Consider the following 144,179-nt stretch of genomic DNA (forward strand, 5'->3'; position numbering starts at 1 on the left):
AGTTTGGGCCGTGCCGCAGTGAGATAAATCGAATGTGGCCTCGGACCGAAAGCGATCTTGAACCGCAGTAGTATGGACCGAAGGAGGTCTCAGGCTGGAATTGACTCCGGACCGAAGGTGGGTTCGGTCCATAGGTGGTTTTGGATCCTTTTGCTTCTTCTCGTGAAATCTTCCCGTCTCGAGTAATTTTTGACTACGCTACAGGGGTTGGGTGCCCCCAGTGTTTAGTAAAAAGTTAAGAGATTCAAAAAGAGACTTTGTGTGTGATTGTTAATAGTGTTCATCCTTGTATTGCGGGGTTTACACTCCCTATTATGATTCGTCATGAAAGCTACAAACCCCCGAAGGGTATGTAATAGTGTTTTATCGGATTGTTCCGTTCACTTACCCTACTAGGGTTTTGAATCTCTAAATATGTGAAACTTTCGAGTGATACTTTGTATTGATACAAGGTGTTTGTACATTAGTGAACATAGAGTAAATCCTACTAAATAAGTACATATCGTACTTACTGTTTTCAAATCATTGGCCCTAATTTGGCTTTGACTCTGACCCGAATTTGACGATTGTCACATTATCCCCCCGTTAGAAGGAATTTCGCCCCAAAATTTGCATTTCGACAGGGACTTTAAGAGTTGGGGAAAAGATGCGGGTATTTTTTCCTCATTTGATATTCATGTTCCCAGGTGAACTCGGGTCCTCGTTTAGCATTCCATCGGACTTTCACAATGGGAATGCCACTTTTTTTTGTTCTTTTGATTTCCTGGTCGATGATTTCTACCGGTTCTTCTATGAAGTGGAGACTGTCGTTGATTTCAATTTCGTCAAGCAGGATGGCGAGAGTCTCATCAGATAAGCACTTCTTTAAGTTAGATGTACACATGAAAGATGGGGTGTATGTTATAGAGTCCCTAGGGTAATCGATGTTTGTATGCCACCGGGCTAATTCGTGTGAGGATCTCGAGTGGTACGATGTACCTTGGATTTAGTCTCCCACGTTTTCCAAAACGTATCATTCCCTTCCAGAGAGAAACCCTAAATAAAACACAATTACCAATCTGGAATTCCAAGGTTTTGCGTTGTTTATCCACGTAACTCTTTTTTCGATCTCGGAATACTTTCAGTCTTTCCCGAATTTGGACGATCTTCTCCATTGTCTCTCTTATGATTTTCTGGGCCAATGAGGGTGTTGTTAGGGACTTGCCCTCTAGTTAGTTGTGTGTCACCCACTTCGGCCCAACACAATGGCGATCTGCTCTTGCGGCCATAGGGAGCTTCGATTGGGGCAACCTTGATGCTAGTATGGGTTTGGTTTACTTGACTAGATTCTTTTGAATGGTAGAACATTCACTCTCAGTCCTAGGTAGCTTTTGTCCCGAAGTTCATGGTAGGACTCATTCCTGGTTCATCTATCATCACCTTGTGCATATAGGTCATACATAATTAAGATTGGTAAGACAGTCGGATGGGTACCTCTGCCCCAAGTCCACAACCAGAGAAGGAACAATAAATAAGGCGGGAACACACATCCAATGTCCGCAGAATGTTAATTATATATCATCCTCGCATATACACTTAGTAGTGGTAGGTTAAATGTATTCATCCTAAGCCCTTATGCTTGAACTGTATCTATTGCATGAGTGGTATTCCCGAAGGGTCTGCTGGGAATACCTTGAAAAGGTCTCGGAAGGTATAATGCTCCTCCCTTGAGTACTTCGGGGTTTCATAACGAGAGATGATCCGGAGGTCTGTGTCTGATTTGTGGTTATGAGTGACTAGGGTTTTGATGTTCAGTTGGTTAGGCGAAGGGTCTTTTCGTAGCACATGCAATTGGTAAGGTGAGGACCAAAACAATTCCATATTGAATATCGACATCGGATCTTCTTAGTGAAACATGTGTTAAGTTGGATTCGAAAGAAATATTCATCAGAGAGATAGTGCATCCTGTGATTCTCGTTAGTGCGTTCTGTTTTGATCGGTGCTATTGTTACTACAAATGATTCATACCGCAACAGCTAGCACTGGTAGTAAGAGTGTTCCAATAGTTAGTGATGATACTTCATATTATGATCCCTATCAGGTCCCTCTATGATCGCTTGGTGTATACCAGTCATGTGTAATTAAGATTGATAAAACTGTCGACTGAGTGACTCTGCCCTAAATCCACAACCAGACAAGCAACGAGAATTAAGGTGGAATCACTCACTCTAAGCTTGTAATATCCTAATTATAAGTAACCCTGATGTATGCACTAAGTCATCACAACTCACCTGTAAGGATCCTAAGTTCATATATAATTTTTGTGATTTAATTGAACGAAAGGGTATTTTAACTACTTTTTAAAGGACAATAATCTTAGCAAACATACCACGTACTATACAAACATACGGTACTTAAATATTCTTGTTTTTTTGTTTTTTTAAACATTCCTAAGAGTCCTAGTGAGGTTCCTTGTTGCTTCTGCTGGTTCGGTTGTCACACTCCTCCTGTCCCTCCGTCATTCCTCTCGGTTGGCCAGTCCCTCTTGAAGTGTCCTATTCACCGCATAGGTAGCATACTAGGCTCACACTGGCGTTGGCATACGTGGTGATGTGTTGGGCTGGAGTCCTACCGAAATGGTTAGTGCGTCCTTTCCTGTGGAAGTTCTTGCGATGCATCTTTCGACACACTTCGGTGTGATGGAGGTTACACTTATTACATTGCGAAAGGGTTCCAACATATCGACTTATATGAAATGGAGCGTCATATGTTGTGGTGAATGTCGAGTCAGGTGTCGAGACTGCTGTTGAAGTTGCAGTGGCGGTCACAGGTTGTTGACTTTTAGCAATTTTCTAGGATAAGTTGCACTCCTTTTTGTTCCAAAATCTTTGTGTCTTGCTCTTAGGTTTGTGGTCTGAGGTGTCTTCGATGGTAGGCACCCACTGGGGTCCTTGATTGTTACTGCGATTAGTATTGTCGGCACCGCTTCTGCTCCAGCCGGCTTTGTTAGCATTGAGTTGCGCCATGAGGGCTGTCACGACTGTTGTAACCGCATCTTGAAAAGTAGCAGAGTTTATCTGCATAATTTGTGCCTTGCCAGTTGGCTGGTTACCTCCTTGTGAAGACATAATTTTGTTGCATGGCGAGAAACGATCTTGTGAGTAGTGATGATCAATGCTAGTTACATTCTTACCATTCATATACACATATATAAATTTTGCACTTTGTTGAACTACTTTCAATGTTTCTGCCAAACATTCCTAAGATGGGGTTATGGTAGTGGGTTGAAGCAGGTTTTGTACGAGTGTTTAGTTTGTCCATCCAAGTACTATTCTCGTCCCAAGCATGCTTAGCTGGGGAGTTCTGATGAGATTCGGTGCATTAATGTTGGTATGATTACACCCTATATGTCTACGAAGAAGGTATCTTTCAACCATAAGGTTTACAAGATGAGACGATAATGAGTCTTTAGCAGTGGCTATACATCGAGAGTTATCTAACTAAGTTTGTCTTAGTTCTGAGCGTATCATGTTCTGACTTTTATAGTGTTCTGAAAACAATTCATAATGACTGTCGTACGTCCGAACTTGTGAATTTTTAATGGTGGTGTCTGCATGTAATCTTGTAACTTTATTCATACTAGGTCCTTCCCACAATTTCTTGGTGTATACTTGGTTATATATACCTAAGATTGAATATACCTTCGATCCTAATGGGTCTGCCCTAAGCCCACAACCAAACAAGGAACAGGACCTAAAGCGGACTCACCATTTCTAAGTCATTAGACTCTTAACTATATATGACGTTAGTGTATACACTAAACAATTGTATATTTCACCCAGTAAAGATATACACTGTTATGAATGTAGTGGTAGTGCTCCCAATGAAATAATATGCATGCCCATTTCATTGATATGATTTAGTACTTAGAGTTTGGAAAGATTTAACCTTGACACAGGTCTACATCAATGCAGGAAAAGTTTTGATAGCAAATAAATCCCTCGACAAGTGTATCCACTTCATCACAGGGTTGAAACTACACATAGGGGAGAGTAGCACCAACGCATACTCATAAACATAATCTATATCAAGACGGGAGTAGTGTAAACACTACTCTCGGCAGTTGCTGCTCTGGTCTTTGAATTCTGCCGCTTGGCGCTCTGCTTCGGTAAGACGCCTCTCTAGAGTGGCATGATATTCTCAAAGCGTCTGAACCTCGATCAGGGCTGCGGCCAGCTCCCTCTGGAGGGCTTCAGTGAGGTGCCTGGTTTGGTCACGATCTCGGTCCAGTCGCTGAATTCTAGCAGTGTTGACTTGGGTGATTGCGTTATTTGCAACGAGTTGGTTGTACGAGACTCGGGTTTGGTCAGCCTGGCGCGGGATGCGGCGGACTATGACAGGGAGGGATCTATTGGTTGAACCTCCCTCGTCGAGGTTGTGGAAGTCCCTATGTATCCCGAAAAGAGGGTGGTGCCCCTGCTCTTGGCTCCAGAGGTTCAAGGTTTCGGCCCATCGAGGCGTCGGACCCTGGAATTGTTGTCTGGGTACGGGGACAGGGTTTGGGTTGTAGACTTTGGGCTCCTCCTTGGAGTCCTCTTCCATTCCTTATTTGTCTCCATCTCCTCCAAGATCTTCCTCCAGACCCTCTTCGAACAATTCCTCGGGATTTTCTTCTATCCATCCTCCGTTTCCTTGGTTCGGGTACTAGGGGTCCCCTGGTAGGTAAAATCTTGTCATGTCGTCTGTGCGAGAATTGGGGGGGGGGGGGTGTAATAGGCATGTAATGAATATTGTGCTAGAGCGACATAAAAATATTCCTATGGTATTTTAATTGTTATGTTACGGATATAGTTGATCAGGCTATATCCTTCCAAAACCTGATTACATACCACAGGGCACATCCGCAGCGTGCAACTCACCTTCTTTTGTTTTTATATTCATCCTAGTCACGATACTACACAAACACGTATGCATGCACTTATACTTTTAATGTGAAATACTTTTATTTCCAAAAGTATATGTGTATGAATTTGTTTAAATCAGAGGGTTTGTCCCAAATGTGTCTATAGTTTGTATATCTTATGTGGTGCGATATACTTAGTTCACTATAAACGATGCTTAGATACCAATTTGTCACACCCCCAAACCTCGGATGGCGGAAACGTACGGGGGTGGAGGACTTCATGCGTAGTATCATGACAAACGAGTATAATAGTGATCATAGTATATACAACCAATCATAAATATAATCAAAAAAGTTACATAGTTTCAATTGTTACATGTTTCAAAATTGATTACAATATGATATCAAAAATAGTTTGTCAAGCGCCGAAGCATTCCATCCTCAAAAGCTTGTGGTTACCTGGTTTCATTGATTGCCTAAGAATACAAGTAATTTTTAAAAAATGTCAAGAATTAAGTTGGTGAGTGCATAAACTTTTTGCATGTAGGATTTAAAACCTTTATTTGTAAATGAGTGTGCGTGTTTCAAGAAAAATCCAATATTTTCCTTATGAAATGAGTGTAGTCTTAGTACCCGAAGACTGAAATGTACAAGAAAATTTCCATACTTATAGTAGTAAATGTGGCTTTTAATTGACATAAATTAAACCCATATTAAATAATAAATCCCCGTAAACTATATGTTTCGTTAACTCCCTATTTGAGTCGTTCTAAGCATGCTATGGCATAGAAGACCTGTGACGATGTTCTTTAGGCGTCGGAATGTTATGACATTTGTCACCCTCGACCTACCATCCAGGTTGTTGCAAGCAGCTTGGGTGTGGGTTGTCAATCCCAATATAGATTTATACACAACTATCATGCTTTCCCTACAAGAGACTCCGACTATAAATTCACGAATTTTACCAATACTCTGAGAGTACAATGAAGTAGTGTCTCACAATTTACGTTAATGAGTTTACATGTAGTGTGAATGAAAAACCTTTTCTGTAGTGTAATTGAACCCCTTTTGTAGTGTATTTGCAGTGTAAGGAACCATAAACTATACCTATTATAGTGTATTACATATGTTTGTGGTAATTGGAAATCTCATCATGAATGACTATTTCTGTTTGTGATATTAAACTAACAAGAAAATACATTCAACACATAGAAATTTTTATTGCTAAACACTTTGCTCAGCATGTTACAAGGTGTTAATAAATTGAAAGTTGTTTAACTAGTTTTAACTTTTCTGTACTGTTTTTGGAAAATCATAGAAAAATCATTAGAAGCTGAAGTTTGATTCCGTAAACTCTGAGAGTTCAGGAAATGTGTATAGTTTATTCCTAATTTTTATTTTGATTTTTAGCGGTCTCTAACTAGTGCGAAAATGCCCATATTCACAGACTGGTCCGGGTTCATTTTCGAAATGATAGCAGTTTTGTAAAAACCACCATAAGTTGTAAAAAAATCGTATGAGGATGTGCAAGTAGCCATTAGAAAGGTGTTAACCTGAACTATTTGCACCTTGTACAGTTTTGAAAAATAAAAAGTTTAAGATGTTCAAAACAGTCTGTGAATGAGGCCCAACTTTTCTGTTGAAGGCTGTTGGTTGAGTTATAATGTATTTTAGTGTTTTAACTTGTATTCTCCCCCTTAAAACTTGAGTAAAACATGAAACTATAGGGGTATGAACTCACCTTGAGTGATTCCCTTATATGGATGGTTGAAGGAAAGAGGTTTCCAAGTCAAGAATACTTGTAAGATGCTTGAGGATTTGAAGATCCTAAGAACAAAATATGATGTTATTTGTATAAGAAATCTAAGATTTGAATGGAAAAGGGTAGAATATTCAAGGGTGATAATGATGAACTTACCAAGAGTGAAGTGAGAGTTGAGAACTTCTTGGAGATCTTCGAGTTCCAGAGAGAAATGGGAGGGAGAAAAAGTGTGCCTTTGGAGGATATGATTGGAGTTTTATAGTTGAGGATTAAGGATCTAATGAGTGGATTTGGGGAAAGGAAATCTGATGGAGTGTTGGGGGAAAGATATTGATTTACTTAGGTATGATGGGAATAGTTCCATAAATTAATCATAGAGTGGTTATGAGGAATAGGTTGTGTCATAACTTTTTGGGGAAAGTCAACCGTCCCTTGAAGAATATCTTTCACAAAAGATATGGTTTATAGTGAGGATTTCCCCATAATATGATTAAAATAATGGGTTTTAGACATCACAATGGTGTTCTATCCCTCCAGGGTTGGCAACAAATGGAAGTGTCTGGGAATCGGGAGCGTTTGTTCGGAGTTAGGGATGTTCGTACGGAGGTGTTTATGGATTCTGAGTCATCTATGGATCCAGAATGGCCTTGGTCTTCCGGGCCGCGAAGCTCGTCTGGTGTGGATCCTTTCAAGGTGAGTTAGTTCCGGATGAGGGTTTCCAAATGAGAAGAGCGTTCTGGAACATGCAGAGATTGTCCGGTTCATTTTAGAAGGTCATGTTCCGGGCTTGGAGGGCTCTGGACCAAGGGGGTCCCTTTTGGGTTTTCTACTTGGGTCTTTGATTTGTGAGGTTTGTGCGGGGTCTCAGTTTATGAGGCTACAGACCGAAAATGGATTGAACTATGGATAGTAATGACCCGAAGGTAGTCTGGAATTGAGAGTAGTCCGAGGCGTGCCGTAGTGAGATAAATCGAACGTGGACTCAGACCGAAAGCGATCTCGAACCACAGTAATCTGGATCGAAGGAGGTCTCAGACCGGAATTGACTCCGGACCGAATATGGGCTCGGTCCGTAGGTGGTTTCGGTTCCTTTTGCTGCTTTTCGTGAAATCTTCCCATCTCGAGTAATTTTTTACTACACTACAGGGGTTGGGTGCCCCCAGTGTTTAGTAAAAAAGTTAACAGATTTAAAAAGTGACTTTGTTTATGATTGTTAATAGTGTTCAGCCTTGTATTGCGGGGTTTGCACTCCCCGTTATGATTCGTCATGAAAGCTACACACCCCGAAGGGTATGTAATAGTGTTTTATCGAGTCATTCCGTTCACTTACCCTACAAGGGTTTTTAATATCTGAATATGTGAAACTTTCGACCGATACTTTGTATTGATATAAGGTGTTTGTACATTACTGAACATAGAGTAAATCCTACTAAACAAGTACATATCGTACTTACTGTTTTCGACTCGTTGGCCCTTATTTGGCTTTGACTCTGACCCAAATTTGATGGTTGTCACAGATCCACTCCGGAAGGTTTTTCTCCGGAACCTCCTGACGATCCGGACTCCTTCGCATCTCGGAAGACCGGACTGCTCTGAACCCCACTCCTTCATGCCTTCTGACTTCGAATTATGTTGATTCAACTCCAGAACATGAAGGCCAGCTTCAGAACTCGAATTTTGGCTCCATAAGTGACTTCTTGACCCCGGAACCCTCGCAGACTGGGACCCCATTCTGGATTTTTGAGCATTTCGGATCTCTTAGGAATTTTAGGAGTATTTAACGTCAAGAACACCCTCAAACTCGCATTTCTCATGCCTCAAACCCTCTAAACTCCTATTGTATGCCAACCTTGAAGAGTTAGAACACATTTTATGAATAATGCCTAAGACTTATTATTTTATTCATCAGGTAATCACCCACTTTATGTCACTATTCACACCTTACATAGTCAAATCATTATCGTTTTTCAACTCATCCCCACACTTCATCAGATTTTGTTAACCAAATCCACCCAAGAGATCTTATTCTCAAAGTGATCTTATTCTCAACAATTCCCAAGAGTCTCACTTACCTTTATCCAAAGACAAACATTTTCTCCGTCTCTTATTCTTTTCTTCTCTATGGAACTCAAAACTCCCAGGAAGTCACAAATCCTTCCCTCACTTTTGGTAAGTTCTTCATCATTACTCTTAAACATACTACATTTCTTCACTCAAAACATGGATTTCTTATACAAATAACGTCATATTTGTTCTTAGGATCTTAAAATCCTTAAGCATTCTCCAAGTGTGCTTGACTTGGAAACTCCTTTCTTAAACCATCCATCTCAGAGAATCACTCAAGGTGAGTTCATACCCCATATTTTCATGTTATTCTAGTTTTATAGGGGAGAATACAAGTTACAACATCACAACATGCTTAAACACAAACAACAGCTTTCAACAGAAAATTTATGGTCCAATCAAGAACTGTTTTGACCACCTTAAACTCAATACTTTTCAAAACTGTTCGATATGCGAATAGTTCAGGTTTATAACTTTCAAAAGACTATTTGCACATGTTCATACGATTTTTCTACAATTTATGGTGATTTTTACAAAACTCCCTATCACTACAGAAAATATTTCGGATTAGTCAGTGAAAATGGTCATTTTTACACTAGCCGGGGATCATTAAAAACCATAATATAAATTGTGAGCTTACTAGACACGTTTTCTGAACTTCCGGAATTTATTGATTTAGATTTTGACGCATGATGATTTTTCTGTAATTTTTACAAAAACAGTGATGGAAACCTAAAACTAGCTACAAACAATTTACAAGTTTACTAACACTTTGTAATGCGTTGAGCAAAGTGTTTATCAATGATGACTACATATTTACTTGTGTTTCCTGTTAAGTTACACTTATCAAATAGAAGTACTCATTCATTATAAGGGTTCTTAGTCATTACAAACATAGAAGATGAACTATAATAAGTATAGTTTATGTTTTGATAAATTACTATTCACTATGAAAAGGTTTAGTTTTCACTACAACAGAGTCGTTCTTTTACTACAAGCAAACATGATAAGCTATAATAGGTATAGTTTATGTTACATCAACTCTATGAACTTACTAAGGAAGGTTGTATTCCTACTACAAAAAGGATTTACAATCACATTACACGTAAACTTGTTAAATCCGGTTATGAGGCACTACTTCATTGTAATCTTAGAGTACTAGTTAAAATCTTGTAGTTATAATCAGAGTCTCTTGTAGGGAGAGTGTGATACTTGTATATAGATCTATATTGGGATTGACAACCCACACCTTAGCTACATGCAACAGCTAGACCGGTAGGTCTGGGGTGACAATGTCATGACACTCTGACGCCTGAAGAACGTTGTAACAGGTTATTATGTCAATCAGTATGGTTATAATAACTCACTTAGGGAGATAACGAAACACATAGTTTACGGGGATACCTACTCTAATGGGGTTTATGATTATAAAATTGCTTACACTATTATATGTATGGAAAAATACTTGTACATTTTGGTCTTTGGGTCTTAAGACTACAACTCATTTAATAAGGAAAATATTGGATTTTTTTGTGCATACACTACATTTACAAACAATGGTTTTCAAATTTATAAACAAAGGCTTATGCACTCACCAACGTAATCGTTGACACTCTTTTAAAATTTACTTGTATTCTAAGGTAATCAATAGAAGCAAGTGACTACCAGCTTTTGAGGATGGAACACTTCGACGTTAGGCAAACCATTTTATCATTATATTTAATCGATTTTGAAACATGTACTCATAAAAACATGTAACTTTCTTGATTATATTTATGATGGTTGTATTTACTTTGATCACTATTATGCTCGTTGTTGTGATACTATACATGAAGTACTCCAATCCCAGACGTTTCTGCCATCCTTGGTTTGGGGTGTGACAAATTGGTATCAGAGCATTGTTTATAGTGAACTAAGTATATCAAACTACATAAGATATACCAACTATAAACGCTTTGGGACTAAAACTCTATGATTAAACATTTTCATACAACTATACTTATAAAAATAAAACATTAGTTTTATGAAAAGTATAGGTACATGCATGCATGATGGTATAGTGTCACATCTAAGAAAAACACGAAAAAGAAAAATGGATGTGTTTTACACTATGATTATGCCTTGGGACATGTAATCAAGTCTAGGAGGAATATAGCATGATCAACTATATTTGTCCGAAGAGTGAGTCGCACATTCTGGGGGATAGTCGTACTGGTCAACAAATCTAATAACCTAACATCGCCATACAAGAAACGCACTAAGAACCAAAGACAACCTTTAAAATCTATAAGAGTATTTTATGTTGCTTCATTACAATATTTCTAGATTATTATGTGCCTCTTACACCCTAATTCACGCATAGACGTCATGGCAGGATTCCACTTACCGGGAGTCCCCTACTTCCCTAACCAGGGAAACATAGGATGGATAGAGGAGGAACCAGAAGAAGATCCCGAGGAGGTGTTCAAGGAGGAACCAAAAGAAGACCCCGAAGAAGCCGAAGAGGTAGAACCCGAAGAAGACAAAATTGAAGAGGAAATGCGGGAAGATGAAGATGAAGAGGAGTTCGAAGAGGAGCCGGAGGTCATCAATCCTCCTGTAACATCCTGAAAGTTAGCTATATCTCTTTAATCCTTCTTCTTTTGGCAAGTTGTCAAAATTAGCCCAAAATAGAAAATGGTGACAAGTGGGTACGTTGGGCGTACTGAAGAGTACGCTGTCCATACCCATGGACGTGCCTTTGATGCGAATCCTACCCGGTACACTGGGCGTACCATAGTTACATTGGGCGTAATGGGCTCAGACTCAAAACCCTAAATGAGACATGAGCACTATAAAGGGAATGTTATGGCCTCCATCCTAGCCACCATTTCCAGAGAGTGAAACACTAAAAGAGCTAAGCCTTTGTTCTAAACTTGTGTGTGTGTATTTTGAGCTTGAAAGTGTCATTGTGTGCTTGTGAAGAAGAAGAGAAGACCTTGAAGAGGAAAGATTGGAGTCCAAGCTTCTAGATCTGAGCTAAACTGAGTGGGGAGCTTCTCACAAAGGTAAAAAGCTTCAAACTTTACCACTCTTTTGTTATGAACATCATATAGGAGCATTTTTAGGGTTTAAGTCCCAAAGGTGGAGACTTTTTGAGCAAAGGAACTCCATGGACCTTGATCTACCCCATTTCAATGTATTTTGTGTTATAAATCCATAAAAATCCAATCTTGGACGTTAAGATTAAGTCATGCATGAGATTAGGGCTTAATGGGGAAAGAGGATATGTGTTTGAAGTGATTGGTGACCTTTACAGCCATGCAAAGGATTAAAAGTTTCGAATTTATGGCTTAAGAGTCAGTAGAGTACCTGGATTTGAGATATGAGCTTATGTCTTAATCTATTCAGACCAAAAATCATGAAAGTATGAAACTGGGACTTACGCTGGGCGTAATACAAGTACGCACTGCGTAGGGGGTCGAGTTCCACGATTCTGGATGACCACGGAGCTGGTACGTGCAACATACCTCCCTACAGTTGACTTTCGTTGAATTTTAAGGTTTGGTCAACATGTGGACATTTGGACCATTAGAGGGGTAAAATGGTCTTTTAGCCTTCTGAGAGAACATAGGAAGGGATTAGTCTAGCCTTGAGATTCGTTATTGATTTGAGATAATTATTTTATGTGATTAGGCAGGGGCTAGGTCATTGTTTCGATTTCGGGGATATCGAGCATGTGAGATACTAGACATCATACAAGGTGAGTCTTCTCACTATACCTTACCTAGAGTGGTAATTATGTGTAACCGGAAGGTCTTATGTGCAATGAAGAGTATGTGATATATGTTTCTATGTGATATGTATATGTTATGCATGTTATGATTAGCATGGTATGGACCAGAAGGTCAGTATGATATGGACCGGAAGATCAACAGTGTGTGGACCAGAAGGTCAACAGTATGTGGACTAGAAGGTCAACAGTGTATGGACCGGAAGTCAGCAGTGTATGGACCAGAAGGACAATATGGTATGGACCGGAACGTCGACAGAGTAGGACCGGAAGGTCTACTTAGATTGTGCGACTAGAAGGCCCATGAGACACATGGACCAGAAGGTCTCGTAGATCTGTAGCCGCGAGTGGCTAGTTGTATGTACGTGGTATTTTAGGTAACTCACTAAGCATGCGTGCTTACCGTTTATGTGATGTGTGTTTCAGGTACTTCAGAGGACCGCGGGAAGGCACCGACATGATTGTACAGACACACTATCTTTTGGGAAGAGCTACTGTGGATCCTGGATTTTATGTGTTGATTTTGAAAACTTTGTTAAATGAATAATTGGTGTTGAACAATATGATATATGTTTTTATGAATTAAAAATGAAAAATTGTTTTCAATTTCCACGATGTTACAAGTTGGTATCAGAACCTTGGTTTGAGGGATTCGGATACACCTTCGGGCATATCTGAACTCAAACTGAGGATTTGAGGCAAGTTTTCAAAAAAAAATGATTTTCTAAGATAAGTAAAAGATTTTCAAGAAAGTGAAAAGGAGCAGTGTGTACAATCAGCCAGCGCCCGAACGGTGATTTCCCAAAATACCCTTACGTTATATGTTATGAAATATTATGTGATATGTTATGCATGCTAGATAGTAGGCTAGGTATTCATATCTAGGACTAGAGTGGCCTGATTTGAGATGCCTAAGCCTAGGAGTTACTGCTACTATGAGTTACTATGAGAGTGAGTAGGTAGCAGAGAGGAGCTTATGAGAGGTCAACTAGAAAGTGGCCTTTGTGTGATAAGATGTAGAGTACTTGTGATCTAGAATCCTAGGAGGAGGACTTGAGGTGAATACTGATGTGGTGTAGAAGGTAGTATAGGACCCGCACTACTGGAAACACTGGATCAGTGAGCAGTCCAAGTAAGAATCCTTAGGATACTAAGGAACAAGTAGGATTGAGTGATCAAGTGCGAGTATGCTCGAACGAGTCTCTGATTTCTTTTATGCTGCATTTCAGTGACATCATGGTGGGTACACGTCATACACCAGAGACCAGCGGAGTCAGCGATGGCGAGATTTGCAGGATGATTCATGATGAGGTGGCCATAGCTATGCGAGAGGCCATACCGGAGATGTTTGGGTCTATTAAGACCACGTTGATTGAGATGTTCAATGAGCGATACGCTGCTTTTACGGAGGTTGTTGCTGCTGCAGCCACTGCAGCTCTCACGGCTGCTAGGCCACAGGGGGTGACTCGTTGCTGTACCGAGAGTTCAGCAACACGAAGCCACCAGAGTTTGATGGGACATAGGATCCGATAGCCACGATGAGTTGGATCTCTGACGTTGAGGGATGTTTCTACATCTGTTCCTATCCAGAACATTTGAGAGTACGGTTCGCGTTGAACCAGCTTCGCTTGGGAGCGAAGGACTGGTGGAAGTTTGTGATGGCAGATCTGACTCCTGTAGAGCTTACCGCGGTGACCTAGGAGAGGTCCACCACTATGTTCAGAGACGATTATGTTCCCACGGTAGAGAGGGAACATTTGGCCCAGGAGTTCTTGTCCCTCAAGCAGGGGACGGAGTCTGTGACGGTGATCACGCGAATGTTTCATGAGAGGGAATTGTTTTGCCCTGAGCACGTGTCTACCGAGCAGGCACACATGAGTCGATATTTGAGCATACTGAGGAGAGACATTCGGGAGATCATGGCAAACTCGACGTACTTAACATTTGCCGAGCTCCAGGCAAATGCTCGAAAGAAGGAGATTGAGCTAGAGACTCAGGCCAGGGAGGAGGCCGAGTCTCAGAGGAGGGACAGGAGGCCGGTGCAGTCTCAACCGACAGCCAAGCGGGCAAAGCCCGCCGATACGAGATCTGGAGGCCAGAAGGGCCGCACTTGTGGGAAGTGCGGTAAGGGACATGATGGAGTTTGTTGAGCAGGTGCTTGCTACAAATTTTTCAAGGAGGGGCATATAGCCAAGGATTGTCCCAAGGGATTCATGGTTTGCTTTCATTGCAACCAGACTGGCCACCGGAGGGCCGAGTGCCTGCAGCTGTTACATGGATTTTCCCCTACTGCTGCACAAGCTACTAAGGGTTGGCCAACGAAGGCCAAGGCACCGAAGGCACGGGGGAGAGCCATCTGGATGACAGCGGAGGAGGTCAGCATAGCACCTGATGTTGTGGCTGGTATGTATTCTTATGCTTATACTGAGTTCGAGATATTGTGCTTATATTGTGGTATGCATAGGTACTTTACTTGTGAATTTTGTACCTAATTTGGTGTTATTTGATTCAGGTGCGACTCGATCTTTCATGTCATTAGCGTTTAGTCAGCACATCAGTGTTCAACGAGAGGCGTTGAGTCGACCTCTGCAAGTTTCTATAGCTGAAGAGCGAGCGGTTTTTGCTACTGATGTGATTCGAGGATGTGTACTCGAGATTTTCGTTGTTGAGTTCCCGATAGATTTGGTATCGATTACGATGGGGAATGTATGTGTCGTCGTGGGTATGGACTGGTTGAGCTGATTCGGAGCTGTTATCGACTGCGAGCGTTAGTTGGTGACCATACGAGACCCTAGTGGGGGAGTACTTATGGTGTATGGCGAGGGTACCCGATCTGGTTCAGCATTTTGCTCACCTTCTAGAGTGAGACAGAGTCTACAGCAGGGTTGTAGAGGGTTTGTAGCCTATGTGATGGATACACGAGTCGCCGCAGAGAGGCTGAGTTCTGTCAGTGAGGTTCCGATAGTGCGAGAGTTTCTAAATGTTTTCCCCAAGCAGTTACCGGGTGTGCCTCCCGAGAGGTTGTTGGAGTTTCGCATCGATTTGGTTTCAGGGCAGCGCCTATTGCCAAGGCACCCTATCTCCTTGCACCACCGGAGATGCAAGAGTTATCCTCGCAGCTTCAGGAGCTGTTGGGGAAGGGATTCATCCAACCGAGTAGCTCACCATGCGGAGCACCGATCCTTTTTGTCAAGAAAAAGGATGGTTCACACTGGATGTGCATTGATTACCGGGAGTTAAACAAGTTGACGATCAAGAACCGATATCCACTACCGAGGATCGACGATCTGTTCGATCAGTTGCCGGGAGCTTCTTGGTTCTCCAAGATAGACTTGAGGTATGGATATCACCAGATGAGGGTGCGGGATGAGGATATCCAGAAGACGACGTTTAGGACTCGTTATAGGCATTACGATTTTGTGGTAATGCCTTTTGGTCTCACCAACGCACCAGCAGTGTTCATGGATCTCATGAACCGAGTATGTAGGCCGATGTTGGATCGATCGGTGACTGTGTTCATCGACGATATTCTAGTGTATTAGAGATCCAGAGAGAAACATGAGGAGCATCTGAGGGAGATTCTTGGAGTATTGAGATCGGAGAGGCTTTATGCCAAATTCTCCAAGTGTGATTTTTGGTTACGAGAGGTCCAGTTCTTGGGACATCTCGTTAATAAGAATGGGATATTGGTCGATCCGGCCAAGATTGAGGCTGTTATGAGTTGGGAGGTGTCGAGATCCCCCACCGAGATCAGGAGTTTTCTGGGGTTGGCCGACTACTATCGGAGATTTATTAGAGACTTCTCCAAGATTTTTCCGTTCCCCTCACCAGATTGACCCGGAAGGGCGTTGCTTTTACTTGGGGTCCAGAGCATCAGACCATGTTTGAGACTCTTCGCTAGAGACTGTGCGAAGCCCCGGTGTTATCCCTTCCCGAAAGAATGGAGGATTTCGTGGTTTACTGCGATGCATCTATATCAGGGTTGGGTGCGGTGCTCATGCAGAGTGGGCACGTGATAGCATACGCATCGAGGCAGCTGAAGCCTCATGAGACGAGGTACCCCACCCATGATTTAGAGTTAGGGGCAGTGGTGTTCACCCTCAAGATATGGCGCCATTATTTGTATGGGTTCAGTGTACCATATACACGGACCACAAGAGTTTGAAGAATCTGATGGATCATCCCAACCTGAATATGCGCTAGAGGAAATGGTTGGATGTGGTAAAGGATTACGACTATGAGATCTTGTACCATCCGGGCAAGGCTAATGTTGTAGCCGATGCCCTGAGTCACAGGGCAGAGAGTGCCCCGATTAGAGATATATGCATGAGGATGATGGTGATGACTCTGGTATTGGACACCATCAGAGAGGCCCAGGAAGAGGTTGTGAGACCGGAGAACCGCAAGAGAGAGCGGGTGATTGGACAGGTGTCCGAGTTTGTTACTGATAGCCGAGGGTTTATGATCTTTCATGGCCGGATTTTGGTGTCGTTTACGGGCGGGGCACCTAGCATACTGATGGAGGAGGCGCACAAATCGAGATTCTTGATCCATGCAGGGGCCACTAAGATGTATTTGGATCTAAAGAGAGATTATTGGTGGCCCTGTATGAAGATGGATGTTGCATGGGTAGTTGAGAGGTGCTTCACCTGTTACCGGGTTACGGCCGAGCACCAGCGTTCGCATGGCAAGTTGCAGCCACTAGAGGCTCCCCAGTAGAAGTGGGAACATATTTCTATGGATTTTATCACCAAATTTCTGAGAACCACGAGGGGTGTTGATGAAATTTGGGTGATTGTGGATCGGCTGACGAAGAATGCTCACTTCCTTGCTATCAGTGAGAGCCCTTCTACAGAGCCACTGGGAAATATGTATGTGAGAGAGGTTGTGTCTCGGCACGGAGTGCCGATCTCCATTGTGTCAGACCGAGATGTATGTTTCACTTCCAAGCTCTGGAAGAAGTTTCATGAGGAGTTGGGTACGAGATTGCACTTCAGTACTGCTTATCACCCACAGACGGACGGTCAAAGTGAGCGGACGATATAGACGCTTGAGGACATGCTTTGAGCATGTGTCATGGACTTTGGTGGAAGTTGGGATACATACCTAACCTTGGCTGAGTTTTCTTACAACAACAACCACCATTCGAGTATTGGTATGCCTCCCTTTGATCTTTTATATGGGAGGAGGTGTCGGACCCCCATCTGTTGGGGAGAGGTAGGGCAACGAGTGATGGATAGCACTGAGATAGTGCTTAAGACGACGGAGCAGATTTAGCAGGTCAGGCATAGGTTACTGACAACCCAGAGTTGCCAGAAGAGTTATGCGGATAGGCGACGATCAGAGCTCAAGTTCCAGGTTGGAGACTTTGTACTCCTGAGGTATCTCCTTGGAAAGGAGTGATCCGGTTCAGGAAGAGGGGAAAGTCGGGGCCCCGATACATTGGTCCTTTCAGGGTGATCGCTAGAGTGGGCAAAGTAACATACCGTTTAGAGCTACCCGAGGAGTTGAGTCAGATCCATGATACCTTCCATGTATCTCAGTTGAGGAAGTGTATAGCCAATGAGACATCAGAAGTACCATTGGAGGATATTCAGGTAGACACGGGCCTGAATCACATCGAGAGACCGATCACGATACTGGATAGGAAGATGAAGGTTCTGAGGAACAAGGAGGTGCCTCCGGTTTAGGGCCAGTGGCAACATCGGAGAGGGTCCGAGCTGACTTGGGAGCCAGATTCAGAGATGCGGGAGCCGCATCCGGAGTTATTTACGGCATTAGACTTCGAGGGCGAAGTCTGATTCTAGTAGGGGAGAATTATAATATCTTGAAAGTTAGGTATATCTCTTTAATCTTTCTTCTTTTCCAAGTTGTCAAAATTAGCCCAAAATAGAAAATGGTGGTGAGTGGGTATGCTGGGCATACTGAAGAGTATGATGTGCGTACCCATGGACATGCCTTTGAAGCGGATCCTACCCGGTACGCTGGGTGTACCATAGTTATGTTGCACGTAATGGGCCCATACTCAAAAGTCAAAACCCTAAATGAGACATGAGCACTATAAAAGGAATGATATGGCCTCCATCCCATCCACCATTTCCAGAGACTAAAACCCTAAAAGAGCTAAACCTTCGTTCTAAACTTGTGTGTGTGTATTTGAGCTTGAAATTGTCATTATGTGCTTGTGAAGAAGAAAAGAAGACCTTGAAGAGGAAAGATTGGAGTCCAAGCTTCTAGATCTGAGCTAAACTGAGTGGGGAGCTTCTCACAAAGGTAAAAAGCTACAAACTTTACCACTCTTTTGTTATGAACATCATATACGAGCATTTTTAGGGTTTCAGTCCCGAAGGTGGAGACTTTTTGAGCAAAGGAACTCCATGGACCTTGATCTACCCCATTTTAGTGTATTTTGTGTTATAAATCCATAAAAATCCAATCTTGGACGTTAAGATTAAGTCATGCATGAGAGGGCTTAATGGGGAAAGAGGATATGTGTTTGAAGTGATTGGTGACCTTTACATCCATGCAAAGGCTTAAAGGTTTCGACTTTATGGCTTAAGAGTCAGTAGAGTGCCTGGATCTGAGATATGAGCTTATGTCTTAATCTATTCAGACCAAAAATCAAGAAAGTATGAAACTGGGACTTACGTTGGTTATAATCCCAATACACGCCGTGTAGGGAGTCGAGTTCCATAATTCTGGATGACCACGGAGTACGCCCCGCGTACAGAGCTGGTACATGCAGCATGCCTCCCTATAGTTGACTTTCGTTGACTTTTAAGGTTTGGTCAACATGTGGACTTTTGGACCATTAGAGGGGTAAAATGGTCTTTTAGCCTTCTGAGAGAACATAGGAAGGGATTAGTCTAGCCTTGAGAGCCATTATTCATTTGAGATATTTACTTTATGTGATTAGGCTGGGGCTAGGTCATTGTTTCAAGTTCGGGGATATCGAGCACGTGAGTTACTAGACAACATACGAGGTGAGTCTTCTCACTATACCTTACCTAGAGTGGTAATTATGTGTGACCGGAAGGTCTTATGTGCTATGACGAGTATCTAATATATGTTTCTATGTTATATGTATATGTTATGTATGTTATCAGTAGCATGGCATGGACCGGAAGGTCAGTATGATATGGACCGGAAGGTCAACAGGGTATGGACCGGAAGGTCAACAATGTGTGGACTGGAAGGTCAACAGTGTATGGACCGGAAGGTCAATATGGTACGGACCGGAAGGTCGATAGAGTAGGACCAGAAGGTCTACTCAGATTGTGGGACCGGAAGGCCCCTGAGACACATTGACCGGAAGATCTCGTAGAGCTGTAGCCACGAGTGGCTAGTTGTATGTACGTGGTATTTTGGGGATCTCACTAAGCATGCGTGCTTACCATTTATGTGATATGTGTTTCAGGTACATCATAGGACCGCAAGAAGGCACCGACAAGATTGAACATGCACACTATGTTTTGGGAAGAGCTACTATGGATCCTGGATTTTATGTGATGATTTTGAAAACTTTGTTAAATGAATAATTGGTGTTGAACAATATGATATATATTTTTATGAATGAAAAATGAAAAACTGTTTTGAATTTCCACGACGTTACACTTCCTTATATAGCCAGGGTTCATGTGAACCGTTTTGGCTACAACGGACCTGATCCCCGTTAGGCATCAGTGATCGAGTGGTGGAGTCGTCATTAGCGACAATGATCACCATTTGGCGATCAATGAGGTTACTACGACCTCAACCATGGGGGACCGGCTGACAAAGCCCTCCTAGTTGTGATCTAGTAAATCACGAACCTAGGGGATCAGAATAGGGATACAGTGGATCAAGTGCGGGAGCTCAGCGCTGCTGCAAAAGCCATCGATGCACGTACTCGAGACTTAGAAATAGACTACTATCCCATGGACCAACTCATTGAGGACCTTACCGCCGCTCGGGCGGAGGTAAGGGGCTATCAGGAAAGACACACGACTCTCGAGGAGAAACTGATCGCAGCCGAGGGCCGGTTAGCAGAACTATAGGGAGCCTCAACTTCGTCTCAAGGGCCGCAGGGGACTGGTCGCCATGAGTAGGGTCCACACTACTCACAAATCTTTATAGATTATGTTTAGGAGTATGCGTTGGTGCTACTCTTCTCTGTGTGTATGCTTAGTCCTGCGATTAAGTGGTTACACTAATCAAAGGAGCGTAATGATGTCAAAACTTTTCCTTGCATTGATGTGATGTAGACCTGCAGCAAGGTCAAATGTTTTCAAACTCTATGTACTAAAAACATATCAATGGAATTGGCATGCACATTTTATTTCATTGGGAGTGTGATCTCTAAATTCATAATAATATATGTCATTGGTTATGGTGAGTCTACAACTACTTGGTGTAGGCAATAAAGTTGTATATAATTAAGATTCTATCGGTTTAGAAGTGGTGGTTCCGCTTTAGGTCCCATTCCTTGTTTTGTTGTGGGCTTAGGGCAGATCCATTAGAATGAACGATCTATTTGATCTTAATTACTCATAACAAGCATACACTAAGCGATTGTAGAAGGACTGATGTGCATAATAGTACCCACTAATTTTATAATTTATAACCTAACTACCTTAACTAACTAAAATGCACCTAGGAAGTGTACCTAGTCGAATTATAGAATAGTTGGGTAAGTTGGGTGTCGATCACAGGGAACGGTGTTAACTAATTTATTGATCTAGTACTAAATTAACCTAATTTTAGAGCAAAGATGGGGTTTTATCTGATTTTGCCAGACCAGATGAACTTAAATCATAGAATTCAATCAATTAATTAAAAACACTCCTTTCTAGTTCAAATCCACTTCGTCCTTATGGCTAGCTAATAATTATGGATTATCAAGTCGGTTATTATATTAGTAATTTAATTCTAACTTTACTAATAATTAATTAATTCATGTAAAACTATGTATGGTCACACACAATTAAACACAGAACCAATTATGATTATGAATATGCTATGCAAGATTTATTATGCAAACGCAATTATAGTTATAATCTACATTCTCTAGCACAACTAAATTTATTTACTTTAATTACTAACTAAGGTTGGTCAATCCTAGCTTAATGTTCACTAAATCATTAGGTAAACAAGTTCATGCAGTTAATGATCACTAAGCTACACAGAACATTAATTTAAGCAACTAAAGAAACAAACATAAGCATGCTAGGTAACGATAAATCAACACAAGCAATTCACCAACTAAATAAATCCATGTAAAATTAAGTTATTCATAAGTTAGAAGCTTCATCTAGCTAGACAAGAGTAGCTAGATTCAGCTGCTCATAATAGCAACTAACAAAAAAGCACAAACTAAATAGGCAGACATGTTCATAAGTATCAAATAAATAAACTAAATTATGAACCTCTATTCCTTTGGTGTTGAAAACCTTTTTCCAGAACTTCTCCTCTGCTAAAAGTCGTCTTTAGAAACTCTCCAATCAGAAAAAAGTCTCCCAAGTTGTAATGGGCAAGGGAATTTGTAGTTTTCTGATTTCCCATGTTCACGTCGTGAACCATAAAGATCCATGTCGTGAATATGAGATAAGCATGTTTGGCAAGGACTCTTTCACCCGCATGCATATCTTCTAGAATTCTCCACTCACATCGTGAATCATGAACTATTCACATCGTGAGTGCGTCTTTTGCTGATTTTTTTCGTTCTTCTTTTCTTCAATCTCCAAAGTTCCATATTATGTCAATTTCAGTCCCTATCTTCGAAAATGCTTCTCTTTGGCTGCAAATAACAATTTAAACTTATAATTACCATTATTCTATGCAAATAACCAAAATATTAACAAAAATGTAAATGAATATTGCCTAAAAATGTGTATAACTATGGCAATATCAAGGACCTAGCATATATCAAGTCACAAGAATTCTCTAAGACACTAATACTAAATTCATGAGATTAAAACATATGAATTTTCCAACATAAAGTTGCTTGCAATTGCTTTAAAAAGTCGGAACATAATCCATATAGTTTAGTTCAATAGCAACCGACTTGTCGCTACTATTAAAGGCTTACCATCTTTTCGTCTTTAAAAACTTGTGACAGAATTATGCCACCATGGAAAAATCCCAGACCTTCCAACAACGCACCACCTCCGCCACCATCTCCACCACCACCACAGTTTGACCCCGCCATGTTCCAAGCTGCTGTAACTGCAGCCGTGGCAGCTGAAATGTCATCAATTGGTAAGAATGGTGCAGGTTGATCGGGAAATGGAGCCACCAACTCTAACTAAGGTGACAGTCACGGATGCTCAAAAGAGTGTTCCTACAAAGACTTTACAGATAGCAAACCCAAATCCTTCGACGGAAGCGAGGGCGTCATTACCTTGATGCAATGGTTCGAGAAGACTGAATCAGTCTTCGAAATTTGTCCATGTCCTGAAGCTAGCAAGGTCAAGTCTGCAGCTTGCACTTTCACTGACTGATCCCTTACCTGGTGGAAGGGTCAGGTAAAGTCTTTGACCCTCCCAGTGGCGAATGCAATGAGCTGGGAGGATTTGAAGGCCCTTATGCTCACCGAATATTGCCCAAGGGGTGAAGTCCAGAAATTGGAACAGGAACTCTGGGGCCTCAAGATGACCGAGTCTGATATCGCATCTTACACGGCCAGGTTCAGCGGTCTGGCCATACTACGTCCCGTTTTGGTCACCACGGAGAGTAAAAAGGTGGAAAAATACATTTGGGGGCTGACCCCCCAGATTCAAGGGAGCGTGTTGGCCTCAAGACCAACTACATTTGACAGTGTCAAGCAATTAGCACAACAACTCATCGACCATAGGGCCAGCCATGGCATTGTGGCGGCCACCCCTGATCAAGCAAAAGGGGGAAACAACAAAAGAAAGTTTCGGAACAACAAGAAGAGCCAGCCAGCTCTGGATTCGGCGAAGAAACAACAAATGGTGGCGGTTCACATTGCCACTACCCTTGCCGCTCCAGCACCCCTGAGGTAGTATGCTGGGATCCTCCCCAAATGTAACAAGTGCAACTTTCACCACACAGGCCCTTATCGAGAGATACACTGTCGCAACTGCAACAAGAAAGGGCATACCACCCGATTCTGCAAGGCGCCAGCCCAACAAGCCACCTCGGCCACCAAATTTGGGGCAAGTCGATCCTGCTACGGCTGTGGGGAGACCGGACACTTCAAAAGAGATTGCCCAAAGGCAAAGAACGCAACTCCTAGCGGTGTCGGAAGGGTCTTGGTCTTAGGGCAAGGGGAAGCTATGGAAGATCCCATGGTGGTTACTGGTACGTTTTCTCCTTAATAACTCATATGCATGCATGTTATTCGATAGTGGAGTGGATAGGAGTTTCGTTAGCCACAAATTCAAAAAAATTACTAAAACAAAATCCCCAATCACTAAAAGATACATACGTCATAGAAATGGAAAATGGAAAGACATAGAGCACTAACGATATATACAAAGGGTGTACCCTCACTCTAAACAACCATTCATTCAAAATCGATCTAATGTCGGTTTCAATAAAAAGCTTTGACATCATCATTGGCATGGATTAGCTAAGTTCTAATCGTGTTAACATTCTATGTTACGAAAGGGTCGTTCGCCTAAATCTGCCAAATGGAAAAACTCTCTTCCTTTATGGCGACAAACCTAGTGTCATCCTACAAATCATCTCTTATGTCAAAGCCCAAAAGTATCTCCGCAAGTAATACCACGCCTTCTTAGCCCATGTAGTGAACAAAAAGCAGGAGGTGAAAGACATCAAGGACATTCCGGAGGTCTGTAATTTCCCTGACGTATTCCTAAAAGACCTCCCCGGAGTTCCACCCGCACGACAGTTCAAATTCCGAATCGACCTAATTCTCGGAGCTACACCCGTAGCCAAAGCGCCATACCGTCTAGTGCCAGCCAAGATGCAAGAAATATCCAGCCAGCTAAACAAACTGCTAAGCAAAGGGTTCATCAGACCAAGCTTCTCACCTTGGGGAGCACCAGTTCTAATTGTGAAAAAGAAGGATGGATCGTTCCGCATGTACATCGACTACCGCGAGCTAAATAAGCTTACCATCAAAAACCGATACCCTCTACCCCGGATCGACGAATTTTTCGACCAACTCCAAGGAACAACTTACTTTTCAAAAATCAATATGAGGTCAAGATACCATAAACTACGGGTCCAGGAACACGCCTGCGGTGTTCACTATGAGTTTGTAGTGATGCCCTTCGGATTAACGAACACGCCTGCGGTGTTCATGGACCTGATGAACCGGGTGTGTCGGCCCTACTTAGATAAGTTTGTTGTCTTCGTAGACGACATACTGGTCTATTCTAGGAGTAAGGAAGAGCACAACCAGCACCTACGAGAAGTATTAGAGACATTGAGGGTGGAAAAATTATATGAAAAATTCTCAAAGTGCGAATTCTGGATCCGAGAAGTAGGCTTCCTCGGACATGTGGTAAGCAAGGAAGGGATACACGTGAATCCTTCCAAAGTCAAGGTGATCGAGAACTAGTCAGCACCAAGGACGCCTACAAAAATCCATCAATTCTTAGGCCTCATTGGTTACTACCGAAGTTTCATCCAAAACTTCTCCAAGATCGCCAAACCACTTACCAACTTGACCCAAAAGGGGGTAACCTGTAAGTCCCCAAAACGCGTGTGTATCAATCAGATCCGTTTGATGGTGTGGAATCCCAATCAAACGGATGACGACAGATCAAATAGAAGAGAAGGAGAATAAGAATAATATGAATCTCAATGTATTGATGAATAGAATGATGATCCTTTACATGACATTCACACATACTAACACACACTTGTTCTTCTCTCTAGTTTCTCTCTCTAGAACACCTTAGAATACACACACATAAGCTCCTCTAGACCGTACACTCTCTATCACCCCTCACCCTATATATAGTTGGGAAACATGGACCGTAAACATGTTTACGGCCGTAAACCTATTTACGGTCGTAAACACAACCGTAAACATTGACCGTAAACATATATATAACCGTAAACACTGAGCTATTTACTGTCCTATACATAAAAATACATTTTTTCTAGAAAAGCAAAGTATAAACCATATTTTTGACCCAACAATCTCCCCCTTGGTTTATAGCTTTCTTTTCTTAATTGACCCAACAGGCTCCTCCTAAAAAGGTAGCTGGCTTTTCTTCAAAAATTTGACTTTGAATGCACATTGGGTGAGGAGGCTTGATGTACTGATTCTTGAAAGATAGCGCTTTCAGCTTGAGAATCTTTAGAGAGAACAAATCTACTGGATCACTTCAACAAGTTAAAGATAGCAGCAGACTGATTGAGGAGGCTTCAATGCAATCCGTCACATAATCTTCAAGTGCAGCTTCACCTTGCTTTTAGGGTTGAAAGATTGAATGTTGAAAGAATAATCTTCATTTCTTGCTCCTTTGAATGAGAATTCTTCGATGATCATGGATGAAACTTTGGCTCAGAAATCTTGATACAGTCTCCATGAGTCTCATCTACACCTAAATTCACTTTTCAAGACAAAACAAAACTAAAAGAAAACTTAGCACACAAATTAAAACAGAAACAAAAATATTTTTGGATTTTTGATTTTTTTTTAACAAGAAATAAAACAGGAATAACACTATTTTTGGATTTTGATTTTTTTTTAAATTCTCCCCCTAAATTTGTGCATAGAGGAAAACTATGAACAAATTTAACAAAAACAAAAATATTTGGGATCAAAGTTGTGAGACATTCTTAACTTTGTTTATCAGTACCTTCACCTTCATGAATAGATCCGGTCAATTGTCGGTATTGTTGTCCATTAAACACGAAGGATATTGACAACCTTTTCTAAGTAAACTATTTTGCTGACGACGACCACGTGTATTGTTTTCCACTAAAATAAAGCAACGAGATCTATAGGCAACCTCTTAAATGGTTTAATTTTAGTTGCACTAGAACGTGTTCCCCACTTCCCGATATACCCTAGTTATCAGGAACTTCCGAAGGACTCCTTACTTTATGTGAGTAAATAATTATTAAGGAGGAAGTCAGATTTAGAGATAGATACATATGTTGTGTCCCAGGTCGGATCTCTTTCAATCACACAGAGGGGACAACATATGACTAACATAGATAAAGGGTTATAGAGATAGTAGGGTGTTACATATGCTGTGTCCTAGGTCGGATCTTCTGATCAAGCAGAGGGGATAGCGTATGGATAACAGATAGAAAGAATTTCATAGATAAGGAGGTGCATAGAAATAGAGTTGCATATGTTGCAATCCAGGTGGGATCTTCCGATCACGCAAAGGAAGCAACATATGATTGACAGATAGAAAGCAAGAAAATAGTTTCTACATACCTACTTTATCAGAACCCCCCCCCCCCCCAGTCGCCCTATCAGAACCAGAATGAAGGACATAAGTCTGTACATCAAGGAAACGTTAAGCCACATTTCTAGATGCGCATTAATTTAGTGTATCTTGTGGGTTCCCATTTTTATCTCAGTTCTCAATCTACCCGAGCGTCGTATGGTCAGTCCAAACAATCCTATCTAAATCCACATTGTCAAATCATTCGTGCCTACCATCATATTGATCACAAAATCTAGACAATTCAGAGTTAGTCCTTTACACATGTTTTAGACTGCCCGTTATCACATTCTTGATGTCACTTCTGTTGGGTTTTGAGCATTCTAACACTTCCTAAGTGTACATGCAACCCTAATAAACCTTGGATCTATGTTTGTCTAAAATACATGCAAAATTTGTTTTCCAAGGTTTATAACTTATCTAGCATGGCATGGGGAACTTTTAAACATAAAAGAACTAGATGAATTACATACCTTTTGATGAGTGTTGATTCCTTGGAGTTTGAGAGCCAAGCACCAATAATGTAAATGCCTCAAGTGGAAATCACAAATCACCACAAACTTAGAAAACCTTATGAAAGTGTATACTTTGCACTAGAAATCGGCCACCATTTCTCACACACACTAGGGTGTCAATTCATGCAACATAGGATTGTTTATATAGTGTAGATGATTAGGGTAAACCCTAATAACCCATCTCTTTTCCTCTTCCAAGGATCCATGGGTTAAAAGCTCAATGGATCATCCATGGACTTCCATATAAGCTAAGCCCATTCCCAAATGAGTGTTAGCCCACACCATATAAATATAATAGCCCATGATTTAATTAGTCTTCCTTTTAATCACTAAATCAATTCATAATTAATTTAAGATTAAAACTTAATTTAATAACATGACTTTATATTAATATATTATAACTTATAATATATTAATAAAACATAAGTATACAATTCTCATAATATTATCCATAAATCGTTTGGGTGAAGAACAACCCAAATGGACCATGTCGGGTCTAGTCAAGTATATACCAACTAAGTTATGGACTTAGACACCTTATCCAACAGACTCCGACTTGGATAAGTCTAATAACTATATTTGCCTATATTACTTCAGGAACCAACCGGAAATCGTAGCTCTCGAAAACTCTGTTGAACTATGAAGCGCCATTTTAGATAAGTGATCATATAATCCTCTGTTCTCATGATATCATCCGGACAAACACATGGAACAATGTCTTGCTTATTGTCTGGTAGTTGTTTCCCGATTTTCGATTTGTTTGATAGAGAACTTAACTGAACACATCAATTTAGTTCTGACCGGGCCCGGTACATGGGTCAACAAAAAATCATCAAGGGGCCCATATATCGCTTCTATTTCTAGAAAGAACAGTTAAACTTTGACTCATATGCTTGTTCTACTACTTTTTGAATTGCACACAAAGGCACGTTTTATAACATCAAGTTACTGATGCGTTTTCGTGCAATCAATGCACAACCAACTCATAGGTAACAACTCATATCTCTAGGTTTGAAGACTTATATGATATTATCGTCTCACGATCACTCGAGATAAATTCCATGAAGTGATACAAGTGAGCGTGGGTTTATTCCAATACTCATAACTTATGAGTACTCATGAATGTTGTAGCAAACATTGCTATGTCTAAATACCTTTAGCCATCTACAAACCCAATTCATGACAATCTTGATTCATACCTACTTCCAACGTATGACCGATTGTGGAGGTTTGAATAAATTAATTATTATGGAAGTCAAAACATGCAAAACTGAAACAATAGTAAATAATTGACAATGATAGCAACACTTTACTTATAAATAAATCACAAATTTTACTCATCATCAAACGTCGATTACATTTTACAAGTTTCAGAAAAGGCTATCTAATCTGTAAAACTAATATCGTCCCTCAACCCGATGCGCCTCGCATGCTGCAAATGCTTAACCCTTGTCAGTCCCTTCGTAAGCGGATCTGCAGGGTTCTCATCTGATGATACCCTCTTTGCGACGAGGAGTCCTTCTTCTATCTTGTGTCTTATGAAGTGATATTTTCTGTCAATGTGTCGGGATCTGCCATGATCTCTCGGTTCCTTGGCTAAGGCAACCACACTATTGCTGTCACAGAAAATCTCCATATGCTCCTTAATAGCTGGTACAACTCCAAGGTCTTCGATGAAGTTCTTCAGCCATATCGCCTCCTTTGTTGCTTCACTCGCTGCTATATACTCTGATTCACAATTCGAATCAGCCACCGTCTCCTGCTTGGAACTCTTCCAAGAAATTGCCCCTCCATTTAGGGTAAAGACCCAGCCTGACTGAGAGCAGAAGTTATCCATATCTGTCTGAAAACTAGCATCACTATACCCTAATACTCTCAAGTCATCACTCCCACCAAGGGTAAGGATCTAACCCTTAGTCCTCAGCAGGTATTTGAGAATGTTCTTTACCACGGTCCAATGAGCCCTGCTAGGGTTCCCCTGATATCTGCTGACCATGCTCAAAGCAAAGGCCACATCAGGGCGGGTACAAGTCATACCATACATGATCGAGCCCACAACGGAAGCATACGGTAATCGACTCATCTCTGCTATCTCAGCCTCTGTACTCGGACTTTGAGTCTTACTCAGTTTGGCATTGCTTTGGATCGGTATATCTCCTTTCTTGGAATTTTGCATGTTGAACCTTTTCAACACCTTATCCAATTAGATACTCTGACTAAGTCCAATTAGTCTTTTACTCCTTTCTCTTAATATCCTTATCCCTACGATATATGCAGCTACCCCTAGTTCCTTCATAGCAAAGCACTTCCCAAGCCAGGACTTAACCTCCTGCAAGGTTGGGATGTCGTTTCCTATAAGTAGTATGTCATCTACATATAGTACGAAGAAGCTAACTATACTCCCAATAGCTCTGACATACACACAAGACTCATCTTCACTTCTCGAGAAGCCAAACTCTTTGACCTTTTCATTGAAACAAAGATTCCAGCTACGAGATGCTTGTTTTAACCCATAAATGGATTTCTCAAGCTTGCACACTCTATTAGGGTATTCTACACTGACAAAACCCTTTGGCTGATTCATGTACACATCCTCAGCCAACTTTCCATTAAGAAAAGCGGTTTTGACATCCATTTGCCATATTTCATGATCATGAAATGCAACAATGGCTAGCATAACCCTAATAGACTTAATCTTTGCTACCGGTGAGAAGGTTTCATCATAATCAATGCTCTGAGTCTGAGTAAAACGCTTCGCAACCAGTCGAGCCTTATAAGTGTGCACTTTTCCTTCCATGTTGGTCTTCTTCTTGAAGATCCATTTGCACCCGACTGTTTTATGGCCTGGTACATTGTCAACCAAGTTCCAAACTTGATTGTCATACATGGACTGTATCTCGCTGTCCATAGCCTCCTTCCATTTAGCAGACTCAGGGCCTGCCATGGCTTCCTTAACACTGCTGGGTACATCCAAATTTACCAGTGTACTATCACTGATAAATGTATCACCTTCCGTAGTAATATGAAAACCATAATAAAACTCAGGTGTGTTCCTAACCCGTGTGGAATGCCTCGGAGGTACAGACTCGTCAGCTGGCTCAACAGGAGTTTCCCCCTCAGGTTGATTGCTAGTGTCTGAGGTTCCTTCACCAATTGATTATTGAATTTTTTTTCAAGGTCAATTTGCCTCCCACTGTCTCCTTGGCTTATAAACTCTCTCTCACGAAAGAGACCCCTCTTCATTCTACAAAGACCACATTCTCACTGGGTCTGTAGAAGAGGTAACCGAAGGATTTCTGTGGGTAGCTGCTGAAAATACACCTTTCACTTCGGGGTTCGAGCTTGTCATAAGTCTCATACCTCACGAAAGCTTCGCAACCCCGAATCTTGATGTGGTCCAAATTAGGAACCTTCCCAGTCCACATCTCATGAGGTGTTTTGGTAACCTTCTTTGTAGGGACTAGATTAAGGATATGGGTGGTAGTCTCTAAGGTATACCCCCAAAAAGAGATTGGTAGCGAAGCTCGACTCATCATAGAGCGAACCATGTCTAACAAGGTTCGATTACGCCTCTCAGCTACACCATTTACTGTGGTGTCCTGGGAGGAGTCAATTGTGAGACAATATTACACTCCTTAAGATAGTCAAGGAACTCGGTACTAAGATACTCGCCACCTCGATCGGATCAAAGCATCTGAATGTTCCTGCCCAATTCATTTTCTACTTCCTGTTTAAATTCTGTAAACCTTTCAAAGGTTTCTGACTTATGTTTGATTAAGTAGACATAACCATATCTACTAAAAGCATCAATAAAAGTCAGATAATACCGATTAGCATCCCTTGTGGCAGTTTTGAATGGTCCACATACATCAATATGTATTAGGTCCAACAAACCCTCACCCCGTTCACAAGTACCAGTAAAGGGTGACTTTGTCATCTTTCCATGTAGACAAGATTCACAACTATCATCCGATTTAAGGTCGAGTGATTCCAAGACTCCATCCTTTTGGAGTTGGCCTATGCGTTCTTGTTTACATGTCTAAGACGACAATGCCACAATGATGCTTTATTCTAGGCTAGTAGAAGAATCAATATACAATACATTATTTCCTAAGTTGTCTACAACCGACACAGTTTCATGCACACCATCACAAGGTAATGCTTTAAAATAAAACACATTATTAAAGAAAGCATTAATACCACCACATTCATTATCAAACGAAAAGGTAAAACCTTCTTTGTACAAACCATGAAAAGAAATAATATTTCTTTCCATTTCAGACGAGTACACATTTATTCAAATCTAACTTTAAGCCACTACTTAGCAACAAGGCATAAACTCCAATCTTGGAAACAGGTAAAGCCTTCCTATTTCCCATAATCATGTTTATCTTCCCGTGCTCCACATCCTCACTTCTTCTTAGGCCATGCAAATCAGAACATATGTGAATACCACATCCTGTATCAAGCACCCAAAAGTTAGAATATGGTGAGTTATTAGACAATACTGTGTAAATACCTACATGGGTGGGTTTCACTTTCCCATCCTTTAGATCCTGCAAGTACTTAGGGCAGTTTCGCTTCCAGTGCCCCTTGTCCTGGCAATAGTAGCAATCAGCATCCTTGGGAATGGCAGAAGGAGTGACAGAACCGCTTTTGGTCCTTGATGAGGAGCCTTCAAGAGACTTTCCCTTGGTACCCTTCGAAGGGGTCTTCCTCTTTTTCCCTTTGCCTTGCCCGATAGCCAAAACAGGGGTAGATGTTGGAGTAGGAGTAGTAGAGGTAACAACCGACTTACCCTTAAGACCGGTTTCAGCGGTCTTCAAGAGTCCTTGAATTTTGCTAAGAGTAACTTCCTCCTTGTTCATATGATATGTCATACGAAATTGGTCATAACAAGAAGGTAAGGAGTAGGAGTAGTAGAGGTAACAACCGACTTACCCTTAAGACCGGTTTCAACGGTCTTCAAGAGTCCTTGAAGTTTTCTAAGAGTAACTTCCTCCTTGTTCATATGATATGTCATACGAAATTGGTCATAACAAGAAGGTAAGGAGTACAAAATGATGTCAATTGCCAACTCCTCAGGAAAGTTCACATTTAGCTTGAGCAAACGGTCCACATACCTTTGCATCTTTTGCATGTGGCTCGTGATGGATTCACCATCCTTGATGCAGGTTGTTATCATGGAGGAGATTATTCATACCGCTCCTGACGAGCACTCTGATGGTACCTTTCCATCGGGTCATGGTGCATCTCAAAAGGGTAAAAGTCCTCATAGGACTTTTGGAGCTCGGCTGTCATCGTGGCCATCGTGATGCATGCCACCTTAGTAGCATCTCTTTCATGCGTCCTGAATTCAGCGATCTCCTCAGGAGTAGCAGTGGACTCATCAAGCTCCTTTAACTCCTTATTGAGGACGTATTCCTTGTCCTCATAACGAGTAACCATCCTGATGTTCCTAATCTAGTCCATGAAGTTGAAACCATCAAAGATGACTCTCCCACAAAGATTCATGAGAGAGAAAGAGCCAGTTGGGTTAGAGCCCGAAGCATTGTTGTTGGAAGACATCTGAAAAGAAGAAAGCGAGTTTAGATTAGATATATAGATTCCTTAATAAGACACTGAAATGTAATATTAAGGCTAGGATCCAATCACAATATATTATACTTAGAAGAGGGATGTCGTAATTGGATTTGAAAGGTAGGTGAATGACGATTCACCAATTCCCACCATGAGAAATGAAATGAATTATTAGGTTTTAATTGGACTTGAAATTCCTAGATTCTTTTGAGATTCATTGAACTTTTCAATGGCATGTTTCAATCTCGATTGTGCCCTTCAAGTTTTATGACTGGGATGCCGAGGATCACAAAACAAGGTGTGAATAACCATACTAATTCACTTGGTACCCTTAATATTATCACCTAATCAATGTGCCGGTTAACCACACACACTCCATTGATCTATGACAAACATTAAATCACCCTTCGTGATCCTAACTAGTCCAAGTTAGTGTGCCGGTTAATCACACACGCTCCACCAACGACTTGGTAAGGTACAAAGTGTGAATTCCATGGGCTAGCACCATGTTCACATTTTTCCTAAAGTAACTATGATTGGGAATTAAAATATTTAGTTACTTTATAATAATCATTATACTTTTAATGAGATTTTAAAGTCATTGTCCTACCCGTTCGGTTAATGACCCTTCACCGATCAAGGAATCGATCGGTGAGAGTGGACACCCATTAAGCTGCGATTTTATAGGCAACAACCTTATACCCCCCTTATAGACCGGCTTCGTGAATGAGGCCTACTAACGGTAAAACGACTTATTCTTATACATATATATAATAATTAACCATTAATGTTATGAATAGTATAAGTGTTGAATTTTAACTATTAAAACACTAAGGGTTGGAATTAAAGTTTATTAAAGTGTGTGAAACTTTACAAATTCCAAAACTTGAGGGCAAGTTTTGTAACTATTCAAAACTTTTCATTTCATAACTTATGAATTAAAGGTTCATAAAAATGAAGACTCTTCATTTTTATGTAACTTATGTGTTTTAAATGTGTGTTTAAAAGAAGTGACATTTGGATATCCATAACTTGAGGACAAATTATGGACTCCATTAAAACACATAAATGATCAAGAATTAATCCTAAACAATTCAGCAAATAATTCCTATCATCTTCTAAATTCATAAGAACATGAACATGATCATCAAAGTTTCAAGAATTATATGAACACATACAAAGCATGAGATTTTGATATAAGATATTGTAAATGGATTAGAAAAACCATTACACCAACTAAAACAAGTTTTAAAACACCAAAACAGTTTAGGGTAATATTTCTAGTCCGTTTCCAGCAGCAACAATCGAAAAACTGCACTCTGCATGACCAACTCGTCGACTGCATGAACTGACACGGTGAGTTGAATGAAAAAACGCTTGGACTCGTCGAGTCCCCCCATGTACTCGGCGAGTCCCCTATTCAGAAAGCAAGCAGTTTTGATTTTAAGCACAATTTTGCATCAAGTATCAACAAACAAGCCTAGGCTCTGATACCACTGTTGGGTTTTGAGCATTCTAACACTTCCTAAGTGTACATGCAACCCTAATAAACCTTGGATCTATGTTTGTCTAAAATACATGCAAAATTTTTTTTCCAAGGTTTATAACTTATCTAGCATGGCATGGGGAACTTTTAAACATAAAAGAACTAGATGAATTACATACCTTTTGATGAGTGTTGATTCCTTGGAGTTTGAGAGCCAAGCACCAATAATGTGAATGCCTCAAGTGGAAATCACAAATCACCACAAACTTGGAAAACCTTATGAAAGTGTATACTTTGCACTAGAAATCGTCCACCACTTCTCACACACACTAGGGTGTCAATTCATGCAACATAGTCTTGTTTATACAGTGTAGATGATTAGGGTAAACCCTAATAACCCATGTCTTTTCCTCTTCCAAGGATCCATGGGTTAAAAGCTCCATGGATCATCCATGGACTTCCATATAAGCTAAGCCCATTCCCAAATGAGTGTTAGCCCACACCATATAAATATAATAGCCCATGATTTAATTAGTCTTTCTTTTAATCAGTAGATCAATTCATAATTAATTTAAGATTAAAACTTAACTAAATAACATGACTTTATATTAATATATTATAACTTATAATATATTAATAAAACATAAGTATACAATTCGCATAATATTATCCATAAATCGTTTGGGTGAAGTGCAACCCAAATGGACCATGCCGGGTCGGGTCAAGTATATACCAAATAAGTTATGCACTTAGACACCTTATCCAACAACTTCCCCAAACAATAATTACTAAAAAAAAAACTATAAAAGAATGTCTTTAAAATGAATCAGTGTAAGATAAACTCAGGAGTATAGAGAAGAAAACTCAAACCATAATTCACCGATTGAATTTGTATCTAGAAGGTCTGAGAACAGCACACATAATCTCAGAACAGATCTAAAAATTCTTCATGTCGTTAAGCACAAACCCCATTAGTGACCCCTTCTTTTCTTCTTTTCCCGCAAAGGAGACATACTCTCAAACAAAATTCCGAGTGTTGTACAGTTGGGAGATGTCTCTTATCATGTGCCTGGAACAGGCACTACCAACAAACCGAAGTCTGATGATATGCCTCCATAGCTGCTCCAGCACAGAGCGGGATCAGTTGGTCTTTGGAACCCAGTCCATTTTGAAACTGGGTCGACCTTTGTCATCTTTGCAAGGAACATTCTCCCACGACATGTCCTGTTTATCACAAACAGAATATGTAGAAATATTAGAGTCATTAGGTGATTTGGGAGATTGAACCTTTGGGACCCATTTGTATTTGGGTTTGACCCATTTCTTTTTCGATCCGATGGGTACCTCGACACTTGATTTTGAACTTGAAGTTGGTCATTGAGATGACTTTGACCTAGCCGGTTATGGTTTCGCTGGAGCATCTCTTGGAATGGACTTCTTGGTTGGCATTCCCTTCTTGTTCTTAGGAGTTGGATTCTTGTCCTTATGCGCGTTCCAGTCACCATTGCGCGATTGTGACCTCGAATGATTTCTTTTGTAGAATCTTCCACTTTGCGCGCTCTGCCAGCCTTTTGCGTAGTAGGGAACGTATGCACAATTTGAACAATTTCTGGCAATGTGTCCAGGTGTTCCACAGTGAAAGCAAGTCTTTTTCTTCACTGGGAAGTTATTTCATCCTGCTCCTGGTGGCGTATCCTTGCCCTGTCTCTTGCTTTTTGCACAGTTACAACAGACACTCTGTTTTACTGGAATTGGTGGCCTGTATTTCTCAACAGCAGGTTGATCAGAAGCAGCTTAGTTCGAAGCAACAGATTCAGAGTTCAAGGAGATGTTGGTTTGTTCAATAGTGTTCTGTTTGTTCTCATCCTTTGCTACTTTACCTGTACATGAAGTAGAAGCATTAGTATTTTCAACCTGAATACCTCCTAACACAAATTCAGCTGGTTTGCCATATTGAAGATGTGCCTCCCTGTCAATTTCTTCCTGTGTCATAGGGATGGATGTGTAGTTATGATTGAAAGGTGGAGGAACACTCAAATACCCTAGACCTTTTTGCTGGTTATTTTTAGATTGCAAACAATGGTCTATCATGTTCGCAACTACTTTGCTTGACACATCAAGTTTTCTAAAATCAAAATCTGCAGTTACAAATTTGCTTTTTAATGTGTCAAGTTTAGCAGTTAATTCAGCAAGTTGTCTCTTAACATAGTCATAATTTTCACATTTATTACTAAAGTCTTTGGTTTTTGCTTCTAATTCAGCCTTTAGGGGTTTCTATCCTTTCCTGAGTTGATATCCTTCATAACTCAGGTCCTCAACTTCTCTTTTTAATAAATCAATTTGTTCACGAAGAAGTTTAATCGTAGCTTCACATGATTGAGAGCATGGAACTTCATTGATCGGGATGTTTGCAGAACTCATTGTTTTTCCACACTTCAAAGCGTCAAGTTCTTCAATTACAACAGCAAGACTAAGATGATTGAGATCTTTTGTCTTCTTGATGACAGCCATGTTCATATCCCACGATTTCGGAAGTGAATTTAGTAGATTTTTGTTTATCTCCGACTTAGTCAAGAAGACCCCATATATATTCATCTCAGTAGTGAGAGTGGTGAATCGTTGTAGCTGAGCCTCCAGGGTTTCTCTGGGAATGTAGTTGAACATGTTGAAATTTTGTCTTAACATATCCTGACGATTCTCTTTAATGTCTTTATTTCCCTTGTAGAGCTCAAAAGCCATTAAAAGCACAACTAGAAGCCAAAATCAAACATAAAAGTCAAACTTAAATTTAAAAATGCCCTTTGACTATAAACCTCAAAACTCAACCTTAAAAGTGAAATTTTAAAAGTCAAACTCAAAAGTCAAACTTGAAAAGTCAAACCAAAAAGCTAAATTTGAAAATTTAAAAGTTTAACGAGAAAGTCAAAGTTTAAAGTCAAAGGTCAAATTTTAAAAGTCAAAGTCAAAATTTTAAGTAAAAAGTCAAAAATAAAAGTTAAAATTTAAAAACTAAAATTATTGGTTGAAAATGGAATTTAAAATTAAAAGAAATTTGAATTTTGGGTTAAATGGGTTAAAATGCGAAATTTGGTGCGACTGGGAGTGGTTTTCAATTAAATTTCGAAAGGAAAGTAGCATGTGGCAAGGTAGATCAAGTGGTAAGGCGTTGGGTTAAAGATGAGCAGCCATGTTCAAAACGTTAAAGCTAGCTCTGTGCAGTGCTCCAATTTTATCCCTACCGGAAGGAACTGAAGACTTCGTGGTCTATTGCGACGCATCATACTAGGGCCTTGGATGTGTGTTAATGCAACGAGGAAAGGTCATTTCCTACGCCTCGAGGAAGTTAAAAATGCACGAGGTCAACTACGCCACACATGACCTCGAATTGGGAGCAATAGTACTCGCCCTAAAGATCTGGAGGCACTACCTCTACGGAACAAAGTGTACTATCTTTACGGATCACAAAAGCCTTCAGCACATCCTCAATCAAAAAGAGCTCAACATGAAGCAGAGACGATGGGTAGAACTACTGAATGATTACAAGTGCGAGATTCGTTATCACACAGGAACAAGAAATGAAGCAGAAAGCACACACTCTATTGTCTACCGGACCCAATTAATATATATCCCTGATGTATGCACTAAGGAATCATAAAGTTAGCATTATATGCCCCTTTCTAAGTGAATGTACTAAGACTCAACTGTAGTGTTTGTCTTTTCTACGTTTTCCCAAGTTTAAAACTATCTTTACTAGAAAATAGTTTACATTACTTTTTATGTGAGAAGATCACAATATGAATGTAATAGGAAAAATGAAACTGCTCAGTAATGTTTGAAAAAAAAAGTAACTACTGAACACTTACTACCTTAAAACCAGTTTGTTAATTTATGTTTAAAATGTGAGAAGGTTGTAACCATACTGATATGACTAGTCTTTAACACGACGACCTAATGGCGCCGAAACTAATGTGACATTTGTCACCCATAGACTTGCAAGTCCCACTGTATCTAGTAGCAAGGTGTGGGGTGTCAATCCCATATAGATCTATACACAAACTCATTCTCTCCCTCCAGGAGACTCTGGTTACAAAACGCGACCTAACAAATATATTGCTAAACCGTGAAGTAGTGGTTTCACATTATTATTATCTTGTTCTTGTTATTGTATGTTCCTTCTATTCTAGTGTATAGTATGTTCCTACCTGTTTCTCTTTATAGTATGTTCTTTCTGTTTCTCGTTATAGCATGTTCTGAACCCCTAAACTATACCTATTAGAGTTTACTAGTATGTTTACTTGAACTGATACTGACTTGAAGAAAAGACTCATTTATCTACTGAGTTATGATTGTACTTTAAAACGGTGTTTTATAAACAAGAAAGTAACATAACTTAAAAAGAGTTTTTGGAACAGTTTTGACCACTTATAAAAGCGTAAGAAATCTTTTAATTGTGATGATTATCACAAATAACATTTACACAATTATCATTGTGCTCAAATTGTATCCCCCCCCCTAAAAGCATTTAAAACATTTAAAAGATTAATTATAGGGGTATGAACTCACCTTATGTGGGTGATTCAATTGAAGGTTCGTGTAAGGATGAGAAGTTCCACGAATGAATTCCCAAGACACAAACGAGTCCTAAATGACATATTACGGCATATATAGGCATGTAATTAGTGTTTAAAACAACTAACATGTAAGGAAACAACCTTACAAACTAGGAAACACTTGGAATGAAGTATTACAATCACATGTGATTGTCTAAAGGGAGTTTACGGCCAAAGGGAGGTGTGTTCACGGCCACACTTGAGTTTACGGCCATGGGTTCACGGCCAATGAGTGTACGATTGTACACTCATGGAAGAAACATGCAAAAGAGGTAATTGATCCATGGGGAAACTAGGGTGTCTAATGTACAACGAGTCAAGGGTGGATTTCTTATGATTTAGGACCCTTTTAGGGTGTGTACAGCCAATGAATCTATGAAGGGTTCACGACTATACACCTTTTAAGATCATGAAGGTGATGTTGAAACATGAAGAATCAAGTCTTGGATCTAGTGGTCTTTCAATTATAACAAAGTACATGATGAAACACTTACGATTTTGGGATCCTTCGGAGTTCACGGCCACCAAGAACAAGTGTGTGTTCTTGGTGAAAGATAATGATCTTGAATATTGTAACAACGTAAGTTTCAAACAAATTTTTTCACTTTTTAAAAATGTAATTTCATTCATAAAGATTCTCAATTCTGAATATATCACATAACAAATCAATAAAATCACATCCCAACATCAAAATGTATGAAAATCCAATAGTGTGTATTGATCATGCCGGCGCCTTCCCGCGATCCTCACTGGTACCTAAAACACATAACACAACATTGTAAGCAATAGGCTTAGTGAGTTCCCCAAAATACCGCATATAACACTTATTAGCCACTTGAGGCTATAACTCTGTGGACCCTCCGGTCCTAACTCTATGGACCCTCTGGTCCTAACTCTGTGAACCTTCCGGTTCTAACTCTGTAAACTCTGGAACATACACGACATGAATCACATAGAAAATAATGTAGTGTATCACAATCGCATAAACAACATACAAGATATTTTTTTCATATAACTCTAATTACCACTCTACGTAAAGTATAGTGAGAAGACTCACCTCGGGTAACTCGGTAAATCTCGAACTCGGTAAAATCTGGTCTAGCCTTCGCCTAATCACATGGAATAAGTACTCTAATCAATAAAACTCTCAAGGCTAGACTAAATCCCTCTCTTAGCACTCTCAAAAGGGTTAAAGACCATTTTACCCCTCTCATGACTCAAAGACCCTAACATTGACCAAACCCTAAAAGTCAACAATAGTCAACTCTCCGGGTTACGCTGCGCGTACCAAACCTGTACGCTGGGCGTACTCGGAAACCTCACAGAAACGGGGATCGCGACCCCCTACGCTGCGCGTACTAGGATTACGCCCCGCGTAAGTCCCAGTTTCATGCTCCTTAGCTTTTGGGGTCTTAAACGGTTAAGACACACGTCCAACTCTCAGAACTGACCACCGCTAAGCCTCTTAATCCATAAAGTTGGTGATTTTAAGCGTTTGCATGGATGTAAGAGTCACCAACATCCAAATCTTTCCACTTTTAACACTCTAAAGCCTACAACTCAAACATGACTTCCTAATGACGACCAAGCTGGGATTTTTATGGATCAACATCACACATAACACTGAAATGGGACAGATTTAGGTCCATGGAACCCCTCTTGCTCATAAAGTCTCCACCTTTGGGACTTAAACCCTAGAAATGGACCATAAAACAACAAACCAAAATAAAGAGGAAAGTTCTGAGCTTTTTACCTCAAAGTGAAGCTCCTTCCTCTGAAGAACTCAGATCCAAGCTAGAACTCCAAACTTTAGCCTCCACAAGCACCCCTCTTTCTTCTTCGCTAACTCACAATGGCACTTTTAGATCAAAACACTCACACACAAGCTTTAGTACAAAGGAAATGCTCTCTTAGGGTTTCACTCTCTGAAATGGTGGCTGAGGATAAGGCCTTAGCATTCCTTTTATGTTGCACAAGCCATAAATTAGAGTTTGCACCTGGGCCCGCTACGCCCAGCGTACCTATGCGAGTCCGCATCCAATTAAAGCGCATGAGTAAGCATAGCATACTTTTCAGTACGCCCCACGCACTCATTTGCCTTAATATTTCAATTAAGGGCTTAATTGACAACCTTGGAAAAGGAAAACGGTTCAAGAGACACACCTGAAATTCGGGATGTTACAATTCTCCCCTACTAGAACCAGACTTCGCCCCCGAAGTCTCATGCTGCAAACAACTCCAGATACTGCTCCCGCATCTCTAACTCCGGTTCCTAAGTCAGCTCGGACCCTCTCCGATGTTGCCACTGGACCTGAACCAGAGTCACCTCCTTGTTCCTCAGAACCTTGATCTTCCGGTCCAAGATCATGATCGGTCTCTCAACATAATTCAAACTCGTGTCCACCTGGATATCCTCCAACGGCACCACTGCCGACTCGTCGGCTATAGACTTCCTCAGCTGAGACACATGGAAGGTATCATGAATCTGGCTCAATTCCGCAGGTAGCTCCAAATGATATGCTACCATGCCCACCCTCGCGGTTACCTTGAACGGACCAATGTACTGGGGCCCCAGCTTGCCCCTCTTCCTGAATTGGATCACTCCTTTCCAAGGAGATACCTTCTGGAGTACGAAGTCTCCCATCTGGAAATCAAGCATGGACCGTCGCGTATCCGTGTAACTTTTCTGGCGACTCTGAGCTGCGAACAACCTCTGCTTGACCAGTTGTATCTGCTCTGTCGTCTGAAGAACTAACTCAGTGCTACCCAACACTCGCTGCCCGACCTCCCCCAGCAGATGGGAGTCCGACACCTCCTCCCATACAACAACTCAAAGGGAGGCATATCGATACTCGAATGGTGGCTGTTGTTATAAGAAAACTCAGCTAACGGCAGATACGAGTCGCAACTTCCTCCGAAGTCCAAGACACATGCCCTAAGCATGTCCTCAAGCGTCTGAATCGCCTGCTCGCTCTGACCGTCCGTCTGTGGGTGGTATGCGGTACTGAAATGCAGCCTCGTACCCAACTCCTCGTGGAATTTCTTCCAGAACCTAGAAGTGAAACGCACATCTCAGTCCGACACGATCGAGATCGGTACTCCATGTCGCGATAGCACTTCTCTCACATACAACTCTGCCAGCCTCTTTGCAGAAGAGCTCTCACTGATAGCAAGAAAATGAGCGCTCTTCATCAGCCGATCAACGATCACCCAAATTGCATCGACACCTCTCGCAGTCCTCGGCAATTTGGTGATAAAATCCATGAAAATTTGTTCCCACTTCCACTGGGGAATCTCAAGTGGCTGCAGCTTGCCATGCGGTCACTGGTGCTCGGCCTTAACCCTGCGACAAGTCAAGCACCTCTCTACAAACCACGCCACATCCCTCTTCATAAAGGCCCACCAATAGTCTATCTTCAGGAACAAATATATCTTAGTGGCCCCGGGATGGATCGAAAACCTCGATCTGTGCGCCTCCTCCATCAAAATGGTACATGCCCTGCCCTCAAATGGCACCCAAATCCGGCCCAGGAAGGTCGTCGGCCCTCGGCTATCGGCAATGAACTCAGATACTTGCCCGATCACCCGTTCTCTCTTGCGGTTCTCCGGTCTCATGGCCTTTACCTGGGCCTCCAGAATAGTGTCTAACACCGGAGTCATCACCGTCAACCTCATACAAACATCCTGTATCGGGGCACTCTCCACCCTATGACTCAAGGCATCGGCCACAGTGCTAGCCTTGCCCGGGTGGTACAGGATATCACACTCATAATCCTTTACCACATCCAACCATCTCCTCTGGCGCATGTTCAGGTTAGGCTAATCCATCAAATCCTTCAAGCTCTTGTGGTCCCTGTATATTGTACATTGAACCCCATACAAATAGTGACACCAGATCTTGAGGGCGAACACCAAAGCCCCCAACTCCAGATTGTGAGTAGGATACCTCATCTCATGAGGCTTCTGCTGCATCGATGCGTATGCTATCACATGTCCTCTCTGCACCAACACCGCACCTAATACCGATATGGACGCGTCATAATATACCACAAAATCTTCCATCCCCTCCGGAAGGGTTAACACTGGGGCTTCGCATAATCTCTGGCGAAGTGTCTCGAATGAGGTCTACTGCTCCGGGCCCCAACTGAAAGCCACGCCCTTCCAGGTCAACCTGGTGAGAGGAACAGCAATCCTGGAGAAATCCTTGATAAATCTCCGATAGTAACTGGCCAACCGCAGGAAATTCCTGATCTCTGAAGGGGATCTCGGCACCTCCCAACTCATCACAGCCTCAATCTTGGAGGGATCGATCAATATCCCATTCTGGTTGATGACGTGTCCTAGGAACTGGACCTCTCGTAACCAGAAATCACCCTTGGAGAAATTGGCGTAAAGCCTCTTCGATCTCAGAACTACGAGGATCTCCCTCAAATGCTCCTCATGCTGCTCTCTGGACCTCGAATACACTAAAATATCATCAATGAACACAATCACCGAACGATCCAACATCGGCCTGCACACCCTGTTCATGAGATCCATGAACGTCGTCGGTGCATTGGTGAGCCCGAAAGGCATCACCACGAACTCGTAATGCCCATAACGAGTTCTGAACATTGTCTTCTGGATATCCTCCTCACGCACTCTCATCTGATGATATCCAGACCTCAGATCAATCTTGGAAAACCAAGACACTCCTTGTAACTGATCAAACAAATCACCGGTCCTCAGCAAGTGGTAACGGTTCTTGACCATTAGCTTGTTCAACTTCCAGTAATCTATGCACATCCGGTGTGAACCATCCTTTTTCTTGACAAAAAGGATCGGCGCTCCCCACGGCGAGCTACTCGGCCGAATAAACCCCTTCCCCAGCAGCTCCTGCAGCTGTGAGGATAACTCCTGCATCGCTGGTGGCGCAAGGCGATAGGGCGCCTTGGCGATAGGCGTTGCCCCCAGAACCAAATCAATACAGAAATCTACCTGCATCTCGGGAGGCACTCTTAGCAACTCCTCGGGAAAAACGTTTGGGAACTCACGCACTATCGGGACCTCATTGACTGACCTCGGCCTCTTTGCATCTACTCTCGTATCCACCACATAAGCCACAAACCCACTACAGCCTTGTTGTAGGGTCTGCCTTGCCCTAGCAGACGAACAAAATGTTGACCCAGAACGGGTACCCTCGCCATAAACTATAAGAACTCCCCACTAGGGTCTCATATGGTCACCAGCTGTAGCTCACAGTCTATAGCCGCTCAAAACTTGCTCAACCAGTCCATGCCTACGATGACACAGACATCCCCCATCAGAATCGGGACCAAATCAATTGGAAACTCAATGCCAGAGATCTCGAGTACACATCCTCGAATCACCTTAGTAGCATATATCTCTCGCTCATCAGCTATGGAAACTCGAAGAGGTCGACTCAACGCCTCTCGACAGATACTGATGTGCTGACTAAAGGCTAACGACACAAAAGACCGACTTGCACCCGAGTCAAATAATACCAAAGAAGGTACAGAACTCACAAGAAATGTACCCACGCATATCTCGATATAAGTATAATATCTCAAAATCAAAATAAATTGATGAAAGAATACATACCAGCCACAACATCGGGCGCTGCGCGGACCTCCTCCGCTGTCAACTGGTATGCTCTCCCGCGAGCCTTTGGCGCCTCGGCCTTCACTGGCCGACTCTCTGTAGCTCGTACGGTAGCATGGGCAGATCCTTGTGATGCTCCCTGTGCTAACCCCCGCAACTGCAGACACTCGGCCTTCCGATGTCCGGTCTGGTTCTAATGAAAACAGACTGCAAACCCCTTGGCGTAATCCTTGGCCATGTGCCCCTCCTTGCCACACTTGTAGCAAGACCCTGCTCTGCAAACCCCCTCGTGACTCTTGCCGCACTTGCCACAAGTGCAGCCCTTCTGGTTCCCTGATCTCGAATTGGCGGGCTTGGCTCGCTTGGCTGCCGGCTGGGACAGAGCCGATCGTTGATCCCTCGTCTGAGACTCCGCCTCCTCCCTAGCCTGCGTCTCAAGATTTATCTCCCTCTTTTGAGCATTTTCCTAAAGCTCGGTAAATGTCCGGTACGAAGAGTTCGCCACGAACTCGCGGATGTCTCTCCTCAAAATGCTCAGATATCGACTCATGCATGCCTGTTTGGAAGACACGTGCTCAGGGCAGAACATCGCCCTCTCACAGAACATCCTGGTGATCTCAGTAACAGACTCGGTACCCTGCTTGAGGGTCATGAACTCCTGAGCCAAACGTTCCCTTTCCACCTGGGGAATGTACTCATCACGAAACATAGTGGTGAACACGTATAGAAGCATCCCTCAATATCAGAAATCTATCTCATCGCAGCGATCGGATCCTGCATCCCGTCAAACTCTGGTGGCTTCATTTTACTAAACTCTCGGTACAGGTACGAGTCACCCCCCTGCGGCCTCTCAGCAGCGACAGCTGCGGTGGCCACAGCAACAGCAACATCAGTAAGAGCAGCGTAATGCTCGTCAAAAGTCTCGATCAGAGTGGTCTTCATAGACCCAAATATCTCCGGTATCTCGGCTCGGATGCCAGCAGCCACCTCCTCATGAATGAACATGCGGATCTCCTCATCACTAACACCACTGCTCTCAGGTGTGTGGTGTGTCCCAACCATGATGTCTCTCTGAAATACAACACAAAAAATCAAAGACTCGCTTGAGTATGCACAGTGCACACACTCGATATCCCATTCCTACTCGATCCCTGGTACCCTAAGGATTCTTACTTGGGTTGCTCACTGATCCGGTGTCTTCAGTAGTATGGTCCCTATACTACCATCCACACCGCATTAGTATTCACCCCAAGTCCTCCTCCTAGGATCCCAATTTCCGAGTACTCTACTCTCACTATGCCTAAGTTACTCTCTAGCAGACCTCTCATAAGCTCCTCGCTGCTACCTACTCACCCTCAAGCGTCTTCTAGCAGCATAATCCCTAGGCTAATGCATCACAAATCAGGCCACTCTAGTCCTAATAAGAATACCTAACCTACTCTAACATGCACAAATATCATATCATATCTCAAAACACATAATATAAGGGTATTTTGGGAAATCACCATTTGGGCGCTGGTTGATTGTACACACTGCTTTGCCCTGCTCATTTCAAAAACTTTTTACTCATTTAGAAAAATTTTGTGATTTTATTTTGAAAATCTCTCAAATCCTCAGTTTGAGTTCAGATACGCCCGAAGGTGCACCCGAATCCCACATACCAAGGCTTTGATACCAATTTGTAACAACGTAAATTTCAAACAAATTTTTTCACTTTTTAAAAATGTAATTTCATTCATAAAGATTCTCAATTCTAAATATATCACATAAAAAATCCATAAAATCACATCCCAAGATCAAAACGTATGAAACTCCAGTAGTGAGTACTGATCATGTCGGCGCCTTCCCGTTATCCTCACTGATACCTGAAACACATAACACAACATTATAAGCAATAGGCTTAGTGAGTTCCCCAAAATACCGCATAGAACACTTATTAGCCACTCGAGGCTATAACTCTGTGGACCCTCCGGTCCTAACTCTATGGACCCTCTGGTCCTAACTCTGTGAACCTTCCGGTTCTAACTCTGTAAACTCTGGAACATACACGGCATGAATCACATAGAAAATAATGTAGTGTATCACAATCGCATAAACAACATACAAGATATTTTTTCATATAACTCTAATTACCACTCTAGGTAAAGTATAGTGAGAAGACTCACCTCGGGTAACTCGGTAAATCTCGAACTCGGTAAAATCTGGTCTAGCCTTCGCCTAATCACATGGAATAAGTACTCTAATCAATACAACTCTCAAGGCTATACTAAATCCCACTCTTAGCACTCTCAGAAGGGTAAAAGACCATTTTACCCCTCTCATGACTCAAAGACCCTAACATTGACCAAACCCTAAAAGTCAACAATAGTCAACTCTTCGGGTTACGCTACATGTACCAAACCTGTACGCTGGGCGTACTCGGCAACCTCACAAAAACGGGGAACGCGACCCCCTACGCTGCGCGTCCTAGGATTACGCCCCGCGTAAGTCCCAGTTTCATGCTCCTTAGCTTTTGGGGTCTTAAACGGTTAAAACACACGTCCAACTCTCAGAACTGACCACCGCTAAGCCTCTTAATCTATAAAGTTGGTGATTTTAAGCGTTTGCATGGATGTAAGAGTCACCAACATCCAAATCTTTCCACTTTTAACACTCTAAAGCCTACAACTCAAACATGACTTCCTAATGACGACCAAGCTGGGATTTTTATGGATCAACATCACACATAACACTGAAATGGGACAGATTTAGGTCCATGGAACCCCTCTTGCTCATAAAGTCTCCACCTTTGGGACTTAAACCCTAGAAATGGACCATAAAACAACAAACCAAAATAAAGAGGAAAGTTCTAAGCTTTTTACCTCAAAGTGAAGCTCCTTCCTCTGAAGAACTCAGATCCAAGCTAGAACTCCAAACTTTAGCCTCCACAAGCACCCCTCTTTCTTCTTCGCTAACTCACAAAGGCACTTTTAGATCAAAACACTCACACACAAGCTTTAGTACAAAGGAAATGCTCTCTTAGGGTTTCACTCTCTGAAATGGTGGCTGAGGATAAGGCCTTAGCATTCCTTTTATGCTGCACAAGCCATAAATTAGAGTTTGCACCTGGGCCCGCTACGCCCAGCGTAAACCTGGGTATGCCCAGTGTACCTAGGCGAGTCCGCATCCAATTAAAGCGCATGAGTACGCACAACGTACTTTTCAGTACGCCCAACATACTCATTTTCCTTAATATTTTAATGAAGGTCTTAACTTGACAACCTTGGAAAAGGAAAAGGGTTCAAGAGAAACACCTGAAATTCGGGATGTTACAATTCTCCCCCACTAGAACCAGACTTCACCCCCAAAGTCTCATGCCGCAAACAACTCTGGATACTGCTCCCGCATCTCTGACTCTGGTTCCCAACTCAGCTCGGACCATCTCCGATGTTGCCACTGGACCTGAACCAGAGACACCTCCTTGTTCCTCAGAACCTTGATCTTCCGGTCCAAGATCGCGATCGGTCTCTCAACATAATTCAGACTCGCGTCTACCTAGATCTCCTCCAATAGCACCACTGCCGACTCGTCGACTATACACATCCTCAGCTGAGACACGTGGAAGGTATCATGAATCTGGCTCAATTCCGCAGGTAGCTCCAAATGATATGCTACCCTGCCCACCCTCGCGGTCACCCTGAACGGATCAATGTACCGGGGCCCCAGCTTGCCCCTCCTCCTGAATCGGATCACTCCTTTCCAAGGAGATACCTTCTGGAGTACGAAGTCTCCCATCTGGAAATCAAGCATGGACCGTCGCGTATCCGTGTAACTTTTCTGGCGACTCTGAGCTGCCAACAACCTCTACTTGACTTGATGTATCTGCTCTATCGTCTGAAGCACTAACTCAGTGCTACCCAAAACTCGCTGCCCAACCTCCTCCTAGCAGATGGGAGTCCGACACCTCCTCTCATACAATAACTCAAAGGGAGGCATACCGATACTCGAATGGTGGCTATTGTTATAAGAAAACTCAGCCAATGGCAGATACGAGTCCCATATTCCTCCGAAGTCCAACACACATGCCCTAAGCATGTCCTCAAGCGTCTGAGTCGTCCACTCGCTCTGACCGTCCGTCTGTGGGTGGTATGTGGTACTGAAATCCAGCCTCGTACCCAACTCCTCGTGGAATTTCTTCCAGAACCTGGAAGTGAAACACACATCTCAGTCCGACACGATCAAGATTGGTACTCCATGTCGTGATACCACCTCTCTCACATACAACTCTGCCAACCTTTCCACAGAAATCTCTCACTGATAGAAAGAAAATGAGCGCTCTTCGTTAGCCGGTCAACGATCACCCAAATTGCATCGACACCTCTCGCAGTCCTCGAAAATTTGGTGATAAAATCAATGGAAATCTGTTCCCACTTCCACTGGGGAATCTCAACTGGCTGCAGCTTGCCATGCAGTCGCTGGTGCTCGACCTTAACCCTACGACAGATCAAGCAACTCTCTACAAACCACACCACATCCCTCTTCATACAGGGCCACCAATAGTCTCTCTTCAGGTCCAAATACATCTTAGTGGCCCTGGGATGGATCGAAAAACTCGATCTGTGCGCCTCCTCAATCAAAATGGTACGTGCCCCGCCCTCAAATGGCACCCAAATCCGGCCCTGGATGGTCATCATCCCTCAGTTATCGGCAATGAACTCAGATACTTGCCCGATCACCCGTTCTCTCTTGCGGTTCTCCGGTCTCATGGCCTCTACCTGGGCCTCCAGAATGGTGTCTAACACCGGAGTCATCACCGTCAACCTCATGCAAACATCCTGTATTGGGGCACTCTCCACCCTATGACTCAAGGCATCGGCCACAACGCTAGCCTTGCCCGGGTGGTACAGGATCTCGCACTCATAATCCTTTACCACATTTAACCATCTCCTCTGGCGCATGTTCAGGTTAGGCTGATCCATCAAATACTTCAAGCTCTTGTGGTCCCTGTATATTGGACACTGAACCCCATACAAATAGTGACACCAGATCTTGAGGGCGAACACCAAAGCCCCTAACTCCAGATTGTGAGTAGGATACCTCGTCTCATGAGGCTTCAGCTGCATCGATGCGTATGCTATCACATGCCCTCTCTGCACCAACACCGCACCCAATCCCGATATGGACGCGTCACAATATACCACAAAATCTTCCATCCCCTCTAGAAGGGTTAACAATGGGGCTTCGCATAATCTCTGGCGAAGTGTCTCGAATGAGGTCTACTGCTCCGGGCCCCAACTGAAATCCACGCCCTTCCAGGTCAACCTGGTGAGAGGAACAACAATCCTGGAGAAATCCTTGATAAATCTCCGATAGTAACCGACCAGCCCCACGAAACTCTTGATCTCTGAAGGGGATCTCGGCACCTCCCAACTCATCACAGCCTCAATCTTGGCCGGATCGACCAATATCCCATTTTGGGTGATGAGTTATCCTAGGAACTGGACCTCTCGTAACCAGAAATCGCACTTGGAGAAATTGGCGTAAAGCCTCTTCGATCTCAGAACTCCGAGGATCTCCCTCAAATGCTCCTCATGCTGCTCTCTGGACCTCGAATACACTAAAATATCATCAATGAAAACGATCACCGAATGATCCAACATCGGCCTGCACACCCTGTTCATGAGATCCATGAACGTCGTCGGTGCATTGGTGAGCCCGAAAGGCATCACCACGAACTCGTAGTGCCCATAACGATTTCTGAACGCTGTCTTCAGGATATCCTCCTCGGCACTTTCATCTGATGATATCCAGACCTCAGATCAATATTGGAAAAAAAAGATGCTCCTTGTAACTGATCCAACAAATCGTCGATACTCGGTAAGGGGTAACGGTTGTTGACCGTTAGCTTGTTCAACTCCTGGTAATGTATGCACATCTGGTGTGAACCATTCTTTTTCTTGACAAAAAGGTGTTGGAATAGTGTCTAAGGCTGCAACTATATTAGGCAAGTATTTGACCTGGTTGTGCATGGCCCTTTTGGGTTGCCTTCACCATAGCAACTTGACAGGATGATTTCTTATGAGAGAAGAAATATTATTAATATATTATGAGAATAATATTAGGAATAATAATATTATTATTTGATGAATATAAGTCATAAATTAATTAGGAATTAATTTGGTGACTTAAAGAGATTAATTGAATAAATGGGTATAAACTGTCAATTGTATGATAGTTGTACTTTGGGCTATAAATCCCTTATGAATAATGGTGGATGATTTCTAGGGCTTAGGATAGGCTTAGAATTCGTTCAAAGGCTTATCAATTAGGGTATTGGATTGCTTAGGGCCTAAGTTATCCAATTAGGGTTTAAGGGTGAAACCCTAGGAGCCTTACAAGTATAAATAGACCCCAAGGGTTAAGGAAATCAGCACTTGTGCTTTAGAAAGAAACCCTGGCCGATTTTCACTTCCTTCTCCTCTCTCTCAAATCATCCTCTTGCTAGTTGGTGTTTGTAAGCCATTAGAGGAGTGACAATTGTGACTCTAAAGCTCCAAGGACAAGAAGATCAAGCAAGTGATTCAAGGTAAACTTCTAATTCTGATTTCTTATGTTATTATGCTCTATTAGTTATTAGAAGTCTTGGATTCAATGCATGTTTAATTAGAGAAACCTAGATCCAAGCATTAGGGTCTGCATGTGCACATAGGAATGTTCATATAGCTAAAACCCATCAGTGGTTTCAGAGCCTAGATTGGTTTCTATTGAATTGATGCATTGGTTGCTTGTTTGATGCCTTCAAAATTCGAATTTTATGTTTCTGTCTGATGGACTCGGCGAGTAAGCTCGACTCGGCGAGTCCATTGGGGTACTCGGCGAGTCCAAGCGTCAGAAAGAGCAAATGTCGGGATTTCTTGTTGTTTATCTTTGAGATACTTGCCTTTTATCATATTAGATCAATATAAATCCAATTTTATGATTGATATATATATATATATATATATATATATATATATATATATATATATATATATGAGTATATTCTTGATCTAATTAAAGAGATTTATCAATTAATAAAATATTTATTTCCTTATGTGATAATTGATTAATTATTTTGATTAAATTAGTAAATTGTTTTGCAAGAAATTATTAAATAAATTAAATATGGATAATTATGTGATTAAATGTTAATTTAGATTATTTTTTATTTGATCCCCTATGTTTTGAAAAGTTTAAAACTTGCCCTCAAGTTTTGAAATTTATGTTTTGTGATTAAAAGTTTAATTTAGACAATTTAAATTTCAAACCCTAGAATTTTACAAGTTTAAAATTCAACCCTATACTAATATAATATTACAAGATTAATATATATATATATATATATATATATATATATATATATATATATATATATGTATGTATGTATGTATGTATAATTAAAATGCTAGTCTTACCGTTAGTAGGCCTCATTTACGAAGCCGGTCTATAAGGTGGGCATAAGGTTGCTGCCTATAAAATGGCGCTTAATGGGTGCACACTCACACCCACCGCTTGCTTGATCGGTGGAGGGTCATTAGCCGAACGGGTAGGATAGGGCAACCTCATCCCCTCTTTAAAACTATAATATGAAATACAAAGTAACTACATGTTTTTCAAAAATTCCCAATCCTAGTTACTTTAGGAAAAGTGAATTGATGCAATCCCATGAAATTACACTTTGCACCCTTGCTAAGAAGTTAATGGAGCATGTGTGGTTTACCGGCACACTAATTGGTTATAAGCAAAGGTGGCAAAGGGTGATTTATTGTTTATCATAGTTCGATGCAGCGTGTGTGGTTTACCGGCACATCGAATAGGTGATTGTTACAATGAAGGCACCATGTGAATTTGCATGGTAATTCACACCCACTTTGTGATCCTTGGTATCCCAGTCACAAACGAGAGGGGCATATCGAGATTTAAATATGCCATTGAAAGGTTTCAATGAATCTGTGACAACCCGATATTTCAACTCTTTGTAATGACCTAAAAAGTCAAGTATTGTAACCACTTTTGAGTTAATAAAAATTAACTTTGATAATAAAATGCCCAAAAAGTTCTATTTAAATTCCCTCTATGTTTAAATGTCATTAAACCATGATCGTACGTAAAAAGAACGCCCAAATCCGACTTCGTATATTGAAATTATGATTTTTCCAAGTTCGGCTTAGCAACAGACAACTAAAAACTCGAATCGGAGATCGAGCGACTTTTAGCCGGAATGACCTAAACGAGAATCAAAGGTCTCGACAATGGTATTTCAGCGGTGAAAAGTCTGGCAAAAACCGACGTCAGATAAAGAAGTTATGAATTTTTAAAGAAATTCCTTAATCACGTCATTTTTAATTAAATAATAAAAATAATCTCGGAATTTTCCAACGGAGTCTAAACGAAAGTTGTAGAGCGTAGTCTCACCTACGCGTGGATATAAAGACCATCGAAAACGGAGTTCGTATGAAGAAGATATGATTTTTTGAAGTTTATTAAATAAATTATATATAAAATTAATTCAAAAATCCGGTAATATCCGAAGGAGGAGTCAGCGTCCTCATCCGAGTTACGCGCTGTGTAACCCCCTACGCCCCATGTACCCGAGGTCCTTGGTCTCAGTCCATCCACGTCGCCCCTATGCGAAGCTACCGACCCGTCCCATCCGACCCGTCACGTCCGAAGCCGAGGCAGTCGAGGACTCGGTCATGCATGACGTACGCGTACGCGCTGCGTACGAGCGTACGCCCCGCGTACCGAGGCTTCTCAGACCCCCTATAAATAGAAATGCGAGGGTTCCTGGAAATTCACCCCATTTCTCTCCTTTCTCTCACGATCTTGCCTCGATTTCCGTGCCCGTGCAAACCCGAAGCCCTGGTCTTTTTACTCAAGTCCCGAAGGTCGATTTTACTCCCGAGATTTCCGAGAATCCCGAGAAAAATCCGTTTCCCGAGACGAAACTCTGCCCGGTTTTCCATCTCGCTATCTTCAAACTTTCAAGTGAGTTCATACCCCTTAATTAACCTTTTTAAGATATTCTAAATGCTTTTATATGCTTTCAAGGGGGGGAATACAAGTAAAACACACGAGTATTATCGTGTGTTACATAAAGAATTATTTTATATGCTTTTATATATCCAAATCACATGTGATTTATAAACTTTATAGGAAACTTTCGTATATAAAATATGTTACAATAGAATTCTATCTTTTGAAATATAAAATGTTGTAATGCATGTATAAACTAAACATTTTCTTAGATTATATGTATATTTGTCTACCTTAAGCTCTACAAAAATCCATGCTTTCATAACAAATGATTTCTTTTCTAGGTATTTCTAAACACACGAGACACACTTTTAAAACTATAATAGGTATAGTTTTACGAAAAAATTTCTAACTATTACATACTAGAAACATGATTTTCAAGAAGTCACTTTCATATACAAGAACAAACGAACATTTTAACACGTAAATCTCTTTTTATACCACGCTTTTGTGAGACATAAACTTCACGTACGTTCGAGTACACATTTCAAGTCCTGTATTATATACCATAATCCCTTGGAGAGGGAGCATGGTGTTTGTGTATAGATCTATACGGGCTTGACAACCCGCGCCCTAACTGTTAGCTACAGTCCACCATTTGGGGTAACAAACGTCATAACATTCCAATGCCTGAAGAACGTTGTGTATAGGCATTCCGAGTCAATAGTATGGTTATAAAACTCACATGGGGTATTAAAAATGCATTGATTTACAAGGTTTTCAAACACATTGGTTATTTTACACTTACATACATTTTCAGAAACAAACATTGGTCTTAAGAGAAGGCTACTTTTATACTAGTAGAATATATAGGATTTTCTAAACACAACAAAACCAAGGACAAAACATTTCATTTCATACAAACATTGTCATTTATATACTTATGAAACTCACCAACTTAAATGCTGATCTACTCTTTCAAAATTACTTGTATGTCCCAGGAAATCAGTAATTTCAGGTATCATTATGCTTTTGATGAAGGGATGCTGCGGCGCCAGTTTAATCTCATATTTTGACATCATATTGTAATTGGTTTTGAACATGTAACTTTTGACAAATGTAAACTTTCAATTATATATGTGATGGTTGTATTTCTTTCTTTACTATGTATTCATTTGTTACGCTACCACATGAAGTCATCCGCCCCCGAACGTTTCCGCCGTTCAGGTTTGGGGGTGTGACAGATTGGTATCAGAGCAATGTTTATAGTGAACTAAGTATATCGAACCACATAAGATATACAAACTATAAATGCTTAAGGGACTAACACTCTCTGACAAAACATTTTTCTTTTTACACTTAAGCAGCGTTACGTTTAACTTAAATTGATAGTTCATTTAAGTACAATTACATGCATACAACAAATTATTTTCATGATATCTAACTATACAACAAGTATTTAGACAAGTTGACACTACGATTAAGACTCGATATATGTAATCAGATTTTGGACAAATATAGCGTGATCAACTATATTTGCCCAAGATTGGACCAACGTATATCGAGGAATGATCGTAGTAAGCAACAAGTCAAAACTTACCAAATCGTTACTAGAATCAAACACAAGAATTTAAATACTATAGGAGTATTTGCTACCTAAACTAGTTTAACTTACATGTTTTGCAAGTTTCAACTTTATTCAACTCCTATAACCCTATTTCTCGTACAGTCAAATGGCTGGATTTCACCACCCCGGCGACCCCTACTTTCCAAACCAAGGCAACGGAGGATGGGTTGAAGATGATCCCGAAGAGGACGAGGAACCCATAGAAGTGGATGATGACTCCGGTACCGACTCAGAACCGGAAGTGATCGATCCACCACCCGTTCAACCTCCCGTCTTCGTAAGGAACTTTCAAGGACCGACTCCCGTCTGGGGAAGTCACCTCCATCATTGGAGCCAACAACAGAACTTACGCCCTCCCTACGGCATTTGTCAGGACTTCTATGATGTCCGCGGCGGAGGTTCGGCTGATCGGGCACTCCCGGTAATGGTGGGTAAGCTAGCCAATCAATCCTATCAGTCCGGAGTTCAAGCTAGCCGACTCCGGGATGTCAACGTAGAAGTGCAGGTTCACACTTCTGACATCCGTAGGCTGGACAAGATACAAGACAATGCTCAACTCCAAACCGAGGCATTCCAAGCGCAAATGATTGCAGCCCTCGCTGAACTAAGGGAACAACAAGCCGCTTTTGATAGGCGTCTAATGGAGTCGAAGTAATCAGATGCAGAGTCAAGCTCCAAGCGCAACCTACGCCGCAAGTAGTGCTTGTCATAGACTCAAATTTTGTTATAGCTTAGGACCTCGGCTAAAAGTCTTTAAATTTCTCGAACTTTGTAATCGGAGACCCTTATAGGGGTCAAATTTTCATGATCATTGTATCAACTTTTATATAAGTGACACTATTACTACTACGTTGAGTATTTCGTTCAAACCTTGAAAAGTCTTTGAGAAACCAAATACTTGTTTCATACTTTCAGTCTTACAAATAACTTTCATTCTTCTATTTTAAGACTCATACTAGCATCTGTTGTTGAACTATAGCAATTTTGTTCATGAGACACATTAATTCTCTATTCTATGGAATTCTTATCTTTACCTTTTCAACCTATAGTTGAAGGATGCCTCCGCGTAGGAATCCAAGGCGAAACAATGGTGGGGATGCACCTGTACCACCACCACCTCCACCACCTCAATTTGATGTTGTTATGTTCCAAGCAGCAGTCACCGCAGCGGTAGCAGCTGCCATGTCACAGATCAATAACTCGAGTACTAATGGCTCGGGATCTGGCACACACCCATCCAACCATGGCGAGAGTCATGGACCACCCCGAGAATGCCCTATAAGGACTTTACTAATGCCAAGCCCCGAATGTTTTATGGATCTGGTAGTGTGTTAGCCCTGAGACAGTGGATTGAAAGGACAGAGTCAGTCTTTGAAATCTGCTCCTGTCCCGAGCACAGCAAAGTCAAATTTGCAACTTTCACCCTTATTGATAGAGCTTTAACTTGGTGGAATGGCCACGTTAAAGTACTTACCCTGATTGTGGCAAACTCCATAAGCTGGGAGAGCCTAAAAGCCACGATGATGAGAGAATATTGCCCACGGGGAGAGATTCAAAAGCTCGAACACGAACTATGGACTCTCGGAATGGTTGGTACCGACATCGCAACTTATACCAACCGATTCTGCGATCTGGCAATCCTTTGCCCAGATATGATTGCTCCCGAGAGCAAGAAAATAGAAAGGTACATCTGGGGACTGACGCCCCTAATACGATCAAGCGTGTTAGCTTCCAAACCTGACACCTTTGAAAGTGCTAAGGAACTGGCACAATCTCTGATTGACTACGCAGGTCATCAGAACTCAACCGTTTCTGCACCAGAACCACAGAAAGGAAACAACAACAACAACAACAACAGGAAGAGAGTATGGAATAAAAGGAAGGGTGGGTCTTCCCAAGAATCCGCAAAGAAACAACTGGTTTCAGTGAATGCTGCCACTGTACCTACTACAGCTCCTACAAATCCCTACCACACAAAGCCTTATGAAGGTAACCTTCCAAAGTGCACCAAATGCACTTACCACCACCATGGACCTTGTCGGGAAATGCAGTGCGTCAACTGCAACAGAAAGGGACACACAGCCCGTTTCTACAAGGACCCCGCAAAACCGATCACTCAAGTTCCTAGTGCGGGTGTAGGCCAGACTTGCTACGGTTGTGGCGAGGTGGGCCACTACAAGAGGAACTGCCCTAAGGCAGCAGGCACCGGCGGTGTGGGACGAGTTTTGGCGATAGGCCACGACAAAGCTGTAGTTGACCCAACTGTGTTGCTGGTACGTTCCTTCTCGATAATTCATATGCATGCATATTATTCGATAGTGGAGCGGAGAGAAGCTTCGTGAGTCAAAACTTTATTCATTTACTTAAACCTAAACCTAGAAAGTTAGAAAACTCATTCACTGTAGAGATGGCCAATGGAAAAACCGAAAACACTAACTACATATACATGGATTGTACGTTAACTTTAGATGGCCACTCTTTTCCAATCAATCTCATGCCGGTCCAAATTAAAAGTTTCGACGTCATAGTCGGCATGGATTGGTTGAGTCTTCTTCGCGCCGACATCATGTGCTTTGAGAAAGCAGTCCGTCTTAATCTCCCTAACAACGAAACATTAGTTATCTACGGCGACAAATCAAGTACAAACCTTCGCATCATTTCGTGCATCCAAGCTTGAAAGTGCTTGCGGAAGGATTGTCGAGCATTCCTAGCGCACATCGTTGATACAAGTCAAGAACTGAAGGACATCAAGAACATTTCGGTAGTACGCGACTTTCCCGATATCTTTCCAGAAGAACTACCAGGATTACCACCACAACGCCAAGTCGAATTCAGAATCGACTTAGTTCCAGGGGCTACCCCAGTAGCGAAGTCACCTTATCGTTTCGCACCAGCAGAGATGCAGGAACTTTCCAGTCAACTTAATGAACTCCTTCAAAAAGGATTCATAATACCAAGTTTCTCACCTTGGGGAGCACCGGTCGTGTTTGTAAAGAAGAAAGACGGATCGTTCCGCATGTGCATCGACTATAGAGAACTAAACAAGCTTACCGTCAAGAACCGTTATCCTCTACCCCGTATTGACGACCTATTCGATCAACTTCAAGGAGCAAACTACTTCTCAAAGATAGATCTACGATCCGGATATCACCAATTACGAGTTCTAGAGGGGGATATTCCAAAGACAGCTTTCCGAACTCGTTATGGACACTATGAATTTATAGTGATGCCGTTCGGATTAACCAATGCACCAGCAGTATTTATGGACCTAATGAATAGGGTATGCCGTCCTTACTTGGATCAGTTCGTCATCGTCTTTATCGATGATATACTTGTCTACTCCCGAAGTGAGGAAGAGCATAGTCAGCACCTACGAAAAGTCCTAGAAACACTGCGAACGGAGAAACTCTATGCGAAGTTCTCTAAATGCGAATTTTGGATTCGAAGAGTCGAATTTTTAGGCCACGTTGTTAGCGAGAAAGGGATACACGTGGACCCCTCCAAAATTAAGGCCATTGAGAACTGGTCGGCACCAAAGACACCTACAGAAATTCGTCAATTTCTAGGTCTCGCTGGCTACTATCGCAGATTCATAAAGAACTTCTTTAGCATTGAGAAACCTCTTACTACATTAACCCAGAAAGCCGTGGCCTTTGGCTGGGAAGCGAAACAAGAGAAGGCATTCCAGACGCTAAAACAGGCGTTGTGCACCGCACCGATACTATCCCTCACCGAAGGGATAGAAGTCTTCGTAGTGTATTGCGATGCGTCAAATCAAGGACTTGGTTGTGTTCTTATGCAGAGAGGGAAGCTTATTGCTTATGCCTCCCGACAGCTTAAGACACACGAAGTGAACTATACGACACACAATCTTGAGTTAGGAGCAGTGGTATTTGCTCTGAAGATCTGGAGACACTACTTATACGGAACAAAGAGTACTATTTTCACCGATCACAAGAGCCTTCAACAAATTTTCGATCAGAAGGAACTCAACCTGCGGCAACGACGATGGGTTGAGTTACTAAATGACTACGAATGCGAAATTCGTTATCATCCTGGCAAGGCCAACGTGGTAGCTGACGCCCTCAGTCGAAAGGAATACACTTGTCGGAGGGTCTAATCTCTGACTATGACTATCCATTCCCACTTATCCACACAAATTAAGGCGGCACAAATGGAAGCTTTGCAACCTGAAAATGTGGCGGGTGAATCCCTGCGAGGAATGGAAAAGAATCTAGAAGTCAAGGGTGGCGGAGCCTACTATCTCATGGACCGAATCTGGACCCCGAAACATGGTGGTTTCAGAAACGTAGTCATGACCGAAGCACACAACTCAAGATATTCCGTTCACCCGGGTTCAGATAAAATGTATCTAGATCTTAAGAAACTGTACTGGTGGCCTAACATGAAAGCAGAAATTGTTACCTTCGTAAGTAAATGCCTTACTTACGCTAAGGTTAAGGTCGAGTATCAGAAACCGTCAGGATTACTACAACAGTCGGAGATACCGGAATGGAAATGGGAACGGATTACTATGGACTTCATAACCAAGTTGCCCAAGACGACAGGTGGACTCGATACCATATGGGTCATCGTCGACAGATAGACCAAATCCGCGCATTTCCTACCAATCAAGGAGACTGACAAGATGGAAAGGCTTACAAGAACTTACATAAGGGAAATAGTGCGACTGCATGGTCTTCTGATATCCATTATCTCCAATAGAGATAGTAGATTCACTTCAAGGTTCTGGCAGTCACTACAAAGTTCCCTGGGGACTAGGCTAGACATGAGTACAGCCTACCATCCACCAACAGATGGACAAAGCGAGAGAACGATACAAACTTTGGAAGATATGCCGAGAGCCTGTGTGATTGACTTTGGAAAGGCATGGGACATCCATTTACCCCTTGTCGAATTTTCATACAACAATAGTTATCATACGAGCATAAAGGCTGCTCCATTTGAAGCCCTCTACGGCCGTAAGTGCAGGTCCCCTCTGTGCTGGGCTGAAGTTGGCGACACCCAGTTAGCTAAAGGACGAGTTCCTGAAAGCACTCTCACCGGTCCGGAAGTCATACGGGAAACGACAGAGAAGATCGTTCAGATTCATGAACGGTTGAAAGCCTCTAGAGACCGACAGAAAAGCTACGCTGACCAAAGGAGGAAACCTTTGGAATTCTAGGTAGGAGACCACGTTTCATTAAAGGTCTCACCGTGGAAGGGTTTAATACGCTTTGGAAAGCGTGGGAAGCTAAATCCAAGATACATAGGGCCTTTCGAGATTCTTGCCAGAATCGGCCCTGTGGCTTACAAGCTTAACCTACCGCGTGAACTTAGTAACATACATCCAACCTTCCACGTCTCGAATTTGAAAAAGTGTCTGTCCGATGAGACTCTTGTTATTCCACTCGACAAGATCGAGATCAACGAGAGCCTCAACTTTGTGGAAGAACCGGTAGAAATCATGGACCGAGAGGTCAAACAAACAAAACAAAGTCGCATACCCATCGTGAAGGTTCGCTGGAACGCCAAGCGGGGACCTGAATTCACATGGGAACGCGAAGATCAGATGAAACAAAAGTACCCTCATCTTTTTCATGTTCACTAGTATCTTTACTACTTTAAATTTCGGGACGAAATTCCCTCTAACGGGGGGATGATGTGACAACCCGATATTTCAACTCTTTGTAATGACCTAAAAAGTCAAGTATTGTAACCACTTTTGAGTTAATAAAAATTAACTTTGATAATAAAATGCCCAAAAAGTTCTATTTAAATTCCCTCTATGTTTAAATGTCATTAAACCATGATCGTACGTAAAAAGAACGCCCAAATCCGACTTCGTATATTGAAATTATGATTTTTCCAAGTTCGGCTTAGCAACAGACAACTAAAAACTCGAATCGGAGATCGAGCGACTTTTAGCCGGAATGACCTAAACGAGAATCAAAGGTCTCGACAATGGTATTTCAGCGGTGAAAAGTCTGGCAAAAACCGACGTCAGATAAAGAAGTTATGAATTTTTAAAGAAATTCCTTAATCACGTCATTTTTAATTAAATAATAAATATAATCTCGGAATTTGCCAACGGAGTCTAAACGAAAGTTGTAGAGCGTAGTCTCACCTACGCGTGGATATAAAGACCATCGAAAACGGAGTTCGTATGAAGAAGATATGATTTTTTGAAGTTTATTAAATAAATTATATATAAAATTAATTCAAAAATCCGGTAATATCCAAAGGAGGAGTCAGCGTCCCCATCCGAGTTACGCGCTGCGTAACCCCGTACGCCCCACGTACCCGAGGGACTTGGTCTCAGTCCGTCCATGTCGCCCCTATGCGAAGCTACCGACCCGTCCCATCCGACCCGTCCCGTCCGAAGCCGAGGCAGTCGAGGACTCGGTCATGCATGACGTACGCGTACGCGCTGCGTACGAGCGTACGCCCCGCGTACCGAGGCTTCTCAGACCCCCTATAAATAGAAATGCGAGGGTTCCCGGAAATTCACCCCATTTCTCTCCTTTCTCTCACGATCTTGCCTCGATTTCCGTGCCCGTTCAAACCCGAAGCCCTGGTCTTTTTACTCAAGTCCCGAAGGTCGATTTTACTCCCGAGATTTCCGAGAATCCCGAGAAAAATCCGTTTCCCGAGACGAAACTCTGCCCGGTTTTCCATCTCGCTATCTTCAAACTTTCAAGTGAGTTCATACCCCTTAATTAACCTTTTTAAGATATTCTAAATGATTTTATATGCTTTCAAGGGGGGGAATACAAGTAAAACACACGAGTATTATCGTGTGTTACATAAAGAATTATTTTATATGCTTTTATATATCCAAATCACATGTGATTTATAAACTTTATAGGAAACTTTCGTATATAAAATATGTTACAATAGAATTCTATCTTTTGAAATATAAAATGTTGTAATGCATGTATAAACTAAACATTTTCTTAGATTATATGTATATTTGTCTACCTTAAGCTCTACAAAAATCCATGCTTTCATAACAAATGATTTCTTTTCTAGGTATTTCTAAACACACGAGACACACTTTTAAAACTATAATAGGTATAGTTTTACGAACAAATTTCTAACTATTACATACTAGAAACATGATTTTCAAGAAGTCACTTTCATATACAAGAACAAACGAACATTTTAACACGTAAATCTGTTTTTATACCACGGTTTTGTGAGACATAAACTTCACGTACGTTCGAGTACACATTTCAAGTCCTGTATTATATACCAGAATCCCTTGGAGGGGGAGCATGGTGTTTGTGTATAGATCTATACGGGCTTGACAACCCGCGCCCTGACTGTTAGCTACAGTCCACCATTTGGGGTAACAAACGTCATAACATTCCAACGCCTGAAGAACGTTGTGTATAGGCATTCCGAGTCAATAGTATGGTTATAAACCTCACATGGGGTATTAAAAATGCATTGATTTACAAGGTTTTCAAACACATTGGTTATTTTACACTTACATACATTTTCAGAAACAAACATTGGTCTTGAGAGAAGGCTACTTTTATACTAGTAGAATATATAGGATTTTCTAAACACAACACAACCAAGGACAAAACATTTCATTTCATACAAACATTGTCATTTATATACTTATGAAACTCACCAGCTTAAATGCTGATCTACTCTTTCAAAATTACTTGTATGTCCCAGGAAATCAGTAATTTCAGGTATCATTATGCTTTTGATGAAGGGATGCTGCGGCGCCAGTTTAATCTCATATTTTGACAACATATTGTAATTGGTTTTGAACATGTAACTTTTGACAAATGTAAACTTTCAATTATATATGTGATGGTTGTATTGCTTTCTTTACTATGTATTCATTTGTTACGCTACCACATGAAGTCATCCGCCCCCGAACGTTTCCGCCGTTCAGGTTTGGGGGTGTGACAGATTGGTATCAGAGCAATGTTTATAGTGAACTAAGTATATCGAACCACATAAGATATACAAACTATAAATGCTTAAGGGACTAACACTCTCTGACAAAACATTTTTCTTTTTACACTTAAGCAGCGTTACGTTTAACTTAAATTGATAGTTCATTTAAGTACAATTACATGCATACAACAAATTATTTTCATGATATCTAACTATACAACAAGTATTTAGACAAGTTGACACTACGATTAAGACTCGATATATGTAATCAGATTTTGGACAAATATAGCGTGATCAACTATATTTGCCCAAGATTGGACCAACGTATATCGAGGAATGATCGTAGTAAGCAACAAGTCAAAACTTACCAAATCGTTACTAGAATCAAACACAAGAATTTAAATACTATAGGAGTATTTGCTACCTAAACTAGTTTAACTTACATGTTTTGCAAGTTTCAACTTTATTCAACTCCTATAACCCTATTTCTCGTACAGTCAAATGGCTGGATTTCACCACCCCGGCGACCCCTACTTTCCAAACCAAGGCAACGGAGGATGGGTCGAAGATGATCCCGAAGAGGACGAGGAACCCATAGAAGTGGATGATGACTCCAGTACCGACTCAGAACCGGAAGTGATCGATCCACCACCCGTTCAACCTCCCGTCTTCGTAAGGAACTTTCAAGGACCGACTCCCGTCTGGGGAAGTCACCTCCATCATTGGAGCCAACAACAGAACTTACGCCCTCCCTACGGCATGTGTCGGGACTTCTATGATGTCCGCAACGGAGGTTCGGCTGATCGGGCACTCCCGGTAATGGTGGGTAAGCTAGCCAATCAGTCCTATCAGTCCGGAGTTCAAGCTAGTCGACTCCGGGATGTCAACGTAGAAGTGCAGGTTCACACTTCTGACATCCATAGGCTGGACAAGATACAAGACAATGCTCAACTCCAAACCGAGGCATTCCAAGCGCAAATGATTGCAGCCCTCGCTGAACTAAGGGAACAACAAGCCGCTTTTGATAGGCATCTAATGGAGTCGAAGCAATCAGATGCAGAGTCAAGCTCCAAGCGCAACCTACGCCGCAACCTAGGAATTCTCAATACATTTAGAACTTAAAGTTATGTTTTCGTGGTGGAGAATTAGAGAATCGTCATTCACTTACCTTCAAATTGTTTGCATGTTAGATTACGGCATCCCTTTTCTAATATGTAAATATTGTTGTTTGATCCTAGCCCTAATTTTTCTTATTGGGTGATAATTAGGGATTCAAATTCTAATCTATCTTTGTCCTTTCTATTTGTAGATGTCGAACGCAAACAACGTTGAAGCTAGCTCGTTCACATTGATGAGCCTTTGCCAAAAGGTGACTTTCGATGGGATGAACTTTAGTGAATGGATAAGATACATTCGCACGATTGCTCGCTACGAGGACAAGGAGTATGTCCTCGATGAGAAGCTCGAGAAGATCAACCTAGAAATCGCTACTCTGGCTGAAATGACTGCTTTTGAGACTCATGAACGTGATGCAACAAAGGTTCATTGCATCATGATAGCCACAATGAACGTCGAATTCCAAAAGTCCTATGAGGACATGTATCCGTACGAAATGCACCAAGACTTGTTGGAGAGATACCACCAAAACGCGAGGCAAGAGCGTTACGAGATTTTCACTAACATGATTTCCGCCAAAATGGGTCATGGAGAATCTCTTACCGTGCACCTACAAAAGATGCAAAGGTATGTCGATCGTCTTCGCAAGTTGAATGTTGACTTTGGGGAAGACTTGGCGATCGACATGGTGCTTCACTCTTTGCCTCCGTGTTACAATCAATTTAGGATGACCTACCACATGAACAAAGAAGAGGTCACCCTAAGCAAGCTCCAAGGTCTCCTTAGGGTTTCTGAAAGCAACCTCAAGGACAAGTATGTTGCACCCACTCCCAATCCACCCGCTGCTCCTGTTTTGGCCATTGGGCAAGGAAGAGGCAAGAAGACGAAGGCTCTGTCTAAGAGCCACCGCAAGGGAAATTCCCGAGATGGTTCCTCTTCTAGTGGGACCAAATTTGATCCCGCTAAGCCTAACCCTAACCCAAAGGAGGCAGAGTGCCATCATTGCCATAAAATAGGGCATTGGAAGAGAAGCTGCCCATACTACCTGCAAGCTATAAGGGAAGGAAAGATCAAGCCGTCTTTCGCAGGTATATACACAATTAAATCTAACGATTCATCTCATGCTATTTCTTGGGTCCTTGATACCGGTTGTGGTTACCATATTTGTTCTGAATTGCAGGGACTAAGAAGAAATAGGGATGTGGAGCATGGAAGAATAAATCTAATCATGGGGAACAGAAGATCGTCGCCTGTGACCAAGATTGGAGTGTATTCTTTAGTGCTTAGGAATGGTTTATGTTTAGATTTGAACAATTGTTGCTATTCTCCAGAAATGGCAAGAAACATCATTTCATTTCATGGTTTGTTTAGACAAGGTTTTAGATTTTCTTTTAATAATGAGAATGGTTCTATTCTTGCTTATCTAATGGTGTCTTATATTTTGAAGCAATACCGTGTAATGGAATTTATGAAACTGTTATGATTGTAGATAACTTAGGAAATGATGTTTTATGCATGGATTCTTCCAATGGTATGGATAGAGCATCCTTGTGGCATTGTCGTCTTGGACATGTCAACAAGAAGCGCATAGCCCAACTCCAAAATGATGGAGTGTTGGAGTCATTCGACCTTAGGGAAGATGATACATGTGAGTCTTGTTTGCTTGGAAAGATGACTAAGTCACCCTTCACTAGTACATGTGAAAGGGGTGAAGGTCTATTGGACCTCATACATACCGATGTATGTGGACCGTTTAGATCAACCACAAAGGATGGGAACCGCTTCTATGTGACTTTTACGGATGACTATAGTAGATATGGGTACATCTACTTAATCAAGCAAAAGTCAGAAACGTTTGAAAAGTTCAAAGAGTTCAAGAATGAAGTGGAGAATCAATTGGGCAGTAAAATCAAGATGCTTCGATCCGATCGAGGAGGAGAGTACCTAAGTCTTAAATTCCACGACTATCTCAAGGAGTGTGGAATAGTTTCACAATTAACGCCACCTAGGACACCGCAGTTGAATGGTGTGGCAGAAAGGCGTAATCGAACCTTGTTGGACATGGTTCGCTCTATGATGAGTCGTGCTTCACTACCTATCTCATTATGGGGGTATGCCTTAGAGACTGCCGCCCATATCCTTAACCGAGTCCCTACTAAGAAGGTTTCCAAAACACCTTACGAGATGTGGACAGAGAAAGCTTCCTCATTAGCACATATCAAGGTTTGGGGTTGCGAGGCTTTCGTAATACGAGATACTCATGACAAGCTCGAACCTCGTAGTGAGCGATGTATTTTCATCGGCTACCCGCAGAAATCCTTTGGATATCTCTTCTATAGACCGAAGGACAATGTTGTCTTCGTTGCGAGGAGAGGAGTTTTCCGAGAGCGAGAACTCATAATCCAAGGAGACAGTGGGAGGAAAATCGAGCTTGAAGAGATTCAAGAGTCAATATATGAAGGAACCTCTACCGCTCGCACTCAACCCGAGGAGGAAACTCCGGTTGAACCGATTGACGAGTCATTACCTCTTAGACGTTCCGAAAGAGTTAGAGTTCAACCCCAGTTTTATGGTTTTCATATTACTGCTGAAGGGGACACGTATATTAGTGATGGTACACTAATAAATCTAGATGAACCTAATAGCTATAAGGAAGCCATGGCAGGCCCGGAGTCTGCGAAATGGAAAGAGGCAATGGACAGCGAGATCCAGTCCATGTATGACAACCAAGTTTGGAATTTGGTTGATAATGTGCCCGGACGTAAGACCGTTGGGTGCAAATGGATCTTCAAGAAGAAGACCGACGTGGATGGAAACGTACACACATGTAAGGCGCGATTGGTTGGAAAGGGCTTTACTCAAACTCCCAGAGTTGACTATGATGAGACCTTCTCACCAGTTGCAAAGATAAAGTCTATTAGAGTGATGCTAGCTATTGACGCATTTCATGATTATGAGATTTGGCAAATAGATGTCAAAACCGCTTTCCTTAATGGAAAGTTGGTTGAGGATGTTTACATGGCTCAGCCAGAGGATTTTGTCGATCCGAAGCATCCAAATAGAGTGTGTAAGCTTGAGAAGTCCATTTATGGACTTAAGCAAGCGTCTCGCAGATGGAATATTTGCTTCGATGACAAAGTCAAAGAGTTTGGATTTGTACAAAGCGAAGATGAATCATGTGTATATGTCAAAGCTAGTGGGAGTATAGTAAGCTTCCTCGTTCTGTATGTCGATGACATACTACTCATAGGAAACGACGTCTCGACTCTGCAGGAGGTTAAGTCCTGGCTTGGGAAGTGCTTCGCTATGAAGGACCTTGGAGAGGCTTCCTATATTTTGGGAATAAGGATAGTGAGAGAACGAAGTAAGATACTAATATGACTTAGTCAGAACACTTACTTAGATAAAGTACTAAAATGTTTTAGTATGGAAAACTCGAAGAAGGGAGAATTACCGATACAAAGTAATGCCAAGTTGAGTAAGACTCAAAGTCCGAGTACCGAAGCTGAAATAGCATAAATGAGCCGACTACCATACGCTTCCGCAGTTGGCTCAATCATGTATGCTATGACTTGTACTCGCCCTAATGTAGCCTTTGCTTTGAGCATGGTTAGTGGATATTAAGTGAACCCTGGCAGAGCCCATTGGATTGTGGTCAAGAATATCCTTAAGTACCTTCGGAGGACGAAGGAATGGTTCTTAGTCCTCGGAGGGAGTGATGACTTGAAGGTACGAGGGTATAGTGACGCCAGCTTTCAGACCGACAGGGACAACTACCGTTCGCAGTCGGGCTGGGTCTTTACCCAGAATGGAGGAGTAGTAACTTGGAAAAGTTCCAAGCAGGAAACCATAGCTGATTCAACGTGCGAATCAGAGTACATTGCAGTGAGCGAAGCGTCGAAGGAGGTAATATGGTTGAAGATCTTCATCAGTGATCTTGGAGTTGTACCTTTCATAAAGGAGCCCATGGAGATTTTCTGTGATAATGAAGGAGCGGTTGCCTTGACCAAGGAACCGAGGGATCATGGTAGATCTCGACATATCGACAGAAAATATCACTTTATTGTACATTGTGTAGAAGAAGGACAACTCGTAGTGAAGAGGATATCATCAAAAGATAACCCAGCAGATCCGCTTACGAAGGGACTGAGTAGGGTTAAGCACTTGCAGCATGCTAGGAGTATTGGGTTGAAGGATGATATTAGTATAGATTAGATAGTATTAGAAACGTGTAATAGATAAAGGTAATTAACATTTGATGATTAAATAAAAGAGTATTATTTATGAGTAATGTTACTGTCTTATGTTAATTGTTTAACTATTGTTTCTCTTTGCATGTTTTGACTTCCAGAATAGTTGTGTTTATTAAGAATAATCGAATTATTCAAATTGTCCACAATCTTTCATATGTTGGAAGTAGATATGAATGAAGATTGTCATGAATTGGTGTGCAGATTGTCTAAATGGTATTAGACATAGCAAAAGGTTGTTACAACATTCATGAGTGCTTATGAACTGATTTTGAGCATTGGAACAAACCCGCGCTTGTTGGAATCACCTTATGGAATGTCATAAAAGGGTGATCGCAAGACGATAATATCATATGGTCTTAAAACCTAGATATATGGTTTGTTATTTGTTAATTGGTTGTACATTGATAATGCGAAACCGCATCAGTAACTTGATGTTATAAAACGCGTTGTTGTGTATAGTTGATTAATGAATAAGTAAATGCATATAAGTCGAAGTTTATCTGTTACTTTTATCCTAAGAGGTTAAAAGCGATAGCTCAGCCACTCGATGATTTGATTTGACTTATGTGTCGGGCCCGGTCAGAACTGAATTGATGTGTTCGATTAAGTTCTATGTCGAATAAATCTGAGATCGAGAAACCAAATGCTAGACAAACGAGTTCCATAGAATTGTCAGCATGATATCTAAACAGAGGACTGTACGATCCCTTATCTGAAGGACAAGATTGATTAGATCAGAGTTTGACAGCGTCATTGAGAGCTACGATTGCTAATCGGATTATACTTGTATATATAGTTACTAGACTTATCCAAGTGGGAGAATGTTGGAATAGTGTCTAAGGCTGCAACTATATTAGGCAAGTATTTGACCCGGTTGTGCATGGTCCTTTTGGGTTGCCTTCACCATTGCAACTTGACAGGATGATTTATTATGAGAGAAGAAATATTATTAATATATTATGAGAATAATGTAAGGAATAATATTATTATTATTTGATTAATATAAGTCATAAATTAATTAGGAATTAATTTGGTGACTTAAAGAGATTAATTGAATAAAGGGGTATAAACTGTCAATTGTATGATAGTTGTACTTTGGGCTACAAATCCCTTATGGATAATGGTGGACGATTTATAGGGCTTAGGATAGGCTTAGAATTCGTTCAAAGGCTTATCAATTAGGGTATTGGACTGCTTAGGGCCTAAGTTATCCAATTAGGGTTTAAGGGTGAAACCCTAGGAGCCTTCCAAGTATAAATAGACCCCAAGGGTTAAGGAAATCGACACTTGTGCTTTAGAAAGAAACCCTGGCCGATTTTCACTTCCCTATCCTCTCTCTCAAATCATCGTCTTGCTAGTTGGTGTTTGTAAGCCATTAGAGGAGTGACAATTGTGACTCTAAAGCTCCAAGGACAAGAAGATCAAGCAAGTGATTCAAGGTAAACTTCTAATTCTGATTTCATATGTTATTATGCTCTATTAATTATTAGAAGTCTTGGATTCAATGCATGTTTAATTAGAGAAACCTAGATCCAAGCATTAGGGTTTGAATGTGCACATAGGAATGTTCATATGGCTAAAACCCATCAAAAGGATCGGCGCTCCCCACAGTGAGCTACTCGGCCGAATAAAACCCTTCCCCAGCAGCTCCTGCAGCTGTAAGGATAACTCTTGCATCTCTGGTGGCGCAAGGAGATAGGGCGCCTTGGCGATAGGCTCTTCCCCTGGAACTAAATCGATACGGAACTCTACCTGCCTCTCGGGAGGCACTCCCGGTAACTCCTCAGGAAAAATGTTCGAGAACTCACGCACTATCGGGATCTCATCGACTGACCTCGGCCTCTCTGCATCTACTCTCGTATCCACCACATAAGCCACGAACCCACTACAGCCCTGTTGTAGGGTCTGCCTTGCCCTAGCGGCCGAACAAAATGCTGACCCAGAACGGGTACCCAAGCCATAAATAGTAAGAACTCCCCTACTAGGGTCTCATATGGTCACCAGCTGTCGCTCGCAGTCGATAACTAGTCCAAACTTGCTCAACCAGTCGATGCCTACAATGACACAAACATCCCCCATCGCAATCGGGACCAAATCAATCGGAAACTCAATGCGAGAGATCTCGAGTACACATCCTCGAATCACCTTAGTAGCAAATATCGCTCACTCGTCAGCTATGGAAACTCGAAGAGGTTGACTCAATGCCTCTCGACAGATACTGATGTGCTGACTAAAGGCTAATGACATAAAAGACCGACTCGCACCCGAGTCAAATAATACCAAAGCAGGTACAGAACTCACAAGAAATGTACCTACGCATATCATGATATAAGCATAATATCTCAAAATCAAAATAAATAGATGAAAGAATACATACCAGCCACAACATCGGACGCTGCGCGGACCTCCTCCACTGTCAACTGGTATGATCTCCCGCGAGCCTATGGTGCCTCGGCCTTCACTGGCTGACTCTCTATAGCACGTACATCAGCAGGGGCAGATCCCTGTGATGCTCCCTGTGCTGACTCCCGCAACTGCGGACACTCGGCCTTCCGATGTCCGGTCTGGTTGTAGTGAAAACAGACTGCAAACCCCTTGGGGCAATCCTTGGTCATGTGCCCCTCCTTGCCACACTTGTAGCAAGACCCTACTCTACAAACCCCCTCATGACTCTTGTCGCACTTGCCACAAGTGCGGCCCTTCTAGTTCCCTGATCTCGAATCGGCGGGCTTGGCCCGCTTGTCTGCCGGTTGGGACACATCCGGTCTCCGATCCCTCGTCTGAGACTCCGCCTCCTCCCTAGCCTATGTCTCAAGCTCTATCTCCCTCTTCCGAGCATTTTCCTGAAGCTCGGCAAATGTCCGGTACGACGAGTTCGCCCTGAACTCGCGGATGTCTCTCCTCAAAATGCTCAGATACCAACTCATGTGTGCCTGCTCGGAAGACACGTGCTCAGGGCAGAACATCGCCCTCTCACGGAACATCCTGGTAATCACAGTAACAGACTCAGTACCCTGCTTGAGGGTCAAGAACTTCTAAGCCAAACGTTCCCTTTCCACCTGGGGAATGTACTCATCACGAAACATAGCGGTGAACCTCTCCCAGGTCACCATGGCAAGCTCTACATAAGAATAGTGCGATGTCACAAACTTCCACCAGTCCTTCGCTCCCAAGCGAAGCTGGTTCAGCGCGAACCGAACTCTCAGATGCTCCGGACAAGAACACGTATAGAAGCATCCCTCAATATCAGAAATCTATCTCATCGCAGCGATCGGATCCTACATCCCGTCAAACTCTGGTGGCTTCATGTTACTGAACTCTCGGTACAGCTACGAGTCACCCCCTTGCGGCCTCTCAGCAGCGACAGCTGTGGTGGCCACAGCAACAGCAACGTCAGTAAGAGCAGCGTAACGCTCGTCAAAAGTCTCGATCAGAGTGGTCTTCATAGACCCAAACATCTCCGGTATCTCGGCTCGGATGGCAGCAGCCACCTCCTCATGAATGAACATGCGGATCTCCTCATCACTAACACCACTTCTCTTAGGTGTGTGGCGTGTCCCAACCATGATGTCTCTCTGAAATACAACACAAAAAATCAAAGACTCGCTTGAGTATGCATAGTGCACACACTCAATATCCCATTCCTACTCGATCCCTGGTACCCTAAGGATTCTTACTTGGGTTGCTCACCGATCCAGTGTCTTCAGTAGTATGGGCCCTATACTACCATCCACACCGCATTAGTATTCACCCTAAGTCCTCCTCCTAGGATCCCAATTTCCGAGTACTCTACTCTCACTATGCCTAAGTTACTCTCAAGCAGACCTCTCATAAGCTCCTCGCTGCTACCTACTCACCCTCAAGCGTCTTCTAGCAGCATAATCCCTAGGCTAATGCATCACAAATTAGGCCACTCTAGTCCTAATAAGAATACCTAACCTACTCTAACATGCACAAATATCATATCATATCTCAAAACACATAATATAAGGGTATTTTGGGAAATCACCATTTGGGCGCTGGTTGATTGTACACACTGCTTTGCCCTGCTCATTTCAAAAACTTTTTACTCATTTAGAAAAATTTTGTGATTTTATTTTGAAAATCTCTCAAATCCTCAGTTTGAGTTCAGATACGCCCGAAGGTGCACCCGAATCCCACATACCAAGGCTCTGATACCAACTTGTAACAACGTAAATTTCAAACAAATTTTTTCACTTTTTAAAAATGTAATTTCATTCATAAAGATTCTCAATTCTAAATATATCACATAAAAAATCCATAAAATCACATCCCAAGATCAAAACGTATGAAACTCCAGTAGTGAGTACTGATCATGTCTGCGCCTTCCCGTTATCCTCACTGGTACCTGAAACACATAACACAACATTGTAAGCAATAGGCTTAGTGAGTTCCCCAAAATACCGCATATAACACTGATTAGCCACTCGAGGCTATAACTCTGTGGACCCTTCGGTCCTAACTTTGTGGACCCTCTGGTCCTAACTGTGTGAACCTTCCGGTTCTAACTCTGTAAACTCTGGAACATACACGACATGAAACAAATAGAAAATAATGCAGCGTATCACAATCACATAAACAACATACAAGATATTCTTTCATATAACTCTAATTACCACTCTAGTTAAAGTATAGTGAGAAGACTCACCTCGGGTAACTCGGTAAATCTCGAACTTGGTAAAATCTGGTCTAGCCTCCGCCTAATCACATGGAATAAGTAATCTAATCAATAAAACTCTCAAGGATAGACTAAATCCCTCTCTTAGCACTCTCAGAAGGGTAAAAGACCATTTTACCACTCTCATGACTCAAAGACCCTAGCATTGACCAAACCCTAAAAGTCAACAAAAGTCAACTCTCCGGGTTATGCTGCACGTACCAAACCTGTACGTTGGGCGTACCCGGCAACCTCACAGAAATGGGGAGCGCGACCCCCTACATTGCGCGTACTGGGATTACGCCCCGCGTAAGTCCCAGTTTCATGCTCCTTAGCTTTTGGGGTCTTAATCGGTTAAGACACATGTCCAACTCACAGATCTGACCACCCTTAAGCCTCTTAATCCATAAAGTTAGTGACTTTAAGCCTTTGCATGGCTGTGAGAGTCACCAACACCTAAATTTTTCCACTTTCAACACTCTACAGCCCATAACTCAAACATAACTTCCTAATGATGACCAAGCTGGGATTTTTATGGATCAACATCACACATAACACTGAAATGGGATAAATCTAGGTCCATGGAGCCCCTCTTGCTCATAAAGTCTCCACCTTTGGGACTTAAACCCTAGAAATGGACCATAAAACACAAAACCAAAATAAAGAGGAAAGTTATGAGCTTTTTACCTCAAAGTGAAGCTCCTTCCTCTGAGGAAATCAGATCCAAGCTTGAACTCCAAACCTTGGCCTCCACAAGCACCCCTCCTTCTTCTTCACTAACACACAAGCTTTAAGACGAAGGAAATGCTCTCTTAGGGTTTCATTCTCTGAAATGGTGGCTGAGGATAAGGCCTTAATATTCCTTGTATGGTGCATAAGCCATAAATTAGGGTTTGCACCTGGGCCCGCTACGCCCAGCGTAACCCTGGGTACGCCCAGCGTACCTAGGCGAGTCCATGTCGAATTAAAGTGCATGAGTACGCACAACATACTATTCAGTACGCCCAGCGTACTCATTTGCCTTAATATTTCAATTAAGGGTTTAACTTGACAACCTTGGAAAAGGAAAAGGGTTCAAGAGACACACCTGAAATTCGGGATGTTACAAATATCTAGACAAAAGTGGTGAATTCATGGATGAAATCAATGGGTTGTACTAGATTAAGAAGGATATCAAGGAATACAAGGAAGAATCACTTACGATTTGGACAAGAAATGGAGTAATTCTTGATGATACTTGAGAGAGTATGAAAGTTCTTGAGTTGGAATTGTGAAGAATGAAGAAGGGATGAGGGAAATCTATACATATTGAGGATAGTTCACGGCTAGAGGGTGTGTACGGCCGTACATAGAGTTACGGTCGTACACCCCATGTGTTGGGTTTTCTGGCTCAATTGCAAACCAATGAACTTAAGCTAACATAACCCTACAACAAATTCTTAAGTTTACTAGGCTTAGAACCCATAAAATGATCCTTAACAATGCTAAAAGATAGCAGAAATAAGTCTGACTATCAATTGATTGGCTGGACTTACAAGATAAATTTTTTGGATTGTCACAATTTGCACCTTTATGCCATGAGATCCCTTCAAGGTTCTAGATCTGAAGGTATACCCACTTGGGATGTCCATTTCCCAAAGATCATGCTTCTTGGATAAAAAAACCCAATAAAATGATAATAAGGAGAACTAAGAAGTTACTAGGCAAGTTCGAGACTTGCTTACCAGAAAATGATGAGAATGAAATGGTGTCTCTGGATCTACTAGCTTCTTCTTGAATCCCCAAGCTTCTCTTTCCTTTACAAGTTTCAACACACACAAAACTCACTCAAAAATGGCTCACAAGCTCACAAATGCATTAGGGTTTTTGGATTTAGGGTTTGGGACTTGGAGGCTGGAAATGAGGCTAGCATGAGGGGATTAAGATGCTTAAATAGGGTGCAAAACGCTAAAATTAGGGTTTCACCCTACCAGCCTACTCGTCGAGTTGAGGATTCTCGACTCGTCGAGTAGGTTACTTAAAACCCGCGTCTCTTTTGATCTCTACTTGAAGAGTTTGGGGCTTCCAACTCGTCGAGTTTCTCATATAAATTGAAAGATTACTAAATTAAATGCATACCAGGAAGCAAGCGTTACAAGAACGCTAAAAACGAAGTTGAAACGAAGAAGTTATGATTGTTTGAAGTTGGAGTGAAATTGGTTGAAAACCCATTCTAACGGAGTGAGAAGTAATTTTCACGACGTGAGAGTCCTCATGAAGTGAGAATATATTCTCACGACATGAGAACTATACAACCCAAAGGCCACAAAATTTTTAGGGCTTTCAAGGTATTTAAAGGTAATGATTTTTGTTTTAGGGTATTTTCTTAGCCTCCATCATATCTAGAACCTCTTGAGAGAAACCCCTAGCCTCCATCATATTAACTAAGACTTCACTGGTCTTTCCAGTCTTGACTAGAACATTTATTAGCAAGCAGGCATTGATCTTAAGCATTCACTCAAGGTTTGAGTTCTCAATCCTTGTCCCTGCGCATCAGATCTATTGACTTCACTCAATTGGTATCAGAGCTTGAGTGGTTGTCCTTCGAATCCATAAGAGCAGATTATAGTTGGTTTGAAATTACCTTGGTATTTTAACCATTCCTGTGATAAGGATAAAGGTTCTTCTAACTACCACTTTAGCTTGAAGATATTTTAACTTTAATATATGGTTGCTTCTAATCCTCAGCAAATGATTTCAATGCAAACTGAAAATAGTGTGGGTGGCCCTACACGTGCCCCATTACTAGTTGTGGAAGAATATGATCACTAGAAAGTTAGAATGGAAAGATTTTTACTAGCCAAAGATAAAGTTGAAGAAATCTGGAGATCCGTCAAAGAAGGTCATGTTCCTGTGAGAATAATTGTGAGAGATGTTGCTGCTCAGCTTATGGGTCAAGATGAAACTCGTCCAACTCCTCTAACTGCTGATGATATTGAGAAGCTGCATGTTGATCAAGTTGCTTTCTCAGAAATGGTGTTTAGTGTTCCTCCTTCTCTTTTTGAGCACATCAAGTTATGCAAATCAGCCAAAGAGATTTAGGACACTCTTCAGGGCCTAATTGAAGGTTCGGAAAATATGAAAGACAAGCGCCTCACCTCAGTTGTCAACGAATTCGATACCTTCACTACCACTCCTGGCGAATCAGTGGCCTCAGCCTCCAACCGTTACCGAATCGTGATCAACAATATGACTGCTTATGGGATTGTCCAAACTCCTTTGGAGTACAATCTCAAATTCATAAACAGTCTTGGCAAAGGATCGGGAAATGTGAAATCTTGTCTCCAAAGCAATGGTTCCTTGAAAAAGTTAAAGCTCTACCAACTTTTTGATGAACTTCATGGACACGAGTCTAATGTTGCTCAAACCATAAGGGAACTCTTTGGAGGCCCTCTTGCCCTTGTTAGTTCTTTCGATCCAACCATTTCGAACTTGTCAACTTCGGATCCCTTCAAATTCGTTGTTCCATCTGTTGAATCATCCGCACCCATCTTACCCACACAAATCTATCTTGTTGATGATCTCGAAGCCAAAGACTCTGAACTCCGTTTCCAATAGGAGTTTGCTTTACTTTCAATGAAATACAAATATCCTTCCAATCCCTCTTACAAACCATATCAAAATCGATTCCATGCTCCTCACCACAACAATCCTCAACCATACTCAGCTCCGGAACCTAAACCAACTTTGGAAAATCCTCCCGCATACAAACCGAACCTCTCTAAGCCAAATTCTACTCTAGAACCTTCTAAAAATTACAACTCGGACAAACCAAAAAATGTGTGTCATAAGTGTGGACATGAAAGTCATTTTGCTAAAGATTGCCTGGCTGATGCTCCGCAGAAACCAAAAGTCAAGGACTCTGCTTACCATGTCTGAAAAGCCCAAGAGATGGCTGAAAGCGAAAAAAACCTTTGTAACAATAGTTTCGAGAGATATTAAAGGATATTGGTCATCTAGGGATGATGATGACATGGTAACCGGAAGGAATATGTGCTTGATGGTAAGACAAACTGTTGAATGTGATGAAGGGTATTGCTCATCTAGGTCAGAAGATGAAAATAATGTTGTTGAACCTCACTCAAGGCCACCAAGGATCCACCTGGTCGAAGCATTGTTTAGCAGGTAAAATCTATGATCTCTGATAATAATTTTGACTTGTCTTTCTGTAAACCTTATCTAACCCAGATTCAAACAGATATGAGCACCATCTATAAAGCCTATGAGTCTGCCATAGACGCGAGTGAGAAGAAGTAGTGTGAATTAAATCGTCTTAGGTTATGTTTCGAGGATAAAAAGCTGAAAATCGAGTCTTTAGAGCGTGAACTTGTAATGTTAAACGATGAATGTATCATTTTAAAAGACAAATGTGAAATCACCTATTCTGAATGAAATGTTTTGATTTCTGATAACAAACGTCTCAATGCTAAGATAGATGCTTTGCATAATTCCATAGACATACTTGAAGCGTACATTCGGATGACTCATAATTTTCGTCATCCATGGTCTAAAGCACCTGGTCTCGGAAGCAAGTTTCCGAAACCAATCACTAGTCCCTTGAAGGAATTGCAAAATTTGACATTCATGGGGGAGGTTCCGAACATCAAACATTCGGACACCTCTGTCTCTCCCTTGTCACCACTTCCTGAGACCACAGACCATTTTGAGTCCCTAATTCCTGAGTTCTAACCAATTGTTGTCAAGTGTATTGATTCAACGCCTCTTCCACCTCTGATAATCCTGGACCTGAATCGGACCATGGAATTTCATCACAGTATTTCAAATTGTGTAGATTATATTCCTAGGAGTAATCATACGAACAACTATTTAGTTGAAGAAATCATTATGATGACAACTGACACTGTTACCTCTGAGTTTGTATGGGCATCCTTAGATGATAAACTTGAGAATTCAAGTTGTGTCTCGTCTGATTCTTGCGAATTGGATTCCTTAGTCATCTCAAAAACGAAATTGGTTCCCATTAATCCTAAGTTTAGTAATCCATCCGTAGGAAAAACTTCAAAATCCTCATCTCAACTTAAGAGAAAACCAAGGCTGAACAGGAAGGATATTGTAGATCCCAAAATAAAAGCACGAAAAGCACATTAAAAGGAAACTAAGACTAGAAAAAATTCCAAGTTCATTGAAAACTCCAAAAAGAGTGTATCCCAGAATTCCTATACTTCAACCCATAGTTAAAACTCCTTTAACTCCACTAAGATCCTTAAAAGACCTTTTGAATCTCGTAGTCATCTAGAACCCAAGAAAGCAATCAGTTCTACTCAGCCTAAATCTCATGTAAATACCATGACTGTCCAAAACACCTCTCCTCGGACTGTTTCATCTGTTTTTATTGCCAAATCTAATGGCACAATTTTTAAACCCAATCTTTCAAAAACCAATGTGTCATCAAGAAAATCAACAAATACACAGAAAACAAAGTTTTCAAAATCTTCAAAGAAAAATCTGGTGTGGAAAGTCAATTTTGTCTTTGATGAAACAACAATTCCGGAGGTTACAACTATGTCCAACACTCCAGAAGTCAAAGTTCCGAAGAAGATTGTTTGCAACCCTCAAGTCATTGAATATGACTACTGGATAGATGAAAAGACATTAGCCTTCTATCTATTTCCAAAGAGTTCAAAAAATACCACCCAGAAACACAAAGTTGTTCCTAAGTCGCAATAAAAGTCCAAAACATGTGCCTATGTCCCAAAGTCTAATTCAGAGCCTAAAAACTCAATTTCTCACTAATTTTGCAGGCACTTTGTGCTTCGGAGCAAGAAACAATATGGTATATTGATAGTTCTACTCCATGCACATGACGGGGTAGAAAGACTTTCTGTGATATCTAAAGCTTTCTCCAAACACTGGTTACATGACATATGACAACAACTCCAACTCCCAAATTCGTGGTTATGGGATTCTCACCAATTGAAACTTCTCTATCTCAAATGTGGCTTATGTAGCTAATCTAAAACATAATTTGATAAGTGTTGCTCAGTTCACTGATTCAAATCGACGTGTGGAATTTTGCAAAAAAGTACAGCTATGTAATGATTGAAGACCGGAAAGAGTCTTTAATCAAGTCGCTTCACAACAAGAACATGTACCCGCTCAACATCAACATGATTATTGGCAAACCGCAACTTTGCCTTCTCACCAAAGTTGTTCTTGACATCATCTGGTTATGGCACCGAAGGCTCGCTCATCTAAACTTTCGGTACATGAATGATCTCGTATTAGGCGAAATGGTGAGAGGTTTACCTCTTCTCAAATTCGAAAATGATCATTTGTGTGTTGCTTGTGAGTGTGGTAAGCAATCGAAGAAGGGTCATCCTGTTATCATCAAAAAATCCATTTTGGAACCATTGGAGCTTCTACATATTGATCTTTGTGGACCATCCACTGTAGAAAGTCTTCAACATAAGAAATACATTCTTGTGATTGTTGATGATTTTACAAGGTTCACTTGGGTCTTCTTCCTAAGGCTGAAATCTGAAACAGCCTCCGAGCTCATCAATTTTATCCAAGGAATAGAAGTTCTTATCAAACTCCCAGTTAGGAGAGTCCGAAGTGACAATGGATCGGAATTCACTAACTCCACCATTGAGAAATTCTTCACCGTAAAAGGAATTGACCACAACCTCTCAGCTCCTTATACTCCACAACAAAACGATGTAGTTGAAAGACGCAATAGAACTCTCGTTGAAGCTACTCGATCCATGCTGAACTTCGCAAATCTACCACTCTACCTTTGGGATGAAGCCCTATCTACAGCCTGTTTCACTCAAAATTGGAGTATCATCAATCGACGCCTCAACATGACACTGTACGAAGCAATGAATGGTCGGAAGCCAACTATCTCGTTTCTGCATGTTTTTGGATGCAGGTGCTTCATCAAAAACAACCGTGATCATCTTACCAAGTTTCAACCTAAAGCTGATGAAGCCATCTTCCTTGGGTACTCCTAAAAATCAAAAGCTTATAGAGTTCTTAACTAGAGAACTCGTGTGCTGGAAGAAATCTTTGACGTTACTTTCGATGACAATTTCGTGCATAATTCTGGCCCAACCCATATTACCACTCAGATTATGGAGTCCGATGCTCCTCTACCAGGATGTCTGAACCTGCAAACAATTCTTGAAGTTGACTTTGAAAATCTCTTTGGTCCTTCCAAAACCGCCCTTGATTCGGAATCTCGAACAAGGCCAACTCCCAATCCAATCTCTCCTTCGGAAGCCACTGTTTCGCAAACCATCTCCGGTCCAATCCCCAGCCTCCGTCCATTTGATTCCGAACCATTTCAAGCTTCTCAGGTTGAGGGGGAGAATGCTCATCCCTCTCTTAAATCAAATGTGGATGGCTTCCAAGATGCAGCTTCTAATTTTGATGACTCCATTCCTCTCAACATTGATGAAAATGAAAATTTCCTTGAGTTCCCTTCTGATGATGATGTCAATCTCTCTGGTTCAGAAGTTCAGGGGGAGCATCATCCTCACATTTAAACCATTCAGGGGGAGCAAATCAATTCTATTGTTGATATCGGGTCAACGGTTGCATAAGAACTCCCAAGGTTACACGTCTGGACAAAGGATCATCCTTTGAACCAAGTAATCGAAAACCCTAATGTTGGTGTACAGAATCGTTCTACTACAAGTATCCAAAATGAATGTCATTTCTCAGCATTTATATCCATGGTTGAACCCAAATCCATTAAGGAAGCATTAGAGCATGCTGACTGGATTACAGCCATGCAAGAAGAACAGGCAGAATTTGACCGAAATGAAGTTTGGACTCTCGTGCCTCCTCCTCCGAATCATCCCATTATCGGTACGAGATGGGTATTTTGCAACAAGCTAGATGACGCAAGAGTTATTATTCGAAATAAAGCAAGATTGGTGGCAAAAGGATTTACACAGATTGAAGGGCTCGACTACGATGAGACCTTTGCTCCTGTTGCATGTCTTGAAGCCATCAAAATATTTCTTGCTTATGTTGCTCACAAAGACTTCAAAGATTACCAAATAGATGTTAAGAGACATTTTCTTAATGGTGAACTCGACACTCAAGTATACCTTCAATAGCCCCCCAGTTTTGCTAATCTCTCCTTTCCAAACTACTGTTACAAACTCCGGAAGGCAGTCTACGGACTCAAGCAGGCTCCTCGGGCATGGTACGAGACTCTCATTGATTTTCTCAAGCGCTCTGGTTTCCAAAGAGGAATTATAGATCCTACCCTGTTCCGAAGATCAAATGGAAATCATCTCATGTTGGTTCAAATGTATGTCGATGACATCATTTTTTTGTTGGATCTACGGACTCATCTATGGTTGCTGACTTTGCTAAACTAAAGAACAATCGATTCCAAATAAGCATGAATCGGGAGTTAAGATTCTTTCTTGGCCTCCAAGTCAAACAGAATAACAGAGGAATATTCGTTCACCAAGAGAAGTATATTTCAGAACTCCTCAAAAAATACTCAATGTACACATGTGCCTCAGCCAAGGTACCAATGGGCTTCGGACAGAAGATCTTTGTCGACCCTTCAGGTGTTTCTATTGATGAAAAGAAGTACCGCGGAATGATTGGATCTTTGCTATAGCTCACAGCAAGTCGTCTGGATATCATGTTTTCTACATGTTTGTGTGCCAGATTACAAGTCAACCCAAAGATGTCTCATCTTTTGGCTGTGAAACAAATTTTCCGATACCTCAAAGGTACAAAGAGTCTCGGAATCTGGTACCCAACAAAATAGAGCTTCCTACTTCAAGCCTACTCAGATTCAAACTATGGTGGTCTTCAACTTCATAGAAAAAGCACTTCAGGTGGCTGTCAATTCTTAGGTGGTCATTTAGTTAGTTGCTCATCCAAGAAACAGAAATGCATTGCACTCTCTACAGCCGAAGCTGAATATATCGCTGCTACCAACTGTACATCTCAGGTTCTGTGGATGAAATCTCAACTCTTAGATTATGGTTACCACTTTCAACGCATCCTATCTATTGTGATTCTCAAAGTGTCATTGCAATTTCCCACAATCCATTTCAACACTCAATGACTAAGCACATTGATATAAGGTACCATTTCATAAAAGATCATGTTCTAAATGGTAACATTGAACTCATTTTTGTTCCATCTGACGATGAGATTGCTGATGTCTTTACTAAGGCATTAGATGAGACCAAATTCAATGGTTTTCTGATTAAGATGGGTATGATGATATCAAATCCTCAGTTCTTTCAAGAGACTTGTTCTCTTTGATAGACGTATTAGAAAGAAAATTAGCTCCAATCTCAAAACCTTTTATCTCGGAACTACCTTCTCTCGGAATACATAGGATTATTTTACATATCTTTATTTCTGACCTTCATATGAGTTTTAAGTTGTACAGTTCATCCTGATTATTTGTTATTCAAAGCCCACATTGTCATAGTGCTCGAATTTTCATCTCGGAATATACTTCATAATGGCATCCATGAATTCCACTCCGGAAAGGCATTGCATTCTGCACTTCGGAATTCCAAAATTCACTCCGGAAGTTTTCTCAAATCTCACTCTAGAATGCTTACCAAATCGTGTTCCAGAAACCTTTTCAAATTCACTCCGGAAATTCTTGAAAATAATTGTTCCGGAAATTTTACTCCGGAATCACAAACCTTTTCCAGAATCGCACTAAATTTTACTCCGGAATCACAAACCTTTTTCGGAATCGCACTAAATTTTTGACTCCGGAATCAAAACTCTCTCCGAATTATTTCTCATTCCGGATCACTTCTCAAAACAACCATGTTCCGTAGAACAACTCTTTATCCTCCGGATCACACACTGTCCGGAATCGCTCATCCGGAATTCCAAAGGTTGATAAGGCGAAACGTTTTTGCAACGGTTACTTTTTAAGAAGATCCTTATCCTATCTTCCTCGAATTTCGTGCCACGATTGCGTGCCTCCTTAAAGCAACCATCGAATTGCCGTCTAGGGTTTGCCTCCGTACTTTAGTCCAACTTTTGCCTTTTTGACATGGTTTTTTCGTATGATTTCAAAATATTGCATCGGTGGTTACTAAAACAGTTACCGTTAACTACAATTTAAATAAACATTTTTACCTAAGACAAAAATAGTTAACACATATGAATATTTTTTTATCCTAATAAATAAAGGTTATTTTTTCTGAATATTAACTTTTCATTGAATTTGATATATGCTATTTTTAAAAAAAATTTCTCATTTATCATTTTTATATTTTTTCCTTTTTTATTCAAATGCCATCTCATATTAGTTAATTTTATTAATATATAAATTTATATTTATTAATATACGTAACAACCTTCCATTTGTGAATTTGTATTTCTATTAATATATTAATAATAATTAATATATATTAGTATAGATAATAACTTTCCATTTATGAATTCATATTAATTAATTTTATTAATACGATTAATAAAAATAAAATTATATAAATAGTCATTATGGTTTACCAAATGTCCCGAACTTAGTCGTTGCTAATTTTCTTTCGATAAACATGGTCCTTGTATTTTCCAAACCTTGCATGAATAATCCTTTTTGCTTACATCGTTACTTTTGATCTTTTTAGGTATGAAAGACTAAGTTTGTGATCATAGGTAATCATAAAGATCCTTTATGAAATTCTATCTGTCTATCTATATATATTTACTAGATGTAAAACTCGTATATTACACGGGTTGATTAAAAAAAGATTAAATATCAAAGTGTAAATAATAACCATTTTTTAAAATAAAATTTTGAAAAAAGGAATAAAAAAGATATTAATTGCAATTTAATATCACATTTATTACATTTAAACTTTACATATATAAGTATAAATATTACGTGACTTTTTAATTTTAAAATAAAAAAAATGACATGTGGATATTATTTATTTCAAAAATATCACAAAATGATAAATGTTAAAACTCATGAAAGATTGACATGTGTCAAAATAAATTTCCATTTATTATAATAGATAATAGAGATATTTTCTTCAACCACATTCATTTGAAACCCCAAACTTTTCAGCTTCTTTTTAAATTAATACATTAAATCTAATATTATTATAATTTCAATATTAATTATGTATTCTCAATATAATATATTTAGTTTGTTAATCTAAATATGATGTTTTAATTTTTTTTAATATATTCAAAACCTATTTTTTCTAAATAGTTAAAAAAATTAATAGAAGATCTAAATAAAAATGTCAAATTAACAAAAAAAAAGTTGATTAAAAATTATTTTTTATAATAATATTTTATTTCCTCAATATTGATAGTTTAAATTAAATTTAAAAAAATTAAGAGTTTAAATATAAAACACGTATCAAAAGATAGTTTTAAAATTTATTAAAAATAATAAAGGTATAAATAGATGTTAAATATAAAACAACATTGTTATTCCAAATTTACACACAACATACAAATATATTTCACTGAAATAATATCAGAGTAGTTGTGAGACCCTTGTATTAAATAAGTTAATTTTAAAAAAAAAAAGTTAAATATAAAGGTCAAAATATTTGAAAACTTTGAATTTATAAGAAAATAAGAAAAATAATGAGTTATTATATTGAATTTTTTTATCTTTTAAATTAAAAAAATAATTTAAATAAAGAAAACATACTAATGAGCTTTAAATTTGGAAATTTTGAAATTAAAAGGTAAGTTTATTAATGAAAGTAATATCCATATATTACTACATTTATTGTAATTATTATATTAAAATATTATGTGGAATTTAATAAAATAGAAAAATTCATAAAATGACATGTGGATAAAATATGTCTATCTAAATTGAGTTTTGTTTTTATTTTCACGGGTAGCAGCTATTAAGATAATGCATCTTTAAATAGAATAATATGAGATCTATTATTTGATACTCATAAATTGATTAGGAAAATAATTATGTACATCCATGTTTCATAATGCTATCATTTTTTTTAAAATACTTAGAATGTTTTATAACAAATTAGTATAAAATTTATTAATTTATAGTTACTGAAAGACCCCAACTTTCGTATTTCTGAAAGACCCAAACTTTCATACTATTCCAACATTATTCTTAAGTTACTTCCTCAAAACATGCTACATGCATATTTATAAAACAATATTTTATATCGATAAAGTGATTACAAAAGATTGGATACAAACCGACTAAGTTTTATTACATTACATATCTACCCAGGAATCTACTATTCATATACATACATGAACATTAAAATACAGAGAAATAGTATTAACTATTCTAAATCTTTCAGCAGTATAAAACTATATTGGATACTCATCACTTGCAATTGTTTAACATTGAGAGGGATAAGCGATAACGCTTAGTGAATTCAATAAATAGATACAATATAATCTTATGCCTTATATATACCAATATGACAGAAGCAAAAAGGGAACAAGAACGACAATAGCATATGCGTATAATATGTCAGGCATTCAATATCAACTCAAAATTTGATTCAAAGATTTACGATCAATGAGACATAACGATTTCAATACTTGATATGCATCAATAAAGCTTTGGCCCAAATGACACAGAAGACATATAATTTCCTATTAACATTTTGATAGATTTCAAGCTTATAGCCTTGTCTAACCATTTGCCAATATCATAGAATAGAGGTCATTCTCCTATGGAGTCATGCTCTACATGGTCAGAGGCTACATACCAGTCCTATTTAACCTCCTGCCAATGTCATAGAATAGAATTCATTCTCTTACGAGACATGTTCTACATGGCCAGAGGCTACATACCAGTACCACCGTGAATCTAAGTCCTTTCACTGATCATATGGTCAAAGGTATAACTTTGCTACTAAAAATAGCGAATAAAAATAACCCGGGAAAATGACCTGGAATAATAACACTGAAAAGCACATAGCACATATAACACATAACATACAATTGTTCCTATATATTAAACTCACCTTAAAATAATCGGGGGTTAAAATAGTAATTTGAGCAGCATATCGGCTCCAAATATAGCTTTATTCGTTGAAAACCGGGAGAATTAGCTAAAAACGGGCTCTAAAAAGGTAAAGCTTCAAACCGAAAAGAATAATTTTTCAGGCTCTCCGGGCACTTCGGTACATATTCCGAGCATTAAAAATAATATCGGGGCTTCGGGGGATGTTGAAATAGCTTAAAATGGGTTTAGGAGTGAAAAGGTGTGAATTTCCTAACCTTAGCCGGGAGGGTTCGCACCCTCCTATTTATAGGAGGCGAAGGTCTTCGGCCGAAGGGAGGAGGGGCAGCTGGCAGCTCGCGAGAGGACCAGACAGCGCGCATGCGAGGGCTCGAGGTGGCTCGGTTCGGACGCGACAGGCGTCTTCAGATGCGAGGAGTCACCGGGTGACTAAGCTGCTTCGGACGACTCATCGCGACACGCGTCGGATCTGGGCAAGGGTGAGTCACGATGTCGAAAACGAGGCGGACATGGCATCGGACCAATCAGAGGGTGCCACGCGAGGCTGCGGTCCAGTCAGAAGATGCCATGTGGATCAACACTATTCATGCGAAAATTAAATGAAAATGTGCCCAATCTTGTAAAATCCATAACTTTCTCATATGGACTTCGTTTTTGACGTTCTTTATATGCATGCGTAGCTAAAATTATGCTCTACAACTTTCGTTTAGACTTCATCGGCTAATTTTGAATTTAATTTTAATATTATTATTTTTAACAGACAGGATAGGAAAATCCGTTAAAAATTCATAACTTCTTCATCCGACGTCCGTTTTCGTCAGACTTTTTACCGTTGTACTACAATGACGAGACCTTCAATTTTCGTTTAGGTTGTGTCGGCTAAAAATCACTCGATCTAAAATTCGAGTTTGTAGTTGTCTACTGCTAAGCTGAAATTCGAAAAATCATAACTTCCTCATATGAAGTCAGATTTTGGCGTTCTTTTTATCGAATTTCTCGATTTAACGAATACTACGAATTTCATTTAGATTACTAAGGCTAAAAAGTATTTTATCAAAAACTCACTTTTTACGTCATTCGGCGCTGTGCCGGTTTTGTCGCGGATCTTCGATTGGTCATAACTTCTTCGTTATAACTCGGATTTCGATGAGGTTTTCACCTAAATGTTTCTAACGAGATTATCTACATCTTTCAATAATAAAATTTTACTTATTTCAAATTTTATATTTTCACTAAATTTCACTATTTGGCTTTTAATTGGAATCTCATAAGACTTCCAATATCTGAATGATTCTAAGCATAGTTTTACTTACTTTCTAGTAAAAACTATCCGTTAGAACTCAACACTCAATTTTATTCACTTTAAATAATAACAATACACGATTTCAGAACGTGTATGTTACAGTTACAAACAATAATATGTTTATTTTAATAATATATATTTCTCAATATTTTAATTATAATTGAACAACGCACAAAATATAGCCTAGTATTTTATGTTTATTAGTTTTTGGCTTTTCCATCAAATTACTTTTTAAAATTTCACTTTGAACTTTTTAAATGTAATTTACACCATCCATTTTCTAAACTTTGGTGTTTATCATTTGTGGTATATACAGTTTGATTTTCTTTAAGAACTTTCGCCCGTTAACCAAAAAACTATTTTTACGTGCTTATTTTTATATATGTGTTGGTATACATTTAAAGAGATCAACTTTTCAACATGAATTCAAAACTTTCATTCGTTAATTTTAAAAAATAAAATTACTTGTTTTTTCTTTATCCACGTGTTCGTTTAAATTCAAGTTTGTCTACGTTTCAATGTAATATTTTTATGTTTCTGTGCTTAATTTTTGTATGTTTCCTAGTATGAATCGGGTAATATATAATAAATTTTATTCGTTAACTTAAAAAACTAATTTTTATGCATGTGTCAGTATAAATTCAAGGTGCTCAATGTTTCGACGTAAATGCAACATCTTGTTTCGAAAAGTTTCTTATTTCAGGATTAATGTGGACAATAAAATGGATCAGGTAAAGGCCTTGAGATTCAAGGGATGAGGTTTAGACCTTATTGGATGATGATAATGTTGGATAAGTGATTAAAACCTAGGTTTTTATCTTGGATTCAAAGGGTTAAATGGGAAAATGATGTTTCAGACTTCTTTCATGAATTAATGGCTTTAGTTCGATGTGTTTTAAGTCAAAAGTAATTAGATAGGGTTGTGGGGCTCGTCAATACCTTTATGTTCATATAAAGAACGTTGAAAACAGATTTGAAACGAAGAATTTTATGACTGTTTGAAGTTGGAGTGAAATTGGATGAAAACCCGTTCTCACGGGGTGAGAAGTAATTTTCACGACGTGAGAATGCTCACGAGGTGGGAATATATTCTCATGACATGAGAACTGTACAGTCTAAAGCCCACAAAATTTTCAGGGCTTTCAAGGTGTTTAAAGGTAAGGATTCATGTTTTAGGGTGTTTTCTTAGCCTCGATCATATCTAGAACCTCTTGAGAGAAACCCTTAGCCTCTATTTTCTAGATTTGAGCCTCCCCACTCCTCTCTCATCCATTTTTAGAGTTTTGGGTGGTTTTGGATCAATGTTTTCATGCAACATTGATCCTTGAAGCTTGACAACTGAAGATCTCAGCTTTCATCTACCTTCTAGACCTTTGTAAGTTATAAAGTTCCAAGCTTTATTGCATTTCATCTTTGGATCTAAGTGTATTTGGTGTTTTGGTCCATTTTAGTGAGTTTTGAATGAGAGCTGGAAATAAAGATTGCAACACTATTACTCTCCAAGGTCCCAAGAACATTATATGTTTTAGATATGGACTCCAACACCCTTTGATCAGTTTTAAACATTTTCTTGGACCTCGTGGACTAGGAAAGTTTTGATCTTTTGCCTTCCCTTTCAGCCATGCAAGTTATTTTGGTCATTTAGGCCATTTTGGTGTATTAAAGCATAGATCCTGAAAGATTGAGACTCTATTATGGATAAAGTTGGAAACTATATCCATCTAAACATCATGTTGACTCAGATCTGAAGGTTGGAGACTAGGACTTAATGGATTATGTTGAGAAAAATGCATTTTTGGGTCCCTTTGAGACTTAAAGTCTAGATCTTTGTGGTTTGAACCTTCCTAATGGATAAAGTAAGAAACTTTATACATTAAGACCTTGGAAAGGATCAGATTTGAGCTTTGGAGCTCTTGAAATTAGAAGAAAATGAATTAAGCTCGTTTGAGTTGTTCAGACTAGTCTCCATGGTGTGGCCTTAGGCTACCACGACGTGATGACTGTGGGATAAATAGAGATTGTTTTTGGTATTTTGTGCCCACGGTGTGGCAAAATCTACCCACGAGAAAACCATGGTCATTTATAATGACAAGCCGGAGAAAACCTAAAATTTCATTCCTACCCTAAAAATCAAACGATGGACTATTGTGAACTTCTCGACTCACCATCATTTAATCAAATGTGAAGGATTTGATCAAATGTGGAAGTTCAAGCGAAGACTTTTTCCCAAGGAATGAACGCTAGAAGCTTAACAACAAAATAATTTATGTTAGATACTACCAATGATTCCATCGGGAACTTCATTATGGTAGCCCAATTGTCAACTACATTAACACCAAAAGGAAACAAAGTCCAACTGGAAAGATAAGAAAGAGATGGTATTCCATAAGTTGGAACAACTATGGTGTAACGCAAAAATCCTACCTTTTTGAAAGAACATAAAACTTGTTCGTACACAACGACATGTACATAATGAATTAAGGTGCACATAGGTGAATTGAGACGAGGTTTGCCTATACTTTTTGTTGAATGAATTAAATGAGAAATTTATTGTCATCATGATGTGTGATATTCACTAACATTGTAATAATATCTACATGGTAGCAAATGTACTAAGCCAAAAAGAACGTACCAGACCCTGCTGAATATAGGTATTATCTATGACCATCCATTCAAACTTACATATCAAGTTCGAAAAGTTTTACTCGAGATTTTAAGAGAGAAAAGCTTCGCGCGTGAAGCTCTGTGAAGACTGGATAAACATTTCAAGCTCAGGGATGACATGACGCGATACTTTATGAACCAAATTTGCACCCCTAAGTACAATAACCATGTGAGCATAGTTTTCAATAAAGCTCACAGGTTAAAGTGTCCCATGCATCCAAGTTATGACCCAATGTGCTTAGATTTGAACAAATTGAAGTGATGAACATGCATGAAAGCGAAGATTACCATTTGAAGCCTTATACGGGCAGAGTGTCAACCCTAGATATGTTGAACAATGATTGGAGATACGAAACTGAACAAAGAGCATGCAGGTGATGCACTGCATTTTTATCCAAGATTCAATCAAGAGATCACATAAAAGATTGTGTGAAAAGGAACAAGATTCCAGATTGTCCACAAACTACAAGAGAGTTATGTGAATAAAATATGTAAGCTGGTCGACTTCCAAGTCAGAGACTGTGTAAGCTTTAAAATGTCTTCTCTTTTAGAAGAATAATTTGGCTTAGATAACAAAGTCAAGTTAAACCACGACTCAAAGGACCTTCGAGATTTGTAGACAAAATTTGGTCCTAATATTTACATCAGGTTATCTGGAAAACTAAACGATGTGCACGACACTTTTTCATACGTCAAATCTCAAGGAGTGTCTGTCCGAAGACACACTTGTTATCTCTGTTTCAATGAAGTGAGTTAGGAAACCATGCGAATACTTCATAATTGGGAAAGTACATGTGATTAAAATGTATATAAAACTCGATGATATTTAAAATATTTGATTCGGTCATATTCCATATTCCTTATTTAGTGGTGACTTGTGGTAAAGTCATATAATTGATCGGTTATCTAATCTAGAGCTATGCGGCTTAAATCGAGTTTAGACAAGATCATGTATGGATAAAGCGAAAAGAAATCATCACGAATTGTTTTATAATATTTTTATCTAAACGTTGAATTTCGGGACGAATTTCTTTCAATAAGGAGTAATGTAACAATTGGTAAAGATTGGTCAGCGTTCGACGGTAAAACCTCCGCGAACCGCTATGTATTAATAACTAATTGTGTATAATTTTATGTTTATAGTGTATATTAAATATATATTATATTTATAGTTCCTTTTAGAACATCCCAAACTGCTTAAATTATCTATCGATGAAGACTAAATCAAAAATCAACCAAAATTAAGTCTCTTTGTGACGTTAAAAATAAAAATTTTGCATTAAAAATATTTGAGAGTTATGGATAAGAAATTTGAGTAGATTACGTTCTCCTGACTTAGTGGATATAAAAATCGTCGAAAATGGAGGTCGTATGAGAAAGTTACATCTCTTTAAAGTTACAAAAACCAATAATTATCTGATATTCCTGAACAAACCGTGCACTACTTCATTTGTGATAGTTACAAGCCTCGTAAATTATTTTTGAACATGTTTTTGACTTCAGACTTTAATCTATTATTTTATTATAATTTTATAATATTTTTAACCTCGACCAAAATTTGTCGAAATTGATCCAATTAATCGCGAAACTTTAAACACTAATTCACGGAGTTTGGTATATCGGAATTGAATTCCTTCTGCGTTTCTGAAATCACAACCAGCAGGGCAATCAACAATCAACAGACAATTTCATAAAATTATTATGGAGGCGGGATCGATGGCACGAGAACCGTAAATCAAAAATTACATCATAAAATAAATAAACAAATAAATTACACCATTTGTTTTTACATCAAATATCTCTTAAACATCTAATCTTTGTACAACAAATCAATTTAAATCCAACCCCCCCCCCCCCCCCCCCTAAGTTGACAATTGACCCATCCAAAAAACCCCTCGTTGTAGAACCAGTGAAAAAGAAGATTTGGGCCAGTGATCTTTCGCCGGCGGTGGCAATCCCAATCCTTCAGCCCCTCTCAGCCACCTACAGGTCATGCAACACATCACTCTAACATAGTGTAACACCCAGAATCAGAAAGACCAAGAAAAGAAAAGAAAAGATCTAAGTCAATAGTCAACTCTAATTCACGGAATTTGGTATATCGGAATCGAATTCCGTCCGCATTTCTGGAATAACAACGACCAAGGCAATCTATAGACAACTTCATAAAAATATTATGGAGTCAGGATCGATGGCACAAGAATCGAGAATTAGAGTTTGCATCATAAAATAAATAAACAAATAGAATACACCATTTGATTTTACATCAAATATCTCTTAAAAATCTAATATTTGTAAAACAAATCAATTAAAATCCACTAAAATCTTGTAAAATCAGATTTTTTTTTTCAAAAACCCCCCTCGTTATAGAATCAGTGAAGAAGATTTGGGCAGGCGATTCTTCGCCGGCGGTGGCAGTCCCAATCCTTCAGCCCCTCTCAGCCACCTACAGATCGTGCAACACACCACTCCACCATAGACTACTCTCTATTGCTTGTTCCTTCGTGTTTGTTACCTGCAACGAGAAAGAAAAACAGTTGAAAGAAAACCACCGGAGGTGAAGCTGCAATTCCGATCACTAAGAAGACTAAAACCCACATCCCCCTCTGTTATTCCTTCTTCTCCTCCTTCGATTGCTGCCAAGAATAACCAAGAGGGCAGTAGCCCATTTCTTCTTCGTGTTTCCATCTTCCTGCCAAGCAATCAAACCCAAACACTTCAAAAACCGCATCCATTTTATATCAAAACAATCAAAACCATACATGTTGCTGATCCCGTTCATTTTTTTCTGCTGAAGAAGAACCACCCAAACGCCCTAGCTACCATGATCGATGATTGTCCTGCTAGCCATGGCTGCTTCCGTTCATCTTCTTCTATTCGGTCAGTCCAGAAATTGAAGACCCGTTTTGACTTCTACCTTAGTTCTTCTACACAACCGGTCAAAGAACGGAGGCGCTCCTTTTTCTTCATGATCGGTCGACGACCGAAGGCAAATTCCAGGCATCGGAGGCGCTCCATCTTCTTCGCGAGATGACGACCGCCATCAGGCCTCGCAGCCATCTCGTTTTCCTTCGCAACTCCTTCCAAGACTGAAGACGAGCAGCCCCGCTGCTTCGTCTCTTTCTTCTAGTCCGAGGTCACAGCCGCCTCGCTGCTTCGATCCTTCTTCTTCGGTCTAGTCGAACGACGGAGGCCGCCACCGATTGCGAGTCGAGCGACGAACCATCGTGCTCCCTTCTGGTCGCCGATTGGCCCTTCGCGTCTATAATCGACTTCCTTGGTGACCTCCTTTGGGAACGATTCATATCTTCTACCCCATCAAAACAAAAGAGAGTAAGAGACGGGGGCTTCTGAGCCCTAAGTTGAAGTCATTTTATGAAATGACTAAAATGCCCCCACTGTTAAATCCTTTATTCAAATTAGGTCCCAATCTCCAAAAGGTGATTCCATTTATTAACAAACAGCCCCTCATTTGGATATTTTTAACAGTATGAATCTAAATCTTCAAACTTTGAATAAAAAAAATAACCATTTGAGCCCTTCCTTTGAAATTATTTTTACCAAATTAGTACCCGATAGTTCAAATTCGTTATTAATATATATTAAACTAAATGAAAGAAAGTTGAAAATGAAATAAACATTAAAGACAAAATAGTTATTAAATCTTCACGACATCAAATCCAAAACAAAAACCTTTTAAAATAACAAATGTGCAACTTTAAAACTAGTTTGTAGCCAAAGAATACAACATGCTCAAATGTAACATCCGAACCATTCATACTTATTGCTTCCGTCGATTAATGTGACATCCCCGAAATCTCGGCCAGAAAAGACCGATTTTCATTTATGCTTTTAATAATTTTAGAGTAAATCCTTTTGATTTGAAAGAGTTGCGGAATTTGTTCCCAAAAACAAAACATGATAAAACAATGTTTACCAAAGCATTTCATAAAAGAAATGTATTTTCATTATATTATCAAAACTCGGGGTGTCATGTACCGATACAGACCAATAAGCATAAACGATAACATTACAAGTCATTCAAAAAATATATACATATACAGACTTGTAAACAAAACAACTTGATGGTTCATCCATCTCATGCCCTCGCGCCACTTCCTGTAATACAAATTAAAACTGAGTGGGTCAGGCTTGGGAGCCTGGTGAGCATATAGGGTTTTCAACCCACAATAAATAATCATATTTAATTTTCACCAACCAACAATTTCCCAATTACCCATTCCCGTTATTCTCACTTTATGTCCCTAAGACAACTAACATAAGGGACCTAGTCTAAGAATATTTCATCGGGGCGACAACACATGCTTCGGGGGTTCCTCAGCAATATAAGTCAAATAAGGCAACCATGAGGGGGATGGAGTACAGCGAATGAACACCCAAGTTCATTAACACCTACAGGTGGCGAACCTGCTAATGTTTCCACAAGACTGTCTAGAAAAGTCTGTGGTCGTCATCTAAACTCCGCTAGATGACTAAATCAAACAACAACGAGGCCTCTCATCTGTTTATTACACACCAACTATCTACCCATGTTCTACCCAACATATTAGTAGATAAAAATATACATTTTTATACATAGTTTAAAACCTGTATAGCATGCTTTAATCAATACATATTCCACATAACAGATGAGGCACACACACACATAACACGTATTTCATAGAGAATAAATCATATATATGAGATAGAAGAAAGTGAATACACATTCACACATATAAACAACAATATACTTAATACACTCAAACCATACTTGTATTATTATCGTGTTTATGAAAGGTAGTATATACTCACTTGATCAGAAGATGATCGGACAGCACTACGACTTGCAGATGTAGTAATCCTCAGCAGATCTGGAAGATCTTCACAAAAATCGAACTTCTCGCGGGCAGAGCTTCGGCTCGGGAACCGCACTTCTCAAGATCTTCGGGATCTCGGGACTTGCCTCGGGGCTCGAGAATAATACTGGGGCTTCGGGGTATTTCTGGCACGCAAATCGATGCAAAACGGGAGAGAGAAGAGAGAAAATAGCAAAAGAACTCGGCTGCCCTCGCATCCTATTTATAGGAGGCTGGAGCCTCGGAGTACGCGGGGCGTACAGGTCCGAAATCGTCACTGCGTTCGTCATCCGAAGAACTCGAGTGCGAGGTGCGTCATGCTTCGCTGTACGCGGGGCGTACTTCGGATCAGATCAGTGACTCCTTCGGATATACATCCGAATTAAAGATTTAATTTAAATACAAAATACTTAATAAACTTCAAAAATTCATATCTTCTTCATACGAACTCCGTTTTCGACGTTCTTTATATCCACGCGAAGTTGAGACTACGCTCTACAACTTTCGTTTAGACTCCGTCGGCTAATTTTAACATTATTTTTATTATTTATTTTTAATAGGCCGGGACAGAAAAACTTCGTTATAAATTCATAACTTCTTCGTTTGACGTCCGTTCTCGCCTAACTTTTTATCGCCTCGATACCAACAACTAGACCTTCGATCCTCGTTTAGATTGTTTCGACTAAAAACCGCTCGATCTCAAATCGAGTATTTCGGGTTGCACGCCGCTAAGCCGAAACTTCGATAAATCAGAACTTACTCATACGAAGTCAGATTTGGGCATTCCATATATATTTGGAAACCTCGTTTCAACTACTACAACATCAACCAAAGATATCAAGTTTATTTTACCCTTAAATTTTGACGCTTATTTTTATTATTAATTAATCAAACCACATAATTAAGCAATTAAGCACAAAACACATAATACTCAAATAATACAATATTATTATTTCAAAACGGATTAGAAAGGTTAACCTAGACTATTACATTGCTAAAAATGGCAAGCCCGGAAACACAGGCGTTACAATTCTCTCCACCTTAGAATGATTCCGTCCCCGGAATCACACATCAACAAACAAATGCGGATGGTGACTCAACATGTCACTCTCCGTCTCCCAGGTGAGATTCGGCCCATTTGTGTGTTTCCATCGGACAAGCACTAACCCAACCATTTTGCGTCGCAACTTCTTAGTTTTTCGGTCAACAATTGCCTCTGGTTCTTCAATCAAACTTTTGTTCTCATCAATTCTCAATTCAGAAATTGGAATTATGTCGGGAACTTCTCCCGTGAACTTCCTCAAATAACACACATGAAAAGTGTTGTGAATTCCATTCAGTTCTTCGGGTAATTCAAGCTTGTAAGCTTGGTTCCCAAATCTCTGAAGAACTTTAAATGGTCCAATAAACCTTGGACTCAACTTTCCCCTTTTACCAAATCCTATAAGTCCCTTCCACGACAAGACTTTAAGCAAAACCGAATCTCCAATTTCAAAAGTCATCGGTCTTCGCTTCTTGTCAGCATAGCTCTTTTGACGATCCTGAGCTGCTAACATTCTTTCTCTAATTATTTTCAACTTTTCAGCAGTTTGATGAACCATCTCCGGTCCCATAAACTGCTTTTCCCCAGTCTCAAGCCAACAAGACGGCGTACGACACTTCTGTCCATACAAAGCTTGATAAGGTGCCATCTTAATGCTCGAGTGGAAACTATTATTGTAGGAAAATTCTACCAAAGGTAAATGTTCATCCCAATTACCTAGGAATTCCAAGGTACATGCTCTTAGCATATCTTCAAGTGTTTGTATTGTTCTTTCACTCTGACCATCATTCTGCGGATGGTAAGATGTGCTTAAACATAACTTGGTACCCATTTTCTCTTGTAGACTTTTCCAAAACCTTGAGGTGAAACGGCTATCACGATCCGGTACAATCGTTAACGGAACACCGTGAAGCCTCACAATTTCCTTCACGTAAGAATTCGCAAGCTTCTCCATAGACCATTTCTCCTTGGCTGCTATGAAATGCGCACTCTTAGTGAATCGATCAACGACCACCCAAATCATGTCGTGACCATTCTTTGTTCTGGGCAGTTTAGTGACAAAATCCATAGCAATGTCTTCCCACTTACCCATAGGCACAGGCAATGGTTCTAAACTCCCGTACGGTTTCTGATGTTGTGTCTTGACTCTCGCACAAGTCACACACTCGGCCACATACTTTGCAACATCAAGCTTCATCGTCGGTCGCCAGTAGTAGGGTTTCAGGTCCCTATACGTTTTAGTGCTACTGGGATGAATCGAGTACATGGTTTTGTGAGCTTCTTCTATCAGAAGATCTCTGACTCCTCCTGTCTTAGGTATCCAAATCCGATCTTGGAACACCTTCAGTCCATGACTGTTTATACCGAACACTAACGTTTTACCCAAACGTTCCTCCTTTCGGTCATTCTTTTCAAAAGCTTCGCTTTGAGCTTTCTTTATACTTTCCAAAATAGTCGAGACAACTTCAATTCTCAACGCTCTTGGCCTTTTTCCTTTCAAGATTGACTTTCCGACTGAGAGCATCAGCAACAACATTAGCTTTACCGGGATGGTAAAGTATCTCGCAGTCGTAGTCCTTGAGTAATTCTAGCCAGCGTCGTTGCCTCATATTCAATTCTTTCTTATTAAAGAGATATTGGAGACTCTTATGATCAGTGAAAAGTTTGCACTTCGTGCCATAGAGGTAATGCCTCCATATTTTCAGAGCGAAAACTATCGCTGCCAACTCCAAATCATGAGTCGGGTAATTCTTTTCATGCTCCTTCAGTTGTCGAGACGCATATGCTATCACCTTTTCTCTTTGGGTCAAAACACAACCCAATCCAACCCCAGACGCATCGCTATAAACAGCGAAGTCTTCAACTCCATCGGGTAAAGAAAGTATCGGTGCCTCGCATAGCTTCTTCTTTAGCTTCTCGAATGCTTCTTTATGCTTATCACTCCAAGCATAAGTAGCTCCTTTGTGGGTCAAAGCTGTTAATGGAGTAGCAATCGAAGAAAAGCCTTGGATAAACCTTCGGTAATATCCGGCTAATCCTAAAAAGCTTCGACTCTCCGTGGGACTTTTTGGTTGTTCCCACTTCATCACAGCTTCAATCTTTGCTGGATCAACCATTATCCCTTCTTGGTTGACCACGTGACCCAAGAATTGGACTTCACGAATCCAAAAATCACACTTAGAGAACTTTGCATACAACTTCTCCTGCTTCAAAACTTCTAACACTTCTCGCAAGTGTCTGCCATGCTCCTCCTGGCTTTTCGAGTAAATCAGAATGTCGTCTATGAACACTATCACGGATTTATCAAGGAACAGATTACAAACCCTATTCATTAAATCCATGAATGTTGCTGGAGCATTGGTTAGTCCAAACGACATAACCAAGAACTCGTAGTGTCCATATCTAGTTCTGAATGCAGTCTTCTCGATATCTTGCTCTCTTACTTTTAGCTGATGATATCCTGACCTTAGATCGATCTTTGAGAAATAGCTCGAACCTTGCAATTGATCAAATAGGTCATCAATCCTCGGAAACGGATATTTATTCTTTATTGTTGCCTTGTTCAGCTCTCTGTAATCAATGCACATTCTCATACTTCCATCTTTCTTCTTCACAAATAACACCGGAGCTCCCCAGGGTGATGAACTAGGTCTAATGAAACCTTTGTCCAACAACTCCTGAAGTTGCATCATCAGCTCCTTCATCTCCGTCGGTGCTAATCGATAAGGTGCTTTTGCTATTGACGTGGTTCCTGGTAACAAGTCAATTCTGAACTCCACTTGTCTATCAGGTGGTAATCCAGGAAGATCTTCGGGAAATACTTCCGGATAATCACACACCACTGGAATACTCTGCATCACCTTTTTTTCCTTCTTAGCATCAATCACGAATGCTAAATATGATGTACACCCCTTGGTTAAACACTTCCTGGCTTTCATTAGGGAAATGATTCCAGAATTTACTCGCCGTTTGTCCCCGTACACCATAAATGAATCTTTCCCAGGCGGGTTTACTTTAACTATCTTCTTCTTGCATAAAATTTCGGCATCATTGGCGCTAAGCCAATCCATTCCCCGTACACCAAGAACTCGTAGTGTCCATATCTAGTTCTGAATGCAGTCTTCTCGATATCTTGCTCTCTTACTTTTAGCTGATGATATCCTGACCTTAGATCGATCTTTGAGAAATAGCTCGAACCTTGCAATTGATCAAATAGGTCATCAATCCTCGGAAACGGATATTTATTCTTTATTGTTGCCTTGTTCAGCTCTCTGTAATCAATGCACATTCTCATACTTCCATCTTTCTTCTTCACAAATAACACCGGAGCTCCCCAGGGTGATGAACTAGGTCTAATGAAACCTTTGTCCAACAACTCCTGAAGTTGCATCATCATCTCCTTCATCTCCGTCGGTGCTAATCGATAAGGTGCTTTTGCTATTGACGTGGTTCCTGGTAACAAGTCAATTCTGAACTCCACTTGTCTATCAGGTGGTAATCCAGGAAGATCTTCGGGAAATACTTCCGGATAATCACACACCACTGGAATACTCTGCATCACCTTTTTTTCCTTCTTAGCATCAATCACGAATGCTAAATATGATGTACACCCCTTGGTTAAACACTTCCTGGCTTTCATTAGGGAAATGATTCCAGAATTTACTCGCCGTTTGTCCCCGTACACCATAAATGAATCTTTCCCAGGCGGGTTTACTTTAACTATCTTCTTCTTGCATAAAATTTCGGCATCATTGGCGCTAAGCCAATCCATTCCCAACACGATGTCGAAACCATTAAGCTCGATAGGCAATAATTCCTCGTGAAACTTATTCCCATTAAGGTCGATTAAGATGTCTTTCATACGATGACTAACAGGTACAAACTTACCACTAGCAACTTCGACTAATAAAGCATTATCTAGTCTATCAACAGGCAAAGCTAGCTTTCTACCAAACTCGTGCGAAATAAAGGAGTAGTTGGCTCCAGAATCAAACAAAATTTGAGCAGGTAATTCGTTAACAAGAAAGGTACCTGAAGCGACATCAGCTTCATCTTTCGCAGCCTCAAGTGTCATCTGGAAGGCTCTCGCCTTCGGCTTTGGTGGAATGTTGGGCCTAGCTGCCTCCTTTTTCTTCGGACAGTCTTTCAAAATATGCCCTTCTTCATTACAACCAAAACACATCCTTTTGTTGTTCGGACACTCATTGGCAAAATGTCCAATTTTTCCACACTTGTAGCAGGTTACATCCTCGCTACATTTCCCAAAGTGCTTTTTCTTACACTTATCACACCACTTTGCTTCGCCTCCTTTTCCTCCAAACTTTTTTGAATCAGATTTCGAAAATTTGCCCTTCTTACCGGAACCAGATGTTCCCTCAAACTTTCTTTTCTCACCAACCTCAACCTTGTCGGTGGTTCTCCCCTTAATCATGTTCTCAACAGACTTGGCAGCCCAGATAGTTGCCTCCAGAGTATGTGCCTGACGTACTGGCACCTCATACTCCCATGGGAGTCCCTTCGCATACCGGTCCACCTTTGTCAACTCGTCTGGGACGATACGCAAGGAAAACTCCATCTTATTGGTGAAGTTATTGGTGTATTCATCAACTGACATGCTGCCTTTCGTCAATGTCAGAAACTTGTTCTCTAGTTCCAACAGATTTTGGGCCGAGCAGAACTTGCGCTTGAACTGCACCAAGAACTATGCCCATGTCAATTGTAGTGGCTCATTAGAGCTCAACGTCTTCCCTAGAGTGTTCCAACAATGAACGGCTCCACCTCGGAATTGACGCACTGCATAGATAGTCTGCAACTTGCCTCTGCAGCCACAAGTCATGAAGGCTAACTCCATTTCGGTGATCCAATCCATAACTCCAATCGGATCCTCCTTTCCATTGAAGGTCGATGGTTTGCAAGTTAGAAAGTCCTTGTACTTGCATCCCATTCCATCGTTCCTTCCATCATGGTTGTTTTGCCTAACTATCAGTGGGTTGGCTTGACCAACAGACCCACTGAAGTTTCCACCTTCCGAGTGCCCTTCATTTAGTTCAGGCTCTTCCACATGAACTTACAGTTCTTCACGATTCTGTTGAAGCAACCGTCTAGTTTCATCCATCTGACGATCCAACATCGACTGAATCATCATTTGCACACCAGCCATGGTTATTGGCTCAGGTGCTGCTGCTACGACAGGTACTTGTTCAATCAATGGTGGTTGATTCCTGTTTTCATCAGCATTTCCAACTCCACTTCTTGTTCTCACCATTTTGATCTACACATCGAATAAGGTGAAATTAGATCCTCAATCACGATAGATATTCAAATCATCCTTATCGCTCCGAAACGTTTACATACTAGTTCTAATATCGTAGACGTACGGTTAGAATCCTACACACATAAAGTTTCTAGATCCGGTCGGCAACAGACCATAGATCCGAACAAATAATATCATATATGGCAACATATAACATTTAGCACATAAAAGCATTTTAGGCAACTTTCCTAAAATAAACCAGTGCTCGTGTCTAAAATATCACAGACACACATCCCAAAATTTCACTTAGCATTCTAAGTTTAAGTCTAGAAATCCTACAAATTCCTAGTTCACTTAAACTAATGCTCTGATACCAACTGTGACATCCCCAAAATCTCGGCCAGAAAAGACCGATTTTCATTTATGCTTTTAAATAATTTTAGAGTAAATCCTTTTGATTTGAAAGAGTTGCGGAATTTTTTCCCAAAAACAAAACATGATAAAACAATGTTTACCAAAGCATTTCATAAAAGAAATGTATTTTCATTATATTATCAAAACTCGGGGTGTCATGTTCCAATACAGACCAATAAGAATAAACGATAACATTACAAGTCATTCAACAAATATACACATATACAGACTTGTAAACAAAACAACTTGATGGTTCATCCATCTCATGCCCTCGTGCCACTTCCTGTAATACAAATTAAAACTGAGTGGGTCAGGCTTGGGAGCCTGGTGAGCATATAGGGTTTTCAACCCACAATAAATAATCATATTTAATTTTCACCAACCAACAATTTCCCAATTACCCATTCCCGTTATTCTCACTTTATGTCCCTAAGACAACTAACATAAGGGACCTAGTCTAAGAATATTTCATCGGGGCGACAACACATGCTTCGGGGGTTCCTCAGCAATATAAGTCAAATAAGGCAACCATGAGGGGGATGGAGTACAGCGAATGAACACCCAAGTTCATTAACACCTACAGGTGGCGAACCTGCTAATGTTTCCACAAGACTGTCTAGAAAAGTCTGTGGTCGTCATCTAAACTCCGCTAGATGACTAAATCAAACAACAACGAGGCCTCTCATCTGTTTATTACACACCAACTATCTACCCATGTTCTACCCAACATATTAGTAGATAAAAATATACATTTTTATACATAGTTTAAAACCTGTATAGCATGCTTTAATCAATACATATTCCACATAAGAGATGAGGCACACACACACATAACACGTATTTCATAGAGAATAAATCATATATATGAGATAGAAGAAAGTGAATACACATTCACACATATAAACAACAATATACTTAATACACTCAAACCATACTTGTATTATTATCGTGTTTATGAAAGGTAGTATACACTCACTTGATCAGAAGATGATCGGACAGCACTACGACTTGCAGATGTAGTAATCCTCAGCAGATCTGGAAGATCTTCACAAAAATCAAACTTCCCGCGGGCAGAGCTTCGGCTCGGGAACCGCACTTCTTGGGATCTTCGGGATCTCGGGACTTGCCTCGGGGCTCGAGAATAATACCGGGGCTTCGGGGTATTTCTGGCACGCAAATCGATGCAAAACGGGAGAGAGAAGAGAGAAAATAGCAAAAGAACTCGGCTGCCCTCACATCCTATTTATAGGAGGCTGGAGCCTCGGAGTACGCGGGGCGTATAGGTCCGAAATCGTCACTGCATTCGTCATCCGAAGAACTCGAGTGCGAGGTGCGTCATGCTTCGCTGTACGCGAGGCGTACACGAGTACGCGGGGCGTACTTCGGATCAGATCGGTGACTCCTTCGGATATACATCCGAATTAAAGATTTAATTTAAATAAAAAATATTTAATAAACTTCGGAAATTCATATCTTCTTCATACGAACTCCGTTTTCAACGTTCTTTATATCCACGCGAAGGTGAGACTACGCTCTACAACTTTCGTTTAGACTCCGTCGGCTAATTTTATTATTTATTTTTAATAGGCCGGGACAGAAAAACTTCGTTATAAATTCATAACTTCTTCGTTTGACATCCGTTCTCGCCTAACTTTTTATTGCCTCGATACCAACAACGAGACCTTCGATCCACGTTTAGATTGTTTCGACTAAAAACCGCTCGATCTCAAATCGAGTATTTCGGGCTGCACACCGCTAAGCCGAAACTTCGATAAATCATAACTTTCTCATACGAAGTCAGATTTGGGCGTTCCATATATATTCGGAAACCTCGTTTCAACTACTACAACATCAACCAAAGATATCAAGTTTATTTTACACTTAAATTTTGACGCTTATTTTTATTCTTAATTAATCAAACCACATAATTAAGAAATTAAGCACAAAACACATAATACTCAAATAATACAATCTTATTATTTAAAAATGGGTTACAAAGGTTAATCTAGACTATTACATTACTAAAAATGGCAAGCCCGGAAACACAGGCGTTACACTTAAGGCATGCTCAGATTGACGCTCATCGCCTCCTCCACACCTTCCTTTAACTTCTTTACTTTCTTTCTTATCGCTCTTCCTTCTTCTCCCTCTATCAAACACCTCACCATCTTCTCTACCTCCTCCCTCCCTACCACCTTCTTCGTCGGCAACACCTCCGGCCTCACCGCCACCTTCAGCTCCTCCATCAACATCGTTGCATTCATCCTCTTTTCTGCATACAACGCCCATGCAATCGTCGTTACCCCACTGCCAATGCTCTCTAACGTTGAGTTCCATCCACAATGTGTCCGAAACCCCCCAATCGATGCGTGCTACAATATCTCCACCTGTGGGGCCCATGAATGCACAACAAAACCCATTTTCTTGGTTCGGTTCAAGAACCCTTCTGGAAGATAATCTGCTTGCCCATTTAGTTCACCTGAATGACCTGATTCGAAAAAAAGACCCATCTTTAATATTTCCAGCAGGTGGTCGGATGACCCAAACAAATCTTTGTTGGCTCAGCTCCAATCCCCAAGCCAGCTCTGTAATTTGCTCGGATGATAATGTTCCACCGCTTCCTAAAGACACGTATATGACTGGCCTTTCTGGTTGTTCGTCAAGCCATGCAATCACCTCACTCTTCAAGCCGACCGGTTTGTAGTTTTTGGTTATCGGCCCAACTGTGTAAACTGGTTTGTTTTTAACCATGGAATGTAAAATCTCGTTATTTCTGAGAGCGTGAAGAGATTGTGGTTCCAGATTTTCCCATGTGTTTATTAACATGCCATCTGCCAAAGTCACGCTAATTGCTTGGTTTAAGTAAAATCGATAGTCTTCATCATCCCGATCCAGCATTGGATCCACAACTTCCTCCGGTCGAACCGGTTTACAGCCCAGTATCTCAAACAACTCTATCTGGTCAACATATTGGACTACCACTTTCTTATCTAGCACCGGGGAGTAAGTGAACAATCCGGTGAACCATGCGTTACTAGTGATGAATACATACTTAGGCATCCCAAATTCTTCTGCCATAACCCAAGAATCTATTGAAAAGATATCGACAATAAAGACGTCGGGAAGAGGGTCCATGGAGGAAATTATGGTACGGATGGTGGGTATTGTTTCCCGCATCATGGCGCAAATCTTTGTGACGACTTTGGCATCTGGAGAAACGACTGAAGAGATGTCTGCAGCAGGTATTTGGATGACCGGAAGGTGGATATCGTCGGTGAAGGGAGTGAGGAGTTGGGATCGAGCTGTTGGGGTGGTGGCGGTGACGACGAGGATGGTGACTTGGAGGTTGTGTTGGGTGACGAGACGGTGACCAAATAATAATGCTGGAACTAAATGGCCGATGCCGGGACTGCATAGTATTGTTGTGTGAAGTGTTTTAGGAGGCATGGTGAAAGGGAGAAGAAGTGAAATGATTAATGCGTTTTGTGGTAGTTTCTTTTTGTGTATTTATGATGAATGAAAAAAATATCCTTTTTACTGTATTATTGAAAAACTCCAATCCATCCAAATAAATAAGAATCTTATTGTCACATGTCCTTCAATTTGTGGTAATTTAGAGATATTTAGTTTCCACTTGTCATTTACTTCATTTTTAATTTTCCAATATATCATTAATTTAGTTTCCATAAATTAAATTTATCATAATGACTATATTAATTATAAGTTTCAAATTTCAAATTTCAAATTCATTTTTTTAATAAACATGTAATTTTCAATTCGTATAAAAATAACACCAAAAATATAACTTTTATGTTATAAGGGTAAATTACAGCTTTCGTCCTTGTGGTTTGCCTCTGTACTTTAGTCGAACTTTTGCCTTTTTGACATGGTTTTTTCGTATGATTTAAAAATATTGCATCGGTGGTTACTAAAACAGTTACCGTTAACTACAATTTAAATAAACATTTTTACCCTAAGATAAAAATAGTTAGCACATATGAGTATTTTTTTATCCTAATAAATAAAGATTATTTTTTCTGAATATTAACTTTTCATTGAATTTGATATATGTTATTTTTTAAAAATTCTAGAATTTTTTTCTCATTTATCATTTTTATATTTTTTCCTTTTTTATTAAAATGCCATCTCATATTAGTTAATTTTATTAATATATAAATTTATATTTATTAATATACATAACAACCTTCCATTTGTGAATTTGTATTTCTATTAATATATTAATAATAATTAATATATATTAATATAGATAATAACTTTCCATTTATGAATTCATATTAATTAATTTTATTAATAAGATTAATAAAAATAAAATTATATAAATAGTCATTATGGTTTACCAAATGTCCCAAACTTAGTCATTGCTAATTTTCTTTCGATAAACACGGTCCCTGTATTTTCCAAACCTTGCATGAATGATGCTTTTTGCTCACATCGTTACTTTTGATCTTTTTAGGTATGAAAGACTAAGTTTGTGATCATAGGTAATCATAAAGAACTTTTATGAAATTCTATATGTCTACCTATATATATTTACTAGATGTAAAACTCGTATATTACACGGGTTGATTAAAAAAATATTAAATATCAAAGTGTAAATAATAACCATTTTTTAAAATAAAATTTTGAAAAAAGGAATAAAAACAGATATTAATTGCAATTTACTATCACATTTATTACATTTAAACTTTACATATATAAGTATAAATATTACGGTGACTTTTTAATTTTAAAAAAAAACAAAAACTGACATGTGGATATTATTTATTTCAAAAATATCACAAAATGATAAATGTTAAAACTCATGAAAGATTGACATGTGTCAAAATAAATTTCCATTTATTATAATAGATAATAGAGATATTTTCTTCAACCACATTCATTTGAAACCCCAAACTTATCAGCTTCTTTTTAAATTAATACGTTAAATCTAATATTATTATAATTTCAATATTAATTATGTATTCTCAATATAATATATTTAGTTTGATAATCTAAATATGATGTTTAATTCAAAACATAATTTTTTTTTAATATATTCAAAACCTATTTTTTCTAAATAGTTAAAAAAATTTAATCGAAGATCTAAATAAAAGTGTCAAATTAACAAAAAAAAAGTTGATCAAAAATTACATATCAAGTTCGAAAAGTTTTACTCGAGATTCTAAGAGAGAAAAGCTTTGTGAGTGAAGCTCTGTGAAGACTAGATAAACATGTCAAGCTCAGGGATGACGGGACGCAATACTTTATGAGCCAAATTTGTACTCCTACGTACAGTGAACACGTGAGCATAGTTTTGAATAAAGCTCACACGTTAAATGGTCCTATTAATCGATGCTATGACCTAATGTGCTTAGATTTAAAAGAATTAAAGTGATGAACATGCATGAAAGCAAAGATTACCATTTGAAGCCTTATATGGGTGAGAGTGTCAACCCTAGATGTGTTAAACAATGATTGGAGATACGAAACTGAACAAAGAGCATGCAGGTGATGCGCTAGATTTTGATCCAAAATTCAATCAAGAGATCACAGAAAAGATTGTGTGAACAGGAAAAAGATTTCAGATTATACACAAACGACAATAGAGTTATGTGAATAAAAGATGTAAGCCTATCGACTTCCAAGTCAGAGACTGCGTAAGCTTTAAAATGTCTTCTCTTTTAGAAGAATAATTTGGCTTAGATAACGAGTCAAGTTAAACCACGACTCAAAGGACCTTCGAGATTTGTAGACAAAATTTGGTCCTAATATTTACATCAAGTTATCTGGAAAACTAAACGATGTGCACGACACTTTTTCATACGTCAAATCTCAAGGAGTGTATGTCCGATGACACACTTGTTATCTCTGTTTAAATGAAGTGAGCTAGGAAACCATGCGAATACTTCATTATTGGGAAAGTATATGCGATTAAATTGTATATAAAACTCGATGATCTTTAAAATATTTGATTCGGTCATATTCCATATTCCTTATTTAGTGGTGACTTGTGGTAAAGTCATATAATGGATCGGTTATCTAATCTAGAGCTACGCGGCTTAAATCGACTTTAGACAAGATCATGTATGGATCAAGCGAAAAGAAATCATCACCAATTGTTTTATAATATTTTTATCTACACGTTGAATTTCGGGACGAATTTCTTTCAATAAGGAGTAATGTAACAATTGATAAAAATTGGTCAGCGTTCGACGGTCAACCACCGCGAACCGCTATGTATTAATAACCAATTGTGTGTAATTTTATGTTTATAGTGTATATTAAATATATTATATTTATAATTCCTTTTAGAACATCCCAAATTGCTTAAATTGTCTATCCATGAAGATTGAATAAAAAACCAACCAAAATTAAGTCTCTTTGTGGCGTTAAAAATAAAAATTTTGCATTAAAAATATTTGAGAGTTATGGATAATAAATTTGAGTAGATTACGTTCTCCTGACTTCGTGGATATAAAGATCGTCCAAAATGGAGGTCGTATGAGAAAGTTACATCTCTTTAAAGTTACAAAAACCAATATTTATCTGATATTCCTGAACAAACCGTGCACTACTTCATTTGTGATAGTTACAAGCCTCGTAAATTATTTTTGAACATGTTTTTGACTTCAGACTATAATCTATTGTTTTATTATAATTTTATAATATTTTTAACCTCGACCAAAATTTGTCGAAATTGATCCAATTAATCGCGAAACTTTAAACACTAATTCACGGAGTTTGGTATATCGGAATTGAATTCCATCCACGTTTTTGAAATCACAACCACCAGGGCAATCAACAGACAATTTCATAAAAATATTATGGAGGCGGGATCGATGGCACTAGAACTGTGAATCAAAAATTACATCATAAAATAAATAAACAAATAAAATACACCATTTGGTTTTACATCAAATATCTCTTAAACATCTAATCTTTGTACAACAAATCAATTTAAATCCCCCCCCCCCCCCCAAGTTGACAATTGACCCACCCAAAAAACCCCTCGTTGTAGAACCAGTGAAAAAGAAGATTTGGGCCAGCGATCTTTCGCCGACTGTGGCAATCCTAATCCTTCAACCCCTCTCAGCCTCCTACAGATCATGCAACACATCACTCTACCATAGTGTAACACCCAGAATCAGAAAGACCAAGAAAAGAAAAGAAAGGATCTAAGTCAATAGTCAACTCGTTGAGTCTAGGGAGGAACTCGACGAGTCGGAGCGGGATCCGGGGCATAAAGTAAGTGACCGACTCGGCGAGTCGGCTTGTGGACTCGGTGAGTCTGGTCTGGATGAGGAAAACCCAGTACTGGGGGTTGTGCCCTATTTAAAGAACATCAAATCCCTTCCCTAGCCTCTCTACTTCCCTTTTGAGATCCATAAACCCTAAATCGTGAGTGAGAGTCCTTAGGAGAAATTTGGAGCTTAGATAAGGGAGTTTTGTGAAGAGATATTAAAGATTAAGAAGCTTGGAGCAAAGGGATTTATAGAGAGTTGGATTATTCTTCAGTGGGAGGTCATCCTAGAGGTAATAAGTTGTTGCTTTGGCTTTATTGCAATTAGATCTATTCTTGAATGAGATTTTGGGTCTATTTTGGTAAGATTGAGATCTATTTCGGGTTTGGGTCTTAGATCTGAGGTTGCTACTTCAGATCTAAGGTTGTGATGGTCCAGAATATCTTAAAGCTGAAGTCAATAAGTTATTGGTGAAGCCTCTTTGTCTTAGCCCTACAGTGTTGTGGGCCTTTAACTCCTTGGTTTCGCGTAAAGGTTGCAACTTTATGTGGGGGATAGACTGTAGAGGAGTGTATCTATGGATTGGAGCCCCTGCATGGCTCGAAAAGCCACTGTTTGGATTGAGAACTGGAGAGACTCGGCGAGTCACATGGGTGTACTCGGCGAGTTGGAAGAACAACTCGGCGAATCTGTTGAAGATTGCCTAGGACTCGATGAGTCTGTTCTTGGACTCGACGAGTCAGATCGCAGAACCCCCAACCTCTTCTGGTTAAGAAGCAGATCAGTGAGTTGAGTGGTGACTCAGTGAGTTGGTCAGGATGGGACTCAAAGATCGTTGAACTCGACGAGTCTTGGGTGACTCGGCGAGTTGGGTCATATTTTGGGAGCTTCTGAGTTTAAGGACTCGGCGAGCCTATGGGTTAACTCGGCGAGTTGAGTCAACTGGAAGGTTGAGTTTGACCAGGACTTTGAATTTGACCATAGTTGAATTAGTTTGACTTATACAGTTCAGTTTGAAACTAAGTGTTATATTGATATTAGTAGCTTGAGGAGCTAGTGGGGTAGTGGTTCAGAGAGTTGTCGGACAGCAGCCAAAGGTTTATCAGCAAAGTTCAGCAGTGTGAGGTGAGTCTCCTCACTGTTTGTATGGGTCTACGACCACAATTTCGGCCCATGTAGTTATGTATGATAGGAAGACCCGAGGGTTAGCCCTAGGCATTATGCATGAAAGACCAGGAGGCGGCTCCTGGCACACAGTATGTTATAATGTATGATAGGAAGACCTGGGGGTTAGCCCTAGGCAATATGTAAGAAAGATCAGGAGGTGAATCCTGGCGCACTGTATGCTATTGTGTATGGAAGACCACGAGGCGACTCCTGGCACACTATATGCGGAGTAGCCTAGTAGAGTAAGATGTATAGTTTTCTTTGTGATACTTTCATGAAAGACTAGGTGGTGGCCCTTGGCACTTGTCTGTAAGACCAAGGGAGTGGCCCCAGGCTTGACCAGGAAGACCACGTGCGGCCCGTGGCTTAACCACAAGACTATGTTTTGCGCATAGCACCTTGGAAAGACTATGTTTGGCACATAGAACCTTACTTGATTATGGATATGTTGGTTATGTATGGCTCTTGGCTATGTATGGCATGTATGGATCAGTTGGTTTGTATGGTATGTGGTATCTGGGGAACTCACTAAGCTTCATGCTTACGGTTTTCAGTTTTGGTTTTAGGTATTTTGTTTTCAAGGAAAGGAGTCGGCTCGATTGCAGCGCATCACACTATGTTTTCCGTACATCAGATCTTTGGGATTACACTGTGACATGGTTTTATGATAATATGTTTTGTTTACTGACACTTTGAGTTGTCATGAGATATTATAATGAATGTCTTTGTACTGATGGTTTTATGTAATATCTTATTTAAAAATGAAATTTTTAGCCTTAAATTTTGGGATGTTACAATTTGGTACCAGAGCCTTGGTTTGAGGGATTCGGACATACCCTTAGGTGTGTCTAAACTCAAACTAAGGGCTTGGTATGAAAGTTTTCAAAAGGAAAACCCTTTTATAAACATGAGTTTGAAAAGAATATGGGCAGAGAAAAGAACTTTGAGAAGAACAAAGTGTGAAAGGCGCTAGCCAGTGTATTATAAGGGTAGTGTACTTTTTTTCCTTTTCGACAACAAGGGAAAGCAAGCTAATTCCAATGATTCGAGATCTGGAGATGCGTGCAATCAGCCGAGCTCAAGTAAGTTTACCTCAAGATACCCATAGACGTTTACATTATGTTTATCAGTTTCAGTAGAGCAACATGCTAGAATAGGACTAAGGATCTAGGAATGATGCCTTATGTGCCTGCTTTATGTGCTTCAGCTTACGAGGATTACATGCTAGTATTGATTAGACAGTAATAGGATAACATGTTTAGGTTATGCCTGATTATATGAGCTTAGCATCACATGCTAGTACAAATTCTTGTTGTGAGGATAGAATTGCTTGATTATGTTCTGATTAGATCTCCCTTTTTTCTAAATGCTACTTGCTTTGTGCTTTGTGGGACTCTGAGTGATGAGAGTTAGCCATTAGGTGAATACGCCAGGTCACATGTGATCAGGGTTGAATAATCTCAGAGTTTTGGATTTGGCCCTATTGCTCAGCTCTTGTCTGAGTCTAACCATTGTAGGGACGAGTCTGTTACTCGAAGGATTATCTGAGCCTCATCACATGTGATGGTATTCAGGTAATGGCTAATTGGCATTACAAGGAGACCTTCAGTAGCTGAGGACTGGGTGCGGGTTGGAGGTTACCCTAGGGCAAGCCTAGGATGAGAGTAGTGCTGGATGTAGTGTTAGTAGTAGTGAAAGGGACTTGGTGAAGTTGAAGCAACCCTTGAGGAAAGTACGCATAGATGTGGAAGGTAGTATGGGCCCGTACTACTGGAAGCAGAGGATCCGTACTCGAGTCAAGGAGGGCCGAGATGGAACCAGGAATCTTGGATAATGTGTGAGACCTCTCGGGGTATGTTTTGATCCGGAAATTTATGTGTTTATTTCCAGTATGGTGACCACGCGACATGGAGCAGGAGGCTTAGGATCTGGGTCAGGATCGGGCACGAGCGCGGGATCCGAGCAAGTTGATGATGAGTTACGCGAGTTCATCACATCTGAGATTACGAGAGGCATCCTTGAGGCGACCCTGGTCATATTCGGGTCGATCAAGGAAGGGATCATTGAGCTGATGGAGGATCGCCTCCGAGATTTCAGGAGTGATTTGGCGTCTGGCCAGGCGAGTAGGCGCACACTGTCCTTCAAGGACTTTAGAGGGAGTGGTGCGCCGGATTTTCACGGAGTGAAGGACCCCATTGCTGTCAGCAGATGGATCGCAGACATTGAGTCTGCACAGTTGACGAGCTTCTTCCTGGAGGGGTCGAAGGTCTGCTTTGCGGAGGGATGTTTGAGAGACAGAGCCAAAGACTAGTGGGAGTCAGTTGGCGATTCCTTGGGAGCCTCAGCCATTGAGGCTATGACCTAGCCCAACTTTGTGACCAGGTTTAGGGTGGAGTTTGCACCGACGGTGGAGCTTCAACAGCTGGCCAGAGAGTTCCTAGACATGAGACAGACGACAGAGTCGGTGGCGGAGATTACCGCCAAGTTTTGGGAGAGGGCCTTATTGGTGCCTCAGTATGTGGGGGATGATGAGATGCAGAGGACCCGTTATCATAACATGTTGAGAGCTGATATTCGAGAGCATGTCAGCTTCTCGGCATGCCCGACCCTGGACTCTATGATTTCCAGGGCACGGGAAAGGGAGATTGATTTGGAGCACATTGCGAAGAGGAGGTCGGATCAGATTTATACTTTGGAGGGTCCCGGGAAGAGACCCAAGATTTCAGATCAACGGTTAGTAGACCAGTAGGGCCGAAGTCAGTGCAGCATGTGCGGGAAACTGCACGAGGGAGTTTGTCGTTCCAGGGGTTCAGGCTGCTACAAGTGTGGCAGTGTTGGTCACGTTAACAGGGACTGCCCACAAGGGGCAAGCCCATTATGTTTTCAGTGCAATCAGGTGGGCCACAAGAAGGCCGACTGCCCGACGATGAGGGGAGAAGCGGGAAGTGCGTCTGCCCCGACAACGTTGAGGTTTACGGATGGGTGAGAGGGTAGGGCCTTGCAGTGACAGAGGAGGGAGATCTAGATTACCCTAGGGAATGTTGCAGTTATGTATCTATGGCTATTTTCGATTCTATGCGTATTAGGGTTGTTCTTACCCCAGACTCTGGTAATAGTATGTATGAGTTGTCTCTCTGCTTGTATTCGGATTGTACTTTCAGAATTGTCTTATGCCAATTGCATACCAGGAGTGATTAGTAGCTAGTGTAGGGACATTTCTCACTTCATGTTCGAAGTGTCTAGTATTATCTCGATTATGACCAAAAGTGGTTCAGGAGCGTTGTGTGGAGGTCGGTGGGCAGGGTCCAGGGAGTAACCCTCCACCATTATCAGGGTTGGTGGCTCTGGTCTTGGTTCTTGGGATAGCTTTTGGAAGCATCAAGGGGAGTGGTCTATCACTAATGGGGTTGCTCTGAGCATTAGTTATTCGGACTTTAAGGGTATTAGTTGGAGCCCATGGGATTATCAGTATCGGGAAGTATGAGGTGTTCATCTAGTTTTTGGTAATCGTACGGTATTTGAAATGGGCTAGTGATGGATCACTAGAGACATCAAGGCAATGGTAGTTACCATGCCTGTTGTGCAAGGGTGGAAGGAGTGGAAATCCTTGGGTTTTCGAGTGCAGTAAAGACTTAGCCGAAGCTAAGTGGGGGAGAAACAATCATGTTATTGGAGCAGCAACGGTTTTGGAACTAGGAGAAGTTTTGCTCTCCTGTCAGGATGAAAGACGACCCAGGTGGCTGCATGAATTGAGGAAAGTGTGAACTGGAAGTTCGGAAAACTTGCCAATTGTGAGATCGCATTCTCGGGCTGCCCGATAGCAGATTGCAGAAGAATTGGTTGGGAATTCCAAATAGGTCATGAGTACAACTTGGGGGGGGGTACTAGATTGTGCTTGCATGCTCGACTATAGGTTAGTCATAGCATCCACTAGCAGCCAGTCGGTGTGGAAAGGTGTTGTAAGACTGCGGTGTGGCCCGTAGCATTAGTTTAGTAAGACTGTGGTATGGCCCGCAACATTAGTTTAGTAAGACTGCGTTGTGGCCCATAGCAATCGTAAGTGAGTGTAGTAAGAATGCAGTGTGGCCCGTAGCATTAGTTTAGTAAGACTGCGGTATGGCCCGTAGAGTTAGTTTAGTAAGACTACGGTGTGGCCCGTAGCAATCATATGTGAGTATAGTTAGGTTGTGGTGTGACCCGTAGCACTGGTATAGCAAGACTGCGGGGTGGCCCGTAGCTTTAGTTGGCTGGCAGCGCAAAAGTTTTGTAAGACTACGTGGGTGGCCTGTAGCATTCACTAGTTGGCACAACAAGTATAGTAAGACTACGGGGTGGCCCGTAGCATTCGTCGGTCCCTATTCGCTAGTGCGAATATATCAGGTGTGTGATTCTTTGGCAGGGTTTTCAGATAGTTAAGTTCAGGGCGGGGCAGCCGCCCGGATGTTAGTGGGCCACATTATGTTTGGGTCTGGAAGACTGTAGGTCATTGGAGACCAGAAGTGGCGTAAGACTGCGGGTAAGCCGTGGCTTTCATTAGTAGCTTGGTTCGCGGAGAGTGGGCGAGGGGCCCGTATCTCCGAGGTAGCATGGGGGAAACCGGTATCCTGGGTAATGGTAGATCAGTTGGGACCAGGGCAGTCTCGGTTCATCCGGTAGGCGGATGGGAGTCAACAGGACTTCAGGCAGGAATGATGGTAAGGGTTTCGGTGCGAAAAGCCGTGAATTGATCGGATGATGCTAAACTGCTCATCGCGGGATCAAATGATCTCAGCGTAAAGGATTTGGCTCGGTGGCGCCGATCTCGTCTGAGCCTTAAACGTAGCAGAGAGGGATCTGTTACCTGAAGGATTGTCTGAATTCTCACGATTGGATGGAGCTTTCAGTATTGGAGCATTGTATGGGGGTTATTCCGTAAGTATTGGTGTAATGGCCGGCACTGGGAGTGGCCAGGATTGCGGTTTCAGCAGAGGATCGGTCCTCGAAGGAAATTGGGAAGGTTGTTGCTTGGGGAAAGTACCTTAGAAAGGCCAGTGACAGTGTAGGGTAAAAGGGGAAAACCACTTGCGAATCAAGGGCAAGTGTAACAGGAGTATCGGTATAATTATCAGTTAGATAAAAATCTTTTACTCGAAGGTAGTAAGGAACAGGTTATTCTGAAGATGACATCTTCAAGGTTGGATCGGATGGGCGGAGTGTGTACCTAGTGGTATAGTGGTGACCAGATGGTAAGGTAGTTGGCCGTGGCAGACTTCGAGGATGAAGTCTAGTTAAAGTGGGGGAGTGTTGTAACACCTAGAATCAGAAAGACCAAGAAAAGAAAAGAAAGACTCTAAGTCAATAGTCAACTCGTCGAGTCCAGGGAGGAACTCAACGAGTCGGAGCGGGATCCGGGGCATACAGTAAGTGACCGACTCGGCGAGTCGGCTAGTGGACACAGCGAGTCTGGTGTGGATGAGGAAAACCCTAATCCCGGGGGTTGTGCCCTATTTAAAGAACATCACATCCCTTCCCTAGCCTCTTTACTTCCCTTTTGAGATCCATAAACCCTAAATCGTGAGTGAGAGTCCTTGGGAGCAATTTGGAGCTTAGATAAGAGAGTTTTGTGAAGAGATATTGTAGATCAAGAAGCTTGGAGCAAAGGGCTTTGTAGAGAGTTGGATTATTCATCAGTGGGAGGTCATCCTTGAGGTAATAAGATGTTGCTTTGGCTTTATTTCAATTAGATCTATTCTTGAATGAGATTTTGGGGCTATTTTGGTAAGATTGAGATCTATTTCGGGTTTGGGACTTAGATCTGAGGTTGCTACTTCAGATCTAGGGTTGTGATTGTCCAGAATGTCCTAAAGTTGAAGTCAATAAGTTATTGGTGAAGTCCCTTTGTCTTAAACTCTAGCCCTAGAGTGTTTTGGGCCTTTAGCTCCTTGGTTTCGCGTAAAGGTTGCAACTTTATGTGGGGGATATATTGTAGAGGAGTGTATCTATGGATTGGAGCCCCTGCATGGATCGAAAAGCCACTGTATGGATTGAGAACTGGAGAGACTCGACGAGTCACATGGGTGCACTCGACGAGTTGTATGAACTTGTGCATGGACTCGGCGAGTTGGAAGAACAACTCGGCGAGTCTGTTGAAGATTGCCTAGGACTTGTCAAGTCTATTCTTGGACTCGACGATTCAGATCGCAGAACCCCCAACCTCTTCTGGTTAAGACGCAGATCAGTGAGTTGAGTGGTGACTCAGTGAGGTTGTCAGGATGGGACTCAGAGATCGTTGAGCTCGACAAGTCTTGGGGTGACTCGGCGAGTTGGGTCGTGTAACGCCTGTGTTTCCGGGCTTGCCATATTTAGCAATATAATAGTCTAGGTTAACCTTTGTAACCCGTTTTGAAATAATAAGAATGTATTATTTGAGTATTATGTGTTTTGTGCTAAATTGCTTAATTATGTGGTCTGATTAATTAAGAATAAAAATAAGCGTCAAAATTTAAGTGTAAAATAAACTTAATATCTTTGGTTAATATTGTAGTAGTCGAAACGAGGTTTCCGAATATATATAGAACGCCCAAATCTGACTTCGTATGAGGAAGTTATGATTTATCGAAGTTCCGGCTTAGCGGTATACAGCCTGTTATACTCGAATTGAGATCGAGCGGTTGTTAGCCGAAGCAATCTAAATGAGAATCGAAGATCTCATTGTTGGTATCGAAGCGATAAAAAGTTAGGCGAGAACGGACGTCAAACGAAGAAGTTATGAATTTATAACGAAAGTTTCTGTCGCGGCCTATTAAAAATAATTAATAAAAATAAAGTCAAAATTAGCCGACGGAGTCTAAACGAAAGTCGTAGAGCGTAGTCTCACCTTTCCGTGGATATAAAGAACGTCGAAAACGGAGTTCGTATGAAGAAGTTATGAATTTCCGAAGTTTATTAATCATTTTATATTTTTATTTAATTCAAAATCGGAGGCATTATCCGAAGCCGAGTCACCGGTGTAATCCGGAGTACGCCCCGCGTACGAGGTTACGCTATCGCGTAACTCCGATAGTGTCGACACTTCGGATGACGCATGCAATGACGATTTCGGACGCGTACGCGCTGCGTACGCCTGTACGCCCCGCGTACTCCGAGGTTCCAGCCTCTATATAAAGGATCCGAAGGCAGCCTCATTTCTTGTTCATTTTCTTCTCTTCTCTCTAGTCTTTTGCATCGTTTTTCGTGCCGAAGCTACCCCGAAGCCCCGGTATTATACTCTAGCCCCGAGGCAAGTCCCGAGACCCCGAAGATCCCGAGAAGCGCGGTTCCCGAGTCGAAGCTCTGCCCGCGAGAAGTTCGATTTTCGAAGAGATCTTCCAGATCTGCTGAGGAATACTACTTCTATAAGCCGTAGTGCTGTCGGATCGTCTTCTGATCAAGTGAGTGTATACTAACTTTCTTAAACACAATAATAATACGAGTTTGGTTCGAGTGTATTAATTATATTGTTGTTTATAAGTATGAGTGTGTAGTTATTTCTTCTAATACAATAATACGAAGTATTTTATATAAAAATACATGCTATGTGTATATATTTGGTTGTGTTATGTGTGAATGAGTATTCACTATCTTCTATCTTATAGATCTGCTTATTCCTTTATGAGATATGTGTTATGTGTGTGTGTGCCTCATCTGTTATGTGATATATGTGTTGATTAAAGCATGCTATACAGGTTTTCTTTAAACTACGTATGAAAATATATATTTTATCTACTAATATGTCGGGTAGAACATGGGTAGATAGTTGGTGTGTAATAAACAGATGAGAGGCCTCGATGTTGTTGTTGTTGTTGTTGATCTAGTTATTCAGCGGAGTATGGATAACGACCACGGACTCTTTCTAGACAGTCCAGTGGAACGCTAGCAGGTTCATAACCTGTAGGTGTTGTGAACGATGTGTTCACCGGTGTACTCTATCCCCCTCATGGTTGCCTTTAGGATATCTATTGTTGAGGAAACCCCTTCGCAGTGATGTCCGTCCCGATGAAAATCCTAGATTAGGTCCCTTGAGATAGTTGTTTTAGGGACGTAAAGTGAGGATAACGGGAATGGGTAATCGGGATAGTGATTGGTTGGTGAAATTAAATATAACTTATTTATTGTGGGTTGAAAACCCTATATGCTCACCAGGCTCCCAAGCCTGACCCACTCAGTTTTATTTGTATTACAGGAAGTGGCACAAGGGCGTAAGATGGATGGATCATCTTGTTGTTTTGTTTACAAGTCTGTATATGTATATATTTGTTGAATGACTTGTAATGTTTATCGTTTATGCTTTATGGTCTGTATCGGAACATGACATCCCGAGTTTTGATTATATAATGAAATGCATCTCTTGATGAAATGCTTTGATAAATATTATTTTATCATGTTTTGTTTTGGGAACAAATTCCGCAAATCTTTCAAATCAAAAGGATTTACTCTGAAAATATTTAAAAGCATAAATGAAAAATCGGTCTTTTCTGGCCGAGATTTTGGGGATGTCACAGTTGGTATCAGAGCATTAGTTTAAGCGTACTAGGAATTTGTAGGATTTCTAGACTTAAACTTAGAATGCTAAATGGAATGTTGAGATGTGTGTCTGTTGGATTTTAGACACGAGCACTAGTTTATTTTAGGAAAGTTGCCTAAAATGCTTTTATGTGCTAAATGTTATATGTTGCCATATATGATATTATTTGTTCGGATCTACGGTTTGTTGCCAACCGGATCTGAAGGTTTATGTGTTTAGGATTCTAAGCGTATGTATACGATTTTAGAACTAGCATGTAATCGTTTGGAGTAATAAGGTGAAATTATTCAGTGTGTAGATCAAAAATGGTGAGAACAAGGAGTGGCGTTGGAAACGCGGATGAAAACAGGAATCAACCGCCAGTGATTGAGCAGATACCTGTTGTAGCAGCAGCACCAGAACCAATAACAATGGCTGCGGTGCAAGCCATGATTCGGGCTATGCTAGCCGAACAAAGGGAGGAGATGCGACAAATGTTGCATAATAATAGGGATGAACCTATCATACCTATTGAGGAACCGGAATTGATTCCCGAGCAATCGGAGGAAGGGAACAATAGTCGCATGATGAGTCAAGTTGGGACTCAAGAGGAACGAAGGAACGATCCAGAAAAGAGAAACAACAAGGATGGGCGTATGTACAAGAATTTCTTGGGCGCCAAACCGCCAAGTCTTTCTGGGAGCCCAAAGCCTGTTGAGATAATGGATTGGATCTCCGAAATGGAGATGGTATTTGAAAGTTGCGACTGTAGCAACAAGCAGAAGACCGTCTTTGCAGTTAGACAACTGAAGACTGGGGTCTTGAGTTGGTGGAAGTTGTTGGCAGATACTATGCCACGAGGAGAAGCCCTGAAAATGTCATGGGAGGAGTTCTTGGAACAGCTGAGGGTGCAGTATTGTTCAGAGATAGATCTGATTGATCTGAACAATGAGTTCCAAAACTTGAAGAAAGGGAAGATGAGCATAGATGACTATGCTACTGCATTTACTGAGAAGATGAAGTTATTTCCGTACCTAGTGCCGACGGAACTCTCCAAGATTTAGAGGTTTGCTAACGGACTGCCTGCTGACTTTGGTCCGACAGTCAAAATGGCAACCACTCTGAAAACGGCTGTTCGTGCAGCTAAGAATGTGGAGGCCCAGCAGAAGGAAAAGGGTCTGGAAAGAATAGATGTTGGTGAGAAGAGGAAGTTCGATGGAACTTCAGGGTCCAACAAGAAAAACAAGTTCTTGAAGTCTGGTTCGAGGGGAGGTGGAGGTGAAGCGAAATGGTGCGACAAATGTAAGAAGAAGCATCATGGAAGATGTGAGGTGGCGAACACATGCTACAAGTGTGGAAAGCCAGGGCACTATGCCAATGAGTGTACCCTCACAAAGAAAGTTTGCTATGGTTGTGGTGAGGAGGGTCATATGTCGAGGGACTGCCCGAAAAAGGAGGCAGCTAGACCCAACATTCCGCCAAAGCCAAAGGCGAGAGCATTCCAGATGACACTGGAAGCTGCTAAAGATGAAGCTGATGTCGCTTCAGGTACCTTTCTCGTTAACGAATTGCCTGCCCAAATTTTATTTGATTCTGGGGCCAATTACTCCTTTATATCGCATGAATTTGGTAGAAAGCTAGCTTTGCCTGTTGTTAGACTAGATAATGCTTTATTAGTCGAAGTTGCTAGTGGCAAGTTTGTACCTGTTAGCTATCGCATGAAAAACATCTTAATTGATCTGAATGGGAATAAGTTCCACGAGGAATTATTGCCTATCGAACTTAATGGTTTCGACATCGTATTGGGAATGGATTGGCTTAGCGCCAACGACGCCGAAATTTTATGCAAGAAGAAAATAGTCAAAGTAAACCCGCTTGGGAAAGATTCGTTTATGGTGTATGGAGATAAACGCAGAGTGAATTCTGGAATCATTTCATTGATGAAAGCCAGAAAATGTTTGACCAAGGGGTGTACATCGTATTTAGCATTCGTGATTGATGCTAAGAAGGAAAAGAAGGTGATGCAGAATATTCCAGTTGTGTGTGATTATCCGGAAGTATTTCCCGAAGATCTTCCTGGATTACCGCCTGATCGACAAGTGGAATTTCGTATTGACTTGTTGCCAGGAACGACGCCAATTGCAAAAGCACCTTATCGATTAGCACCGACGGAGATGAAGGAGCTAATGATGCAACTTCAGGAGTTATTGGACAACGGTTTCATTAGACCTAGTTCATCACCCTGGGGAGCTCCGGTGTTATTCGTGAAGAAGAAAGATGGAAGTATGAGAATGTGCATTGATTACCGAGAGCTGAACAAGGCAAAAATAAAGAATAGATATCCGTTGCCGAGGATTGATGACCTGTTTGATCAATTGCAAGGTTCGAGCTATTTCTCGAAGATCGATCTAAGGTCAGGATATCATCAGCTGAAAGTAAGAGAGCAAGATATCGAGAAGACTGCATTCAGAACTAGATATGGACACTACGAGTTCTTGGTTATGTCGTTTGGACTAACCAATGCTCCAGCAGCGTTCATGGATTTGATGAATAGGGTTTGTAACCCTTTCCTTGATAAATCCGTGATAGTGTTCATAGACAACATTCTGATTTACTCGAAAAGCCAGGAGGAGCATGACAGACACTTGCGAGAAGTGTTAGAAGTCTTGAAGAAGGAGAAGCTGTATGCTAAGTTCTCCAAATGTGATTTTTGGATTCGTGAAGTCCAATTCTTGGGTCACGTGGTCAACCAAGAAGGGATAATGGTTGATCCAGCGAAGATCGAAGCTGTGACGAAGTGGGAACAACCGAAAAGTCCCACGGAGATTCGAAGCTTTTTAGGATTAGCCGGATATTACCGAAGGTTTATCCAAGGCTTTTCTTCGATCGCTAGTCCATTGTCAGCTTTGACCCACAAAGGAGCTACTTATGCTTGGGGTGAGAAGCATAAGGAAGCATTTGAGAAGCTAAAGGAGAAGCTATGCGAGGCACCGATACTTTCTCTACCCGATGGAGTTGAAGACTTCGCTGTCTATAGCGATGCGTCTGGGGTTGGATTGGGTTGTGTTTTGACCCAAAGAGAAAAGGTGATAGCATATGCGTCTCGACAGCTGAAAGAGCATGAAAAGAATTACCCGGCTCATGATTTGGAGTTGGCAGCGGTAGTTTTCGCTTTGAAAGTATGGAGGCATTACCTCTATGGCACGAAGTGCAAACTTTTCACTGATCATAAGAGTTTCCAATACCTCTTTAATCAGAAAGAATTGAATATGAGGCAACGACGCTGGCTAGAATTACTTAAAGACTATGACTGCGAGATACTTTACCACCCCGGTAAAGCTAATGTTGTTGCTGATGCTCTCAGTCGGAAAGTCAATCCCGAAAGGAAAAGGCCAAGAGCGTTGAGAATTGAAGTTGTCTCAACTATTTTGGAAAGTATAAAGAAAGCTCAGAGCCAAGCTTCTGAGAAGAATGACAGAAAGGAGGAACGTTTGGGCAAAACGTTGGTGTTCGGTGTAAACCGTCATGGACTGAAGGTGTTCCAAGATCGGATTTGGATACCTAAGACAGGAGGAGTCAGAGATCTTCTGATGGAAGAAGCTCACAAGACCATGTACTCGATTCATCCGGGTAGCACTAAAATGTATAGGGACCTGAAACCCTACTACTGGTGGCCGACGATGAAGCTTGATGTTGCAAAGTATGTGGCCGAGTGTGTGACTTGTGTGAGAGTCAAGACACAACATCAGAAACCGTACGGGAGTTTAGAACCTTTGCCTGTGCCTATGGGTAAGTGGGAAGACATTGCTATGGATTTTGTCACTAAACTGCCCAGAACAAAGAATGGTCACGACATGATTTGGGTGGTCGTTGATCGATTCACTAAGAGTGCGCATTTCATAGCGGCCAGGGAGAAATGGTCTATGGAGAAGCTTGCGAATTCTTACGTAAAGGAAATTGTGAGGCTTCACGGTGTTCCGTTAACGATTGTGTCGGATCGTGATAGTCGTTTCACATCGAGGTTTTGGAAAAGTCTACAAGAGGAATTAGGTACCAAGTTGTGTTTAAGTACAGCTTACCATCCGCAGACTGATGGTCAGGGCGAACGAACGATACAAACACTTAAAGATATGCTGAGAGCATGTACCTTGGAATTCCTAGGTAATTGGGATGAACATTTACCGTTGGTAGAATTTTCCTATAATAATAGTTTCCACTCGAGCATTAAGATGGCACCTTACCAAGCTTTGTATGGACAGAAGTGTCGTACGCCGTCTTGTTGGCTTGAGGCTGGGGAAAAGCAGTTTATGGGACCGGAGATGGTTCATCAAACTGCGGAAAAGTTGAAAATAATTAGGGAAAGAATGTTAGCGGCTCAGGATCGTCAAAAGAGCTATGCTGACAAGAAGCGGAGACCGATAACTTTTGAGGTTGGGGATTCGGTTTTGCTTAAAGTCTCGCCGTGGAAGGGACTTATAAGATTTGGTAAAAGGGGAAAGTTGAGTCCAAGGTTTATTGGACCGTTTAAAGTTCTTCAGAGGATTGGGAACCAAGCATACAAGCTCGAATTACCCGAAGAACTGAATGGAATTCACAACACTTTTCATGTGTGTTATTTGAGGAAGTTCACGGGAGAAGTTCCCGACATAATTCCAATTTCTGAATTGAGAATTGATGAGAACAAAAGGTTGATTGAAGAACCAGAGGCAATTGTTGACCGAAAGACTAAGAAATTGCGACGCAAGATGGTTGGGTTAGTGCTTGTCCGATGGAAACACACGAATGGGCCGAATCTCACCTGGGAGACGGAGAGTGACATGATGGGTCGCTATCCGCATTTGTTTGTTGATGTGTGATTCCGGGGACGGAATCATTCTAAGGTGGAGAGAATTGTAACACCTGTGTTTCCGGGCTTGCCATATTTAGCAATATAATAGTCTAGGTTAACCTTTGTAACCCGTTTTGAAATAATAAGAATGTATTATTTGAGTATTATGTGTTTTGTGCTTAATTGCTTAATTATGTGGTCTGATTAATTAAGAATAAAAATAAGCGTCAAAATTTAAGTGTAAAATAAACTTAATATCTTTGGTTAATATTGTAGTAGTCGAAACGAGGTTTCCGAATATATATAGAACGCCCAAATCTAACTTCGTATGAGGAAGTTATGATTTATCGAAGTTCCGGCTTAGCGGTATACAACCTGTTATACTCGAATTGAGATCGAGCGGTTGTTAGCCGAAGCAATCTAAATGAGAATCGAAGATCTCATTGTTGGTATCGAAGCGATAAAAAGTTAGGCGAGAACGGACGTCAAACGAAGAAGTTATGAATTTATAACGGAAGTTTCTGTCGCGGCCTATTAAAAATAATTAATAAAAATAAAGTCAAAATTAGCCGACGGAGTCTAAACGAAAGTCGTAGAGCGTAGTCTCACCTTTCCGTGGATATAAAGAACGTCGAAAACGGAGTTCGTATGAAGAAGTTATGAATTTCCGAAGTTTATTAATCATTTTATATTTTTATTTAATTCAAAATCGGAGGCATTATCCGAAGCCGAGTCACCGGTGTAATCCGGAGTACGCCCCGCGTACGAGGTTACGCTATCGCGTAACTCCGATAGTGTCGACACTTCGGATGACGCATGCAATGACGATTTCGGACGCGTACGCGCTGCGTACGCCTGTACGCCCCGCGTACTCCGAGGTTCCAGCCTCTATATAAAGGATCCGAAGGCAGCCTCATTTCTTGTTCATTTTCTTCTCTTCTCTCTAGTCTTTTGCATCGTTTTTCGTGCCGAAGCTACCCCGAAGCCCCGGTATTATACTCTAGCCCCGAGGCAAGTCCCGAGACCCCGAAGATCCCGAGAAGCGCGGTTCCCGAGTCGAAGCTCTGCCCGCGAGAAGTTCGATTTTCGAAGAGATCTTCCAGATCTGCTGAGGAATACTACTTCTATAAGCCGTAGTGCTGTCGGATCGTCTTCTGATCAAGTGAGTGTATACTAACTTTCTTAAACACAATAATAATACGAGTTTGGTTCGAGTGTATTAATTATATTGTTGTTTATAAGTATGAGTGTGTAGTTATTTCTTCTAATACAATAATACGAAGTATTTTATATAAAAATACATGCTATGTGTATATATTTGGTTGTGTTATGTGTGAATGAGTATTCACTATCTTCTATCTTATAGATCTGCTTATTCCTTTATGAGATATGTGTTATGTGTGTGTGTGCCTCATCTGTTATGTGATATATGTGTTGATTAAAGCATGCTATACAGGTTTTCTTTAAACTACGTATGAAAATATATATTTTATCTACTAATATGTCGGGTAGAACATGGGTAGATAGTTGGTGTGTAATAAACAGATGAGAGGCCTCGATGTTGTTGTTGTTGTTGTTGATCTAGTTATTCAGCGGAGTATGGATAACGACCACGGACTCTTTCTAGACAGTCCAGTGGAACGCTAGCAGGTTCATAACCTGTAGGTGTTGTGAACGATGTGTTCACCGGTGTACTCTATCCCCCTCATGGTTGCCTTTAGGATATCTATTGTTGAGGAAACCCCTTCGCAGTGATGTCCGTCCCGATGAAAATCCTAGATTAGGTCCCTTGAGATAGTTGTTTTAGGGACGTAAAGTGAGGATAACGGGAATGGGTAATCGGGATAGTGATTGGTTGGTGAAATTAAATATAACTTATTATTGTGGGTTGAAAACCCTATATGCTCACCAGGCTCCCAAGCCTGACCCACTCAGTTTTATTTGTATTACAGGAAGTGGCACAAGGGCGTAAGATGGATGGATCATCTTGTTGTTTTGTTTACAAGTCTGTATATGTATATATTTGTTGAATGACTTGTAATGTTTATCGTTTATGCTTTATGGTCTGTATCGGAACATGACATCCCGAGTTTTGATTATATAATGAAATGCATCTCTTGATGAAATGCTTTGATAAATATTATTTTATCATGTTTTGTTTTGGGAACAAATTCCGCAACTCTTTCAAATCAAAAGGATTTACTCTGAAAATATTTAAAAGCATAAATGAAAATCGGTCTTTTCTCGCCGAGATTTTGGGGATGTCACAGGTCGTATTTTGATAGCTTCTGAGTTTATGGACTCGACGAGCCTATGGGTTGACTCTACGAGTCGAGTCAACTGGAAGGTTTACTTTGAACAAGACTTTGACTTTGACCATAGTTGAATTAGTTTGACTTATACAGTTCAGTTTGAAACTAAGTGTTATATTGATATTAATAGCTTGAGGAGCTAGTGGGGTAGTGGTTCAGAGAGTTGTCGGACAGCAGCCAAAGGTTTATCAGCAAAGTTCAGCAGTGCGAGGTGAGTCTCCTCACTGTTTGTATGGGTCTACGGCCACAATTTCGGCCCATGTAGTTATGTATGATAGGAAGACCCGGGGGTTAGCCTTAGGCATTATGCATGAAAGACCAGGAGGTGGCTCCTAGCACACAATATGTTTTAATGTATGATAGGAAGACCTAGGGTTAGCCCTAGGCAATATGTAAGAAAGACTAGGAGGTAGCTCCTGGCACACTGTATGCTATTGTGTATGGAAGACCAGGAGGTGGCTCCTGGCACACTATATGCGGAGTAGCCTAGTAGAGTAGGATGTATAATTGTCTTTGTGATACTTGCATGAAAGACCAGGGGGTGGCCCTTGGCACTTGTCTGTAAGACCCAAGGAGTGGCCCTAGTCTTGACCAGGAAGACCACGTGCGGCCCGTGGCATAACCACAAGACTATGTTTGGCACATAGCACCTTGGCAAGACTATGTTTGGCACATAGCACCTTACTTGATTATGGATATGTTGGTTATGTATGGCTCTTGGCTATGTATGACATGTATGGATTAGTTGGTTTGTATGGTATGTGGTATCTGGGGAACTCACTACGCTTCGTGCTTACGGTTTTCAGTGTTGCTTTCAGGTATTTTGTTTTCAAGGAAAGGAGCCGGCTCGATCGCAGCGCATCACACTATGTTTTTTGCACATGAGATCTTTGGGATTACACTCTGATATGGTTTTATGATAATATGTTTTGTTTACTGACACTTTGGGTTGTCATGAGATATTATATTGAATGTCTTTGTACTGATGGTTTTATGTAATATCTTATTTAAAAATGAAATTTTTAGCCTTAAATTTTAGGATGTTAGACATAGACTACTCTCTGTTGCTTGTTCCTTCGTGTTTGTTACCTGCAACGAGAATGAAAAACAATTTAAAGACAAGCACCAGAGGTGAAGCTGCGATTCTGATCACTAACAAGACTACAACCCACATCTCCCTATGTTATTCCTTCTTCTCCTCTTTCGATTGCTGCCAAGAACAACCAAGAGGGCAGTAGCCCATTTCTTCTTCGTGTTTCCCTTTTTCCTGCCAAGCAATCAAATCCAAACACTTCAAAAAACCCCCCATCGAATTTATATCAAAACAATAAAAACCATACATATTGCTGATCCTATTCATTTTTTTATGTTAAAGAAGAACCACCCAAACGCCCTAGCTACCATGATCGATGACTGTCCTGCTGCCATGGCTGCTTCCGTTCATCTTCTTCTATTCGGTCAGTCTAGAAATTGAAGACCCGTTTTGACTTCTACCTTAGTTCTTCTACACAACCGGTCAAAGAACGGAGGGTGCTCCTTTTTCTTCATGATCAGTCGACGATCGAAGGCCAATTCCATGCATCGAAGGTGCTCCATCTTCTTCGCGAGATGACGACCGCCATCAAGCGTCGCAACCATCTGGTTTTCCTTCGCAACTCCTTAGAAGATTGAAGACGAGCAACCCTGTTGCTTCGTCTCTTTCTTCTAGTCCGAGGTCACAACAGCCTCCCTGCTTCGCTGCTCCAATCCTTCTTCTTCTTCAGTCTAGTCGAACCACGGAGGCCGCCACCGATTGCGAGTCGAGCGACGAACCATCGTGCTCCTTTCTAGTCGCCGATTGCCCCTTCGCATCTATAATCAACTTCCTTCGTGCCCTCCTTTGGGAACGATTCATATAATTTACACGATCAAAACAAAAGAGACGGGGGCTGATGAGCCCTAAGTTGAAGTCATTTTATTAAATGACTAAAATGTCCCCACTGTTAAATCCTTTATTCAAATTAGGTCCCAATCTCCAAAAGGTGATTCCATTTATTAACAAACAGCCCCTCATTTGGTTATTTTTAACATAATGAATCTAAATCGTCAAACTTTGAATTAAAAAAATAACCATTTGAGCCCCTCCTTTGAAATTATTTTTACCAAATCAGTCCCTGATAGTTCAAATTCGTTATAAAATGACCCAAAAGTATTTCAAAAATTCAATAATGACAGGCTTGCGGTTTCTCACGTCTAACTTCTAAAACAAATCGAATCCGAACAACTCGAACTCACGCTTCAAGGGTGAGTTTCTACGACCCTCTTTTACAATTTTAATATTTGGGGAAAATATATGTGTGTCTATTTAAGGTTAATGATTTACATATTTTTATACGTTAACATCGTACTTTATATTTGGTCGAGAGCTTATAAATCAGTAAGTTAAATTGTATGAATCACATAAATTAAAGTAGAATGCTATAAAGGATATAAATACACCTTGTTGTGATATATTAATTAATCATATTAAAAATCACATGATTATATGTGAACTGCTATAATAACACAAGTTGGTATGGTAACACACATAAATGACAAATTTATATGTAATAATTAAAGTATCGAATGGAAGTATGGAAAGATATAAAAATAACTAGAAATATTATTCGAGTATAAAACTAAAGTACTTTGCCATAATTGATGGAAAGACCAAGATTATGAAAATACATAATTAATAGTAAACATTATTTAAATTTAACTTTTAATATATTAGGTCATGTAAAAATGAAAGGAAAATGTATTAATATATTTTTATATTAATTATAAAAATATAACTCAATTTATTAAGCTATGGATTTTCATTGCAATAAGTAACATGATCGACTTCACGACTTAGAAGTCGTTATTTGTGACATATTTACATTGTATTAATTGTGTGAATTATAAATATCATGGAATTGTTAGTTTCACGTTGGTTGAAACTAGAAAAACATTAAATAAGCACCCGTTATGCTGCCCAAATTTCATCACGATAGATGATAAAAGTTTGGAAATGTGTTAAGTCTTACAAATCTAAAATACCATAAGACTTCAATCAATAATAAATTCTAAACATCAAGAATTATAGGTGTTCGATATACTTATAATGGAGAGTTTAGGATTAGGATGCCAAGACTCATTGTTAGGATCCATCACACCCATTGGACGTTCTATATGAGCTACGTTAATTCTAAAAACTTTATGAGTTAGGATCATTTCCTATGCTGCATGGGCTATGTTTTCCACAATTATAAGACCGTTCATCTTAGTGGAAATTCCTCTGTGTCATAACCGTTAATTCTTATTGGAACGAGGAATGCTAGGTATAAGTTCAGGATCGCATACTTATATGGGTTGACATCTTGCCACCGGTTGCTAGCTACAACCATCGGTTGACGAGTCGAGTTTGGGCGTTGGCGTTTCCTACATGATAAAGTCCCTGAGGATGAGCAAACTTGGGTGTGCACTTTCAACACTAAAACTTGTAAGTTCAGGTGCATAGGTGTTCGTCATAGGTCGGTTATGACCTCATTATAGATCCCGAGTTTGTCTTGTCACCTTAAAGAATCGATATTGGGTTTATACGGGGTTTTTGTTTAGTGATCCTAGTTGAAAGAGACTGTAGGTAGCGAGATAGGTTGTGACTCAAAAATATAAGTGTCGATACTAGAAATTAAGTCATATAATACTTAATTAATACCATGACACGACCGAACGAGGTTTATTAACTTACAATGAATAAGTTATTTATATAAACTCTTTGTTGTTACACGGAAACACAATATTTATGTGGGAAGAGTTTGCCCCACCGGTTAAGTGTCGGTTTCTAAATCAAGTAAACTAATGCTTAATTAATACCACGACACGAATTTACAAAATCTATGAATTTTACATATAAACTATACGAATGCTTGTGCAAGGTTTCAAGAGTAAATTCAGATATTTTATATTTTCATAAAGAGTGATTTGGCTTTCTTTTATATAAGTTACTACTCAAAGTATTTATATAAAAAACATTTTTGGTCTTGAGAACCGTAAAGATTTGTTATAAATTTGATTTACTTATATATTCAGCAAATGGTTATTTTTGGATTTGAGCAAATGATATATTTTTAATGAGTCGAAATACACTTTTAAAACTCGTTTTAGTTTTATACATTCGATAAAAAGATACATATTTATACTAGCTGGTCAACTAGAAAAAATCTTATAAAACACTTTTGGTTTATAAAAATAATATGTGTCAAAACCTGTAGAAATCACCAACAATTTTTGTTGACGTATTTTAAATACATGTATTCTCAGGTTATTTAGCAGTTTGGATGTGTTCGATCATAAGACTTTCCATTATTTTGCTACACCTTTGTAAACGTCGATTGTTAGGCGTGTGTCTCGATTTAGCAATGGTCTTGTCAATTTAATTTCTATTCCATTAATAATAAAAGATTATATTTGTACTGTTCAATGTATGTTTAATAACTGTGGTTATTGATTTATGTTGCGCACCTCAGCGTTTCCGCCGGCGGCCGAGGGTGTGACGGATTGGTGATATGGGCTTATTTTGTCATAAAAATCATGCATGCTCTTAATACTTTATGTTAATTTTATCTCAAATAATGAACAAAAGGTGCTTAATTAGTTTAGAATTTCATTTTTCAGCAACAATGACATGCTCGGATGGAAAAGGAAGTGGAACAAGCGATTGGAAGCTTGGATCTTGGATTTTGAAGAAAGAAGGATGTTGTTGGATAGCTTGACCCCTCGCCAGTGTTTTGGCCATATTTCATGAACCGTAACTCCAATTGAGAAGATTTAAAATTTTCTGAAAACTAGACCCAATTTCGGACGCCTTTCGTGTTTTGAGAAAATGTTGTTTCCCAACGTCCTCGACGAGTTGGGCCTTAACTCGACGAGTTGGTCAGAAGTTTCGCGATTCTTGGCGATGACTTGACGTACACAGGATTTTAAGTGATGGACTCATCGAGTAGGTCACTAGACTCGCTGAGTCGCCCCTGTTTTCATAAAATATATATAGAAACACTTCTCATTTGAACCCTAACAAATGTAGGAAGTTTAGGACGATTTTTGGAGGCCAGAAGGGTTCTTAGAAGCTGTGGTTTTCGAGATTTTAATTTAGATATAAATTTGGAAGAAGATCAAAGGCAATAACACATTACTTTTATCATAGCCTTTTGCATGAACTATGTTTCAATCATTAGATTATGTTTTTAGTTTGTTATTTGCTATAGATATGAGCTAAAAACTCATAACTTCTGTTTAGGATAGATGATTTTATGAATATGGTTTGATTTTATGATTGGATTAATTTAATTTGGTGATTTTGTTTTGTTAAGCTTGTTAAAGAACCTTATATGTTAATTACAACTATTTTTTGTTAATTAACCAGTAATTAAGTTGCATGAACGTCTCTTAGTTGCTAATCTCATATGATTTATGTGAAAACATTGTTATATGCCTAGGAATAGCGAACGTGAAACTAGGGTTAACTAGAAAAATAGGTAATTTAATGTGTGAGCTTGTGTGACGAACCATCAACAAGGAGTTAATTGAATTAGCATATTTGATTAGCTTACTACAAGTCTTACTTAACTCGAATCAATAAACTAGGGAATCTATTAGTTTAATCACTTGATGACCGCTTGAATTAATTTGTTTTCTAAGGATTAGTAATAGCGAACGTGAACCTAAACACACTAATCGGTAGCCAAAGCCAATTAATCCATTGCACTTGTCATAAAATCAACCATTGGAATAGATGATTCAAAACGTAAACATAAGTCTTCTTCATTATTGAATTTAGTTGATTGGTTATTTGCTTTAGTTGTTAGTTGCTTAGTTTGAGTGTTAGTTAAGTATTTAAGTTTCTAGTCTTGTAAAACTAGAGAACTTTTTTTTACTTGTTTTATTTAGATAATATTAGCATTTATTTTAATTTTTTACCATTCTCTGTGTTCGATACCCTACTCGCTGGAACTATATTACTAATCGATAGGTACACTGCCTTTTGTGTGTTTATTTTGTGTCTAAGTTAGTAGGATTAAAACTAGTTAGTTTCACACACATCAAGTTTTTGGCGCTGCCGTTGCCGGGGAACGGTTCTAAATAGTTAATTTTATTTACTAATTGTTATCATTTTTTTATTTTATTTGTTGATTAATTTTTTTATTTAGTTTAATTTTTATTTTTATTTTTGTTTATTACGTATTTTCCAAATCTCGATGCTCTTGATGCTTTTCTTGAAGAAGTAGTACAGGAAATTGAGCAAGAAGATGAGGACTATGACTCAGATGAAGATTTGAAGAAATTTGGAAGATGGTTAGATAACATCTTGCCCAACACACAAGGGACATCTGAATCACAAGAGCTAGAAGATGAGGAGTATGACTCAGATGAAGATTTGAAGAATTTTGGAAGATGGTTAGATAACATCTTGTCTAACGAACAAGAGCAATCTAAGTCACAAGAGCTAGATTTACAAGATGAAGAATTTAATCCAGAAAGAGACTTTGAGGAGCTGCAAAGATTGTTGGCAGAGGGGTTAGACGAAGAACAAGAACAAGCTGAATTGCAGGAACCAACCTGTGGTTTGACCATTACCACGACGTGGCCCCTTATATTTTCTGTTTGTGTTTTGAAGCATGGGGTGATGATTCCAACTTTAAAGAAAGTTCTAAAGCATGATCCATTTTTGATTAGTATCCAACTGGTTCCAACCCTTGTCAAGATTCTTGGGTTACATGAATTAAAGCTCGTTTGGCCAAATTTTGAAGCACAGAGCCAAATTTTACAAATTGGTCCAAAGAAAATATTCAATGCAACAGATGGATTGACATTGAGTTTTTTGGAAGTTTATTAAGTTGAGAGTCCAGCTCAAGACTCGCACAAAAAGAAGCGCTTGCGGGAGGCAACCCGTCATTAGTGCTTGCTTTTCTTTTTCTTTTAAACTTCTAGTATTTAGGGATAATTTAGGAATTTTTATTTTGATGTTTGTTTTCCTTTTTATTATGTGGTTTTGTCTTTGATCTTTGTAGAAGCTAGGGCGAGATTAGAGCGAATTCTTAAAGCGTGAGGGAATGAAAGTGAGGGGTCGAGTCATTTACAAGAAGAGAAGAAGACTTTGAGCAATCTTTTGAGTCTAAGGCTTATAACTATTAAAAAGAGTCGTATTACAGAAGATATAGGAGGGGTGTATTACCTTAATACCCCCCATTGACCAAGAAAATGGACCTGAAGTAGAAGGAGAAAAGATTCACTATCAGAGGGTCAAACTCGTCGAGTACATAACACTACTTGATGAGTTCAAAAAGAAATTCGCGACTTCCACCCAAATGACATTCCAACACGACGGGTTCTCATTTATAACTCGACGAGTTGCTCAGTATTTTAATTTTAAGTGTTCGATTTGATTCCATTTGAGGGGAGCACTACACACATTCATGAAGGTCCATTTCTAAGCATTTCCAAGAGCTTTTTCCCTTATATTTGGAGCTATACCACTCAAGATTTTGACGCCCAAGACATGATGAGTTGTTCCCATGTATAAAGTCAATTGAAGATGGAGCTTAACAAGAAGAAGATCGACCTCGCCACTACTATCCTAGGGAAGTTTGTTCCAATTCCTTCTTTATTTTTTTTATTCTTTACCATGTATAATATACAATGGGGACATTGCATAAATTAAGTGTGGGGTAGGGGGTTGGTTATTTTAGTTAAATTTTAAAATTTTTGAAAATTTTGCATTAAAATTGCTAGGGTTAATTTAGAAAATTTTGGTAAAAGCAATTAGGAAATCATGCTAGTATTGTGTTTTATGATTTTATGAGGACCCAAATATTTAGTTGAGCCAATATACGTTATAATGCATTTGTGGCCTCCCTTATTCTAGTGAAATCATGGGACAAAAACACAACCTTGCTTAGTTTGAGGGATGCGATAAGTTTAGCATCGTGTACTTGAAATGTATCCAGGAAGACTAATACTTTAACTAATAAAGGTTGAAGTTGGGTGCCCCTGCTTAAACATGTAGGATTTGAGTGAAAAAAAAGTGAGATACATGTAAAAAAAGAGAGAGAAATTACCAAAAAGTTGAAAGAGTTTTGGAGAAATCAAAGTGAAGATCAAAAGATCAAAATTCCGAAGATTCAAAAAGTTGAAGATACCAAAAATTAAAAAAGGTGGTGAATTAAAAGAAATCAAGATCAAATTATCAAAGAAGTGAATAATTCCAATAGCTCCATAGTGGTATCGAAAAGCTGTAATTTTCTAGATTATGTATGCTTGGGTTGCTTGACCAAATATACCTTGAGGATAAAAAAGTTTTCTGGGGATGGATTCGGAGGGATGCATAACATGAGCGTTGTTCAAAAGAAGTGGGTAGGTGTTTATGAGGATTGTTAGTATATAGAATTAGGGGGGGGGGGGTTCCTTAGGAAAAAATTTATACACAAATGCATGCATTGCAGTCTTGGCATAATGGCTGGGTTCAATTGGGATTGTCTTATATGATATTAGTGTGCTAAAATTCAGTTTTGCTAGGGGGCAAGCAAAAGTCAAGTGTGGGGTATTTTGATATGGGCTTATTTAGTCATAAAAATCATGCATGATCTTAATACCTTATGTTAATTTTATCTCAAATAATGAACAAAAGGTGCTTAATTATTTTAGAATTTCATTTTTCAGCAACAATGACATGCTCGGATAGAAAAGGAAGCGGAACAAGCAATTGGAAGCTTGGAATTTGGATTTTGAAGAAAGAAGGATGTTGCTGGACAGCTTGACCCCTCGCCAGTGTTTTGGCCATATCTCATGAACCGTAACTCCAATTGACGGGATTCAAAATGTTCTGAAAACTAGACACAATTTCGGATGAATTTTGTGTTTTGAGAAAATGTTTTTTCCCAACGGACTCAACGAGTTGGTCAGAAGTTTCACGATTCTTGACGCTGACTTGCCGTACACAGGATTTTAAGTGATGGACTCATCGAGTAGGTCACTAGACTCGCCGAGTCGCCCCTGTTTTCTTAAAATATATATTGAAACGCTTCTCATTCAAACCCTAATGAAAGGGGGAAGTTTAGGATGATATTTGGAGGCCGAAAGGGTTCTTAGAATCTGTGGTTTTCAAGGTTTAAACTTAGATATCAATTTGGAAGAAGATCAAAGGCAATAACTGATGGGTTTTAGCCATATGAACATTCGTATGTGCACATACAAACCCTAATGCTTGGATCTAGGTTTCTCTAATTGAACATGCAATGTATCCAAGACTTTGATGATAGATCTAATATAATAACACAAGGAAAAACAGATCTAAAAGATTACCTTAAGTTTCTTGGTTGAATCTTCTTGTCCTTAGAGCTTAGAGTCACAAATGTCACTCCTCTAATGGCTTACAAACACCAAATTAGCAAGAGGATGATTAGAGAGAGAGAAGGGAGAGGACAAGAAGTCGGCCAGGGTTCTTTCAAAGGCAAGAATGCCGATTTCCTTGACCCCATGGGTCTATTTATACTTGTGAGGCTCCTAGGGTTTCACCCTTAAACCATAATTGGATAACTTAGGCCCTAAGAAATCCAATCTCCTTATGATAAGCCTTGGACGATTTCTAGGCCTATCCAAACCTCAAAACCGTCCACCCCTTATCCATGAGGCATTATAGCCCAAAGTATAACTATCATACAATTGACAGTTTATGCCCTTTTATTTAATTAATCTCTTTAAGTCACCAAATTAATTCCTAATTAATTTATGACTTATATTAATCAAATAACAATATTATTATTCCTTATATTATTCTCATACTATATTAATAATATTTCTTCTCTCATTATAAATCATCCTGTCAAGTTGCTATGGTGAAGGCAACCCAAAAGGACCATGCACAACCGGGTCAAATACTTGCCTAATATAGTTGCAGCCTTAGACACTATTCCAACAGTCTCCCACTTGGATAAGTCTAGTAACTATATACACAAGCATAATCCGATTAGAAATCGTAGCTCTCAAAGACGCTGTCAAACTCTGATCTTATCAATCTTGTCCTTTAGATAAGGGATCGTACAGTCCTCTGTTTAGATATCATGCAGACAATTTTATGGAACCAATTATCCAACAGTTGGTTTCTCGATGTCAGATTTATTTGACATAGAACTTAATCGAACACATCAATTCAGTTCTGACCGAGCCCGACAGATAAGTCAAATCAAATCATCGAGCGGCCGAGATATCGCTTTTACCCTCTTAGGATAAAAGTAACAGATAAACTTCGACTTATATGCATTTACTTATTCATTAATTAATTATACACAACAATGCGTTTTAAACATCAATTTACTGATGCGGTTTCGCATTATCAATGTACAACCAACTAACAAATAACAAACCATATATCTAGGTTTTAAGACCATATGATATTATCGTCTTGCGATCAACCTTTTCGTCAGATTCCATAAGGTGATTCCAGCAAGCACGGGTTTGTTTCAATGCTCAAAACTAGTTCATAAGCACTCATGAACGTTGCAGGAAACTTTTGCTATGTCTAATACCATTTAGACAATCTACACACCAATTCATGACAATATTCATTCATACCTACTTCCAACATATGAACGATTGTGGACTGTTTGAATAATTCGATTATTCTAAATAAACTCAATTATTCTGGAAGTCAAAACATGCAAAGTGAAACAATAGTTAAACAATTAACATAAGACAGTAGCTTTACTTATAAATAATACTCCTTTATTTAATCATCAAATGTTAATTACATTTATCTATTACAAGTTTCTAAAACTATCTAATCCAATCTAATATCATCTCTCAGTCTAATACTCCTGGCATGCTGCAAATGCTTAACCCTACTCAGTCCCTTCGTAAGCGGATCTGCTGGGTTATCCTCTGATGATATTCTCTTAACCACGAGTTGTCCGTCTTCTACACGCTGTCTAATAAAGTGATACTTTCTGTCAATATGATGAGATCTACCATGGTCCCTCGGTTACTCGGTCAAGGCAACCGCTCCTTCATTATCACAGAAAATTTCCATGGGCTCCTTTATGGCAGGCACAACTCCAAGATCACTAATGAAGTTCTTTAACCATATTGCCTCCTTTGACGCCTCACTTGCTGCAATGTACTCTGATTCACACGTTGAATCAGCTACGGTTTCCTGCTTGGAACTTTTCCAAGTCACTGCTCCTCCATTCAAGGTAAAGACCAAACTCGACTGCGAACGGTAGTTGTCCCTGTCGGTCTGAAAGATGGTGTCACTAGACCCTTGCACCTTCAGTTCATCACTCCCCCCGAGGACTAAAAACCATTCCTTGGTCCTCCGAAGGTACTTAAGGATATTCTTTACCGCAATCCAATGGGCTCTTCCAGGGTTCCCTTGATATCTACTAACCATGCTCAAAGCAAAGGCCACATCAGGGTGAGTACAAGTCATAGCATACATGATTGAGCCAACTGCGGAAGCGTATGGTACTCGGCTCATTTCTGCTATTTCGGCTTCGGTACTCGGACTTTGATCTTACTCAACTTGGCATTACTTTGTATCGGTAATTCTCCCTTCTTCGAATTTTCCATACTAAAACATTTCAGTACTTTATCCAAGTAAGTGTTCTGACTAAGTCCTATTAGTCTCTTACTTCGTTTTCTCACTATCCTTATTCCCAAAATATAGGAAGCCTCTCCGAGGTCCTTCATAGCGAAGCACTTCCCGAGCCAGGACTTAACCTCCTGCAGCGTCGAGACGTCGTTTCCTATGAGCAGTATGTCATCGACATACAGAACGAGGAAGCTGACTATACTCCCACTGGCTTTGACATATACTAATAATTCATCTTCGCTTCGTACAAATCCAAACTCTTTGACTTTCTCATCGAAGCAAAGATTCCATCTGCGAGACGCTTGCTTAAGTCCATAAATGTACTTCTCAAGCTTACACACTCTATTTGGATGCTTCGGATCAACAAAACCCTCTGGCTAAGCCATGTAAACATCCTCAATCAACTTCCCATTAAGGAAAGCGGTCTTAACATCCATTTGCCAAATCTCATAATCATGAAATGCGGCAATAGCTAGCATCACTCTAATAGACTTTATCTTTGCAACTGGTGAGAAGGTTTCATCATAGTCAACTCCGGGAGTTTGAGTAAAGCCCTTCGCAACCAATCGTGCCTTATATGTGTGTACGTTTCCATCCACGTTGGTCTTCTTCTTGAAGATCCATTTGCACCCAACGGTCTTACGTCCGGGCACATTATAAACCAAATTCCAAACTTGGTTGTCATACATGGATTGGATCTCGCTTTCCATTGCCTCTTTCCATTTTGCAGACTCTGGGCCTGCCATGGCTTCCTTATAGCTATTAGGTTCATCTAGATTTACTAGTGTACCATCACTAATATACGTTTCCCCTTCGGTAGTAATATAAAAACCATAAAACTGGGGTTGAACTCTAACTCTTTAGGAACGTCTAAGAGGTAAGGACTCGTCAATCGGTTCAACCGGATTTTCCTCCTCGGGTTGAGCGTCAGCAATAGAGGTTCCTTCATCAATCGATTCTTGAATCTCTTCAAGCTCGATTTGCCTCCCACTGTCTCCTTGGCTTATGAGTTCTCGCTCTCAGAAAACTCCTCTCCTCGCAACGAAGACAACATTGTCCTTCGGTCTATAGAAGAGATATCCAAAGGATTTCTACGGGTAGCCGATGAAAATACAACGCTCACTATGAGATTCGAGCTTGTCATGAGTATCTCGTCTTACAAAAGCCTCGCAACCCCAAACCTTGATATGTGCTAACGAGGGAGCTTTCCCTATCCACATCTCGTGAGGTGTTTTGGCAACCTTCTTAGTAGGGACTCGGTTAAGGATATGGGCGGCAGTCTCTAAGGCATACCCCTAGAATGAGATAGGTAGTGAAGCACGACTCATCATAGAGCGGACCATGTCTAACAAGGTTCGATTACGCCTTTCTGCCACACCATTCAACTGTGGTGTCCTAGGTTGCATCAATTGTGAAACTATTCCACACTCTTTTAGATAGTCGTGGAATTCAAGACTTAGGTACTCTCCTCCTCGATCAGATCGAAGCATCTTGATTTTCCTGCCCAATTGATTCTCCACTTCATTCTTGAACTCTTTGAACTTTTCAAACGTTTCTGACTTTTGCTTGATTAAGTAGATATACCCATATCTACTATAGTCATCGGTAAAAGTCACATAGAAGCGGTTCCCATCCTTTGTGGTTGATCTAAAGGGTCCACATACATCGGTATGTATGAGTTCCAATAAACCCTCACCCCTTTCACATGTGCTAGTGAAGGGTGACTTGGTCATCTTTCCAAGTAAACAAGACTCGCAAGTGTCATCTTCCCTAAGGTCGAATAACTCCAATACTCCATCCTTTTGGAGTTGGGCTATGTGCTTCTTGTTGACATGTCCAAGACGACAATGCCACAAGGATGATTTATCCATACTATTGGAAGAATCCATACATAAAACATCATTTCCTAGGTTATCTACAATCATAACAGTTTCATAAATTCCACTACATGGCATTGCTTCAAAATATAAGACACCATTTAGATAAGCATAAATTGAACCATTTTCATTATTAAATGAAAATCTAAATCATTGTCTAAACAAACCATGAAACAAAATGATGTTTCTTGCCATTTCTGGCGAGTAGCAACAATTATTCAAATCTAAACATAATCCATTACTAAGAACTAAATAATACACTCCAATCTTGGTCACAGGCGACGATCTTCTGTTCCCCATGATTAGATTTATTCTTCCAAGCTCCACATCCCTATTTCTTCTTAGCCCCTGCAATTCAGAACAAATTTGGTAACCACACCCGGTATCGAGGACCCAAGAAATAGCATGAGATGAATCATTAGATTTAATTGTGTATATACCTGCGAAAGACGGCTTGATATTTCCTTCCCTGATGGCTTGCAGGTATTCTGGGCAGCTTCTCTTCCAATGCCCTATTTTGTGGCAATGGTGGCACTCTGCATCCTTTGGGTTAGGGTTAGGCTTAGCAGGATCAACTTTGGTCCCACTAGAAGAGGAACCATATCGAAACTTTCCCTTGCGGTGGCTCTTAGATGGAGCCTTTCTCTTCTTGCCTCTTCCCTGCCCAATGGCCAAAACAAGAGCAGCGGGTGGATTGGGAGTGGGTGCAACAGACTTGTCCTTGAGGTTGCTCTCAGCAACCCTAAGGAGACCTTGGAGCTTACTTAGGGTAACCTCTTCCTTGTTCATGTGGTTGGTCATCCTAAATTGATTGTAACACGGAGGCAAAGAGTGAAGGACCATGTCGATAGCCAAGTCTTCCCCAAAGTCGACATTCAACTTGCAAAGACGATCGACATACCTTTGCATCTTTTGCAAGTGTACGGTTAGATATTCACCATGTCCCATTTTAGCGGAGATCATTTTAGTGAAGATCTCGTAACGTTCCTGCCTCGCGTTTTGGTGGTATCTCTCCAACAAGTCTTGGTGCATTTCGTACGGATACATGTCCTCATAGGACTTTTGGAATTCGGCGTTCATTGTGGCTATCATGATGCAATGAACCTTCGTCGCATCACGTTCATGAGTCTCAAAAGCAGTCATTTCAGTCGGAGTAACGATTTCTGGGTTGATTTTCTCGAGCTTCTCATCAAGGACATACTCCTTGTCCTCGTAGCGAGCAATCGTGTGAATGTATCTTATCCATTTGCTAAAGTTTGTTCCATCGAAAGTCACCTTTTGGCAAAGGCTCATCAATGTGAACGAGCTAGCAGCAGCGTTGTTCGCGTTCGACATCTACAAATAGAAAGGACAAAGATTGATTAGAATTTAAAATCCCTAATTATCACCCAATAAGAAAAATTAGGGCTAGGATCCAACAACATTATTTACATATTAGAAAAGGGATGTTGTAATCCAACATGCAAACAATTTGAAGGTAAGTGAATGATGATTCACTAATTCTCCACCATAAAAACCTAACTTTAAGTTCTAAATGTATTGAGAATTCCTAGGTTTCGATGAGATTCATTGAAATTTTCAATGACATGTTTAAATCTCGATATGCCCCTCTCGTTTGTGACTGGGATACCGAGGATCACAAAGTGGGTGTGAATAACCATGCAAATCTACACGGTGCCTTCATTGTAACGATCACCTATTCGATGTGCCGGTAAACCACGCTCCATCGAACTATGATAAACAATGAATCACCCTTTGCCACCTTTACTTGGAAGCAATTAGTGTGCCGGTAAACCACACACGCTTCACTAACTTCTTAGCAAGGGTGCAAAGTGTAATTTCATGGGATTGCATCAATTCACTTTTCCTAAAGTAACTAGGATTGGGAATTTGAAAACCATGTAGTTACTTTGTATTTAATATTATACTTTTAATGAGAAGATAGAGTTGCCCTATCCTACCCGTTCGACTAACGACCCTCCACCGATCAAGCAAGCGGTGGGTGAGAGTGTACACCCATTAAGCGCCATTTTATAGGAAACAAACTTATACCCACCTTTATAGACCGGCTTCGTGAATGAGGCCTACTAACGGTAAGACTATCATTTTCATTACATATATATATATATATATATATATATATATATATATATATATATATTAATCTTGTAATATTATATTAGTATAGGGTTGAATTTTAAACTTGAAAAATTCTAGGGTTTGAAATTTAAATTGTCTAAATTAAACTTTTAATCACAAAACATAAATTTCAAAACTTGAGGACAAGTTTTAAACTTTTCAAAACATATGGGATCAAATAACAAATAATCCAAATTAACATTTAATCACATAATTATCCATATTTGATTTATTTAATTATTTCTTGCGAAACAATTTACCAATTTAATTAAAATAATCAATCAATTATCACATAAGGAAAAAATTATTCAATTTATGGGTAAATATATTTAATTAGGTCAAGGATATACTCAAATATATGTTAAAATCGGATTTATATTGACCCATAAAGATAAAGGCAAGTTTCCATAAGATGAACAACAAGAAATCCCGAACTTAGCTCCTTCTGACGCTCGAACTCGACGAGTACCACAATGGACTCGCCGAGTTGAGGCCTACTCGCCGAGTACCACAATGGTACTCGCCGAGTTCATCAGACGGACGACAAAAATCGAATTTTGCAATCAACAATCAAGCAACCAATGCATCAATTCAATAGAAACCAATCAAGGCTCTAATACCACTGATGGGTTTTATCCATATGAACATTCCTATGTGCACATACAAACCCTAATGCTTGGATCTAGGTTTCTCTAATTGAACATGCAATGTATCCAAGACTTTGATGATAGATCTAGAATAATAACACAAGGAAAAACAGATCTAAAAGATTACCTTAAGTTTCTTGGTGGAATCTTCTTGTCCTTGGAGCTTAGTGTCACAAATGTCACTCCTCTAATGGCTTACAAACACCAACTTAGCAAGAGGATGATTAGAGAGAGAGGGGAGAGGGCAAGAAGTCGGCCATGGTTCTTTCAAAGGCAAGAGTGCCGATTTCCTTGACCCCATGGGTCTATTTATACTTGTGAGGCTCTTAGGATTTCACCCTTAAACCCTAATTGGATAACTTAGGCCCTAAGCAATCCAATCTCCTTATGATAAGCCTTGGACGATTTCTAGGCCTATCCAAACCTCAAAACCGTCCACCCCTTATCCATGAGGGATTATAGCCCAAAGTACAACTATCACACAATTGACAGTTTATGCTTTTATTTAATTAATCTCTTTAAGTCACCAAATTAATTCCTAATTAATTTATGACTTATATTAATCAAATAACAATATTATTATTCCTTATATTATTCTCATAATATATTAATAATATTTCTTCTCTCATTATAAATCATCCTGTCAAGTTGCTATGGTGAAGACAACCCAAAAGGACCATGCACAACCGGGTCAAATATTTGCCTAATATAGCTGCAGCCTTAGACACTATTCCAACAATAACACATTACATTTATCTTAATCTTTTGCATGAACCATGTTTCAATCAATAGATTATGTTTTTAGTTTGTTATTTGCTATAGATATGAGCTAAAAACTCATAACTTCTGTTTAGGATAGATGATTTTATGAATATGGTTTGATTTTATGATTGGATTAATTTAATTTCTTGATTTTGTTTTGTTAAGATTGTTAAAGAACCTTATGTATTAATTACAACTATTTTCTGTTAATTAACCAGTAATTAAGTTGCATGAACGTCTCTTAGTTGCTAATTTCATATGATTTATGTGAAAACATTATTATATGCCTAGGAATAGCGATCATGAAACTAGGGTTAACTAGAAAATAGGTAAGTTAATGTGTGAGATTGTGTGACGAACCATCAAAAAGGAGTTAATTGAATTAGTATATTTGATTAGCTTGCTACAAGTCTTACTTAACCCGAATCAATAAACTAGGAAATCTATTAGTTTAATCACTTGATCACTGCTTGAATTAATTTGTTTTCTAAGGATTAGTAATAGCGAATGTGAACCTAATCACACTAATCGGTAGCCAAAGCCAATTAATCCATTGCACTTGTCATAAAATCAACCATAGGAATAGATGATTCAAAACCTAAACATAAGTCTTCTTCATTATTGAATTTAGTTGATTGGTTATTTGCTTTAGCTGTTTGTTGCTTAGTTTGAGTGTTAGTTAAGTATTTAAGTTTCTAGTCTTGTAAAACTAGAGAAAACTTTTTTTTACTTGTTTTATTTAGATAATATTAGCATTTATTTTAATTGCTTACCATTCCCTGTGTTCGATACCCTACTCGCTTGAACTATATTACTAATCGATAGGTACTGCCTTTCGTGTGTTTATTTTGTGTCTAAGTTAGTAAGATTAAAACTAGTTAGTTTCACACATATCAATTGGTATCAGAGCTATTGGCTATTGCGAACTAGCAGCTTCTTAGGAAAGCACAACTATAGTGTAGGGCTTAATCCCTTAGGTTAGGTATTTTCCTTAACATACAAATATAGGGTTATACATATATACATATATAAACTCGAACCCTCGAATGACAATACAATGCAAGGTTTTAGTTCAAACACGTTAGCTAAGTTGGGTCTACATGGGCTGAACCACAACTAGACGTAGACTGATCACCTATGTTTAATTATGGTAAGACCGATGAAAAATCAAGCTTGGATTCGGTTGTTGGTAGACTAAAACGCTTGGAATCCATAATATTTAAAGAAATCATAGTTCGATGTGGTAAAGGATTACGACTGTGAGATCCTGTACCATCCG

General features: G+C 40.2%; 1 pseudogene; it reads right to left on the reverse strand.

Annotated features, from left to right (window-relative positions):
* Window positions 1–103,819: 103,819 nt before the first annotated feature.
* On the reverse strand, window positions 103,820–105,209 carry LOC145089785 (anthocyanidin 3-O-glucosyltransferase 5-like; annotated as a pseudogene).
* Between the last annotated feature and the right edge of the window lie 38,970 nt (window positions 105,210–144,179).

This window comes from Lactuca serriola, chromosome 2 (assembly GCF_051521515.1).
Source record: "Lactuca serriola cultivar US96UC23 chromosome 2, Lser_US96UC23_V15, whole genome shotgun sequence".
Taxonomy (NCBI): Eukaryota; Viridiplantae; Streptophyta; class Magnoliopsida; order Asterales; family Asteraceae; genus Lactuca; species Lactuca serriola.